Below are 121,896 nucleotides of genomic sequence, written 5' to 3' on the forward strand. Positions count from 1 at the left end.
TCCACCGGGAAGTTTGAGCCCTGCGAAATAAAAGAACCTATTGGAGCTTATGCATTTGCTCGGAGGGGCTGACATTACAGCATAAACAACCCTCCCCCCACAACCATGCCATTTGTGATTTAATTTCATTGTGGCTATATAAGGGGAGAATAAACTTCAATATAAGCCAAAAGAACACAACGGATCAACGCAATCACTGCTTCTTCCAGAGATGATTTTGAAGGAACACTGGCCTCTCCAGAGCTCTCAGAGTGCCCCCTCGGAGGAGACCAAAATAATACGTCTATAATATAATAATAAATAGAATAGTACCAGCAGTGACCCCCTCCGGAATACTAAGTGTGCCCCCCAGAACATTTTTTCTGAAAGAACGACTGAACGCAATTGTGTTTGAAGTGTAATTCCAGCAAGTAAATACACTGTACATAGTTTTCTTCATAATATTACTGAACTGATTTTACATTCACTTTACATTTTCTTTTCTATATTTTGTGTCCTAAAAAGCCAAACAACTCGCAAGGATTGTGAACAGAAATATCTGGGTAGAGCCAAACAGCCTTTTGTAGATTAAATTATACTCTTTGATTTTATTAATAAATAATTATATATCAGTCATTTATACTTTTATTATAAATTTTGTAGTATAATGAAAAATTGTATTTGTATGGATTGCCCTTTAGTGAACTAAAATTGTATTTTTTTCATTTGTTCGGAATATTATAACGGATGGAGTAACTCACTGAGACGATGAGAGGCAAGCCTAGTTCAAGTGTGAGTGGAAGTTACTTTACACAATACAAAAATAAGTTGAATTGTAGGGCGCTAACATCCCAGTGCAAATATATTGCGAGCGCATTTTTTCCTATTTTTGTGGTAGGGCGCAAATTTCCCGGGCGCAAAATTCTCGCATTCAAGGAAAATATAATGTCCGTGAAGTTGACAAGCCACTTATGTCAGACTCCAATTTCGACTTTAAACGTCGCTAGTGCTATGTTAGTGTTCGATAGTGACGCAAATCGTTAGTACTCCACAGATAACGTGTGCTTTTTAAATAATGGATAAAAGTCTTCTAACTGCATGCCAACACGCCCACTTCTAAGAATCATCTCAAAAATGAGGTTAACCGTTAGAGCAAGTAAGTGCTCATTAGTGCCATTAACATTAGCGTTAATGCCTCCATCGTACGGCCCTTTGAGTAATAATAACAGAACGCTCTTTGCTAGAGTCTCAATGGATAGGTGCTGATTGCCACAGCCAATTATTGGTGCTGACTGCCACGACTGTCGCTGATTGCAAATATGAAGGTGCTGACTGCCACGACGGCGTGCTGACTGCCACGAGCCTGGGAGAAACTGTATTTGGAAAGGAACTAATCCCTCATACTAAATTTATGATTATATATTAATTTAGTAGGGATTAATTTAGTAATCATCACAACAAATCTATGTGGCATCCTATAAGTTACAAAGTTGCTCACTAAGTGGAACGACATGCACTTGGATGTTTATAAAGGGATTGTCTTTTCTGTTATATGCACAATTTGCACATTTCATTGTTTATATTAATTGTTTTATTGTATTATTTAATGGATATGAGGGTCTGAAGCCAGCTGACAAGGGAAGTTTGGGAGAAGCTCTCGCCTGCAGAGAAATAAGCATGTCATTTGAAGGACCAATTCATGCTGATTACAACAGATAATAAAACTCCTGTACGTTGAGAACTGTTAGAGATATTCAGCTTAGAAGTTTATATGAGAAAATGAGTGGATGCACGTTTCAATGCGTTAAGTATTCTCTCCCATGGCGAAGCCTGATGGTTTTAACTTGCTATTGCTTGATCACTGGGGATCATTCACAGACAAATTGTCCATTACAAGTTGCATGACGGATGGCAAAGACCTAATGGTTGAGAAGATACCAAAGAATTGCACACGATTTGTGCAACCATTTGATGTGTTTTGATTCCGATCAATCAAAGATTATGGCAGGAGATTTGTACATAGTATGAATCTTCTTCATCTGGACGTTATAATGTACCAACGAAACAATCAAATAAAGTTCGTGTCCATACGAATCACTTCCGATCACCGCGATGCATTGGATTGTTTCAGTTTGCGTTCTGCAAGGCAGGTTACGAACAAATTATAGACCTATAACTTTTGAATCACTTGTCGAATTTGCTTTTTGCTTTGGTTCTGCGAACTGTTCTCTTGACGGATGCAACACAATTGCATTTATAAAATGTTCATGGTGCAAGGGAGTATTTTGCCTGCGTCATTTCTTCATAAAACAGAAGAACAACAGTGATTAATTTTCATCTCTAACTTATGATTATTGTGAACAATGTAATGACTAATTGTATCTAACAAACCCGTTAGTTATTGCGAAACACTTTTTTTTCTGTTACTTCCGATAGCTTTCAATTCGTATGTCAATATTCGTTACTAATTATGTTGTACTTAACGCGTATAAATGCGTATATCCTCATTTTCTCATATAAACTTCCAAGTTGAATATCTCGAACCGTTCTCAACCGTACAGGAATTTTATTAGCTTGTTATAATCAGCATGAATTGGGACTTCAAATGTCATGCTTAGTTTCTCTGCAGGCGAGTGCTTTCTCCTGAACTTCCCTTGTGAGGTACAGCCAGCAGTGCTCTTTTGATGCAACTTTCAAGAGCTGCTCGAAACAATTTGCACAGCTGTACACAGTTCATGCTGACATAGAGAGTTCAAATGAGAATACATAAATCGTACCAATTTTGTACGCACCGCTTCCTGACAAAACTGAAAGTACACTCATATCCAAAATTATTGTCGCATATCTATAACTGTCTTCTTGTAAGAATATAATTTGATAATTTTGCAGAGTACTTTTAATATTTATATTATGTGTATAATCAGGAAATTTGTATTTGTGATAAATTTCATAGGAAAAGAATTATAAATACGAAAATCATAATGAGTAAAATAAAATGCAACTAAATGGACAAGAAAATTTTATTTTCGTTTTATTGTTCTTATTTACTGCTCTTTTGACATGAAATTTACCACATACTTGTCTTTGCCGATTATACACATACTAACATTATAAGAAATACTGGGCGAATTCGTTATCAAATTATATTACTAGAACAACATATTTATAATCATGTGACAATAATTTTGGACATGAGTGTACATACAGAGACCTGTTTACCTTTGTTAGGTGGTCTGAACAACACGATCCTAAGGATCATCTAGTTTCTTTCATGCTTCTTGGCGTCCAGTAATGTTACGTCTAGCAACTTTCTCTCAGGCTCGTGGCAGTCAGCACGCCATCGTGGCAGTCAGCACCTTGATATTGGCAATCAGCGCCAGTCGTGGCAATCAGCACCATTAATTGGCTGTGGCAGTCAGCACCCCACCGTCTCAATGCGTCCCTATATTCTCGCGAACATTCTGACATGCCCAAGTTAGTTACTTATTTCTATTTTTTATTTTTTTTTTTTTTGCAACTATTGTTTATCTGTTATTGTTTATTGTTTATTGCTAGTCTGCAGAGTAGTCCTTACATTAATATGCCATTGTCCTTGATAATCATTGCGTATTTACAAGCAGTTTGTTATTACTGTTAGAAGATATCAAAAAACAACAGATAAAATCTACTACTTAACGGTTCATAATTTTCTTTTAAGTACATAAACGATTAATAATAATAATAATAATAATAATAATAATAATAATAATAATAATAATAATAATAAGACTATTCCAGCATAAAAGTTATCGATTGCATCACACTGGCAACAAGCGACGCATATTTTAACTTCATAAAAATTCGTTTCTCAAGATTTTCTGGAAAACTACGTATGATAACATCTTCATTATGTCAAGTTGTTTATCTCAGTGTGATATATGTATTACCTCTGGACAATATCACAGTAAAACAAAAATTAAATATTAGGAGTACATCCTACTTTTGGACTACATCTCATTGACCATGGGAAGATTGAGTAGTGTATACTTTAGGATGTAAGTTTCAGCTTAACTTGCATCATACATTCTTAGGATTACAAAAAGGAAATTTGTTCGTTTGCATTTGAACAAAATTCTTAGGATTACAAAAAGAAAAAATAATTTTTCCGAATTCCGGATTTTTTCCGAATTCCGGAATTTTTCCGAAATCCGGAATTTTTCTGAATTCCGGATTTTTTCCGAAATCCGGATTTTTCCGAATTCCGGATTTTTTCCGAAATCCGGAATTTTTCCGAATTCCGGAATTTTCCGATTTTACTTTCCGGATTCCGGAAAGTAAAAATTCCGGAATTGGCCACCCCTACTTAGAACATATTTTGTAATGTAAAAGCTACAAAAAATTTAGCTTGTAGAATAGTATAAACCGGGTCATTTGTTCGGAAACGATTGGGTAGATGGAAAACTCGGCGAACACACATCCCATCATTTTCAAGGGCACACTTTTGGGGTAAAATAGTTTGCGCGGGGTCCCAGACGGAGTTTCAAATGGCAAGGCGTGTTAAGTAGCACATCGTTTGAAAGCTGTTGTGAAATGAATGAAGATGGAGCAAGACCCGACTCTCTACAACCACCCTGTGCAAAATGGCGGCGGGTCAAAATGTAAACACAAACTTAATTCAAAAGTCCATGGCCACCCTGAATCCAAGATGGTCGCTTAAAATCTATGTTGAGAGGATAGGCACTCCAAACTGCTGAAGCTAGAAAAAACAAATTTGGCATGAATGTTGATCAGTAAGCGTAGATGACGAAAAGATACGAAATGTTCAAAAACGCAACATCTTGAATTCAAAATGCCGCACTATGTATCGAACGCATGTCCAGCTCAAAGCACTGGAACTGGAGAAGCGAAACGTCGTATTTATTGTCAATAGTAGATATCAAAAAAAAAAAAAAAAAAAAAATCAAAGACGTATATCAATCCAATATGGCTGCCAGCGTGAAAAATGAGTTTGTATATAAATGTGCTATTTCTTGGAATATTGTGACCAAACCAACAAAGGTTGACGCAGCCGTTGCACCAGTCGCTCTACTCATTTAACCATTCATACTAAGTTCCTCTTCCAATGCATTGAAATATTCTCGCTTACCGTGTCGCTTCGAGTCTCGGAAAATGGGTTTGCTATGTTTTTTTCTATATTTATATAAAATATTGATTTCAGAAGATCAAATATGTTTGCCAAACAATATAGCTACTAATTTTAAATCAAGAAATGCAACATTATGGTTGTTTCATTTCTTCATTCAAATTCTTTTAGTGAATGTTACGTCAATTTCGCAGTTTCTCTTTATTTATTGCTTGAAAAATCCCTCGAAACAATGATTGCCAAGATGCACTCAATCGTGCTTAATTCTGTTTTATGCTTACATGTTTCGTCAGCGACGCCTAAAAATTGAAATGTTTTGTAATAAAATGGAACTCACAGCTGTTATGCAAGAAGTATTTTTAAGATTAAGAAACTACAGTGTAGGAAGTACGAGTACAAAACAATAAATATTCATCATTTCCAGTGCTCAAGGATTTCATTGACTCTTCAGGTGAAAAACTCTGCTGAAATGCATAAAACACTTGCGGAACACTTGAGAGCATTAGCCGCAAGTTTTCGAGACTATTTCCCTGTTCCACAACCTAATGGTTGGATTGAAAATCCTTTCACTAATGTAGAAATCCATGACGTACAAGGTATGAATGTCTCTAACATAGAACAAGAACAGCTATTGGAACTATCCTGCGATACTTCATGGAAGAAAGAAAAATAAAAAGTTTTCGAAGAAAATGAACTTTGTAGCTTTTGGCTGCGCGTGCGCTGTGAATATAAAGAGTTATCTAAAAAGGCATTGCAACATTTGATACCTTTCCCTACCACTTACTTATGTGAGCAGACCTTTTCTGTTCTTTGCAGTAACCTTAAACCTTAAAGCGAAAACGTCTTAAGGTGGAATCGGATCTAATATTGATGGTGACAAAACTTATTCCAGATTTCAATGCAATTATGGAAGAAAGAAAGAAAAAAAAAAAAAAAAAAAAAAAACAGAATTTCATTCCTCACATTAGTAACACCCCACATTTGAGAACATTATTTATCAAATGGATATCCTTAAAAAGAAAAACAATAAATATCTTCAGTCTTGAAAGTTAATGTATTTCCAATTGAAATTTCGTTCACTACGAAACAATCATGTATCTTTAGAATAAATTACTTATTGCATTATTTTTCTTGATCTTTTTCTTGTCAGTGGTAATTCTAATTAGTATATTTTTTAATACCATGTAAAATTTCAGATAGCATTGCAAGTGGGGTCCGCAGATCAGTTGCCGAATGAACAGGGAGTCCGTGTTGTCGGAAAGTTTGAGAACCATTGATCTACACTTACTAATCAGTCAACTTCAGCCAAAGGCGGAAGTAAAAAGTAATAAAGTGAAAAATCATAAACTACAGTATACAAGCCAAATTTTCTGCGCATGGGTGTACGTTGGCTGTTTGCGTACACGTGGTTTGCTTTTCTAATTTTGTGGTTGGGAAGAAGCTTTCTTTTCCAAACATAAATACATACATATTATATATATGCAAAATAATTCTACACCGCTTATAAAGTTAAGATTTAAAGCATAGCTTTTGTTACTGCTAATTAAAAAGATATTTTTTCCTCAAGTTTTGAAGCAAAAATAAGCTATATCTTTCGTAATTTTGATGTTCTGTACAGGCACAAATTCAGAAATTCGATCTTGATATTGGATGCATATATGCATATTTCGAAATTGCAGTCAATATTTTCGCGAAGTCAAGAAAAACAAAAATCTATGTTATTTTCTCCGCTTTTCTGCACTACAAACCTACCACTTTGAGATTGTAGCTTAAATGTGTTTAAAAGATTATGAGAAAGATTAAAAGAAAGTGATTATGTCCCTTCTATATTACGAAGAATATAAATGTATGATGACGACTTCGACTAGTACTTCGTATTATCTTCATAAGTACAATAATGCACAAATTTAGGAAAGCATTTTATTTCTTCTCCAATACATATTAAGATTCTTAACCACGAATTACTTTTCATAGAAACAGTTTACCGGATAAATTGATCATGTTAATCTAATATAATTGTTTCAAGTAAGCAACTACATAAATACCGTAAATTTATTCAATACAACCAGTGAAGTGGGAACTCACATCTTTCTAGATTTCGTTGTACTGTATAACAGCCTCATTTATTTCAAATGCACTTCTAACTTGCAGCATTGTATTTTGGTTTGAAATTCGGAATGCACCAGTACGAACACAATTTTTGACCATGCGTAGGAAGTATTCTTCGATAGTGCAAATTATTATAATAGATATAGGATCAATTACTCTTAGAACATGGCTGCCCTAAGAGCGAGAAACCGTAAAAACCTGGAAGAGGAGATTCGGACTTAAGGATAATCTTTGAGTAAAATAATAATAATAATAATAATAATAATAATAATAATAATAATAATTTTATTATATAAAACAAAAGAACTAATAAATGATACATTAATCTACGTAAAAGAATGTGCATCTGAAGAAGAATAGATAAAGTTTAATACAATAATGTGTGACGGAGGTGTTTTTTTTCAACCTCCGTTAATGTACCAGAGAACCACGTAACACGATGAAACGCAAATTAGTCAAATCTGTTCATTGGAGATCGCACACCCCTCATACCAAAAGACAGACTGGTGTTCAATTATTGAGGAGTAGACAGCATGAAACCGACCGAGTGTAATCAAAGCGCCCGCCAAGAGTGAACATGATTAATTCGATTTTTCCAAGCGGAAAGGCACAATCCAGCTGCCATTCAATTCATCGTCAAATGGTTAAGGATCACGAGGGAACTTCATAAGTGATTGTTGTTTGCGTTAATGCTACAGAGAGTTTAAAGAAAGACTTACCTATCTCAGAAATCTGTGGTGGAACGTGACTTTAATGAACGCATGAATCATATAGTTCGTGAAATGGTTGGTTTCCCAACTGTCTAACCTTGAAATTTCAGGGAAATTAGCAGCCGCCTGGAGAAATCGAATTACCTCATATAGTTAATCCTTGGCGAGCACTTCGATTGCACTCGATACGATTTTACGCTCACTACTCCACAATGATTGAATACCAGAGTCTTGTCCTTCGATACGAAGGATGAATGATCTCCAATAAAAAGATCTGACTAATTAGCGTTCCGCCATCTCATGTGGTGGCTTAACGAAGGTTGAGAAAAGAATTACCCCCATACGAGATACAAACGTAAAGATCTCCGAGGAACGTTGGCACTTACGAGAGTAATTTACCTCGTACGAAACATACAATTAGACTCATTCTCAAATTCGATTTAACTGATTTAGCTAATAGCAGGTTGTTCAGAAATAAATGGCTGAAATGCACATCTCTACATTAAACTCTCTCAGACTGCGAGTGTACTGGAGTGACGAAACCAAAATACAAGCGGTCACCTCGTCAGTCAGTCCCTGTATAGAAATTGACGATATGCAATGTCAGATGTGTAAAAAGCAGTTGCATTTGATCAACAATAATAATAATAATAAAAGTTCCTCTGATCCTGTAAAACAACACTCAACCACGCGCAGCAAAAATATTGAACAGAAGCTGAGTGACCTGAAGTATGAAGTACTCATGCACATTTCATATTCCCCTAACTTAGCGCTCATAAACTACCACGTTTTGAGTCAGAGAGGGTAATTAAAAACAGAAATGCAGCCAAAAGTGCCTTCCGGGACTTCATTACATCACGGAAGCTACCTACGCGGGACGGAACGGAGCTTTGTGAATAGTTGGCAGAGAAACAGCTGCAGACGGATATTTAAGTTTTGAATGACTCACTTTTCTCATCCCCACTGCAAAACTCAGTAGCAGTAGTGTTATGAAAACGGCGATTTATTTCCGAATAAAATGGTATTAATGAGTAAAAAAAAAAAAAAAAAAAAAAAAAAAAAAAAAAAAAAAAAAAAAAAAAAAAAAACTTTAAAACCTGCAAGAGGAAGTCTTTTCTAAGTCTAATTACCTTTGTTATTCCTCTAACAGGAGGGCAAGAAGTACTATGAGTATTAATCTAGAGTTCGACTTGTAGAATATTTTAATAAGTAGAGCAAACAGACAAAACACTAATGCTTGCTGATGCAATAGTGTGGATATGTAGATGAAGATTTTATAACTATTTCGAGAACGACAAAATACACAATTTGAGAAGGCTTTGTGTTCCGATTACAGAAATTGTATTTAGGTTTTCAGTAAGGAATTTGTATAGAAGGGTAATACACTTGCCCTATTCTTTCACGCTTTATTACTCCGGTTTCTTTTCTTATTATTTTAGCGTATTACTCATCTCTTTTCCGCTCTTTGTTGTTAATGAAGCTCAAAAAATTAAACTCCTTGTGCTACAATATGTAAAGGCTATCAGGCCAAATGAATTTTAGCTGCATTATACGTATTCAACACAACGCCTCCAAACCGGTTACTATTGCTTCCTCTTCATTCAAGCAGCTCGACTCGTTATGTCGTGCGATGACTTTCAAACCACAGCAGCATGCCCTCTAGAGACACAGCCTCTGCCCTCCATAGACACATTCTATGGTGCGAATTTTGAATTTCGCTCAACAGGTGATATACATGAGGTGTTCGTAAGTGTATTTGTACCAATAGTTAGTACTATCTTCTCTAGTCATACACGGCGGCTAGAAATTAAATACCTAACACCATTTCTTCCAACGATGAATGTTATTTCTATGCTTTTCGTGTTTGCTCCAATGTAACTTGCAGCTGTTTCAGCAATATACCGCAGATATAAAATTAAATACCTGATATCCTTTCTTTAACAATTCATATTATTCCGATTACAAAGCTCATAGTGGTCTGGTCTTTTCTAAATAGTTGAAAAATGATCAAAAGCACATGAAAAAGTGACCAAAATATCATCAAAAAGTAACTTTAAACCCTGATGTCAACTTGGCATAAATTGTATTTTTTTTTTTTATTTTTTTTTTTTTTTCAAACAAAATAGGACCAGCTGGATCATACCTTAGATACGTAATGTTTTAACATGTTACGATTAAAAATAATTATACTTAAGTTTGTCTGCTAATTAAAAAAAAATTGGATTACTTGTATTTAGAGCAGCGTTTCCCAACCGGTGTGCCGCGGCACACTGGTGTGCCGTGAATGGGCCGCTGGTGTGCCGCGAGGAAATCGAAACAAAATGATTAATTCTATAGCTATCAAATTGCAAAACGCAGGGAAAAATGTATATTTGTATTGCATATTACTATGAACCTCTACTATGAATTTACAATCTTAAGTTTCATATACTTTTCTGTACATTTCTAATGTTGAAAAAAGTATTTGTTATTGTTATAACCATTATTGCATCTTTATTGTTGCAGACTATTTCGTAACTTGAAAATTTAAAATATCATTCAATCCTTTCGACAAATTACCTACATTTGTGTTTTAAAAGTAAAAGAGATTTGTTTGTTCGTTCGTTATTTAGTGATCGTCCTTCTTAGTAAAAGGTTGGATACAGTTTTCAAAAAAGAAAGCGTAATTTTAGAACCTGAGTCCAATATTTCATTGCAATTGTTTTCTGTTTTTAAATTAGAATGAAAAATAAGCATAGTGATTTACCACAGGGAAAAACCAGTGATCGAGCTTTCTTCTCTGTGAGGAGATCAATAATTACAAAAAAATACCACGGTATTTTATATTTACAAATAATAATATCTATAAGTGTGCCGCGAGAATCCAAGTTACACCCGTAGTGTGCCGCAAGTTGAAAAAGGTTGGGAAACGCTGATTTAGAGGTTCATTATTAATTACATACTTTGCACGGTTTTGTATTTCAACTTTGATCTGAATGGGGTAAGGACAAATTTTTTTTATATTTTTATTATGTCCAATAATAAAAAAATAATGTCCAATAATAAAAAAATAATGTCCAATAATAAAAAATTAATGTAATGTAATTAATACATAGCATCTAGATTACCATTAACTGGTAATAAAATTTTGACCTGCCCAATTGGCTTGTTAAAACTTTGTTTTGGTACCATATGATTGGTAAACATAGGTATCGCTTCTACCGACATTCCGCATACAATGAAAGGTAAATATAAACAGGTAATATATGTCATTCTCCTTTAACACAATAAGATCAAAGCAAATAATGTAAATTATTTTTATATGCTTATTATGAACTTTTAAAATAAATTACAAATGTTAACTAAAAATGCAGTTGCATTCAAAATTAAATAAAAAAGCAGTAACAAGAACGTATGCTAGAAAACTGCCAATGCAAAACATAAATCACACGAAAAAAATTATTTTACCCTCCAAAAAAAGTAACTTTTAGTTAAAAAAGTGACTCGCTATGAGTCCTGCGATTACAGAAATTGTATTTATTGTTTTCAGTAAGAAACTTGGACAGAAGGGAGAACACTTGCCCTATTCTTTCAAGCTTTATTACTCCGGTTTCTTATGATTTTAGCGTATTACTCATCTCCTTTCCGCTCTTTGTTGTTAATGCAGGTCGCTACAACATATAAAGGCTACCGAGGCTTCACCAGGGGACTGGACTAGAATTAATATTATTTCTACACTCTTCATATATCCAGCTTTTTTAATAAGAAGTTTATAGAACGATTGGGGGAAAGGAAAGTCAATTAGTCATATATATATATATATATATATATATATATATATATATATATATATATATATATATATATATATAATATTAAAAACAACAGTTAATTTAAATTTAAGTTTCTATATTTTTCGTCAGAAATTGTGTTTGGTACAATATTCAGCATACAATCAATCATTAAGTATTATAATTATCTACCTTTTACGTTGGTGACTTGCCTTGTTTAGCATTTTGCAAAGCTTGAGTAATGTAGAGTTTAGCAAGCGATTGTGAGCAGAATTCTGATATATGCTGACTGTATGTTGATATCTGACCAGCGACTATCATTGGATTCAAACGATGAGGGACAGGAATTGGACGGAAGAGCTTATTCAAGTCCTCTTCAGGCAATGGAGGCTCACCCTTCGCCTGTCTTGCAGCATTTTCTTGTGCCTGAAAATAAAAATGAGACATGTTAAAGCTAATTCTGTTTTTCACACTCTCATTTTAGCAAGATGTGGAGCGTATTAAAAAAAATAGATGGTAGGGTAGTAAAGTCGAAATGGAAGATTTGAGCTTACTTTTCGGAAATTAGATAGTAAGCGAAAGTAGGGGTTTCACCAGGACTCCGTTTTGTCCTGTTGTTTCAACCTCTGGAGTAGCTTCAAAAAGTTTATAAAAAACACATCTGCTAGTTACTTCATAGCACTGGTCCAAAAACATTCTTTTGCTATGTCTTCTTGTTTTTTTACTGAAATGGCGAAAAATAGTGTTCGGTTTAATTTTCTTTTTCAAAATATGGAAAAACAAACAAACAAGAAATAACGTAAGTAAAATGCTAATAGTCACCGCAAGAAACAAATTGCATCACTAGGAAGTACTTTCGAAGAACATCGTCTTCATCTTCAGCCTAGGCACACTTCGAAAAGGATTTAAACCATAGGAAAGAAATTATGGATAGGTAAAAATCCTTAAAACAAAAAATAAATAAATAAATAAATAAAAATATGCGACGCAGAAATCTTCTTGTCACTAGAAATAATAATAGTTAATAGTAATTCACCTGTCACTGTTCACTGTTGTTTACTGTTTTTTTTTTTTTTTTTTTTTTTTTTTTTTTCATTACCTTCCAGACGGCGGAAATGAGTAGTAAAAACACTGTTATAAATGGCATTTATGTCACCTTTATCTGAATTGAGTGCCGGTTTCTCCTTATGAATGTAATAAGCTTCTTTAATTTTCCGTTCTGTTGCTGCTTTTGCTTTTTCAATCGAACATGAATTAGCAATGTTGTGTTTATTTTCTTTGAGATGTGATGCCAATCCAGATAACTGTTGTAAGCTACTCAATTCAGATAAAGATGACATAAATGACACTAGAAACAGTGTTTTTACTACTCATTTCCGCCGTCTGGAAGGTAATGAAAAAAGAAAAACAGTAAACAACAGTGACAAGTGAATTACTATTAACATATGTCTATTTCTAGTGACAAGATTTTTGCTTCGCATATTTCTAAAATTCTTTATAAGCACTTTTACTTATCCATAATTTCTTTCCTATGGTTTAAATCCTTTTCGAAATGTGCCTACGCTGAAGATGAAGACGACGTTCTTCGAAAGTATTTCTTAGTGCTCTGGTTTGTTTCTTGCGATGACTATTAGCATTTTACTTACGTTACTTCTAATTATTATCACCGCTCGCAATACAGTGATAATGGAAAATAACAAGCTTGATCCGGGCATCAATTAGCTACAATGAGGAAATTAGCACTTGTGTGAAGTTAAATTACTGCGTTTTTGTTTACTTAACAACACACACACATTATATATATATATATATATATATATATATATATATTCTTACTTTCCTGTTTTCCTTTTCATTATCATATGTGCTTGTTATATACAAAAAGTGTTTATTTTTATTACTTCATGTTCACGGAAAACAGTATAATAAAAAAATTCCATTTCCATTACTGTCGAAAATGCTGTACAAAATGAATAAACTGTGATGTAATTTTAAACTTTTTTTTCACAAATTGCTATGCAAAAGCCAAAATCTAAAATAATAATAATAAAAAGCTAATATAACAACTAATACGTAGAATAATTAGTTATTTCACTAGAAGCTATCACATTATAGTCTGTAACAGAACAGAACGGATCATCACAGGAGTTTGCAGCTTAGGGCGTGTTTAAACATGTCCAAATCTGCACCGTAGAAGCTCTAGTCATTGTCTCAGTGTCAGCTGACTTTCAGCTGTGTTAGTGAAAAAAAGGTGGAGATGTCGTCGTGGTCAAAAACTGAATACCGGGCAATTTTGCACGTGGTTTAAGTGCTGATCAGTGATTAGAGGAAATGAATCCTGTGCTTGGAGAGGATTGTCCTAATCGTACAACGATATTTAGGTGGTACCCCAGAGTTTCAAAAAGGAAATTTCAGCCTTGAGGACGCTCCAAGGTTAGGTCGGCCATCTTCATCTGTGACTGAACAAAACATTGCTGCATTAAGAAAAATGCTTGAGCCAGATAGACGGATTACATACCATCATATATGGGTATGCTTGGACATTAAATGCACCAGCAGTTTATACTATTCTCAGTGATCACCTTCGAGCTAGAAAGCCTTGTACTTTTTGGGTGCCACATGAGTTGACCGACGAGCAGATGGCACACAGTGTTTCATGGTGCCGTGAAATGTTCAAGAAATTTTAAAATGGAAAATCTTCCTCTATAAACAGTATTGTGACAGGTGACGAAACTTGGTTCTATTACTATGACGTCTCGACCAAGGCTCAAAACAAAATAGGGGAGTTCGAAGATAAGGAGACACCCGTGGCTGTTCGAAAGTCCATATCCGTGAAGAAGAGGAATGGTGGCAGTATTATTTATTGTGTGAGGAATTGTTAAGCGAGTTTCTTAGAAACACAGAAGACAGTCACAGGGAAGTGGTATACCGAGGAATGTCTGCCTCAAGTTCTTACAGTTCTCAAACAGTTGCGCCCAAACTCAAGGATAGACACATGGGTTTCGTCACCACGATAACACTCCAGCGCACCGTTCAAAAGTTTGCTTAGAGTGTTTGGCCAGCACTGGACTAAAACTGTTAGAACATCCTGTGTACAGTCCAGATTTCGCTCCCTGTGACTTCGCGCTCTTTCCCCATGTGAAGACTTGTTAAAAATAAATAAAATGTAGTAGGCAAATATACGTCTGTATGTATATTATACATTATTAACTTTCGTCACGAAGATAGAAAAAATCCAATACCGATTATCAATTTAAAAGAAAGAAAAGAAAAAAATTGTTAGTTACTGAATAGAGAGAAGTATATCTAGTAACGCATCTGTTATCGAAGCTGTGATATGTATTAGCATTAAAAAAAAGAAAGAAAAAAAACAGCGCAATGGTCTTATTGTTTCAAATGTGTAAATTATGCAGGAATTCGCAGCAGTGACACTTCCAATGACGATTCCAATATTGTAGAGACTATGGATAAATATTTTCTTGTATCTGATATGAATAAATTATATTAGTTTTGGAAGAAGAACTAACTTTTATTAAAGTTAATTGTATTACTGCAGGGTCAGTCCATTTCAAATCATCCAGCTAAAATATCAAATGAAACCCATAGTCTCAGAATGGCATGAAGATTTTTCTGTTTACTCTACTTGCCATCCTTATTGATCACACCAAATTTTAATTTGATATCTTATATACTTTTTTAGTTAAAATTTTTTTTAGTTTGGTAAAATATACGTTTTTGTTGTTGCCGAGGGTTAAAGAGATTATGACATTGATATACTAAAAAGATTATAACTTTGTTAATTCTCATCATATCACAATGATTTTTTCACTAAAATGATCACAATAAGATACAGAATAAGGTAAAAATACATTCAGTTACTTGTACTTGAATTGTTGTAGTAAATATTAGCTCAAACCTGGATATTACGATTTTTTTAAAGAAAAAACAAAATTTTAAAATACAGTAAAAACTTAAAGGCACTACATAAACCAAAGTATTTTATATGTATTTATAAGCCTAAAGGCATGAGCTAATGTGTTCTGAAAGAAAAACTGTGGGTTTCTAACTGCAAATATTTTAAAACCATTTATCTTTAGAGTACGGCCAGGTATTTCAAGAAAATCGTAGACCTTTACGTTGGCAGCCCTGGTGGTGTCCCTAATTGTCACAGGGACATGAACCATATCTCGTTACAAAGCTTATGGAACACAGATTCCAACAAGGTAACTTCTGTGCGCCCTTGTTTCCAACCCACAGAAGAAGAAGAAAAATTGCTTTTTTCAAAAAAAATATTTTGTCGTATTGTGGCAACACTGTTCATTGTCATACGCAGGAAAAAAAAATATCGCATACACATCAGACATTGGGTGGAATCATATAAAAAATAAAGGCCCTAGGTGCAATAGCTTGCGAGATAAAAATTCGAAATCTCGTATATACTATGGTCAACCTGTATATATTTTACGAAGGAACTGTGGTCTACCCTCAGGTTGGCAACCCTGGCGACTTCCCTAATTGTCACAGAGACGCGAATGATACCTCGTTGCAAAGCTTACGGAACACTGGTTCCAATGAGGTAACTTTTGTTCCCCCCCCCCCCCCCCCCCGTTCCCAACCCACAAAAGAAGATGAAATTCATCTTTGACTTTTGTGGGACTTTGGCAACACTGTTCTTTGTCATAAAAGAAAAATCACTTTCTCCTACGGATTCGGCATGCGGAGGCACAGTCTACGTTCATTAGGAGCCGAGCAACAGAGGTTTGAAGTACTGGCGCTAAGAGAAAGGGATGAGCCACGCATCTTCTAAGGGTTAAACTAGTGCACATTTTACTTTCTGAAAAACTCATTGAATGATTTACATGTAAGGCGTAATGAAATTATGACATTTTAATCAAGCTGAAGATGTTAAATTATTTAAGCTGCAGTAAATTTATCAATATTCTAGAACTAATACAACTGCGCATAAGCTTTTACAGTAAACTTTAAAATCAAATAACCAAAATATAATTTTATTATTTTTACTCATAAGCGCTTTCGATAACTGTCTTAGTTTTTAATAAATTAAAAATATATTTAATGTATTGAGAAAGTAAGATTGTTTCACAAAGTATTTCACAAATCAAAACAATCCGTTGGAATCTTATATCAGTTTAGGTAGCAATTTCGTTCGGTATCTTGAGGAGTGCGAATCCTACAGCCCTCAGGTTCATGAAAAAGAGTTGAGTTGAGTTGATTTCAGTTTAGCATCCCTTTCAGCAGCGAGACTATATGAGACGTGGACCTACTGATTAACGTGGAATCCGAACCACATGAGTTCATGAAAGACTTTGGATTAAAAGCTACATGGTGTTTTTTTGCCACCAGCCATGGGAAGTCTCCTTGTGACGGTATACGTGGCACTGTCAAGCGCATCGTGACAAAAGCAAGTTTTTAACGTAGTTCTGGTAATGCTATTGATAATTCCGATTTTTTTTTTTTAATTTTTGCAAGGAAAATATAGAAAATATAAAGTTCACAATGATTAGAAAAGAAACCTTGATAGAGGCACGAAAAAACTTAGAAGGGCGTTTCACTCAAGCCACGACAGTACCTGGAACACGTAGTCTTCATCACTTTGAGCCCAAATCGGAAGACTCGACTGGAACAAAACGAGTAAGTTTAGATGACAACTTTTGCACAATATTCAACTTTTCTGGAGAAAATTATTCGGTGAAAATACCTGTTGTGGGTGTGCACAATTACATTACATGCCTTATGATGACCGGTGGTATTTTGGATTAGTTTTGTCAAAACATGAAGATGAAGGAGACGTTAAAATTAAATTTATGCATCCCCATGGGCCTGCTCCATCTTTTCACTGGCCCCCAAACGATGTTTGCTGGATTCCTATGAGTAACATAATTTCATGTGTAACCCTCCCTCCCAGTCACAAAAGCATCCGGAAGAATGTATTATTTTTCCGAAAATGAAATTGGTTCAATCAATCTTCAGTGCAACAAGATGTTGAAACAAATGCAAGTCCAGAAATAAAATGTTGCTAGTGTTTTATTTAAACATTTACTGTAATTCCACTTCAAAACCCCTATGGTGTAAATAGTAAATGAACCACTTCAGGACTTTAAGATGATTTGGTAAATTCTTTTTTCGTTCACTGATTATATTCAATCTGTTGTATGTGATGAATATATATAATTCATTAAACTCATAGTAAATAGCTATTTTCTTCTCCTTTTGTGGGTTGGGAACCGGGGGGGGGGGGGAGGCACAAAAGTTACCTCATTGGAATCAGTGTTCCGTAAGCTTTGCAACGAGGTATCATTCGCGTCTCTGTGACAATTAGGGAAGTCGCCAGGGTTGCCAACCTGAGGGTAGACCACAGTTCCTTCGTAAAATATATACAGGTTGACCATAGTATATACGAGATTTCGAATTTTTATCTCACAAGCTATTGCACCTAGGCCCTTTATTTTTTATATGATTCCACCCAATGTCTGATGTGTATGCGATATTTTTTTTTCCTGCGTATGACAATGAACAGTGTTGCCACAGTACGACAAAATATTTTTTTGAAAAAAGCAATTTTTCTTCTTCTTCTTCTGTGGGTTGGAAACAAGGGCGCACAGAAGTTACCTTGTTGGAATCTGTGTTCCATAAGCTTTGTAACGAGATATGGTTCATGTCCCTGTGACAATTAGGGACAACACCAGGGCTGCCAACGTAAAGGTCTACGATTTTCTTGAAATACCTGGCCGTACTCTAAAGATAAATGGTTTTAAAATATTTGCAGTTAGAAACCCACAGTTTTTCTTTCAGAACACATTAGCTCATGCCTTTAGGCTTATAAATACATATAAAATACTTTGGTTTATGTAGTGCCTTTAAGTTTTTACTGTATTTTAAAATTTTATGTTTTTTCTTTAAAAAAAATCGTAATATCCAGGTTTGAGCTAATATTTACTACAACAATTCAAGTACAAGTAACTGAATGTATTTTTACCTTATTCTGTATCTTATTGTGATCATTTTAGTGAAAAAATCATTGTGATATGATGAGAATTAACAAAGTTATAATCTTTTTAGTATATCAATGTCATAATCTCTTTAACCCTCGGCAACAACAAAAACGTATATTTTACCAAACTAAAAAAAAAATTAACTAAAAAAGTATATAAGATATCAAATTAAAATTTGGTGTGATCAATAAGGATGGCAAGTAGAGTAAACAAAAAAATCCTCATGCCATTCTGAGACTATGGGTTTCATGACCTGGATGAATTGACATGGACTGACCCTGCAATAACAAATGGGAACAACTTGTACAATATATATTGCATGCCGATGAAGATTTATTATGTAGTTGATGTCGCATACATATACCGAAACATTGTAAATTAACTGGCTTAAAAAAGTAGTTCGTAACATACTTAAATTGCATATAGTAACTTTAATACAGGTTATATCATATTCCAAGCATTTGCACATTCAGTTGTTTACAATTGATAAGAAGCAAATAATTATTTACTCTGGATGTTTTCATTCAATTCGTACCATACAAATTGCACTCTATGCTTGATCCCTTATGAATAGTTTTCCATACTACATATGTTCCATATAAGTAATGACATTGTTAATGTAGTCCATAGTAACATAGTTAAATTGTAAATTGTGCATTAATATTATTCTTTCATTGGACTGCACAATGACTTAAAGTCATATTTCTATATATATAAGGATTTCATTATTTTCACATTTATCTAAATGTACAATGCTATATTCATTTTAAATCTTAAGTTTATATTTATCTTGCAAAAGGGATAACTTTTTTACATTAGCAATACTAAAAGGTTCATTTCATTTGCTCAAATTCGTTCAGTAATAATATATTACTACTCATAGTCACGAAATCACCATACTAGCACATAATAACAACAACAGAATGAGAATAATGCAATCATACTTAATCTAATCTAAACCTACCTACTCTAGCCTAGCTAAATTAATACTGTGATGCGGTTATGGTTAGGGAGAGCAATACGGTAATTAAATAAACATATATTTAGGGACCAACGCATAAGCCATCATCCAGATCGAGTACGAGGTAGCAAATGAGATTTTATTCTTATTTTCAATCCCGTAACTCATTTAATAGGTTCTGTAAGTGCTATTATCATTAGCTTTCCGCTAATTACGACTGCCTGAAATTTATCTCCAGTAATTGCACAAACGCTATTAGTATTCAGTAGCTAATGCAGATCAGTTACATCTTTTTTTTTTTTAATAAATATTTTCAGAAGTTATTATACTATTTAGAATCTTTACTGTAAATTTTCATCATTATTCTGCAATAAATAGTCAGTTTGGGAACTCATTCTAAGCGAACAATTTGAATAGTCAAAAGAAGTAATATGCCATCAGGTTAACTAATTTTCAACAACATAGATAAGCCTAACATTTGAAGCAAAACAAGTTAGGACACGCCCCCCTCGTAGCTTGTCTGTTTGTGTGACAGGGCAAAGACAAATTACTTATTCATAATAATAATAATGCATGACTACATGAATTTATTCAAAACAGCTACACTGGAAGTCATTATTAGAAAAGGCATCTAATTTTTACTTCATTGGGGAATAATAATCGATCAGGTGATATAATACGGCTCCTTTATGTTCGAATTTAGATTATAATTATTTGAAGTGTCATTCTTGTTACCTGTGTTCTTATTACGCAAACGCAATATATATATTTTCTGCAACTACTTTTTACAATTTACAGTTTCATTGTAGCTTCTTCTGCTCCAATTTGAATTATTTTTGCTGACACTTAATCGCAGAATACCAAATTTTTGCCATCTCTGCTTTGTACAACCTCGTAGAACATCGGACCCTCTCGGGAGCAGACTAATATTTATATCTATAAACAAATTTTGAAGTAAATTAATCCCATTAATTTTAATGCTTAAATTCTTTTCTCATTAAAAGAAAACTACCCCGTATATTCGTTTCTAATCACACGATTCTCATTTTGTAAAATTAATTATTCTTTCCACTCACGTAGTCCATCCTGTCATCTGATTATAAACACAACTTGTTTTTATTAAAGTTATGGACAATAAACCAATGGGTAAGTTTTAAGAGAACACTGTTTCAAAATACTACAAAACTGATTCAGTTTACTTTCGTAATTCATCTAAAATACAATAAAAATTTATTATGCCCGTTATTTCTTAGAATCGCAGCTTTTACCGCTGTGAAAAACTAAAATTTTGACATATTAAACATTTCAGATTTAGGTCTAATATGTACTGTTTGTTTACATCCGTCACATTTAATTGCCATCATATTATACAGTATTCTATATTGTTCTGCTTCGGTTTTCACGCAAAAGAACATGCTATATCCTTCCTAAATCGTAATGTTGGTAATAATTACTGGTGTTTATGTCAAATATGGTAAAAATCTGCATGATTACGGCACATAACTTATCACAATTATAGCACCATTTTATGAGTATGCAATGAGTATTTAAATGAAATTTTGCCTTACTAAGCACTACTATACATAAACGAAATTATAATATGAACTTATACAAAACGAATACATTATAGACATGTACCCGTGTATATATATTCTGTATTTAAACGAATAGTACTCAAAAGTAAACGTAAACAGAAATCAACAATGCATACATACATTTATTAACAATTAATGAGTGTAATGGTACGATTCGCGGAAAGCACGATTGTAACCGACTAGACTGAAAGAAAGGCGTTTTACAAACGATGACGCCTGCTAAGGGCTTGGGACGATGAGTGTGTCCAAATCTCTGCCGAAAGATGGCAGAGTTTCTTCGACGACTGGTTTCGAAGAATGGAAAAATATGTAATATGTGGTGGAAAGTACTTTGAAAAAGTATAAGAAATAAGATCGTACTACAAAACTTTCCTAGTGCCCTTTTGTACATACACTATCTGTAAGTTAGCCACATGTCTATGTTGGCTACTTTCCAATAGAACTTATGGTGACCAACATAGAAGGTTTCACTGTACTGTGAATAGTATAATTAGGAAGTAGTACTTCTCTACTCGTGTAAACAGCCTTCAAATAGTGTTTAGGCTAAACGTTAACTGAAAAGAAGCGAAAGAATTCTTGTACTGAAAAAATATTTTAAAAACCTGAAAAAAAAATCGTTTTTATTAAAAAAAAAAAAAAAACTTCAACATAAAAAAAAAAATGTTCCTGTAAATTTAAACCTGACTGCTTCTTTTGCCACAACTCTTTCAAAACCATGTAAGAATGAGAAAAAAGCTTGAGTTGAAATAAATTAAATTCCACATCAATGTCATTCTTTGAAGAAATAGTAATACTGAGCAATTTTCTTGTCAAATCTATGCATCTACTTTCACCTCAACTGTACATTTAAAGATTTATGAAGCGTATGAACCGAGGGAGTTAAATAATTTTAATCCATGTCAATGGTTGACCACTAGAATCGCTTTTCACAATGTATTGAAAAAATTCAAATTTAACGTTTATCTATCCAAAATAATCTTACAACGTTTCGAAGTGCTGCAGGCTTTTTTGGTAGGTGAAAAGAATAGATAAGAATATCAAATTAAAAGGTAAAAATACACAGATAGAGCCTAACCCCGATGGTATATGTGTATATACAGCTGCATCAACGTTCCAGTTTCTATCTACCATCGAAATTATGATCCGAACATCCTCCATCGACTTTTATCAACCAATATATTCTGTTATCAACTTAAAGCGTATTCCCTAATTCATTACATACACATCTTACAAACGATTCAGTGTAAAACTACAGTAAGGGCTCAGAAATCTTACCCTCTTCTGTTGATAGCGGTGTTTATCTTGCTGCTGCCGAATAACTTGTTGTTGGAAACGATTGAACTTAATAGCCTCTTGGTTGAGTTCATCTACACGATCCATCAGGCAACGCAGCTGGCTCTCCAGAACAGAACTGAAATTATAAAACAAATATAGTTTGTTGTGAGGTGTAGTACTTTTAATTATTTCATTTACAGACTATATTGAATGTATGTTATAATACTGGAAATAAGATAAAATGCTAAATGAATATGAAGGATAATCTACAGCGACATTTTCAGCCTTCTGGTTTTCCAACATAGCTTCACATACATTTGTATTGTATTAATTTAAAAAAATAAAAATAAAATAAAATAAAATCTTGCACATGAAATATAGCGCAATTATGGCTGGAGTAACCAAGCACTGCTTTATTAATGCTTTGTTATTCATGCTTTATTAAGACTTGTTATTCATTTGCAATAGTAATTGATGCAAGTGATAGTAATGTAAGTGTATGGAGAAGCGTAATCTCCAAGACTGTTGTAGCTGACCCAACCCGAATGTTTCATGAAGAATGTCAGGAAACAATGAACAATTCTCGTACAGGCCAAACACGTGTGACTGCAGCTGGAAATGGACGTTTGGCGGTGGACGAAGCGATTCGCGCCATAGAAGAGGCAGCATTCAATCTCTTTCTCTATCTGAAATTCAATACAAGGATTGGAACTATTCATGTTATAGTGAAGGGACTTCAATACCACAATTTGTGAGCCAGTGAGTTCCCGAATGCTCACAGGAATACAAACTGTATTCTTCGATTGTCTTGGACCATTATATTGGAGTTGAAAGGTCAAGACGAAATCACCAATGCAAATCGTTACTGTAACACTCTGAAGTACGCTCGGGATGCAATTAAAAGAAAACGCCATAGCATGATAAGGACAGGGGTCATTCTGTTACACAATAATAATCGCCTGTACAATGCCACAAGGTGACAGGCTTTTTCCTACGCTTCAAGTAGGAAGATTTAATTACCAACCCTGGACTCTCGATCTGTCGCCTTGTAACTTTCATATTTTTGGATCTCTAAAAAAATAGTACAAGGTCTGGAGCTTCCAATGATGATGTGAAGATCAGTGTACTATGTATAGAGGTTCAAAAAAACAACACCGAAATTCTTCATGGAGGGAGTTAAAAAAAAAAAAAAAAAAAAAAAAAAAAAAAAAAAAGTTCTCACGACATTAGTCTCTCTAGGTAACTGTATGTACTGTAAAAAATTCATGTAAATATAGTTATTACTTATATTTTCTTCAAGAAAATGATACCAAACGAGTTTTATTTGAACATTCCTCATATTTAAACTTTGGAGATACTATTCGTCTAAGGAAAAAAGAAGTCCTCGTTCAAAGTAACTACAGGAATGTGTCCAATGAACTCCTAGCACTATAATTTCCACATGAAGTATAATGTAATAGAACGCGTATAGTAAATGAACGAAAAACTACTGAACGAAGCAATTCTCAAATCCATACATACTGCCCAGTCTTCATTAATTACATCGCAATATTCATACTACGATACCAAACATAAATACTGTAGAATGCATATCATATGGGTAAGTACTGGAATCTTAATCGCAATTAATCTAAAAGATTCGATTCGAAGAACATTTACAACACACGATAATTACCGTTTCCTAGAGTTGTATGTAACCTAACAATCTAGCATCTACCAATATAGGTACATACAATGGCGAATCATTCAGGTGCAACTGAGAGAAAACTAGATATGTATTTTACGATACTTACGCAGTTCCCAAATCCAAGTACTTAGATCCCTCCTCTTCAGGAACCATTTCTCCCAGCTCAGAAAGCAAAATGTTCGTTAGGTGAGAATTTTTAATAACAATTGGGACTTCGTGAAATAATGTTTCATAACCTATCTTCAAGTTTCGTAAAGCTTCTGGTGTGAACTCGCTCTCCTTATACATTGCTATAGCTTGAGGAGTCAAGCGGAATGCCTTCAATGTCAAGAAACCACGTGCAGTCTTTTGCGTATCTGAAATGAAAAGAAACAAATAAGCTGATTCACTATGTAACAAATTAAATATTTGTTTTGTCCTTGGGATGACATTCTGATTTTCCAATTTCGAGTGTCCGAATATCATGGAAATTGACTTTATATACATCAAACTTTGGATTAGTAGTCAATACGTTGGATTGTTGTCTTTTTAACCAGTTTAAATTCCTGTATTTTACACGAATTTTAGTTAAGTAGCTACTACTTCAGCACTATTCATTCGATAATCATGGTTCATACGTCTTTCTTTTTAGAATAAAACAGCCTTTCAATAGTATCACGCATACGCATACGTTGTATCCTAAAAGGGAAATTACGGGAGTTTTGGAAAATTTCCCTACAAAAAACAAAAATATCAGAACTTGAATCCTTCTGGAATGACCCTGTACATAGGTAACCAAAGGAACTCAACCTTAGAAAATACTTATGATCAATAAGTAATTCTTCCGCCAAGTTTCACCGCAATGTATTTTTAGATGTATGAAGAAATTATTTTGCAATCCTTGTTCAAAATTCAAAATTTATTATGTAAATAGAAAGAAAAAAACATTTTTTAAACAGCAAAATGAAACAAGTTTTCCTTGCAAGTGTATTGTATGTGTACTTTTCAAAGAGATTGAACCATTCAAACTTCATTTTCAGTAAGAACTGTTGTAGCAGAGAGTGGCTTGCACGAAAACCGTGTGTTTTTGCGTTCCAATAAACGTTATAAAGCAAAACATTTTCATAGCTTGAACACAATCATTTTAAAAAGTGTGCGCGTTTCCTACATTGACGTTTATATGGTACATCAATTTCACGAATCAAGGACTAGACATAACCCCCATCATGTTTTCATTGCACTGTCCCTAATACCGGCGTTTGAACTTTAAAATGTCCTGATAGAAGCGATCCCCATGCTCTTCGGAATACGCTCCCATGTTTTTCTTAAATATTTCAAGATGTGAATACAGAACATGAATTTTGAGAGACATTCTACATCCCATTTTACCATAGCTTTCCACTAAATTGTCCATCAGCTCCGTATAATTTTCTGCTTTATGACTGCCACGAAATCTTTGAATCACTGCTACACAACTTTCCCAAGCATCCCTTTCAATTTTGGAGTGTATGTGAGGAAATGCTTTACACTGAACAATCTTTTTCACCTGTGGGCCTGTGAAAACTTCGAGTTGGAGGAACATGCCTTTTAAATATGTGAATGCTCCGGACTTCTTATTAAGAGTTTTAACAAACTGTTTAATTAATTCTAACTTGATGTGCAGTGGGGGTATTAGTACCTTTTGAGGGTCTACCAGTGCTTAACATTCACATTTTCCTCTCCCACGAAAAATTCTGTCCGTATTCCTTCTTGCAGTAATGCACACCAGTGTCTACTATCCCAGAGGCAAAGGTAGCATGGGAACTTTGTAAAACCACCTTGATCCATTAGGATTGAGATAACTTTAAAATGTCTTATAATCTCCCATTGATATTTTTCATAACACATTACCTGCAATAGGATCTTCACACTATTGTATTTCTCCTTCAGATATACAGAGTGAGCCAAGAGAGGAGACGGATACTTGTTTCCTTTGTGGAGAAACGCTGCTTTTTAACTTTTAGAGGAACTATCAAAAATGAAAAGCCGCCACTCATGAGAGTTACAGGGGATACCAAATGACTCGATGACATTGTTACAGAAACACAGTCCATCTTTCATCGTGAAAAAACGCGAAAAAGGCTTGTGACATGACCTCTGAAACGATACATTTACAGACTCGTCTACTAAATTCCACTGTTTCAGTCTTGAAGTTAAAAGCTCACCATTGGTTTTAGTGAGATCAAGATCTCTGATCAAATCGTTAAGATCTTCCTGATTTGGTTAGTACTTTTCAGCTGGTGGAAAAATCACACGCGTAGTCCACATCTCTCATACCTTTATCATTAGTGTCTGACGAGTTACATTCTTCAGAGCTATTCGGTTTCTCGGGGAGAGACGGAACAGGATACAATAGGCTGTGTGGAACTGGGGCCATCGACGAAAGCATGTCGGGATATATGACTAAGTGCATTTCTACCACTTCGTCGTTTCGATGGGACCACTATGCAGAAATATCAGTTGGTAGTATGGTCAGTTGGTTCCCTCCAAATTCGTGGTAGAGCAGTGTTGCCAGATGGGATGGGGAAGTAATCTGAAAACGAACTTTAAACACCTCTGAGATTACATAGTTCATAGAGGTCATTTTAAACACATATTTCGTCCTATACGTCACAAAAACAAAGTTTATACAAAATAATATAGCATTTCTGTCTTCTTTCAATACAAGCTAATAGAAAATAACAATTAGACTTCAAGGACAAAATGTGCGTTACAAGCTCTATCTTTCTTTCACTACTAACGAATTCTGGTTATGGCTATACGAACTATTGCAATGATAAAGTTTATATATATATATATATATATAAAAAAAAAAAAAAAAAAAAAAAAAAAAAAAAAAAAAAACCACAAAGCAAGAACTTAACCATCTTCCCTGAAACTTTAATCTGTAACGTTAGTCGCATGAAGGTATCGTCAAATACGAAAGGAAAAAGCCGCATTCAGACAGTCACCGAAAAAGGGAGAATGCATATACATAAAATTGGCTGCAGTATATTTACATCATCTCAATACTCTTACGTAATTTATTTCTCTTCTCCAAACGGTTTATTTCCTCATCAATATTGAGAATATCTTCTATTACTTTAGTCTTCTTAGCCTTAAGCTCACTCTGATGATTTTATTTTCCTTTCCTTAGATTCTTTTTGTTACTTTTCCTCTTCCTCTCATCGTTGATTTGTTGTTTCTGCAAAACAAGTACGAAGATTTCGTGCATAATGAATCATTGATTCCCTTACGGATAGTTTCTCAAGGTCACTAGAAGCTATTGTATCGTATACAAGTCTGCGTGCTATTAGAGTTTGTTTTTTCTTAAATAATCTGCTACACACTGCGCATTGATGGAAAATTCTCTTTCTTAATTTGAATTTTTATGTGAGAGAAATCAAGGTAATTGTAACATCTCTTATATCAATGCACTCCGAAATATATAAATTATTTACCCGAAAGTCATCGAAACGCTGACCACGCTCATAATTGTTACACAATCTTTGAATTGCCTCACAACTCCATCTGCCCTACTGCCATCTAAACAATTATTTTCAACTACTTTAGCTAAAAGATGACTTCATGCGATTCACTCCAACATCAGATTCTACAGGAAAATTGAAATTCAAACAAGTAAAAGCTCTAGTCAATTTATAATTTAAAGGTTTAAGAATATTTCTTAACATCATACTGTGGTATAAGTCATTCCTCTGGGAAAAATCGAGAAGGGGTAATATTCTTGGGGATGAGTTTTATTCGGATGATTTTCTCAAAAACAATTCAGGTGTTTCTGATCATATTTCATTGGTAGCTTGACAATCTGGCATAATTCATTTGTCCTTTAAAAAGTATTTTCTTAAAAGTGAGTTTTTCGGTTAATTTTTACAAAAAACAACTCAGACGAATTTACTCATATTTCATAAATATTTCGTTAATAACCTGACAATATGACACAGCTCATGTTCTGAAAAAATCAACGAGGGAGTGAGTATTTCATTAATAATTCTATTATGTTGCCTAAATTGCTTCTTATGAAAAGATTGACAAGAGATAGTTTACTCTTGAGGGTGAGTTTCTTTTCATACTATATCCTCAAAAACGATTTGGTTGATTTTGTTCGTATTTTATAAATAAACATTTCATTAACATCCTTATAATGCTGCGTAGATCATTTCCATCAAACATCCACAAGGTGTAGTTTACTCTTGGGGATAATTTTTTCTATTGTTATTAATAGTTTTATAAAATACGACTCATGTGATGCTGTTGATATTTCATTAATAAACTTAACATATAGCATAAGTAATTCTTTATGGAAAAATTTACAAAGGGTAGTTTACTTTTGGGGGTGAATTTTCTTTGAGTGAAGCTTTCCGAAAAGGATTTCATAGTTTTGTTCGCATTTCACAAGAAAATGTGTAGTTAATAAATGCAGCACAATAATATTTAGTTTACGGAATTAGAGCGAGAAAATTTAGTGCGGTGGTCCATACTTTTAATTCTAATATAAATAAATAAACGGTCGTTCTATGAGATTTTCATACTTACGCACAGCATAATTTGAAGTCTAAAAGTAAAATTCTTGATGATTTTTAAGGCAAATGATAGTCGTGATCATTTTTTTTTTTTTTTTTCGATACTGAGATTATACACGTATACTGCTGTCTTATTAAAAGGATCTTATTTTCCTGGAAACTATATATATATATATATATATATATATATATATACTTATATAGTATACGAAGATTTTTTTTTTGGCTTAATTGAACCCCTTATTATAAGCCTACCAATTAGATTATAAATACTCAATTTTCAGAAGAAATGGGGTAGTCATTTGTGTTCCGAAAGACCGTTCATAGATAACAGTTTCGATTACTTCTGATAATGGCACAATTTAAAGTAATGAAAATTTGGACCAAGGGTGGAAAAACTATATTGTATTTAAAGAAGGAATAAAATACATACCATAAATTACTACAACTGACTCTTCTATAGATGTCTGATAATGGTATTGAGACTCTAACAAAGGAAGACTTAAGAAGTTTCCAACATCTGCACTTTGATACCATCCTACATGGAAGTGATCCACGTTCACCATTCTCAGACGTCGCATCATCGCAAGTTGATATTCCTCTGCGAGAACACAAAAAAAGAAGTTTGATTAGATATCCACGTTTTTTCTGGATGCTAGTTTCAAGAAGTAATACAATTATTGAAAAATTAACTGATAAGCAAGTTGGTTCCCAAGTTGTTAAATTGGTATCACGATGATTATGCTTTCCATTACTTCATAAAACAGAATTTACCAAAACCAAACATATCTTTTTGCTTATTTCATTTTCATATAGCAACAAAGATATATTTCCTCCTGAAGATTAAACGAAATAAACCTGATTTCTCTTACGCAACCGTCTCCCTTAGCCTAACAAGGTAAATTTGTGGGATGTTAAACCGAAAGCTTTTTTCTCTTACGCCTTTTTTTATTTATTTATTTATTTATTATTATTATTATTATTATTTTAATTTCATTGAAATTTCCGATATAGGCCTGCGAAGCCAATTGATGCTGGAATCATTAATCCCTTGCACTGAAATGACGAGTCAAGCTCTTCATGCCCTCCCGGTGCCAAATCGCACAATGACAAGCTACACTCGTCATAAAATTTAAACTATTGTAGCATTACGTAGGGTTACTATATTGATGTTTCGAAAGTTACATAATGATAAACCATCTATAATACACTTTTATAACTTAGGGGCGGGAAAAAAAGAGAAAGTTGTTCATAGCTTACAATTAAACATAGCTTCCTCCAATTGGCCTGAAGGAATTGAGGAAAAACATGAATTAGAATGGCTTCCCACTGAACTTAAACTAAGGATCCCTTGATTGCGAAGTATGCACGCTAACAACTACCTTATGTTCCTTTATGAAAACCGGAAGCAACGAAATTGAAACTGTATTTAAAAGTCAATAAGGTTGACTGGATCGCGACAATCGGAATTCGAAACTAATGATTATGAGTCTAGACGATAATTATTACTTTATTTCGTAAGATTTTTAAGGTAAAACTCTGCTTTACCAATCACAAAGGACTAACAAATACTGATTATAAAAGAATCTTCTGATTATAGAACTGAAAAGAAACCGTACATTAATGGCGCTGAGTATAAATCGATTTAATAGCCTCTCATAGAAGGCATACTCTGGTGACAGAAATGAGAATTCTGCCAATGCTAGAACGATCCGACATACAGATTTAAAACCCACTAATTTACCGCCAGGAGACAACTGATTGTTCGTCTACATTTTTATTATATGTGATTTTATTCTTACTACTCTGTCGCAAGTAATTTGTCAAATGTACAATGTCAATGAGTCATACATATGAAATTATACAACATATTTTGGATAACTTACATAAATTAGTGAAACAACACACAATAAAAATTGAAACTGTATGATATTTTTGGTGTTACGTTCCACTATTATGCCCTTTAGGCTAAAGAAGACGGATGATTAATTGGATGTGAATGATAATGAATGAGTTGATTTTGAGTTTAACGTCCCTTTCAGCAGAGAGGCTATACAAGACGGGACCTATTGATTAACGTGGAATCCGAATCACATAAGCTCCCGCCGAAAATCGAACCCGCGTCCGGGTCTCCCACACCAAAGATGCGTATGGTAACCGTTTAGCCACGGAGCTAATAATAATAATGAAAGAATTAGTGAAATGAGAATGACGAAGAAAACGAAACAACAACGAGGAAACCTATGGACGTAATGTTGTCCACCAGAAACTTACTTGGCCTGGGACTGAACCACGGATCCCACATACCAGAGGTAAACGCTATACCAATGAGCCATTGTGCCCTTCTTCCCCCTCGTACACAATAAAAGTGCACCAAGAGATTTTCAACCCTCCCCGAAAGGCGCACGTGGTCCTGGGTTCAATTCCTGGTGGGAGATCACAAAATAATAATAATATTTTGACAATCATTCACTTTCATTAATCATCTGTTTCCTTTAACCTAAAAAGCATCACTGTGAAACATTAAACTAAAACATTTCATCCATCTTTGATCTCATGAGCGGTTCTATTTCCGTTTCGAAGACTCTTGTGTTGCAACCATATGTATTATTTTTAAAATATAAATAAAAAATGGTGAAAATATTAATTAACGAATCATCGAGTGATAATACAGAACGAAAAGAATTTACTGAAAACGGGTAGCAGTGTCACAGCGTACATGAAGTAAACCGAATTTCTTAACAAGCTAAACCTTAGCAAGTCTAGGTTTAAATATAGCAAATTAAATGAAGTCTTCTCTAAGATGAATGTTCACTTGAAAACAGAAATTATTTAACCCTTTAGATCTGTCGAATAATGACTTTTTATTTTGTTTTAGTTTCATTTTAATGTCGTATTCCACGGACAAATTAGTATTTTGGATCCTGGTATTATATTAACTCACTAATCTAGTATACCTATCGGTCGTTACCTATCAAGGATAATATTCATAAATACTTCCATAGGAATACACGGAGAACTGAAATTTGATTATCCATATTTTGGAATCAACTGGATGCATCAGCTCCACAATCACCTCGATTTCTAACTTCTGGCCCTCTACATCCTCGCCAAAAAAGGCCTAATCAATCAGGTAATTCTTGTGATTTTCTCTCTCCCGAACACACGGACAGACAGAGGAATATACACCGGAGTTTCGGTAAACCATAATCCTTAATTATAGCAAATATACAAAAGAAAGTTACAAGGATAAAAACTGGAGTACATACGGAGAATGGAGTGAGTGATGTGGGGTGGGTCTTACTGATCATTAAGGAAAGATGGGCAATTCTTTGATAGGATAAGTCTAAGTGTGTTTCCATTTCTTATTATTGACAATATGCATATCAAATTCGCTAACATCTGTTCACAGCTACTTTATCTTTACTTAATAAAGCGCACTCTATATACAACATCAAATTAGTAATTAAATTACCTTCATCCATACTCTCATCACTATGTTTCGGGAAAGGAAAACAATTAGTGATTTCTAAACGGCTGTCTACGACAAGTCCAAGTAAAGCTCCTTGAGCAACTTCCATATTTCCTGAACACTCCTCATGACAATGCTTTATCATCTTCATTACAGCCTAAAATTAAATTAAAATCCAAATATTGTTAAAATATTCACGATGGATCATTCTACAGTGACCAACAGAAATTTATATATATATATATATAATAGAGTCAGTGAGGATAATTATGAGACTGCCTATGGAGGTTAATTATGAAACATCCCTCAATGATCTTCAACCACTGTAGGATAAATACAAATTAAGAACACAGGCATTTAGTAACATCCTTCACAATGCTCTGTCTACATTTTTAAGTTTCAGTTTACCAAAGTTTGGATGTACCAATTTTTTTCAACAAACATATTAAAAAAATGTTTTGAAGTTTGAAATCCTATCATTAACTTTTATATCTAATCGTGCAGTAATGTCACTATTGTGAAACCAATGGGTGTTGGTGGAAGTCTGGTAGGTCAGCATGAATAGTCCCTTGGGCTTTTGTTTCAGACTTACATTTTTTTAAATTATTATTATTATCTAATTTTGCTTATATGGAGGGTAATTATGAGATGCATGTTGGAATCTGTCTTTGTATCATAGTATGTTGTTTCAAAAAGCTGTATTTCGTAGTTTAGGTAGTCCTATAATTTTGTTTCTTAGTAACTTTTAAAGTTGAAAACCTACATTATTTTGTTGAAAATAGCCTAAACTGCATATTAATATACTAAAACATCAAGAAATAGAAGTAGCCTAAGTTGTTTTTAGTGAAAAGTCTAGAACTTGGTGTAAATTTGTTTCATAAAACTATCCGATATAGCCTATTAGCCTTAGACCTATTATAGTCAACTCAGAAATATGTTAGAATAACATCAGTAGCTATTTTCACTTTCTTAGTTATTTTCTTGAAACTGTCAAATATTTATACATCTTTATGTAATAAACGCAAAATAACGAAAATTTCAGTCTCACAATTGGACTCCTTCATATCTCAATATCACATACAGAAATCTGAGGACAACAGGTGTCTCATAATTACCCACCCGGTGTCTCATAATTACCCTTTTGGAGGGAAATTATGAGAGAACAAATTTGACATTTACTCATCAACTTATGAGATGACAGGAAATTTCCTGGCATCAAATTGTTGGTTTATTGGCACCACAAACTTCTGCCTAGATTAACTGCTTTCGAAACTAATGAAAGCTGAGTAACGTGGAAAAGTTGTGAAGTCTGTCTCATAATTACCCTCACTGACCCTATATTATTCTTTCTTTTTTTTAAAAAAAAAAAAAATAGTTTCAACACAATTCGACAAATTTTAATTCTCCGACAAAGTTTTGCGCTAACTGTATATTGTTTGGTGTAATTATCTTTAGGCAATAAGCAGGAAAGGATGAAACACAGAAGAATCTCCATTCAATCACCTTACTGTGAGACAAAAGGCCCTCCAACTACCCACACCTTATTTGCTCATGTTATTTTCACAAGTGGAAGTAACAAGCACAAAAATATAGGTGGTTTCGTTAAAATGTACGAAATATAGAAGCTTATAGGAAGAGACGCAAATATATAGGAAAAATAGGAGCATTGGAAAACCTGTTATGGATAAAACATGTAGAATGTGGATACCATTGATACGACAGACTTCACTTTGATGATTCGCATTAATATCAAATTAGGTAGAGCACTAACCTTGCGAGCAACTTCAACCATATCGAAGATTGTAAAAAGTCCCGAGTAACATTAATTAAGTACCATTTACCATTAATATATAATAAAACATTTATCTCTGTACGTTATTAATTTTACCCTATCTTATTTTTATTGAGTTCTCAGATCTACGTAACAGGAAATTCAATTAGAGTAATATTATGATAATGTTAAAAAATCCCCCTTGAGCTAAGGGTACCCATCCCTGTTCCCCTAAACACTTGGGTACAACATCCAAACTTTACCTTTTCCTCTCCGAAAGTTACCCATTCTCGTGTTTGTTTGTAATATTTTCAATACAATAATATTAACCCTAATATTCTCATGGACTCAACCTGCGCCGTAGAATCCGTGTCTGGACATCCCTGCTAGTGCTTGTAGTGTTCACAATTTACATTAGAACAGATTCAGAAAATTTCACTTAATGATGCCAGAACCCTTGTCCTTTGTAGTGACTGAAAAATGTTTCCTCTTACTCACTGACGTTCCCGCTTAATATTTCACCCACAACCAGCAGGCTCCAAGGGCAAATATTCACTAATACTGTATTTTTTTTTTCTCCTTACAGAAAAAAAAAAAAAAAATGCTCAAAGGTGTAAGGAACATGCGCAGTCCCGCCACGTGAAAACCACACAGAAATGTTCTGGGTACCTAATTATACAGTAGAGGAATTTCCTTGTTCTCATACAAAATAATAATAACAAATAAAATGAAAATTACATTGTAATGGTCAATTTTATAGTGGATTTTCTAGTCAACTGTACTTTGTTTATCGGCAGCAACTGAAGAAGTTTCTTTTCCAAGTCGCTAGGATAAAATTTTTAAAAAGCAATATTTATTTCTGTGTGTGTGTTTTGTTTTACGTTGTTATGCAACCCCGAGATGAAGAAGTACAATACTTATTAACGCAGAATCCAAATCATGACAGAGGCTTAAATTTGGTGCAGTCTGCAGTTGCGCAAGATTAACCCTTACAGTATAAGCTGTTCTCTACTACACTCTTCCGTTTCCAAGAGATCTGGGTAACAAGACTGGCCCCAGCAAATAATCGTTCTGGGTGGGAGACAGCGTCGTATTAAAATTTTATCACACTTTATTATATACTCTTATATACACCTAGACTTTACTTAATTGTGCTCATAGTTTGTTGTGTTTATAAACACTAAGCCTTCTCTCTCTCCTCTTTCTTTCTTAGCCCCCTCCCTCCAGGAAAGTCTTGCTATGCACCAGATTCAGCGGGACCAGTTATTCGGAATCAGAATAACTTATTGGGGTATATAAGCACCCTGGACAAAAATTATGAAGTGCGTACTTTATTGCTCAATAAGCCGTTATATCACCTGGACACGGATTATAGCGTTGATTTTCTGTGACATGCTGTTAATATGAAAGAGGATGACGTTCAAGTCCAATTTTGGCTCATTCCTTGAATAACTGGTCCCGCAGAGTGGTCAACGTTGGAGGATGTTGATGTATCCTCTTTACGGCCCGTTCCAAGATGTCCCAAATTTTCTAAATAACTTTGAAATCAGACGAAATCGAGGGCCAGGTGAGATGTTGGATGTTCACCTCATGTTCAGCCATTTACGCACAATCCTGCCTCGGTTAACTGTACAGTTGTCTTGATACTAGGACATGACCATATCGCAGAAACTAGACAAATGGCAACACCTCATTATCCACAATGGGCACGTCATCCACAGCTTTTATGCGGTTGGCACCTCTATCAAGGGATCCACACCAGCATTCGAAATACACACCCACATGACACTACCACCCTCTTCTGTACAGCCCTTTGTACACACTCAGATTTGTAGGCTTCTCCGGCTTACCCTGGAGCGGCCGTTGTTGGAAGAAGCAGAACTAGGATTCGTCTGACCAGAGGACGCATCGCCACTGGTTCCTAGTCCAGTGGCGGTGATCCCTCGCCCATGACGGGCGATTTTTCTTTTGTATGGCATTCAGCCTGGAATGCAACTGAATATGCCTACACCGTGAAGTTCTCGTCGCACGGTTCGCTCAGAGACTTGGCGACTGGGTCCTGCATTACACTCTTGCAGCAGTTCCTGCCGGGTTTGGAACCGTTTAAACAGGGCGCAAAATTTCCGGACGTTAAGTCACCATTGGCGACTAGAACTTTAGAGCTAGCGACCCGTATCCAGTAGAATGGTGTCTGCCTAAACTCACAGGGCTGTGCAGTTTCTGTTTCGCACGAAATTGTCACTGATATAAATTGTCCAATTCAAAATTGATTATCCTGAATCTAATTGTTTGGTTTCGAAATTTTATGCCCTGATGTAATCTCTTACTTTGTCAAACCAAAGGCCGTGGGGAAGGGTGGAGAGAAGCTATCATAATTTGTACGTGAGAGATACTGGCGACCATCACTTTTGGATTGGCGAGTGTGCCTGACTTTGAAATTTTGCGCCCTTGTTTAAAGGTCGCTTATCCTCCCCAGACATCTACAGTCTCTGCTGCACTCGTGGCTGACTCGGTTAGACAGTTTCTTGCTTTTTAGTGGCACCTATAACAACTTCGTGTTTTAAGTTCATTTGTGGTTTATGCACTGCAGTTTTTATGTGATGTGTACACGCTGTAGTTATACTCGTCTTCCTGAAGACAATCTGCACCCATTAATGCAAATCTTCCCTAAAGAACAATTTCTAAGGCAATAAGAGTGCATTTCCTGTTAAGAGAAGTTCATATTTCATGAATATAAAGATAAGGTATCCACCCTCCAGTCTCCCTCTAAAAGACTATTTACATAATACTATCGTAGGATATTGTTCATAGTCTTGGTTGGAAATGAGAAGGTAAGGATTCACTGTTTTTTGTTATTTCTGAACATATAACACTTAATAATTGGAAGATACTAACTGCGAAGTAATACAATATAGACGAATATGTATCAAGGGAAGAGCAAAGAAAGTATGAAAATAAGAAATATTTGTAATTAGCAGTAAAGATTGAACGAAGGATACGAAAGAGTAATACTAGGTAAGGTATATTAAATTAACAACAAATAGCAATGCGTTGAAAACAGGTTCATGTGTGTCTAATCTGGGGCCGCCATCTGCGGAAGATTACCCCAAGTTTGTTTTTGTACATTCGTTTCTACAGCATACGTCAGGTCGCGTAATTATACTCCTAAGGAAAAATGAAATGAAATCTAAGTTTTACGTCCAACGCTTATGTCGGCTATCCTAAGGGAGTCCGTAATGAGAAATGAACGAAATGGTGGAATGAAGTGGGAGAGCTCCGAGAAAACTCACGCAAACGGTTTGTTCACAAAGTTCATGTGGCACGAGCTAGGATCGAACCAAGGACCTCATGTACCAGAGGTGAACGCTCTACAACTGAGTCACTGCGGCCCTCACCAGTACGGAGTTGTACATCAGTTGGATTAAGTATAGCCCGCTCCCCCCAGTGATTTTAAACGAATCATAGTGATTCTACCGATTCATATTAGTTCATAATGAATCGGAATCACATGTTATAAAGATTTAAGATGTAAAAGTTGTGGTAAGGAAGCTTTAGTAGTGGTAGCGGTAGTAGTAGTAGCGGTAGTAGTAGTAGTAGTAGTAGTAGTAGTAGTAGCAGTAATAGTAGTAGTAGTAGTAGGAACGGGTTAGAAGCCCCGCAGGGGTTGGTTGGGTTCTGTTCCTGATATAAGGGTAAGTCTTTACTTTGACTCCAACTGTGACTTTAATCGGTTCTTATAGGTTCAGTTACTTCCTGGAACTGTATGTGCGTCAGTCACTTGTTGGAACTGTTCGTGCCTTTGGTGTGACGTCTTAGTTCATATTTTTCCCACTAGGTGTCTGTGTAGTCATATTGTAGTTTGTTAGTGTGATGTCACATGCTATGTGATCTGTGGTCACATGTTCTTTGTGCATGTATGTGTGTGCTGCATGCGGGAAGCGCGTAATTGAATTGGTTGAATTGAGTTAGAGAAAACCTATCATAGTTGTGGTCTAAAGCTGAAGATATTTTCGACCTATTGTGAAAGTGGACGTTTATTGGTTTCTTGTTTGTAATAATAGCAAGTGTGCTCGGTTTAATAAAACGACGTGTGTGCGAAAAGGAACATTTTTGAGTAATGTTGAGTATTGCGCATGTGTTCTTGGTATCTTATTTTTTCGTGTGTGGAATCGGCAGTTATGAGTTCATTATTCATGAATGTTCTCCTATGGCGAAATGGTGAGTGTTTTCTTTTTTTAATTCATATTATTTTTATTCTTGATTTGTTTTGCATTTGAGTATTAGGCAAAGTATTTGGTTTGCTGCTGCTTGTCCTATTGTCTTGTTGAGATTTAATTTTTTTTTTTCTTTGTCATGCACTGATTTATGATTAGAGACGAGTGTTTTTTTTTTTAATTTTCCCTTCTTATCTTAGCTTTATAGTAGTGGTGTGATTATTTATTATTATTTTGGATGTTTTTATGGTACTTGAGCGGGGGGTTTGGGGGCCGGTGGCCCCCCCATTTAGATCTGAAAATTCATAGCCACCGCTTCACCTGAATTGATGTTTAGTAACATTGTGGCCCTTGTACTTATAGTATAATTCTTAACATCGTATAGTAACATTGTGGCCCTTGTACTTATAGTATAATTCTTAACATCGTGCAATACTTTCACTGTGTTAGTAATCGTAATCGATTCATGTGATCCGGTTCCGGGAGCAGTTTAGGAATGATTCCTAAACTGCTCCCGGAATCGGATCACATGAATCGGTTGAAGTCACTGTTTGGCTCAAAGTAAAAATTTGCCGATATAAGTAATAGTAGTAGTAGTAGTGGCTCTTCCAGTTCCGGTGACAAAGAACTAGGGGGAGCGGGCTATACACAAGCCCATCAGTTTACACCGATATTGACCATCTATACGCAATAATTTGGGCAAGTATCCAAGTAATAACAGTCCAGAAAATGTTAATACCATGCGAGATATTAACGTCTAGGGAAGGTTCTAGAACACTGGTCCCAAATATAGGTTCGTAACTATGTTTGTTCCTTTCTGTGTCTAAGTTTAAAAAAGGTTAGTATGTATGTATGTTCCTTTCGGTGCCGAAATTGATTTAATTCACAGTTTTGCCAAGCGAACGTTAGCGAGTGAAGGCGGGTTAGAGCCCAGCAGGGCATGTTTTTTTCTGTTTTTATTACAGCTAAATGGCAAAGGGGACCTGTGTTCTAGAACCTTGCCTAATGTTTTAATGTTAATTTAAGCCAACTATCATTCTTAAACATATACGGGGCATGATTTCCCAGGTGGAGATAAGTTTTACAAATCCATGAGAACTTATATGAAAAAAATTGTGTTATAAATGGTGTACTCTAATTAATATAACATTTTAAAGAATATCTTACCAATCCATCCATTTGAACATAACTAATTGGGCATTCACTTTCAGGCTGTCGCCTTGCTGAACCTCTACTGCTCGCCATTTTTACAACTTGCTGCCTGCCAGTGATGCCAATTCCTTCAGAGCCGTTTTCCCTTCACAAGCTTCAGAATTTCCCTTTTCCGGACAAAATTTCCCTTCATCCAAACCGTTCAAGTACTGTATTTAGTAAACGTATTTTTAATTGTTTTCTCTTCCACCCCCTCACCCCAATCTTATAACCACATACAAGCAGATACCTGGCAGCCTTCCTTTGAGCTTACGCAGAATTTGAACTTGATTTGTTGTTTAGGTATCGAAAGCGTCGCGATAGAGGAGGGGGAAGAATATGGAAAGGTGTAGGGTAGGACCTATGTTAAAGGTACAATATCTGCATTTGCCTGGTGTGACTGAGGAAAACCCCTATAAATACCTCGGTCAGGACGGACAGCCTAAATAAATCATAAACAATATAAAATAAATATTATGTAAATTTAATTTTTATCCTAGATATCATGATAGATTTTAATATTAATGTAACCTAAGGTACAAAGAAAATATTAAGTATATATTTGGTATGTACTTACTTAAGAACAGCACTCCCATATTTACTGAAACGAATACGAACAGTTACAAAGAAAACTCTAGCTGCTACTGTCTTTGCTGTACACGAGGAATGTTCGTAAGCACAATACAGCGTTTAGAGATGCGGAATTCTTAAGAATTTAATATTCTGTGAGCACAGTTACCAGAAAATTTGTAAACTTATACAAACACACACACACTAATGACCCAGTATTCGCCCATATATACATATTTACATTCACGACACGCAGATTTTCTTCTCTTACATCGATTAATCCTCTTCACAATCAGTTTTCTGGTTGGGAAAAACATCTTCTGATTGGGAAAACCAAACTATTATAATAGTTGGATGGATAATTTAATTGAGAAATATTTCATCTTATTGTATTGCATTTAATTCAACAGTGGGAAGATTAATTTTGATAAAATATTTTAAATAAGCATTGTTGTAATGTTTCGAATTTAACTGAATACGTTGATCGATGTGTAATGTTGATAAATATTAACGAATGCAAGCAAGATAACTTGTGAGAATTTATATAAAATATGTGCAACGGATTATGTTTGGAATAAATACGACGTTGAATATATACTGAATTTTAATGAGATTAATCAGATACGTAAATACATTCAATCTATAAATGATTGAAGAGAGGTTCAAATTTCCCTGCAATATTGAGAGATTAGAAGCAATTTCCCTTTTCTCCAAAATTTACTCAAAATTTCCCTGCGCCATGGGAAATTTCCCTTCAATTGGCATCACTGCTGCCTGCCTGCATTTTTGCCGATCCCAAACGTTTCAGCATTCTTGCCAATTTGATGTCGAGAACATAATCCAAACAACCCCTGCGGGCCTTCTAACCCGTTCCTACTACTACTACTACTACTACTACTACTACTACTACATTAGCTGTGGATCTATATAGTACAAGGGCAAACGTACTACTACTACTACTACATTTGCTGTGGATCTATATAGTACAAGGGCAAACTTATTTTAATGAAAGAAGTTTAATGAAAATTTTAAAACAACGATCGTTAAATCACTTTTTGAATATTATTTTTAATCTTATTTTAACGAAAGAAGTGTTATAAACATTTTTAAAAGTAGTAAAAAAACTGTCCCTAGGCAGGATTCGAACCCTCGCCAAAAACGTTTTCATTAATAGCATGTTACGCTAGACCACTCGGCTACCAGAGCCGACAACAATTCTCGTTTACTTTGTGCTATATGTAGATCATGTCTTGTGATATCGCATCTGTATCGACCAATCAGATCAGAGGATATGCTGAAACGTTTGGGATCCGCAAATATGCTGCCTGCCTTTCCTCTACAGGGTTGGGAACTCTTCAAATCGCAATGATTACACAATATCGTCAATATAATCGTATTTTATGTTGTTACTGTAAAAACTTATTTAATACCAGTAATAATTGTTGTAAAGGTAAATTCAAATGTTAAATTTTAAAAAATATGTGTTGTAGGTATATTAAAATGAATCAGCTGTGACCAATGATGGTTTTCAAATAATTTAACAACCGTTTCTATTATTGAGGACCTTATTCCATATCAGCCCTTGCAAAAATTGCGGAGCGCAGAGCAACGTAAAGCAAGCAAAAATCAAATATATTTAAAGGAAACCAAGAAAGTTCTATCGCTTTTTCACCAACTACCTTAGAACATCGATATGTAACCTAAGACGTACAAGAAGGATCAAAAATAGTCCCCATCAGCATCGACGACCATCTGCCAACGTTCTGGAAGGCAATGGATACAGAGGCGGACTGGGAGTACAAGGGCCCACCCGGAGAATGATGCTTAAGGGCCTTGATGAAGGAGGCTTCATGAGGGCTCCCTTTGCCGTCCCCTACCTGGATATGCCAATTCTAATACTAGGAGAAATTCAGCTCGGGATGACTGACAACCTTTCAACCCCACCCCACCCCCGCCAGGGACCCGACTATGATTACAATAAATCTTTCTTAAATTGTTTCCGAAAGTTAAATTAAATCATGAAACAGAAGATAGGCCATAAAACCAATACGATGTCGTAAGGATATTACTACTTCATTTTTTTTTTCAATTTTAACTCAAAGAAAGACAAATTATACAGAGAGCCCCGGTTTCGTTTAGTAGTTAAAACGTCGGGCTTCTGTTTACCCTATCCCGGATTCAATTTCCGGTGGGGGTACAACTTTTCGGTGTTCACCCAGCGTCGTAAGTCTGCTCTCGGAGCAGCAATTAGGGAGGCGAGAGGGTTCGAACCCTGCCGCCGGCCATCCTGACTTAGGTTTTCCAATATTTCCCTCAATCACAGCAGATGAATGCCGGGATGACACCTTGAATAAGGCCCTGGCCGCTTCCTTCCCAATTCCTTTGCTTGGAGGCGTGTGTCGGGGACGTCATCCCCGGGTGTTGAGACGGGTTTGGGTCAAAAATGCCATAAATGCCTATAAAGTTTCCTTTTCCCCTATATTCACAAATGGGCCCCCGTCAGTGCACTATTGTCAGGTATACTGAATTAACAACCCAATCTTACTATCTCCCTTCCTTTTTATGACTCATTTTTAAGTATATATATATGATTGCATCAGGAATGGAGACCTATCCGAGTTTTGAAAACAAGTAAAAAAAAATAAGAAGAAGAAGAAGAAGAAATAAAGATTTGCAAGAAAGGAGTGGTGCGTTTCCATTGAGGTTCAGGATTCCCCATGTATTTTATATATACAATAAAAAAAATGTCCCAATCTAATGCCGTGTTAATTCCCATAGCTTTGTAATGTCTTTGTTACTTTTGGATAAAAACATAGAGAGTATTCCATGAAAATCCTCCTACCGTAAGGAAACCGTATTAGGCATGGAGTTAAAACGTGAGTTGTGGCGTTGGAAAGAACCGGGCTCCACATGTTTGGGCTCAGGTCTCTTCTATTCGATATCAGATATATTTCGCTGTTCCTTACTGACATGCAGCATCACAGTATTGTCTTGTAATGTTCGGTTGAATAACATTCAGGTAGGATAATAAGGAAACTTACTTGTCCGAGCAAAAGCATGGAGAATATGGCATGAACATCATTTGGGGCCCGATTTCTTGGGCTTCGGGCCCCGGGCCATATTTACGACACCGGTGTGCACAGGGGAAACCAACGCTTTCCAATGCAACACCCCCGGTCCAAAAACCCCATGCTTCATTGATGAATAAAAGGGACTCGACCCATGCTTTCTGGGCCCGATGTCTGGTGACATCAGGCCAGGCCGGTAGCCAGCCCAAAAATGTAGGGGGGGGGCCGGCTGAAGTTAGGGGGCTGATCCAACCTTATTATAGTTCATCACCATATTATAGTTCATTTGCAAGCCTACCATGAAAATTTTAGGGGGGGACAAAAATTTAGGGGGTCGGCCGCCTAGACCCCCTGGATACGGGCGTGCATCAGGCCCCAGGCTCGATTTGTGACATCGCTTTGCTCAGGGGACCACGACTTTTCTATTCCCATCTCTTACGTCCAAGAACCACACATTTCATTCATAGATAGAAGGGACCCCGTCTCGAAACTTCGGGGCCCGATTTCTGGGGCTTCGGGCCCGTTTTCTGACATCACCGCTGTGCTCAGAGGACCATTATTTGTCGCTACCATTCGCGTCCAACAACTCCATGACTAACATGGTTTCCTTACAGTAGAAGAATCAGTTCCATGCTCTTTTTATGCTATCAATTGCACATCACATTCTTAATACATAAATAATGGACGAAATTACATTTTCCAGTTAATAACTTACATGCATTTTTGAGTCTTTTTAAATTATCTTATTGATTTTTCAACAAATTAGGTAGGGGCCCCATTTCCTGGTGCCCCCCTTCGCTAGCACTCCGGGCCCGTAAGTCACGCCACTGGTTACTATGAATGAGAACGAAGTTTTGAATTAGTTATAACTAATCGAGCAATATCTTAAGTGATTTTGCAGAGGACAGGGCCCACTCGGAAATTTCCGGGTATCCCGGCGGCCCAGTCCGCCTCTGCATGGATACCATGCATTTTGCACCTCTACTAGGAATTTTGAACTTGCAAGGCGGCATCAAGATTCCTCTAAGGTGATTGTCCAAGGAATGGAACAGGTGATAATCGGACGATGCAATGTCCGGGGAGTATGGCGGATTCAATACTGTTTCCCATCCAAAGCGTAGAATGGCGTACCGGGTCATCCTAGCCACGTGGGATTTAGAGTTATTCTGTAACAGGAAGACCCATTTACTTTTCAGAAGTACTTGCTCCAGAGTGATGAGTTCTTCTTGAACACGGCTTAACTGCTGACAGTACACAGTTGCATTAATGCTCTGACCAGCTGGTAGCAGTTCCCGATATGCGATGCCGCGTGCAGTCCACCAAACACACAGGAGGTCCTTCTTCTGGTGTAGTGCTGGTTTCGGTTATTTTGGAACCGGTTCATGGGAGGTTTGGGTACAAAACCTCGCGGCCAGAACCTCGAGGCGACAACCTCGCGGACCAAAACCTCGCGGGACAAAATCTCGTCAGGTCAAAACCTCGCCTGTCCAAAACCTCGCGGGTCAAAATCTCGCCGGGCCAAAACCTCGCCTTTCCAAAACCTCGCGTCCCAAAATCTTGCCATACCCAAAATCTCGCCTGACAAAACCTCGCGGTCCTGATCTCTGGACACAGTATCTCGCCTTTTCTAAACTACGCGGGACGTAATCTTGCCTGGAAAGAAAAGTCGTCAGTATAAAACCTAGTCACGACGATTTCTTCTATATAGAAAGCTCTATATATTGCTTTATGTATATATTTTGTAATAACACATAATTGCATTAAAATAATGACAAGAATATATTCTAACGCGTGCTTTGAAAATCTGTATATATAAAAATGAAAATTATTATGTTTGTGACATCATATCTCTTGAGCCACCCCCGACCGATCTCGATCAAATTTTCAACATAGATGAGGTTCGGGCCTGGAATGTTTTAATAATTTCACTTTGACGGTATAATGAAGTGGAGGGGAGATATATAAAAATAAATAAAACTTAATAACTCTTGAACCAAGAGCCCAATCTCGATCGAATTTGCCAGACAGATCAGGTTACCGCCTGGGATGGTTTTTATCATTTCACTTTAACGTGAAGGCGGAGGGAAAGGGGGAAACACATTGAAATACATACAAATTAAATTGGCTGCGTTTGTGACTTAATAACTCTTGAACACCCGACCTGTCTCGATCAAATTTTCAATATAGATAGAGTTTTAGCCTGGGATGCTTTTTATTTTACTTTGATGGTGATCTTACGAAATTCTAACAAAATCGATTAATATTTATGAAAGTATGAAATAATATGTAAGTTTTTACGTCCCTTGATTATGTCCTGTAGGTTAAAGGAGACGTAGGTGATCAGGATGAAGGAAATGATGGAATGAAGAAAGTGGGAAAAAACGGGAATACCTCAAGAAAGCCCCCACACACGATGTTATATATATATATATATATATATATATATATATATATATATATATATATATATATATATATATATATATATATATATATATAGATAGATAGATAGATAGATAGATAGATATAGATATATATATATTATTTGTAATATGGAATTGCATATTAAGAAACTCATTGGATAAATTTTAAGGAAAGGTTTCATTCCGCAAATTTTGGCCAAGCAAGATTTTGGACGGCGAGGTTTTGACCAGGCAAGATTTTGGCTCACGGGGTTTTGGGCGGCGAGGTTTTGGTCACGCGAGATTTTGGGCGGAGAGGTTTTGGCCGGCGAGATTTTAGCCCGCGAGGTTTCGGGCGGCGAAGTTTTGGCCACACGAAGTTTCGGCCTGGCGAGATTTTGTCCCGCGAGGTTTTGGCCACGCAAGATTTTGGGAGGCGAGGTTTTGGCTCGCGGGGTTTTGGGCGGCGATGTTTCGGTCGCGAGATTTTGTCCGTATCCCTCATGGGATGCTAACCAATGATGACGGCGCCGTGGAGCTTCGTACTGGTCCTGCTTCTCATCACGTCAACACCCTGTCCAGAAATGGCTCCTTCCTCAGATGAGACAGCTAAGAAACACAGGTGTCTGCTCGCGTTGCCTTCTGGCCCGGAGTCAAATTATGTGGTATCCATCGACCAGGCACGTAACCAAGGGGAGATCCGGAGCCCCCCCCCCTCTTCGAGACCTGAAATGAAAAAAAGATTAAAGAAGGATGAATCAAAATGGCATGAGAAAGAGAAGGATCAGAGTTAAATTACAGGAAGCTTTTGGTTACTTTTTCTTGTGAGATTTGTATTACTTGCAATACATGGTGGCGAGGTGAGCGAGATATCCTGGAAGAGTCAGGGAATTTGAAATTCTGTTACTAGAATTTCTGTTACTAGTCAGGGATATTTCGTGCTTCCGAAAGCATAGTGCCATCGTATGCATAGCGTGGACATTTTTTATCATTTTTTTCGTCATCGCATCCTTGCAATATCAAACATGTTATTTCAAAAACAATTTTCTACTGCTCCTTTAACCTGTCATTTGGAACAGACAGTAGTTGACGGAATAATAAAAACAAAAATTTATGTGGAAAGAAAGTTCTGTTAACGCTTGATTTAACAGAGAAAAGAACGCATATATTATAAGATATGTATTTTACAAGACATTATTGAGTATGTACTTTTTATAATAGTGAATATGTACTTTTTATAATAGTGAATATGTACTTTTTATAATAGTTGAAGTCATAGTGAAAGGAAAATTGTTATATTTGAATAAACAGAGAAAGGATGTAAATATTGTATAATCTTTTTCAATACTTTTTTATTGTTTTACTCGAGATTTCTTCATAATTTATTAAAATACTTACCAACATATCCTCATTTTATTGTCCTAACAAACCAATATACGTTGATAGTAAAGTAGTTTAGATTGATCGAGCTCCTTGGCCTTCAGAATTTCATGTCACTCCACCCCACCCCGTTACGAAATCCTGGCTAAAAGAACCAAAACATGTTCCAGTAAAATTGTTTAGAATGATCAAGTCCCTGGTGTGATGATCACAGTATTTCATGTCACGAACCCCGAAATCCTGGCCCTTCCCGAAATCCTGGCTACGTGCCTGCATCGTCCCAACTTATGGTGCTTCCCAAGTTGATGGAAGTGCTGCCGATGGTTTCTCCACTCACACTGAATTGTAATTCCAGTTCCTCACATGTCTGGCTAGGGATGCTCATGAGTCGAGTCGAGTCGAGACTGTCTCGACTCGTCTCGAGAAAATGTTCTCTCGACTCAAAAATATGTTTCTGTTTTGATGTCTCGAAAAAGATGTCTCGAAATTCGAGTCGAGACAAAATATACGAGTTAAAATATATGCACACATCAGCCAGAACATTATGACTTCCTATCTAATTGTCAGTATGTCCACCTTTGTTACAGATAACAACGGCGACGCGTCTTGGCATGGGCGCAATGGTCCTTGGTAGGTCGCTGGAAAGAGTTGGTACAACATGTGCACACACAGCTCATCTAATTCCGGTAAATTCCGGGAAGGAGGCGATGTGCTCTGACGTCACGTTCAATCACATCCTAAATGTGTTCGATTGGGTTCGGATCCGGCAAGTTGGGGGGCCAGCACATCACTTGGAACTCGCTCTTGTGTTCCTTGAACCACTACAACACAATCCTGGCCTTCTGACATGGTGCATTATCTTGTCGAAAAATGCCACTACCGTTGGGAAACATGGTCGTTATGAAGGGATGTACGTAGTCTGCAAGCAGTGTGCGGTACGCCTCAGCCGTCATGGTGCCTTGCTCGAGCTCCACTTTACACATGAATGCTCACGTGAATGTTCCCCAATGCATAATTAATCCGCCGCCAGTTTGTCTTCGTTCCGCAGTACAGATGTCAAGAAGCTGTTCCCTTGGAACACGACGCATTCGCACCCTCCCATCGTCATGATGAAGAAGGTATCGGGATTAATCAGACAATACAATGCTCTGCCACTGCGCCTAGGTCCAATGGAGATGGTCACGTGTTCATTTCAGTCGTAGCTGCCGATGTCGTGGTGTTAACATTCGCACATGGATGGGTCATCGGCTGCGGAGGCTCATCGTTAGGAGTGTCCGGACACACTTGTACTTTGCCCAGCATTAAGGTTTGATTTTAGTTCTGCCACAGTTCGGTACCTGTTCTGTTTTACCAGTCTACCCAGCCTACGACGTCCGACATCTGTAACGAGGTGGAGGGCGCCCAGACCATCGACGTTTGGACGTCATTTCTCCTTGGTTTCGCCACTTGTTGAAGACACTTACTCCTGCACTCCTCGACACCCGACAAGTCCTGAAGTTTCCGAAGTTCTCGTGTAGAGTGTTTCTGAGTGAATACTTTCTTCAAAATAATATTAAAAATTATAGAAAGAGTTTCGAGACATTCGAGTCGAGTCGAGACTGTTACGAGCAGTCTTAACTCGTGTTTCGACTCGAAATTTCGAGTAGATAAATACGTTTGTCTCGACTCGTCTGGAATTTTACAAAGTGTGTCTCGACTCGAATTCAAGTCGAGATATGTCTCGACTCGTGCACATCCCTATGTCTGGCCACTGTTTGCCTCAATTGCTTCCTGAAGATCTTTATTTTGTACATGTGTTGGTCTTCCGGCATGTGGTGCGGCTTCGAGTGTTTCATCATCGTCCTTGAACTTGTTAAACCACCGCTGCACTGTCCGCGTATCACTACACCATCACCAAAGACCTATCCTAGCATATCTTCCGCCCGCTTCAGTGGCGTTTGACCTCAGTTTGAACTCGTGCAGCATACACGCCCTTATGACACTCTGTGGAGAATTCCATGTTCACTCTGTCCTTACGCCAGTTTGTGGTGTAATTGAACTGCACAACCAGGTAGTATATTGGATATACCCACACCAACAACTGATCTTCGCCTTATCTCCATTCGCATTCAACTCACGGTGTGAGGGCCAATTGAACACAGACCTTCACAAAAAGTGACAGAGCTTTCTTGATTACCTTTATATATGAATTGTACTTGTGTAAACGGTGAGCAAAAGTTAGAAGTAGGTCTAAATGGAACGCGGCTACGAAGGAACTCACATCTGTTGCTGGTAATTAAGAACAGCTCGCATTAACAGTAAATCTGTTTCAATAAGCAAAACACTTACTGACATATCTGCAAAGAGTGCACCTTCAATGAATTTATCTTTAGGCGTGTTCCTCCCATGAACAATTTCAGCTCTACGATCTGGTACACACGGGAAAGAAAGTATTTGACAGTTGACAAATTTTCTTTTGCCAATAACTCGGGAACAAATGAATTAATTAGGATCTTTTTGTTGTTAACCTTAGAATACTTTTAATTTGATAACTTGCCAAAATCTGTACTCTAATAGGTTAATTTATTATTGACTTAATATGAAAAGAAATTTTGTCAACTGAAGAATAATTTATTTCGTGACTGTACAAGTTTGGTACCTTATTTCGGCTGCTATGAAATCCACTTCTTGAATCTATAACAGTAGTGATTCATCTTCCTTTCGAGTAGGTGTTCCTTTAATGGCATGTCAGTGGTGGAAGTGAGACGGTATGCGGTGGTATGCCATACCGCCTCTGGTTTTTCAGTGATGAAGGCATACCGTCTCTGGTTTTTCAATGGTTAAAACATACCGTGCCTGGAAAGTAGATGCTAAATACCTTTAAAAGTAGATGCTAAATATCTTATAAACAGTAATTAACGAATAGCTTTGCACATAAAAAATATTTTTTATGTAGAAACAATTTCTAAGTTGGCAACACCGACATTTTGTTACCTTTTCCTACCTTTTGTTTTTAAAATCAGGTATCTTTAAAGAAGTTCACCTACTCGTAGTTTATATTTTGATGTGCCATACTGAATTGTTTCTTGTTATGTATATATGTGTGTGTCATCTTGCCTTAATGCATATAAATGTCGTGTTTTTAGCATGAGCGGATTTAAGGGTTTTCTGCTGTGGGGGGCGGATCTTCTAGGTGTTTGGAATACCTTACAGTCGAGTGGAGTGACCGGGAGTTTTCCGCAGGAAATTGCTAATATACTCATTCAGTCGTTGAGCACTTTCGTGTATAATTCTCTATAGTACAACATAAAGGTATATTTTAAATATTTTTCAGAAAGTTTGTGGAGAACAGTGGCGTATCCTGAGTTTTGAGGTTGGGCATGCAATGTTCCAATACCACTACTTCTACTACCACTATATTATTATTATTATTATTATTATTATTATTATTATTATTATTATTATTATTATTATTATTATTATTATTATTATTATTATTATTTTTAAAACGCTCCAGCACTCCTTTATGGTGGAACATTCTACCTTGCGGCGTAGAATAAACTTTACATCTGTTTCAGTATCATGATGATGATGATGATGATTGGTGTTCTGCCCGAAGGCAAGTCTTTGACCCGAAGGCCCCATGGTATTTTTCCATTGTCTTCCATGAGATGATGATGACGTTCTAAGGATGGGACCTACAGCTTAACGTGGGATCCGAAGCACTTGTGTCTCCACCGGGAATCGAACACGGGACCCCTTGATTACAAGGCGACGAGCGTAACCACTCATTCACGGGGGACACAATATTGAATGATGAAAAGAAATATATTTTGTTCAAGTGCAAACAGTACACTGTTCGAGAAATGAATGTTCCACCGTCAATTTCTAACTAGTTTTCAAAATCACTTTTATGCTTTAAAATGCTTGCACTTCCTTTCCCGCTAATAAAATAACGTAGTTCAAGTATGTTCTTACTAGGTAGCTATTGAACGATTTGAAAATACACACTATTCACTCGAAAACACAACTAAGGAATAATATAATCAATCCAAGGGTTAATATAATCCACCCAATAATCAATCCAATGCTGTGCTGAATTTGCTTCTCCAATTTAAGCTCTTAAAAAAAAAAAAAAAAAAAAACAAACAGAGACAGTGGTAAACCAAATAAGTTGGCAACTGTGACTGAGGACATGAAGAAGATTGTCAGCGAGGACAATCATCCCCTTTCTCAAAGAGGGACACCTTCGAGCAGGCAGGCATATTGCGCTTTTTTTCTCTCCCTCTCTCTCTGTTTCGTTTGACAGAAGAGCAAAAAGAATGTGGATGCTCCAATCGTCCATTGTAACGCTGTAATGAAGTCCCAGTCGTCATTGCATTTCCTCTTGCCCCTCTCGCCCAGAAACTTACGAAACTAATGGATACTTTCTTATATATGTATGTTCCTCGCTACGTTCCAGCGGTTTCTCAAGCATGTATATAACTCCAAAGTTTGTTTGTTACATTGGTATGCACATCTATAAGCGCATCCTAATAGTAATGCGGAATTAATACTTAAAAAAAAAAGTTTGGGAAAAGAAGGGGGTTCAATGCTCTTTTGCGTTACTCTTGTACCCACCATTCTCTGTAAATATAACATGTTCAAAAAGAGTAGACTATCAGAAAATAATTAGAATTATGATCAGTGGCGAAGGGTGGTAAGAGGCCCTGAGGCCCGGCCTACCCATTTACTTTCAGAAATTATAATTTATAATTATTTTCTTTGCACAGAATGCATGATATTTTCTGAGTAGAAAAAAAAAAGTTCGATAAAGAAATCATGGTTGGCACCACTGCTGGGAGGCTCACCGAGCAGTGTCTCAGGCGACGGTAGAATTACCGCCAAGCTACTCAGAAAACCCCGCGAGAGAACGTGTTGGAAATGACGTTTTCTTCACCAGCGTATAACTTGCGAAAGAGACCGGCCTCAGCGCTTATCGACTTTCGTTCTTACCTACTAGTTTCTCTCGAGACCTTCGATTTCGATTCGATATATCAAGCAAATAAAGAACAAGATAACGTGGGCTCCATTCCTTTCCAACTTTGCTTAATTTTGCGTACTCTAGCGCAACGCAAAAACTGGAACAAGAAATTCTAAAGGCGCTACGCCTATTAACGCAAACTAATGCCCCTTTATTCCCCTGCGTTGGCGCAAACCTGGACGAAATCAGCCTCTTACAGTTCATTAGAAAGAGTGTATGTTTTTGAAATATTGTGAGTGATTTTTTTCTTACATTTGCAAAAGTGAATGAAAGGAAATGTCAGTAATTGGAGAATATGAATATACGTAATATAATTCCTATTAAATAATCTTCTATGTCAGTGGTCTTTTGAAAATTAATGTGTTATTAAGGAACGAAGACTAACGCCTGTGTTGAAAATAGAACAAACAGAGGGCAAGAGAGTTTAGCATGAATTGGTATAAATATATATATTTGTAGTTGTTGAAATAATGAGCAGTGTATAAAAATATTTAAGTCTGATTCTGTTTTTAAAGGGGAATTAAGTGACAAAATATCTTGATTGAATGCTTGTCATGTGTTTTGAACAATATAATTAAAGAAAAAATTTTACAAGCAGAGTTTGTTTCAGTACATGTAGACTAAACAATATATGTTTCTTGTGAAGCACAGATAATGTGATAGTCCATCTTCCCCACCCGATCACGCCAATTAAAACAATTAAATTGCATTATGGCGAATTAAGATCATCTATGAGTCAGATACGTCAATTTCATTATGAAGATTGAGATCCGGATCGAATAAGTGCTGTCGATGAGCTACAATTGCATTAAATTTATGTGAATTCGTCTTCTTGTATTTCTGTAGTAAAATATTTATGTCTAATCTGTTTCATTTTATTATTATTATTATTATTATCGTTATTATTAGTAATAGTAGTAGAACATTGGGCCTACCCTCTTGAAACTATCACCCTTCGCCACTGATTATGATAATACTCACCAATTACTTGAAAAGAAAATCCACTCTTCTGGTCTTCTTGCAAAATTCCTCGGTGACTTTGTCAAAGAATGAATCGTTGCTTTTCATTTCTATTAGAAGATCTTTCTCTATAGACATCATCGCCAAAGCCGAAAGACGTTCTTGTCCTTGAGAATTTCTCTGGAATGTTTTTATGCGTTTCAAGGCCGAAAATGAACGTTCTACTGATGATGTAATTGAAGGTATAACTCTAATTAATTCGCACAGTTTGTTAAGTTCTTGAAGGCCAGTCTGTAGACCATTTGAAACTAAGAAGTTGTAAATATCTCCCAAACTCCTTCCCACAAAATAATCAGAATTATAGACACCCTTAAGCTCGGCTTTCAATCGTACAAAATCAAAGAACTTTGCGTACATTTTCTCCAATTGCACAAACTGTTGTTCTGGAAAATCTTTTGAAAATTTTGAAAATTTAGAACAATCAAGAAATTCCAAAAGTGAATCAAAACGGTGCTGCAGCTGCAATATTATGGTGTCATATATTTCACAATAAAGCCTCTTGAATTCCTCCTCTACTGATAAGGAATTGGCTTGTTTTCGACGTTTTGTCGGCGGATCATTAGATAGTAAGGTGTCGCGCCAAACTTCTTCAAAACCATTGTTGCGTTTTGATGACAGTCTCTCCTTCAGTGTCAGTATTTCTTTTGAACAATACGCAAAGTCTAAAGACTTGGACTGTAAGATATTAAACACTACATCGGTGAAAGTGTATATGTCTTGAAACAAATTTAGAAGAAAATTAAACTGAAAGTCATTTAACTTTGCAAGAAATCCGTCTGCCTCTTGTACGGTAATACTATCCCAATCCCCAGGAGATTCTAGGATGGCTTCTAATAGTTCCTGGAGCTGATCTTTGCAGTTAGCAATAGTTTGCACTAATCGGCTGAAAAAGTTCCATCTCGTAGCTGCAAGTCGTGGGAATCTTTTCTTAACAAATGTGTCCAACATATTAGTTCTTTTTGTTGAAGAAGAGAAAAATGCAGCAATTCCATTAATCGTAACGAAGAATATGCGACAAGCACTAATAAAGGAAACGGATTGTGACAACACAAGATTTAGGTTATGCGCGTAACAATGTTTAAAGTCGCCTCCGGAACAATTTCTCTTACCCGCGTCTGGACCCCACTTATGTCACCTGCTAACACTGCAGCCCCGTCGTAAGTTTGTGCGATCAGTTTATTTTTGCACTCAAACTGTTCTAACACTTTCATAATTAGATTTGTTAATGCTGCAGCACTACGATCAGAACTAACGTCACTAAACCCTAAAAATCTTTCAACAACGTTATTGTTGTGACTGTAACGCAACACAGTAGATAACTGGGATAGATTGGTGACATCTGATGTTTCATCGATCGTAATAGATACGAAACGACTTGTTTTGATTTGAGATTTAATTTCTTCAACCATAACTGCACCCACACTTTGTATTAAATCATTTTGAATTAAGGGAGATGTACCTGAGAAAACCTTAGATGTGGTCAAATGATGTTTCAATTTTGCATCAAATTCTGATAACAACTGCAAGATTTCCACGTAGTTGCCTCGGTTGTTCGATTCTTCGCTCTCGTCGTGCCCGCGAAAAGGTAATTCTTGCTTGCCTAAAAGACACGTCACATACGTTAGTCTTTTCAAAATTTCCCTATTCTCTTTTACGGTTTCATTATGTTTTCTAGTATCCTCTCGCTTTTGCTTATCAAATTGTACATCTATTCTAATTTTGCCAAAGGTCGCCAAAGTTATTAGTGCTCTAACGTGAGAGTTCGATTTTTCGTGCCTTGTAATAGCAGTATGAAGGTTATTCAGGTCTGCGTAGCCACGGTTTTTACTGTTCCATGGTGAGTTCTCGGTTCCGAACAAAACACAAGGCCAACAAAATAGTTTGCACAAATTTTCCGAACCGCAAAGCCACACAGTTTTATTATACACTTCGGGATTAAAATTACGCACACAAGTTTTGTTTTGTGACTTTAAGTTCGTTAGAGCTGGAGTGGGTCGTCCATTTCTTACTATAAGTAACTTTTCCTCCATAGGGCGAGCACTGAAAGGTTTTTCAAACAAGTTCAAAATTACGTCTTCTCTATCCATAGTAAACACTAAAAAGATACACTTCACACAAGACACAACACTAACGATAAAGTAAAACGAACGCACTATAAATATTTCATACAGCGAAACGAAATAGAGTTAAAGACCGCACCGCACCGACCCATCTTTCCGAAATTTCTTCAACTATGAGTCAATGAACTTTTCCCGCTCGAACGAGGACTTCCGATAACACATTCTCTCGTCAATTTTCGCGGATTTTTCGACCAACTGGTGCTTTCCGTAAGAGTACGCTTTGTTGCCGTAATTCAAACCTATATTTCACAGCATTCATAAAACATTCTTTTCATACACCGATACTCTCTTGCATTTAGATCCGACAACGCTGCAAAAGCAGAAGAAATTCTGCTTTCACGTCAGACATTTTTTTAATGCTTTGTTTCCAACCACTTAAGCATTTTTTTTTCACTAAACAAATTCATACACATTTAAATCACATCTGCGCGATTCTTTATTTAACAAATAGTACATTAAGTGACTACAAAGTAAATGTATTTGAGTTAATGTCAATACATATTCTCCGTACTAGCAATTTAATTCATTTAGCTCATTTCCTTCATTTAGCTAATGCAATTAAATTGAGAGAGTTTTTGGTATATCTTTGATTTAGTCATTTCGTGTATATGTATAGATGGCAACTATGCTGCGTGCAACTTTCGAGTTGCATGCATTTTGGATTTCTCTCGCTTCTTTCACCCAATAAAACACAGGTTTACAGGCTAGCGGACGACAAGGATCTTGAGCGGATGCCTACACACGTTGTCGAGAATACTGCAGCGCCACACGTGAACAGTTTTCTCAACTACTGACTGCCAGCCTTCTGTACTGAACGCGTACTGGCCTACGATATCAAGGGAAGTTCCGTAATTTTTCAGTCTTGGCTCCTTGAAAATTAATTAAAAATAAATAAACTAGAATAAGAACGCATGCAATGCATGCCTTGCATTCATGCAGAATACGCCGCTGGTGGAGAAGGATCAAAGTCTCTCCATATCCCCCCTCCGTTACTGCAGAGAAGCTCTCCAATAGTTTTCAGTTATTATGTAAATAGAAATGCAATCTTTTAGGCAACACACCCTCACTGCATTTCAAATTTGGATAGCCGGTATGTCGAGTCAAAATCGTAATAAAACATACCGCTTCTGCTCAGGAGCGTCATTTAGGGGGAAGGAAGGGGCATTTGCCCCTGAGTTTAATATTTATATAGATTGTATTAATAGGATAGTAGTATGTCAGTGAAAAACGCGAAATTTTACTATCAAGGGGTTCCCCCCCCAAGCCAAATCTGAAATGATGCTACTGCTTCTGCTTTATTTTTTTTTTTTCACTTCGAACACTGGCACGTTCAGCTATTCTAGTGACACATGCCACTAATTTCCCATGAAACATCCTTTCCCTTTTTTTTTTTCGTGATCCCCATTAGCTCTATTTCTGGCAAAATACTCACTGCTCCTCGTTAAACAGGATGTCTGCTACATACTGTCGTATAGCAGTACGCTCCAAATATAGTGAATTATCCACCAAGAGTGTACAATTTTCCGCCATCATGATTCAGCAGACTGACTTAGCAATCATGGTAATTTTATGAAACTTTGGTAGTCCTAGCGATAGACCGTGTTTGTTCGGATCATATTCTGTAGGAATTTGAATGCAAATTGATGTTAAGCGGTGTAATTTTGCAGTCTCTCTCTCTTGCCTCAGTTCTTTGAACTGATATTTTTACGAAAGCTTTTTTCGATTAAATTTGTCGTCCTCGTGTCAATTTCCTTTTATGCGTAGTGTATTATACAGAATTTTCAATTTTTCACAACAGCAATCATTTTTCTTGTTGCAATTGTTGTCTGTCTGACTGGCTTCTTCTTGTTTGCCATTCTTCCCCTGAATAACTGAGAACACGTGGATTTCAGGGCGAATGTGCTACTATTATCAACTAAAAGACAGACAAGATCACAAAGAATATAACAAATTGTATATATTACGGTAATTAAAAAAACTACATATTACATACTGTACGAAGGTCACTACGAAAGTTTGGAGATGTGAAATAACTTACATACTTAAAATCAATTTAACACTTACATTTTCTCAAAGTATTCACCATTGCACTGTACACACTTTTGCATCCTCGAAAACCACTTTTGGAAGCAGTGTTGCCAGTCTTTTTCTTCAAGTGTTGAAAGTTCATTCTCATAAGCCACTACAGCTTCTTCAGGGATGCAAAATCTCTTCTCACGCATGCGATCTTTGATCCTGGAGAACAGAAAAAAAAATCACATGGGCCAGGTCAGGGCTATACGGCGGATGAGTCATAACTTTGACCTCCGTAGAATTGTGATGTAGGCCGTGTGTGCGGACGCGTTATCATGAAGCAGGATCCCTCGCAATCCAGTTCTTGGACGCCGTTCCCGAACACTTTTGTTAGGCAAACAGTGGTGTACCACTGAGCAGTAACAGTCCTTTGTTCTTCAAGTGGAACAGTTGCAACATGACCAGATTTGGAGAAGAAAGTTGCGACCATCTTCTTCCCAACACTTCGTGGTCGCTTCACTTTCGTGGGTGGATTTTCGTCTGGGTGGATTTCCAAGCTGTAGACTGGCGTTTATTTTCAGGGTCAAATTGATAGAACCTAGTCTCATCACCAGTAACAATGTCAAAGGCACGTCGAGAATTGCTTCCATCAAATCTTGCAAGCATTTCTTCACACCATTCCACACGCATGCGCTTCTGCTGTTCAGTCAAAATGTGAGGCACCCAACGAGATGAAACCTTCCTGAGCCGAAGATGATCATGAAGAATTTTTGTTACTGCTGGCGATCCAATGTTCACTGTAGATTCAATGTCCTTGAAAGTTGTTCGAGGATTTTCTCGAATCATTTGTTCCACAGTGGCAATGTTTTCATCTGATACAGCTGTTGCCGGACGTCAAGCTCTATCTTCATCTTTAAGCGATGTCCGGCCTCTTCTGAATTTACCAAACCACCGAAAAATTGTAGCATGGGAAGGAGCAAGGTCCCCAAATGGCGGCCACAATCCTTTGGAGATTATCTTGTCACCAAAAAAGGACTCGATTTCTGCCATGGTCACGTTGGAAGTATGGCATGTTGCTCCGTCTTGTTGGAAATAACCGCGACGCAGTTCTTGATCGTCCAGCTGATTCACAAATTCACTTAAGATGTGTAAATAAACTTGTGTGTTTACTGTATCTTCAAAGAAGATGGGTCCAATGATATGCTGTCGGGAAATTGCACACCAAACTCCCACCTTCAAGGGATGAAGTGGAATATCATGGTACACATGCGGATTTTCGGCGGCCCACACGAGTATTCTGCGAGTTCACATAACCGGAGAGATGGAACCAAGCTTCATCTGTGAACCAAGTATAGTCTAGGATTCCTGGATTGTCATGCAACCAAACTTGCAACCAACGACAATACATCACGCGCTTTTCCCAATCTGTAGTCTTCCAACTCCTGGACGACTGTAACGCGATATGGAAACAGCTTGGCTCTTTGCACAGTTGACTTTGACATCCCTACCTCTTGTGATAATCGACGCAGGCTCTTCTTAGGGGACTGCAAAAGACGTTGCCGCACATTCTGTACAGTCTCCTCCGTGGACGCGCGCCTCCATGTCCCGTAAGCAACGTTCCTGTTGTTTCGAACTTGTTCACCAAATGATGTATTGATGATTTCGATGGTCCTTTACGGCATCCAAATTCACGGCACAATTCCCGTTGAACGGGCTGATACAATCCCGATATCTATTTTTTAACAATGAACACGCGTTCCTGTACGGTGTACAGAACCATCCTCGTGATGCAGCAACTCGAGTCACACTAACGCACGCGCACCACACCAATCAGCACTTCCCCTGGCGCCACCTATCGTCTATGTTTTGACGTGTGCGCTTCTGTTCAACCCTTTCTCGTGTTTAGCATGAAACAAGGTACGTGTATTGTGAATTTAATATTCGTATGTACATTTCTTCGGAAATTAAGACCTTTTTTTCGAGTTCGAAAGCTAGTGGGACGCACTATATATATATATATATATATATATATATATATATCCTCTGCTGCTATTTGATGAATCAAGATGAAATTTTCAGTTTAAGTTGAACATAAAATAGGACACATAAATATTTTTTACTCACCTAGTTTGCAGTGATTAACAAAAAGAATCGCAAGAATGGACGTTTTTAAGGGAAATTTTCTTAAATATCCGTCAATTTGTTTTCCTTTGTACACAGAGATATCCCGTTCATTACGTAAACTGAGTTGAGTTGATTCTAGTTTAGCGTCCCTTTCAGCAGCGAGGCTATACGAGACGTGGACCTACTGATTAACGTGGAATCCGAACCACATGATTACGTAAACTGAAAGCCTACATTCTTATAAATCGATCCCATCGATGTCTGTAAATATAAACGGGTGCTAAAGGGTTAAGGCCCACACGATCCAGGTGCTACACTTATATGTTGACCAACAACTATTTTTTGATTCTAAGGACCCTAAGGAACATTTCTAATATAGTGGCAAAAGTTCTCCAGTGGGGAGTTATCATCCCCCTGCCCCTTGGTCTAATAAGGTATGAATCTATAAGCATGTGTTTTTTTCCAGGTAGGTAATGTTAAATTGTAAATAAATAAATACATTTACCAGAAATAGTTTGAACAAAAAATCTTCACTTAATCCAGTGGCGGCTAATGTTAGTGTTGCAGCGTTGCGCAATGACCAAAATATTTTTCAAGAAAAAAGTATTATTAGCAATAGTAGTAAAGAACAGAAAAAATACTTTCTAATACTCCCATATATACTTTAAATAACATATTTTTTTTTACTTCTGTAACTGTCGGTTTCGTTAATCCGTTTTAAAAAGCGAAAAATAATCCGTCACAGAGTCTCTAATTTATATTGTGTTGCAGCGAGCATGCAACGACCAGATTCCTTCAGCGCGGGAATTGGAGCAAATGTTAAGTCTCCTTTCCCCTATCTCAGAAGTTAAAGGGTCTGGTCGTTGCAGTGCTTCTGCAACACAGCACGGTTTCCAGTGAACGAGGTTTTTCGCGCTAAATAAGATTTCTAAAGTTTATTTCACTAGCAGTTAACAAATGGAATTTGTTTTTATGCATTCATATTTTTATATTACGGTACTAATACTGAAGCAAATCAATATGATGACAATTAAAATATGTGATAGCAGAATTACAAAATAAAAAAGAAAATATATAGTAAAGCAGAAATCAAATGAAAGTAGATCCGCATTTACAAGTTAATTCTTAGCTTGTATAGATAATAAAAATTTCTTCTACAGTAATTTGTGAACCAAATATTAATGTCAATATGCAGAACCCCCCCTCTGTGGATAGTATTTTAGTATATACATATTTCGTTTGTAAAATAAGTACATTTTATACTCTTGATAGAACTGTATGGTGGGGAACGCCACATTGAATTTGGGACTAGTTAGCAATGCTCAGAGGCGTAGCCACGAGGGGTCCACCGGGTCCGGACCTCCCCAAAATTTCGAAACTCGACTAGCATTTGTAGACTTTCTTAACGAACTATACTTGTTTAACAGAGAAATGATTGATGTAAGCTAAATATTTTATTTTACGCCTCATCATGTACTCTTTCTTTTCTTATAGAAATAATCGTTCTATCATTTTTTCTAAAAATATAGGTGACAGTAATTAAGAATTACTTATCTTTTCGGGTACAGTAAAGGACAGGTTCGTTATTACGTAGACGTATTGGACCTTCCTCAAATACTTCGAACCCCTCCCAGCTAACATGTTGTTCCTATATCTGGCGGGTTTCAAGGTTGCTTTCCAGAACGTTGATAAACATTGTTTCGCCTCATGTGGAAGTATATTGTGTTCATCGTGCATTGCGTAACAACCAAGACGAATGGAATGTAGTTGTTTTTTTTTTTCTTTTACGCACAAGTGTGTGTTGATATATGAATAGGGTTGCCAACTCTGTAAAATAAAAAGAACCGACACTTCCTCAAAATTCTCTGTGATATAGGTCTCAGTGTGAAGTATCTTTGTTCGGACCTATTCAAGGAAAGGAAATGTACTATCGTGAACGAAAGTGCATTAATACATATATTATGTGTGTCCTTAGAACATTCACTAATAAGCTTAATAGATACATTGTGCTATAAATGAGAAACTGAAATTGGTCAATTTATTGTATTTACGAATAACTACCATTCCTTTAAAATTATCGAAACAGATGGACAAAAGTATAATAATCTTTACATGACAATTTTGGATTTGGAAAATGAAATTCACTCTTTAAACATATAGTCTCTACTTCAACTATAGGAAACTGCTTTAAGAAGTCCTTTTCCACTCATAATAAATGTATGAAATTCCTTGAAAGTAAATCTCAAATTTTCCCTGATACAGTCCCTGTCATCTCTCTAAACAGGTGAACAAAATATATTAATCGTTGACAGATGGTGAAAGGTAACAGTTTTGAGTTTACAGAATGACAGCTACTTTTCAATATCTATACTTCGAACTAGATACAAATTTGAAAAAAAAAAAAAAAAAAAACCGGTTATAAAGGGGCTGGTGAGAAGTTTGTACCCGTCACCGGCTTTAATCAAAATAACATAAATTTTTCCGGCCAGGCCAATGAAAAGCCGGCCAGTTGGCAGCCCTATGTATGAATATGTGACATTCGCAATTCATATACTAGTATCTCTTTTGTATCAGCTGTTTTGGTTATTAGTTATTAGATTTAATTTTATTGTGTGTGCTTTAATTCTGTACATAACCTACAAATTCTGAATGAATTGCATATCATGACTTCTGTAAATAACTTACAAAAAAAATTGCCCAGCTTTCAACTGAGGAAAAACTTACAATTAAGGCTTAGACAAAACAAAGTGCAATTCAGGAGAATGTTCGAAAAAAAAAAAAAAAAACGGTTTAAGTTTACAGGACACCTTATGGCAGTAATGTTGTATGCACTAGGTACATTTCCACAATTTATTTGAAACTTTCCTAGATAAATTGTGAATAAAGCGTGTTCAATGTACATTTTTTTTTACAACATTAATCTCTGCTACGAACTCTCTTCAGTCTATACTGAAGAGCAATTCGGATCACTGTCAGGGACTGAGTTTGCTAGAATGAATAGTTCACAAAAATCTAGAAAATATATTTAGTGAATCTACAAAGCTTCTGAAATTAATATTACTGTACCTATGGCGTCAGTAAAAGACGAAAAGTTCTTTTTCACATCAAAAAGAATTGACACTTTCAAGATGTCCCAAGAAAGGTTATCACCATTGGTTATGCTTTCCATCGAAAAAGACCTGACAGTAAGAATACTAGAGTTCATCAGCATGTATTAGGCAGATTTGTTCCAATCAAAGAGAGAAGAATAAACTTACTAATTAAATAAGGTGATTAATCGGATTAAATGTTCTGCATTTTTTATTTTTTTAAAAAAGATTTTTATTTAATTTAACATGTCACATAGCATTTCCATCTAAAGTTATGCTGATTAGTCAATGACTCAACTTTATATCTTCTGTCTCCGATCGTTCGTACTGCAACACCCGAAACCACAAACCACCGACCGCCACTGACTTAATCTAAGATTACAAGTACTTTAGTACAGTTTCGACTTTATGAAAAACAGTAGCATAAGGATCTTTTCTGTATTTTAGCTGTCAGAAAATACAGAGAATCGAATTTCCAAGACATCGAAGCTTTTCTTACAATTGCTGTAAACTAGAATTTGCATGCTAAAAAATTCAGGATTGTATTCTGGCATGTTACAGTTTCAGTGTTAGTATATTTGGAACTAGCATATTCAGGACAACAAATGAACGTGATATATACAATATCATCACAGCGTGACATTTGATGTACACTGAAAGATATTCTACCCAAAATTGTCATGATTCAAATAATATGAACATAATGTGGCTTAAGAGAAAGTAACTCTACAGACTATATTCTCTCGTCACATAATACATGAGTAATGAAAGCAAGTGTGCTCATACTTTAAGATTCACTGAAGGGGAGCATAATTGGTTCATAATAAATTCTTAACCTGCAATATAGCCTAGAATCACTGTCACACGAAGAAATACATCCGAAACTTTTAATCTGAGAATAGACAAAATGACTGAAAAGCGGAAAACGCAAGGAAATTCCCAATAGTAATTTCTCTAATGAAGGGGAAACAATATAAACTTTACATTCCATAAAACTGATGTCCTACAATTACTACGCGTACACAGGACTATTCTCTCACTTACTCAAATTACTTGACAACTGGAGGCTTTGACACTGTGAAAAAGAAAATGTTTCTCTATTCAATATGTCATCGTAGTGTATGTCACTAAAACAAACTAACCTCAACTCGTAATTGTGCGAGGGAGATTTTTTTTTTTAACCGGTACTTTGGACTGACCTGACAGATTTAGTTTTTTGTTCAAAAATTCACTTTGTGAATCAATGCAACAATGACAACTACTTTTCCTATCTTATAGGAATTCGTAATATTCAATATTTATGCATTTATCAACGAAATTTTAGATACAACTATGATGCCATTTTCAGGGTTCCCACAAAAAAAGTGAAAATCGATTTCCCTGACAAATTCTTGAACGTGAATGGGAAGATATGGAGTAAGTTCTATCATAAATTTTTTAATGCCTTATTTATCCCCATAGCGGTCGAACACGCACCTTTAATTACCATTTATATATTTGTTATGTTCAATATGAGTAATTGTTATTTACACAAAATGTAATATGTAAGTATATAAAATATATGTACGATACAGCAACACATACCTTGACATTGCAAATTAGACTTCGTTTGCTTCAAAAAACAATAAAAAAGCAGTCAAGAATATATTGCCAACTCTACCTGAGCCTAATAATATAGATCCTAATATTACCAACTCTAAGACATGTAAATGCTCACATTTACATTTTTAAACAGTATTTTTTGCTTTCAGTTCTTGAATTTGTTCTACGAGAGCGTCTTGTTCTTGTTTGTAACATAATTCCATTTGTTTCTCTCTTCTTTCAATTTTTAGTTTTTTTCTTTCACCTTTGATTTTACTTTCCTCTGCACTTTTGATTCCTTTCTGTTTAAGGCATTCATCATAGCTTCTCCGAGCTGAACGAACTGAGAGAAGCATTCTTCGATCAATAGGAACAGACTCCACACCTCCATAGTACCTAATTGAATCATGCACCCGCCTCTGGGCTACCGAGAATCTTTGATTTGGTTTTCTACAATTAAGTGTCTTATTGACTGAGAACCCGTTCTTCACTGAGGCATTGCCATAAGATAAAATTAAACATTTTCACAACATGCCACAAATTGGAATATTCTTGTTTCTTGGACATTACCTTTGCACGTAAGTCATCTAACCCGATGTTGCCTATCTTCTCTTCGTATTCTCTGAAGTCAGCTCTAAGAGACCCCTGGAGAAAGACAAACTGACACTTTGCTCTTAGGTACAGAATTATATATTCTGTTATGCTCATGCAGAGTTTGTAGAATGTTTCTTCCTAGTCTGAGCAAATTCTGGATTGTTCTTTTGTAGCCTGGGGTCCAAAGCTAACAGAGAACGTACTAATTTGTACTTCAGAAAGCTCCTTTCCACGATCTTCTTGGTTGTGTCCAGCAAAAAAGTTTCGACAATCAAGCCTCAAAGCTAGTTTATCTTTATCTGGTACTTTCAGTTCTTTCAGTACTTTTTCTGACTTAAAATCAATGTCCACTTTTGTTATTTCTAGTAAATTTTCATTTGCAGTCAAATCCAAAGCTAGACGCTTCACTGCACTGTCATAATGCTTTGTTTAACACAACGACTCACTATATTTCTTAAGAAAGAAAGAAGTTCTGAGTACAGGAAACAAACAAATGGCTCAAGACTCTGGAATTTCCCTTAAAATGGTTCACACTCTACTGTGACAGTTTCGAAGAAACATAATTTACACTTCATGAATTGTCTTGCACATTTACGTTTCCTAACTTTCCATGACATTTTACGCAAAATGAATGATTTCCTTGACATGATTTCATTTCGCTAACTTTTCCTTATTTTCCAGAATGTGGGAACCCTGCATTTTATATTGGAAATACCAATGGAACAGAAAGGGATATGGCTAGTCAGAACTCAACCTTCATCTACGCCTGCCCTCGTGTATTTCACTCACCACTACACAGCTGCAATAACACTTAATGCATTAAATTAATATCTAGAAGCTACTTTCAGTTCTGTAAAATTTCGAACGTAAAACTAAGTATTTGCCTACATAAACTCAATTATTACTGTTAAAAATTGGGTGTAAAATAACGTGTAAAATCCTTGAATTTCATTTATTTCAAATATTCACATTTTTATTTTTACTTTTAAAAAGAATCATACAAAGGTTTGCAAACCAATAAAACTTCAGGCATAACATATCGTAATAGAGAAAGTCATCGCCTTACGACACAAGATGCGAACATTTACTAAAATTCTTTCTTAATATCACAAGCAGTAGAAGGATGATAGTATCTACAACAGTGGACATTGCAACTAAATGTACACACATTACAAATGATTGTTTCAGTAATGGAAAGAATATTTTCTTTCTTTAAAAGAAATAACATAAATTTAAAACAACATGAAACTAAAGTTTATTATTACAATCAAGAGATTCAATGACTTTGAATCGTGATGTCTGCATAGATCAATTACATTATATGTACTAACAGTCTCACTCATTCATAAAATTAAAACACAAAAGAACTGAAAGAAAGAATCACAAAGGTTTATAATAAATACAACATAACTGAAGGTTTTTTCACACAAACTTAGAAAGAAGAAAAAGTACACATCGTTCAAACATTTCTTTTCTGAATGCTATACACGTAGTAACATGATGTAAAAGGTTGAAATTACAAGTCTGGAAGTAAATTAATGTTCTTTCGGCAACTATAGTGTATTCGTTTTGCATAGCATATCACTGCATTATATTTTGTAAGATTAACTATTGAGTTATTAAGCACCTTCAAAGTATTGTATTGTTATTATTATTTCAATTTCAGTATCAATTTGAAGCATTTACTGTACAATGCAAACATTCTGTTTTCAAACATTGTTGGTAATGTGACAAATCAACTACTAATTTTCGAAGTTTTTTTTTTTAATCATCTGAGTACATATACATATAATAAACCCCGCAGAATTCCATCGTCAGTGGACACATATTTGAGTATTAGCTTAGGCTTCTCTTGTTACACATTTCAATGACAGAGAACGTATTCGGTGGTAGGTTATTTGTATTAACATAGGTTATATAAACGCTATAAATTTCTTCAGAACTTTTGTTTTAATTACATACATTCTTTGAAGAAAAACAAAATCAACTAAAGAAAAATTTGCAAAAAAAAAAAAAAAAAAAAAATCCCTGTACGTCTCGAATACAATACACAAAGAATATTGATTACATAGACAAGGGAGACAGAAGAACGTCTCTATGTACAAATACCTACTTTATTATTACTTTTTGAATATATTTAATATTCTATAAATTTTGAATAAGTATATATATTTTTGATAATACAATCTTCGAATAATTTTGGAAAAAAGAAATTAAGACGAAAAAAAAAAAACAGGTTATTGATATCTGATTACAGAATTTCATTCAAAACTAACGATTTTAGAAGCAATTGTAGTGAGGTAGTTGCTTACAGTACAAGATCCAATAGTACGAAAATTCCAATGTAACAAATACTACCACTTATTTTTCTGATTCTTATCTATGTACACAAGACACACACTTATTCAGTCTCTCGTAATTTTTTCAAACATAGATTGCATATATTCCATTAAACTTCGTCATTACCAACACATACAATACAACTCAATTAACTTACTATGAAAGAGATATATATGCACGAGAATGTCATGTTTTTAGTTTAAGTCTGGGATGTTGGTTAAGTAACACAATACACTATGCAATCATTAGAAAAAAGCAGTCTTATTTTTCATTGAACAGGAGATAAACAGGTTTTTAGCATTTAGGAAACGATACTTCTTACAAACGAAACAAATACTGCAAACGGACGTATCGCTATATATATATATATGATGGCAAAACTCAAAATGCATGCTCACAAATACCCACTCACGCATGCACGCATGAATGTACAAAAATGGAACAACGAGGGTCGGCAACCTTTTTACAACTTTGAAATACATCTAAATGGCCAAAGGCACTTACATATGCAATAATTAAACACAGAAAGTGAAAAGACACTCTCAAGATGAGGTTCCGATTTCGAAAAATACATTCTGAAGATGAATACGAAAAATAAATTCTGTATTACTGTGCGTTATAATTCAGAGGCAATGAAGATTGTCTACTGTTCAGAAATATAATTCTCATCTTTCTTTCATTCAATTAATTTGCAGTGGCTGTAAACAAGTAACACGTGAGGGGCAATATGAAACAGCTCACATCTTGCCCTTGTCTACGTCAAGTAACTTGGCTTTCGTGAATAATCAAAGGATTTTACTTTTCAAACATTTACAATACAAACATTGATATTACGTATCTCAATAGAGTATTATATTTAGATTTATGGTATTATGCTGAAATTTCCAAATTAATGTTATTGTATTCTTACACCATCTATAAGCTTCAGTATCTTAAAGACGATTTCTTTCGAATTTTCTCGATATCACGAAGGTAGAAGAGCATTTCAATTGCGACTACATTAGGCTGAAAAGTAGTTTATTGTAGGGACATAAAAAGCTAACTTTCTGGGAAAATAATTTAAAAAATCGCTTTATTATTATTTTACGATTATTTAACTAGCATCTTCTGGACTGTATGGATTTTGCCATTAATAAAGAGACTCTACATCATTCAGAGTAGAGTCTAACCTACTCTTCAGTCCTAGGTTAGACTTGAAGCTCGTTAGTTTGTCTTCAAACTGGTATGGTTTGTTTGCTTGAAGATTAATTATGCAACCCAATACGCCATTTGTGATGTTTTGGTTGCCTAACATTTAACAATGCCTGCAACTTTTACATTTTATACTTAATTTCACATTACTTAATTTACTACTTAATTTCAGATTCGCAGGCAAGATAAGCAATATTGTTTTGAACAAAGAAACAGATACACCAAGAATCAGTTATAAGCGTCAAATTTCTGTTTTAAGAGCCTCATGTGAGTTCTGTTAGTTGAATTTAAAGAAAAACCAACTCCCAATATTGGGTATGTTGTAAGCCTAGCACAGTAGGGTTACTTTATTCTCAGAATATCTTCTTTCTCTGCCCGTATATTCAATATTATGTGCAGTAGCATAGTAGGTAAGGTATTTATCTACTAACCGGCGGATGAGTTTGGTTCTCAGAGAAGGAAATTCTTGCTTGTACCACTCTCTTTCCAATGAGGCTTAGGGGGTATATCTGGCCTCTTGAAACGGGTATTAAGGCGGTTCCAAAGTGGTGTTGACTATATTACCTCCTGTAAATGCAGAAGTCTAGAAAGAGTGGAGTCCATCCAAGCTTTTGGACTTCTATGACTGTTCAGAATTGCAACCGCCCTTTACCTTATCATGTAATGTATTTCAATAGAAATCTTGATTATAAGTAAAAATAAATTTCTCAGCTTCTAGAAATACGATATGGACATCTGTTCAGTCTACGCGATTACATAAAATATGACTACTGTTGAAACAATGTGGTCTTAGATTATAATTAAAAATTGCAAATGCTCATTTCATGGATAATGCCTAACTATTGTTATTACTGACACTACTAATATTGTGACTAAGTGTTTTGTCGTTTAACATTATGCTCTAACAATTTTACTAACAACGAAGCTACAAGCCATTTGTTGGAACTGAAGAATCCAACATGTTTAAGATTTGCCTCTTTTCTCACTGATGGAATGACCCAATTTGTTTTTGTGTTGACAAATTTTCATTTTTTTCTTTCTTCAGAATATAGACATTAAATGTTCTTTTTCGTGTTACAAAGGGACAGAAAAACTATTTTCTTCATTTAAACTGAAATTCTGAAAAGAATCGCACAGTTTTCCAGGCACTTTTTTCCCTCCAAAATGTTGATATAATTGTGAACCGTTATAACTCATGTATCAATAACTTTGAAACGGGTAAACCGACATAAGAACATTTCCTCTAAGGTAAAAATGTCGTCTTAGTGATGAGAAATACCATCTCTTTCGTCCCTGGCGATAACATATGTGTACATTATATTTCAAGATCAATATAATTACTCTGTATGATTCAAAATGACTGATTTTTATGTTAGTATTCTTTGAACTTGTCTAAAGCATTTTCCGCTGTTTCTCTGGTGCTTTCATCTGTCGTCAGGACGCTATACACAGTTCTTGTAGGGGCTATCGCGATGGACGAAGCTAGCTCAGTCATGTAAGCTGTTTTATTTTTAGCGAAACACTATTTGCAACAAGTCATTCTTGTGTTTTAGTGATGTGTTTTGAGTTTCTAAACTACGTACATTACAAATACATTTTGTATTTTACATCCGTATTTGAACCCTGGTGCACGCAAATTATACGTCCATAATTCTCTAAATATGACACCCGCAAACAAAATGACGGTTGTATTTCATTTGTTAGGCCAAGAATAGGACAAAATAAAAATAAAATCGGTGAGTAAACACAAAAATCAGGGCCGAAAGGGCTGTAATTATTGAGCTCGTTCATAAAATAAAAATTTAATAATAATAATAATAATAATAATAATAATAATAATAATAATAATAATAATAATAATAATAAATATTAAGGGAAGTTATAAGATAGTGCGTATCTCAGTAGATTTAATCCCCAAATATTCGGTGGATTTTGTCAATCTGGTTCACTGAAGTAAAATGGAGTCCATGTTAAATGATAATATTTCCTTCTTACGTCGAAGAAATCTACACCCAAATCGGTTTGTCATCTAATATCACTTATTTAGTCAACTAATTATAGGAACAAAATAAACATAATAACTGAGTCAATGACTGAGTTACGAGAACCGAGGTTAATCATATATGTATCAACGATTCACAAAAGGAATAACGTACGACATTATTCTTAAACTAGTTTGACTGTGAAAGAATACTTGTCATTTCAGTTTCAAGTATCGGTACTACACATAAATTTGCTAATATTCTACCTACGTCAAATAAATAATTATATATATTAAAACGAGAAATGGTATATTGGAGAGACAACTTCCATAACAAGACTGTACAAGAAACAAAACAATATTATTCATTTATCATTACAAACCATTTCAAGCTAAGAAAAATAATACGAAAATAAAGAACATATGCCCCACCTTCAGACATTTTTATTTTAAACACAAATTTCTCTCTCTAGTTTTTTAATGAGTGATAATAAGAGATCTCTTATGCACAATATGTATATTATATTTCTTCTAATTATAATTATAATTATAATAATTGATGTTTTCCTTGCTTCCTCGTCAGCAATAAATGTAATTATGCAAGAGTATATTTCTTAACAGATTTTTAAAACAAGAGAACTTCAAACAACAATACAGCTTTCATTGTTCAGAGGAGAACACGTAAATAAGTAAGTATATAGTATGTATTATGTGAAAATAAAACAGATTAAAAAAAACAACTAAATATCAATTTTCCGCTAGCGATAAGTATCGCCCCTGGTATAAAATTTACACCTATTTATCCTATTTTCAATTACATGGACATAATGTCTTAAAAATATTTGTATTATGCTGAAAGGTGACTTTTCTTCTTATAAGCAAGAAAAATAGTAACATAATTGTAACTATTATGCCCCTTTTCAACTTATTCGGTTCATTGGTACTTAACGATGATGATAGATATATAGCTGCGAAGAAACGAACCCAGAAGTCGCGAAGAAACGAACATTTGGACGTTAACTGAACATTTTTGCAGCAGTATCTTCAACAAAGATTAGCAATTACATGTAAAACATGTATGCTAGCACTAAATAACTACGAACAAATATCCGGATAAATAACTTTGTTTGTTAAATATCATAAATCATTATTTTCTCCTTCCAAAAACAATTCCTAATTCTACCATTTAAAATAATTCCATCTCTATAACTGAAGTGCTGACAATATGCTTAAAATTTCCAGAGAATCTTACTCTTTTTATTATATTTCTTACTTTACACTGAATTCATAGTTGCTAGTAGTTTGGATCATGTTTATTTATTTCAACTCGAATTCCTAGAATGTTAACTTATAGAACACAGAAACCAAATGCCAGAAAGTACTTTCAACAAAAGTACATTAAATTTGTATTATAATCATTATTAAAATAAGGGAAACACAACATTTATTTTAAAATAAAACATATTTCACATTCTTTATTTGGCTTTATATTGCCACATGTCAACCACAAGATATGAGTGCCAAAAGTCAGCAAGTCTGTCTTGCCTTTTAGAGCTATTGTGCCATATTTTCTTTTACCTGCAAAACGTATTGAAAGAGAGAAGAGAGGTAAAAGAATTATCAGAAGTATTTTGAAGTCGAAAAAAGGTTGCTTTAGCATACTTAACCTCTATCCATTTTATAATCATTTTCTCTTACTAATCAAGTAACTAGAGATTACACCACAACAGTAGAAAATAAATAAATATAACGAATAAAACAAAACACCATATTCAAAAACACTCACAATGACGTTTCAATAAATCATGCATAGTTTCTAACTCAATGAATCTTTTAATATGTAAAATCTACACTTTTAAGATCCCATAACTGCTACACTAATATCGTTTCACTTCTTCGCCTTATTTTTATACATAAAAAATAATTAGAAACAAAAAATTATGTGACACGACCTATGAAACTAAATAATATTTTATCTTTGTTTTAAAACAATAGTTGATAATGATTTACATCAGACCCACACAGCGCTATCAAACAATAGCTAAGTACAGACATGCATTGAAGCCACAACATAATATAACTTCTAAGACAAAATTAAAGATAGGAAACATATACTTGCATCAAACTAAAGCTATTACTGTATATTAAATAAATATTGCTTTCCGATGTGAGATCAAAATATTTTACGACAGACGATTTATACAATGGATGAGGAGTAATATGAGTCTGATCTAAGTCTTTGCTAAATTAACCATGATATTTTTTTTTTAAAAAAAGTGCAACTTTGTACATAATTTAACTCTATTTTTCTCCTGCACACTCTGACACTGGTAATTAATGTTTAACCTACATCCCAGATAACGAAGTTCTACAAGTGCAATGTTCACCTGATAAGACAAGTCACACATAATCTGGAAGGTCCTATGCAGTCATCATGGCAAAATGCACCACACTTCTTGCACATGATCATAGCTTTCAAGTTACAGGCACAATGAGAGGGATCAGTTCTGTCTGGTGAAGGATTGCTAGTTTTCATAATAATGTGGCTTGAAGCTGATTTAATAGATTGATGGCTTTGTGTAAGAAGCTGGCTTGTATTTGGCACAGTACAATTAAGTCCTGAAATTGTATTTTGCATAATACCACTCACAACAGAAGCAGCAGTTGAGGTTAAGAGCACCTGGGGCTGTCCAACCAGAGGACACCCGTTTGGTCCCCTTGCAACCTGTTCAATTGGTGCTATTATGTTCAAAGAATTTTCACCTGACATTGCTCCGCTATTGTTGATAACAGCAATGCCGTGAAGAGCAGTTCCCCCTTCAACACCAGGATTCGGCTCAGAATTATTCACACTACGCACAAGGCTTGCTGGGTCCTTCTTAATGCCGTGTTGTGTATTCGGGCTACCATGTAATAAAAAATGCTCAACACTACTATTCACACTCTCAGCACTCACTGGAATACTATTGACTGAATTCGACGCAATACTAATTAACTGCTGTGCTGGGAAATTCATATCTACACTGGCTGGTCGACCAGGGTTCCCCACAATTGCATGATTTGGTACGTTCGATGGAGGTGCACTGGAAGCCCTTGGTGGACCTTTGCCTTCTATCAACGTCTTCTTATTCACAATCACTCCTTGTAGCCTTGGAGCACTATCTCCAATGCCAGTCCGTTGAACTAAGATATATTGACTCACATGGCCACTAGATTGAGCTGGAGTCGAAGAATTATCCACCACCTGAAATATATAGAAGAACGAAACGACTGATATACTACATATGGATAGTGTTCATATCATGGAACATGAAAAGGACGCAATCCTATTCTTCATTTCAACTACATTATCAAGAATCTATGCATGGGGAAACCGGAAAAAACTTGCTGGGATACCTAGGTACCAGATTTGATACAATGACTTCGTTAAATGATTTACACAATATTTATATCTGTGAGATTGTGAAAGTTCTACCTCAAAAGGTAAATAGTTTTTACAGACAATTCTTCACAAACTTAAGCACCACTTTTATAATATTTCACAAAACAACTGTTTATTAGGAATAATAACAATAATAATGACGCCACTGCCGACTGAAAAACAACATTTAACTCAAAACAAATTACATATTACATCTTTAATCTTTCCAGTCTAGTAACTATTAAGTTATTTCTTAAACCTTGTTTATATTTAGATATTGCTTCTGCATTTTATATATATATATATATATATATATATATATATATATATATATATATATATATATATATAGAGAGAGAGAGAGAGAGAGAGAGAGAGAGAGAGAGAGAGAAGGGCAGATTATTTATCTTAAAACGCCCTTGTAACTTTTCAACTAATGCATACACAATGCTAAAAAAAATGTACTACCATGCAAATGTTGGCACATTTTGCAATAACACCACATAATACTCTTTATTTTATGTTAATTTGAACATTACTTTTATTTGTGTGAAATGAAATTATTGGACCAGCTTGCTGTGCAAGAAATTTTATTTATTCACAGACTACAATAACTCATTCTTCACGGTGATTTCTCAAGTTGTGGAAAGTTAACTACTTTCCCAGCTATTACACTGAGAGCGGCGGAACTGTTTTAGCAAATGGGAGCTCTTTTGGAGACAACTGGAAAATTACAACATTGGATGGTTTCGAGAGTGTGGTTTTACCATAAATCGCCCTGGGTTTGAGACTAAATGATGCGTACAAAACAAAGCTGGTAAGGGCGATACGCATTACCGCAGCCGGTTTTTGAAGTGTTCTGTCATCTAAAGCTAACATCAAGTGTATCATTCATTTATAAAGAATTGTTTTTTTTTTTTTTTTTTTTTTTTTCATTACATTATATTTATCTTACCATAACGTAAGTACGCAATGTTTCAAAGATCAAAGTAAAAGCATTTGTATTGAAGATAAATCGTTTGGATTATGATCTGAATGCATAATTTTTTCTCATGTCCACGATACATGCGTGTGTAGAATTCCATATTATCATCCACAGTATTTCAATGTCAGATGCTTCTTTTGTTGATATGTTCGTTCAAAGTAGTACATTCTTTGATTGATCTTTTATTGGTAATCATTGTGGCGAGATAAAACAAAAACTACGGTGTTTCTTTAATCTTTTCACATTGAATATTACAACAATGCTTTTGTAGTGCTAGCATGTAGTGTGAATGCATACGTGCTCACAAAACAGGCCTATTACTGCAAATACTTGGAGTGGTCTCAAGTTTGATTCCCGAGCTTGTAAACGTCGATCATTAACAAAACACTGGAAGACTCGGAACTACTGGGATCTTGGAATCAATCACGCCTTCCGCATAAATATTCTTAAACTCCTTCCCTCAGAAAGATATAGCAAGTTACTATTAATCTATCCGCGAATCGCCCTGTTAGTCTTAACTGTCTAGAATACCAATTTCACTACACCCAGTCCGTTTCATCTACATTTATTTTCGTTTTTTCAATTTATTATATGTAATTTTTACTTAAATGGTTTTCATTCTGTATAATCTCTTATTATTTCTTTCTTTCTTTTTTTTTAATATTTACTTAGCAACAGTACCACTGACTGTACTACAATATATTGCACATCTAAATGCTTAACACAGCTACTTCTCTCTGTTCTATGGCATCTTGCTTTTCTTCTTCTCCTCCCCATTTGATAAAGCGCCTGTTGAAGGTCCTTAATAGTGTATTTTTCTAGTGTTTTAATTATTCCGACTATTTTCTGGTAATTTAAGTTCAATGTCCGCTTAGGACTCCTTTGTTCCGACCCGAAGCAGGAACAGAAAATGAATTAGCGACCAGAAAACATGAAAACACACATTAAAAAAGAATTTAAAAAATGAAATGAAATCTAAGTTTTACATCCCACGGTTATGCCAGCTAGGCTAAAGGAGACGTTGATGATGAGAAAGGAATGAAATGGTAGAATGAATAAAGTGTGAGGAAACGGGAGAACCCCAAGAAAACCTACGCACACGGTGTTTGTCCATCACAAGGTTCACTTGGCGCGAGCTGGGATCGAACCAGGGACCCCAACCACAAGAGGTGAACGCTCTACCACTGCGCCCCTACAAAAGAATTTCCACTAACTGCTTCATCACATAGGGCGAAATACTAATTAAGAGGAAAGAAAAGAAATATTAAAAACAGAAGAGATGCTGTGAAGCGTTCAGGTAGGTAGCCTTCTAAAAGAACTGACAATAAAAATACACATTAAGAAGAATTTAAAAAAAAATATGAATAATAATAATTAATAACAAATGATAATGCAGTGAGAGAATGAGTGTACTACAAAGATGAAAGTATGTAAGAAAACTAGGTATCTTGGGACGGAGTGAGTGCAGTGAGGTAGAGTATTGCAGACTGTTAAGACCAGGGAGCAGTTCACAGACAGCACGGCAGTGTATCTTGCCATCTCTTTCTGAATGACTTGGAAAGTGTGATCAACTGTGTTCCTGTGATGGATCGTGTGTGCTGGGGAATTTGAACGCTCTTAAGAGTATCGGTGATTGTTGATGAGAATCTAGAAAGAGTTAAAAGAGTTTTGCCAAAGCAAACGGCTGGAAAATGGGTGCATTTAACGATAGAGGCAGTCTTAATCTTTGCAAGGCCTAGCGCGAGGGAGTCCGATAGGACCTTTCGCCGGTTAAATGACAGAACATCAAAAGTAAAGGTGTCGAGGACAGAATACCGCCTGTTAAAATATCGACGAAGAAATATAGTATTATTCTCGATTTGAATGGTACCTTTGCTTACTAATCGCAATATTACAGACAGCTGCTGAACACAAGCGATATCATCGTATACAATCAAGGATAACGAAGTTTTTTTTTTAAACACAACTTTCGTTAAATGTTTGCTTTTGCTTCCAACAATATTTATAAGACAGCGATAATAAATTTCCTTGTTCGTGATTTGACGTAAAGTTGCATCAATTCCACCTATTTATTTTACTAAATAATAATAATAAACTGCTACAATTAGTGTTCAAAGTTCTCTATGACACCTGAAACCAAAGTTGTGTGAAGCTAGGAAGTAAACAATAGCAAATGGCCTCTCTCTAAAATATACTTCCACTGCTTTCTTTACACCAAAGCAACCTGAACTACGTAGTATCCAAAAATTAACTTATTTAGTTTCACAGTGCTATACCGTTGCAGAAAGGAGTTTGCGCAAGGCTGATCACAAAATACGATTTGAATTTTACAACTCTATCCATCTACCCCTACAGGAATATTATACGATAAATTTAAGGACAACGCGACTCCTCAATACACTGAACATTTAGATGAAGGGAAATTTTTATTTATGGTGTATGTGTTAGTGTCCTGCAGAAGAGCTACTTATATAACTGTACCGGCTTGATTATTCTTGGATTTTGTAAACTCCAGAACTTTATTGAATGACCAATAATATATTATCTATAAATATTTTTAAAAATGCTGAAGCGCGGAGCTCCAAGTGGTTGCACGGTTCGCCTTATGTAAAGGCCACCACTACTTAAGGATGAAAATTACGTTGGAAGAATCACAACTAACAGAATGGTGAAAAGGAAATATTATCTTCCGTCTTATTTCCACCATTCCAATTATTGAGATTCGTGAGAATCGGATAATCCGAACAAAGTCACTAATTCATCCTTTCCAACGTTCGAAGGAGACAAATTTTCCATGCAGCAGGTAAGAATTTAATAGTTGCAGTACAGGATTCAACTTTACATAATGACTGGTCACGCTACTGAGTAGTACGCGTGAGATTTTTCACTAAGTAAAAGATAGATAACAAGAAAGAGAGAAGCGACAACCTTCGTTTTTCATAATCACGCAACTTACACTACCATGCATGCTGGTCAACTACAAACACTTTATCATAAATACTGAATTGTAAGTAACATAAACTTTATTTCATTCAAATGCAATAATAAATAAGCAAGATATTACTGATTTTGTCGAATAGTAAAATTTGCCCAAAATAGGCTGTGCGTCAAATGGCTAATTGACGGAAGGAAATATTTTTCCAAGCATTTTGACGGACACATCCATTTAGATTAAAACAAATTTAATACTGTGTACGAATTGACTGAGTGTAATAAATAAATGTTATATATCTTCTTACTGATTCTGTGTCCTTTTACTGTTGATAATGATGTGAATGATTTGAAGAAATTCTTTCTTCCACCATTCAATGTCTCTTAAGTACTGTATTATTGTTCGATTTCTACATTTTGATTTTCATTTTTTTTTTTTCCGAAAAACTATGAGAAAGTAGGGGAGCCAGAGAGAACATGTCCTCTAGATAGTACTCAGTTAAACGTCTTTCAATTGAAGAAATGTATCCACATGTGAACATGTCAAAAACAAAATCAGGATCAACTTAACACAGGAAACTAAAAGAGATTTTTCTCTGGAGAGACAATAATTATTTTTCATTAAATAATCAACTGAAGAAATTTTTTATAATAAAGAAATTTTAATAGATAAGAGAGACTTACCTCAGGTTGCACAGGTGGTGCTTGTGTCTGCGGTACTACTTGTAACTGAGGAATACCATGGGACAACACCTGTCGCACGAGAATAGGCGGAGACTGACGAAAAGAACCAGTTTTTGCACTTGTTACATTTGTTATCTGAGCCGCATTGTTAGTTCCTCCTTTAGTGTGAGTCATGGAAGACACGACAATAGGTTTATTACCAACCGTATTATGTCCTGGTAGAACTGTATTACTAGATGTGAACGCAGACACTGGAAAATGCTTACTATTACAATTATTCACAAGTCGAGAGGACGCAACAATACCATACTGAGTGCCACGTGCCGAAGCCGATGGTTCGGGTTTCTTCGCGTTTGGTCCACTTGTCGCTGAAGCGTTATTATTTGCTGCAGCAAGCAATGAAGGAGGTGGTTTTAATTGGCATTTCAGCTGGTCACGGTTGGGGCTGTTTTGAATCACTGCCTGGCAAATTTGGTACGAACGTTCTAAGTTAACCGCACCAGGAGGCGGTGGTTTGCATGATGACCGCTGTCCTCTTCCACCAGATTGTCCACTCATCTGTTAAAGAAGGAAAATATTTCAAATGGAAACACTCTCTAGCAGTATTAAACAGATACCACCACTTCAATAATTTTAGATTTTTTTTTTTTTTTTTTTTTTTTTAAAGTTAGGTCTTGAAATACGGAATAACGATTTTAATTTTAATTTGTGAACTACTAATAAGTTTACAATTTTCTCTTGTGGATCTTTTATTTGTAAATTAAATTTGTTCTACCATTCCTGTCCAATGTATGAATGTATAATATTTTTTGTTTCATCGATTATCAGAAATTTCTTATTTAACATATAGTAACAGTTATTCTAATTATAATTGGTCCAAATGATGACTGTAACTTGCAGGTAAATTATATATATATATATAACCACTCATTTACAGCAAAGTCTGTCCCAAATCATTCACTCAATACAGGTATCATGTAAATACTCATAAATATTTATCTTATAATTAACTAATATAGGTAGAAACCTTACAGAAAAGAGGTATCTTCCCACTTGCGACAGTCCTATTAGCGACAGGAACTGTTAACTGTCCTATGAGCGACCGATTCGATCTGTTAACTGCCCTATGAGTCACCGATTCGTTCATACTAAGATAATGGAAGAAGATAAGGTTCTCCCTTCTTTAACTTGTTTCATGCTAATGTGATTTAGAACCTAACAAAATGTATTATGAAAAACTTCGCTCTACCTGAATTTAATACGTAAGAATGCTCTCATTACATTAACAATCTTTTATACGTTTTTCCTAATATTATATTTTTGAATTAATTTCTATGAATACATTGATTATATCAAGGGGAAAACTAACTAAATACTTAATCGAGTAGCTCCGCCTTTGTCTATGATTCTAATATAATTAAAAATTTCATGTTAAAATTATACAGAGCATAAGTTTAGATTGAATGGACCTTATGCAGAGTCGTTCTGACGCGTAATTAGTGCCATACTAAAGAGTTCGACTAACATATGTTTCCTGCAGTAGTCAGGCATTTAGTATGACGATAATCAAACGTCAAAACGACTCTGCATAAGGCAGAATATGTTTATGGCATAAGAAAGAAATCAGATAGAGGTAGGGGCGCCCGAAGAAAATTTTCTAGGGAAGGACATCTCCATGGTTGCTGTATCACGTCTTGTATATCTGATATTTAATATATGTGGTTTGCTATATTACGTATACATTTTTGTGAGCCAGGGGGACAACCCCTGCCTTCCCATCGGGCGCCCATGGAAAGAGGGTGTTCACCACCTGAGGATATCAAAGAAATCTAAAAGCACGGTGTATTCGAAATTATTATTAGACAAGTTACAAATCTGTCGCAGGACTTAACAGTTCGTCTAGTTATAAGGTACTATTTCAGATTGCTACACGACAAGCTTTTATGTATAAGTCAAAACAAGGGAGGAAGGCAAATTAAGCAATTAGTTTACGTTTTAGTAGCTTACAATAAGGAAGAAGGTAGTTTAAAGAGTTTGTTTACCTTTCGGATTGTTTAGAGTGAACTGCATTGTAATTGGTGGGATTGGTTGAGAATAGCCAATCAGATGTTAGGGATCTCAAAAGCTGTCTTTTGTCATTGACTTTTTTTTTTTTTTTTTTCATTTGATTCACAGCGAAACTTTTACACGTTTAAGTTTTTCAAAATAAAATATATTACTGGGCTTAGTGTGTAATTAGATTTGAATCAAATTAAGTACAGAAAACAGAGTTTTTGAAGAAAGGGGATATTACAACTGGATTTTCAACAATTACATAGGAATATACTTTTCATGGAGATATCCCTGTTGTCTCGTTAAGTTATTTGATATGTTTTATGTCAAATCTAACTCAAAATTAAAATAAGTTTTATTTGCACTCACATAGAGGAAAAATATATTTGACGAACAGTCACTGACACGTACATATTTCATACCAAGATTGTTCGGGCGCTAATAATGCCAGAGGCAAACACACTTTACGAGATGGAATCATATCATCTTCCATCATCTCAATGTAAATGAACCGGTCGCTCATAGGACAAATAACAGTTCCTGTCGCTAATAGGACTGTCGCTTCTGAGACTAATTCCAGAAAAGATACCCACTATTAACATTTTAATTATTATGAACATAACGTCATCAATTTTGGAATATATATATATATATATATACTATGTGATCGAAAGTATCCGGACACCTGGCTGAAAATGACTTACAAGTTCGTGGCGCCCTTCATCGGTACTACTGGAATTCAATATGGTATTGGGCCACCCTTAGCCTTGATGACAGCTTTCACTTTCGCAGGCATACTTTCAATCAGGTGCTGGAAGGTTTCTTGGGGAATGGCAGCCCATTCTTCACGGAGTGCTGAACTGAGGAGACGTAGCGATGTAGGTCGGTGAAGCCTGGCACGAAGTCGGCGTTCCAAAACATCCCAAAGGTGTTCTATAGGATTCAAGTCAGGACTCTGTGCAGGCCAGTCCATTATAGGGTTGTTATGGTTGTGTAACCACTCCGCCACAGGACGTGCAGTATGAACAGGTGCTCGATCATGTTGTAAGATGTAATCGCCATCTTCGAATTGCTCTTCAACAGTGGGAAGCAAGGAGGTGCTTAAAACATCAATGTAGGCCTGCGCTGTGAGAGTGCCACGCAAAACAACAAGGCCCCTCCAAGAAAAACACGACCACACCATAACACCACCACCACTGAATTTTACTGTTGGCACTACACACGCTGACAGATAACGTTCACCGTGCATTCGCCATACCCACACCCTGTCATCGGATCGCACATTGTGTGCCGTGATTCGTTACTCCACACAACGTTTTAACACTGTTCAATCGTCCAATGTTTACGCTCCTTACACCAAGCGAGGCGTCGTTTGGCATTTACCTGCGTGATGTGTGACTTATGAGCAGCCGCTCGACCATGAAATCCAAGTTTTCTCACCTCACGCCTAACTGTCACAGTACTTGGAGTGGATACTGATGCAGTTTGGAATTCCTGTGTGATGGTCTGGATAGATGTCTGCCTATTACACTTTACGACCCTCTTCAACTGTCGGCGGACTCTGTCAGGGAATAGACGAGGTCAGCCTGTACGCTTTTGTGCTGTACGTGTCCCTTCACGTTTCCACTTCACTATCACATCAGACACAGTGGACCTAGGGATGTTTAGGAGTGTGGAAATCTCGCGTACAGACTTCTGACACAAGTGACACCCGATCACCTGACCACGTTCGAAGTCCGTGAGTTCCGCGGAGCGCCTCATTCTGCTTTCTCACGATCTCTAATGACTACTGAGGTCGCTGATAATGAGTACCTGGCAGCAGGTGGCAGCACAATGCACCTAATATGAAAAACGGATGTTTTTGGGGGTGTCAGGATAATTTTGATCACATAGTGTATATAATAATACAAAAGGCTTTTGACTTTATCATTGTTGAATAAATATTAAATAATTTTGATTTACATGTAAGTAACTATGATTAAGTTCTCGACTTTCCAACTAAAATTTCACTTTATTTTAAACAGATATTAATATAGCAGAAAAAACTTGCATAGTTCCTTTTAGAGTTATCATCTTTCCATAACTTTAAAAACTTTAATTAGAACAGCTGAAAATAATAATTAATATTCTCAATACATTTAAAAAAATAAATTATGATTGATTTGTCTAAATGTGCTATAAATCATGCCCTGCAGAAAAAATATAAAGAATGCGTCTAATCACAAATTAATGGAAAATAAATTATGCTTGAATAATGAATAATATTTGAAACAGAATATTATTATTTTTTATAAATGAATATCCTGTTTCCTACTTCAGAAAGGAATTTAAATGCTAGTGCATTAACCCTTTTAAATTATGGCTTTTTTGAGGTATTTTGTAGACTTTCACTCAATCATCTATTGTGTCAAGACTATTTATCGTAGGATCATGGTTCATACCCCGTTTTATTTCTAGTGAAGCAGTGTGTCCAACTGCGTCCGTAAAATTTCCCTAAAGTGTACCAAATGCGGGAAATTTCAGCTCAAAGTGGGAAAAAGGTATTTTCTTTTTTTTTAAAAAAAATCCCTTTTTATCGCGAATATCTCCCCTTTGGTATAGGATACGATCATGCGAATGCTACTAAAAAATCTATGCTTTATGGTGAAGAGAATGAGATACAAAGAGTGGCCCTGGGTTGAATAGTTTTGATGCTACAGCCGATTTACATATTTTCCCTTGATAATACCTTTTTAGTGAATTTCTATACTATCATCATCATCAAGACTGTTCATTGTGGCAACATGAATTGTACCTCGTTTTCTTTGCCATGAACCAGTCTTTCAAACGGCATTACTCTCATGTCTCTAGCATATACCATAGTGGCGACAATTCGCGAAAAAGGGATTTTTTTGTCAAAAAATCCCTTTTCCCCGATTTTGGGCCCCTCCACTATGGTACATACTAGAGACATGCGAGGGGTTCCGTTTGAAAACGAGATACGTGTTATGACTTTAGAATAAATGTTGATAATACTGTAGATACTTTACTAAAGTAATTGACTAAAAATGTAAAAAATGAAAAAAAATAAAGAAATCGAGATTTTTTTGACGCACGTCTGTTGAGTCTAGCAACATGAGTCATACTTCATTTTCTTCAGCGTAAGGCAGCCTTTCAAATGGTACCACCCAAATTTCGCTATCGTGTACCTGTGAAGAGAAAAATGGGGAAAAGGGATTTTTTTCTTTAAAAAAATCCCCTTTTTCCATTTTGGACGAATTTTCCCGCTTCTGGTACACGATAGGGAAATTTGAGTGGTACATTTCGAAAGTGTTTCATAACGAAACCAACGAGGTACAAACCATGATTCTAGGGTACATAGTAATGTGTCAGTGATTTTTTGAAAAAAAAAACTTCTCAAATCCCTTTTTTTAACATATCGTCCATGTTTGTGACGTCATAGCCCCCAGACAGAACACACGAGGCTGCAAAATGCCCATAAAATATGTTCTATGATGCTTCCATATTTGAATGAATGCAAAAAACCCGGTCTAAAAAGCTTTACTAGAGACTTATAAAGCAAATTCCGAAGGTCGACGCCATAGCACAGGTGATGTGCCATCATAATTTAAAAGGGTTAACTACTTTTACTTGTATATCAAAGGTGACAACATATTTGTCTGAAAAACAAACAAACGAACACAGAGTTCTTATTTAAAGAATATTTACTTTAGGAAACAAAATAATAGAATAACGATTAAATCAGTACTATACGTAATATTGTTTTTCTTTTTACCTTTAACGTGTACTGAATTTTCCTGTTCCTGATTTTTCAATAGTCATTTAAGGTGTATATATATATATATATATATATATATATATATATATATATATATATATATAGAGAGAGAGAGAGAGAGAGAGAGAGAGAGAGAGAGAGTTGCGTAACAAATCCGGAAAGTTTTAATAGTTTTTTTTATCAAAAGTTTGAAATCGTTTACATACAATTATTAGCATAAAGAGAGAATAGGCATGCTTTTCTAGTGCATAATACAGTTTGTAATATTGTCAATTACGCGGAATTACTAATTTTTCTTTATTTTTATGTGATTTGCAAGATCGTCTTCAAGAAATGAAGTTGTAGTACCCACGTACGACTTACACATAGTATTTTTAAGCAATAAGTAAAATCTCGAGTACTTTTGTCAAGAAATTCCTGAAACATTTTTTTAAGTTTAGGAAGGGCTATGTTTGTTCTATTTTTCAATACGCCTATTAGAATCCTTGCACCTAAAGCGCAAGATGTTTTATTACAGTTGATCTTCATATAACATCACTTGTTCATACGTCACAGGAAAAATGACCGAAGAGTTTACAGAAGTCTCGAATACACAATAAAGGTGGAGCCACACTACCATTTTTTGAAGCAGAACCTACAATTCGTTAATTTAATAACCGATCTCTATAGTTTTGTATGTTTACTTTGTTGATCTTACGTATTCGAGAACAGTTTTATTTTCACCATTGATCTGTTTATACTCAAAATAGAAATGACAATAATTTAGACTTGTACACACTATAACTGTACAAGACTTCACCTTCGATACACTCCACTCCAACCTACAATAGCATAAGGCATTCTCTTATTGATAGGAGTATTATGATTTTTTTAAAATGTAATTTTGAATTACCTACAGTTACTCCATTTATGCTATGAACACCGTGTTAATTATCCCTAATGTATTAAAAAAGCAAATTTACACACTCGCGGATTTACTTACTAAGAAAATAGACGATTTCGATATACAGTCATGAGAAAATCCGCGTAATGGTGAAAATTTATAATATTACTATGCAGAAGAAAAAGGAATGAAAAATACTGAGTTCTCCCGCAACTGTACGCTTATTTTAAAAGTAGCTAATTAAACAAAAGGAGAAAAATGCTAAGAAACGCCTTGCAATTTCAGTAACATATATATTTAATTATTCACATCCGTAATGCCTTGTTCCTCTTAGTTTGAATCTTGCAATATTGTACATGCACACAAATTGAAATAAATATTTCAATATTAAAAACAAAATACGATCGACCTCATTTAAAGAAATAATGACGTGATTATGATGGAATGTGGTATAATTCATCGATTCATAATTCCATATGCAAGAGGATTAATTCATATTGTCGGCATAATAAACACGGACTTACCTGCCCAGATTCTCTTGATGCCTTGCTTTTAGACTGGCTTTTTGAATGGGAGAATTTGCCAGGGCCAGTAAAATTTAAGTACGGAACTGCATTAGTGTTCAATGATTTTTGCACTGATGAACTTACAACACTTGACACGCTTCCACTGCACAAATAAGTCTGGTTCACTATATTTGGAGAAGATATTACTGACGGCAAACACACAATCGCGGTTGGCGCTATGACTGTTGCAACTGGTGCTTTCGTTACGGTACTCTGTACAGCGGGAACACTATTAGCAGTTGTAGTCTGTGGAATTGTGACTGTACTCGTCACTGCATCATCTGTCGTTTGCACAATCACAGTCCCGTTGGAAGCGGGGATCACAATACTTTCGACGACAGGTACAGCTATTTTCGTTACAACTGGCACTGTGCTTTCTGCTCCAGTCACAGCAACGCTTTTTGCAGGCAAGACATTTTCGGAAGAGACAGCAATATTTTCAACAGGCACTACACTGTCTGTAGAAGTATTTTCTACAGGCATATTTTCGGTAGAAACGGTCACATTTTCTGTAGGGAGGACAACTGCCTTTGTAGACACAGTTTCCGCGGGAACAGTGATATTATCCGCAGAAACAACAATACTTTCGACGGTAGAAGTGCTTCCCTCATCAACGGCCAAAACTATAGGCAAACTTAGTGTAGGACATTCTGTTATCGCAGTGACGGATTTTTCAGGAACTGGTGCTTCAGTGTTGTCTGAATCTGTTACAGTGATTTCTTCTTTAACCGACACGTCATTATTAACTTCTTCTTTAACCGTAACTTCATCGTTAACTGCAATTTCTTCCTTCACTGTAACAAACACCGTCTCCTCGGGAGGAGGTTCTTCAGCTGTAATATCGGGTTCACACACTAAAGATTCTTCTGAGGCGACTACGTTGTCCTCTACTATCTTCGGTGCTTCGCTGCTTTCTGTGTTTACGTTGGATTCAGTAGAGCATTCATTGTTGAACTGAGTAATACACTCCACAGTGGACTCTGCAGAACACACAGTTACAGGAACTACAGTACAATCCGATGGTGGCACTATAGTGTTTTCAATTGTAGTTACTGTTGCATACTCTGATTTGGGCATAGAAACAACCAGGCAACTAGCTTCGTCCGACACTTCAGTGTCATCGGCGACAGTAACTTCCGCAGTTTCAGGAGTGGATTCAACAGTTTCTTCAACAGGAACTTCTGCGATTTCCTCAGCTACTGCCACGTCAGGAATGAATTTTACTGCAAAAATGAAGAAAACATATTAAACATGGTACAAATTTGTGCTCACAATTAATATTCAAAATCACATTATTGTCTTTATTACACGAGATAACCAAGTCTATGAATATATCTTCACGAAGTCTAATGAATACATAATTAATCAGGCAATAGGACTGATATACGAACTTAAGTAAAAGAACTGCTATACAAAATTAATCTATTGATAAGTCACCACATTAGTCAAAAATGATACACATACATAACTATTTGGTTCATGTTGCCTTTACTTTAATAATTCAAAAATACAACCCCTGAGAAAACACGATGTTTTTATTAAAATATCGATGGGTAACAGTTTCTCCAATTAACTAAACCTTTGGCTTCATAAGATAGAGTGTAATGTGTCCTATGAAGTCAAAGGTTTAGCACAGTTTATATGAAATATGCTATATTCTCTTATCGATGAGAGTACAACAAAGGATCTTTCAATAATTTGACATTTTCAAATTTCGTAAAGAACGACTTCCATTTTCATATAAAATAGTCGGTAACAGCGCGCCTTATTATTTATTATTTATTTAACAAACTTCCAGATTCATCCTGCGAGGCCAATTCCCATTGTAATCATTAACAATCACCAGTGACAAAACAGTGGGAAAGGGAAATGCTCAAGACCAATATTTAAAGCTACAATCCGGTTATTCGCCTAGTGGAACTTGGTTAAATTAATAAGTCGTAGGTGCTGAACCAAAAACCTCCGAAATACGAATCACGCAGAAACACTAATCACTACTTTATGTCAAAATACAATAGATGATAAGGTAAAATAATGGAGTGAAAATTACATATTCGGGACTATAAAACATGAATATCTGTAATTACAATCATAAATTGACATACATAAACAGACACAACTATTTGCTTTAGATTACTTCAAACTGAACTAATACAGCAAACGGGTAATAATTTTTAAAACTGACTTCCTTCTGATTTAGGATGAGAAAAATATGAATTTTTACGCCAGTTTAAATTAATTTTCAAAAAATATTTTATTTCACAGACCATTCTATTTCACAGAAAAAAATAAAAGTGATTTGTTTTAATTTGGTGTAAACAATACACAGTGTTGCTATAAAACGTCAATAAACTGAAAATCATTTAATTTTCATGCCTAATACCCGAATGTTCCATGTATTATTAATACTGTAAACTTTGTAATCTTTACTAAATAAAGAACTCACGCAGCTGAATTCAGGTTCTGTATAAGAATTTACAAAATTTATCATCATTCAATAAGTTGAGAATTATTCGTAAACTTATCTTTGAATCTCCATCATAAGTATACTAACGTGTCAAACAATTAGAAGTTTTGATTACAGCACTGTACTTATCTTTCTTTGTAAATAAAATTTTCAATGTCAGTAACTTTCCGTTTTAAACTATTTCTCAACGGTCAAGAAAAAAAAAAAAAAAAAAAAAAAAAGGTACGTAAATAAAAGATTATAAATATTGCCTGAGCATAATACATGCAGTTACTTCCATTATACTTGAATTTACACGTGAATCGACTCTTACAACTCAGTACAATTGCTTTAAATATTATTAATATACATTTTATATATTTCATATAGCACTATTAAACTCTTGACAATCTGCTTTTCCAACCAATAAAAATAAAATTTAGAACATAACTTATTAGTGTTAGAAAAATAAACAGCATAGGATCACTTATTCTATATCTTTTTTCTCTCTTCGTGATATCACTCAATTAACATATTTCTTAGGCGTATTAATACAACTGTTATTAGGTTTATAGTTTCCATTTTTCTCTTTTCCAAATTTTTCAAATTATTAAGAAGATATTTTCGCATTAAATTAACTTCTGCTAGAAAAAAAAAAATAATAACTTTGCTTTACGTAATTAAAATTATTTCAGCACCTGATCCACTACTGCAACTATAAGCAACTATTTTCTAGGCAGGACTAGACTAAATGCACACACATATAACATAATACGAGCGTAATAAGCAGCAAAATCAAACGAACGATCTACAAGCATCTAACCGGTAAAAGCCCAACGCCGTACAGAAAGCTTATTTTAATTCTAATTTTAAAACAAAGACTTATATCAATATGTACAAGCAAATTGTGCAAACACACTCACACACACACCAATTTACAAACGACAACACAAACAGGAAAAAAAAAAATAATAACGAGCAGAATGAACACGTTGCAGCACACTTTACCTTCAAGTTCCACTTTCACACAACCTGGAACTTCACTAGCATCTAAATTCACACCTTCCTCAGCATCCTGGACGTCTAAGTCGATGGTAGTAGTAACAACAGGTGTTGTGGTGGTACTTGTATCAGTCGACGTTACTGCGACAGCAGCAGGAATTTCAGCAGGAGCAGAAACTTCACTATCAGCAGCAGCAGAATGCACTTCCTCAGGTTTAACATTAGGTGACCAATCCTCTTTCATTCCATCACACCAATCATCTATCACCATCTCCTGTATAGTCTCGGAAGTTTCTTCATCTACTTTTAATCTTGTAGTCGCAGACTCGTCCTCCTCTTCTGAATCATTTCGTTCTGAAATAGTTTCGTTATCTATTGACGGAAGCAATTCCACTTTGTCGTGATGCTCACTGCTGGATTGGGAACACACAGTCTCCGGTCGTTCCTCTTCGTCCACCATTTCTTCATTGACCGCCTGCATTTCATTATCTTCTTTATGCTCTTCAGATTCCCCTTTACTATGTGGTTCAATTTTGTCATTATCTGTTCCTGTTTGTGAATATCCATTTACTACATGGCTTTCTAATTCATCATTGGTTTCTTCTGTGGCTGCGAGCACAGTGATAAAGACATGTTATTCTAATACTGCTCACAATAAAGAGAAAGCTATACAACGAATTTTTAGGACAAATTAAAACAAATCAAGCAGACACCAAGAACATACACTCCCCCCCCGAAAAAAATGTACCAATGTTACAATTGAGAACACAAGCACAATATGACGAGGATATACGAACTCCACAGTCTCGTAACTTTATATTTAGAACAGAAAAACAAACCTGAACAAAACTAACAATCGAACAAAATCAAGCAATATTTAAAACTGCACTTCGCTGATAAAACATTTTTGATAACACTTTTTGTGCATATTAATATTACTGCCTTTCAAATAATTTATTCAAATTATCAAACCGAAATTTGTCCGACAGGAAAATTCGTCAGAAAATTTCATGCTAACCTATTATTGTGCACTCGATATGAAAAATTCAGCTTCCTTTGTGAAAGCACATACGAAAAACAAATTAAAAAGGTTTGACACAATAAAATTTTTGATAACATACTACAGAAGACATAGCAACCAAGGATATTACGATCATCGAATACAAAAGATTATTAACAACTCAATTTTCATTCAAGGATTTTTTTTTTTCCCACAATATAATTAACAGATTTAAAGAAATGATCTGTTGTCTATGAATAAAAAAGCCGACGAATTACACTATAAATATTTTAGCTACTTTTCCACTTGAACTGATATGTACAAATGAAAAGGATTTCTGCTCAAAGTAAGTTATCTAGTGTTACATTCTTCCGAGCATATTGAGTTCTCCTCCTCTAAACATGTACAAATCTGTACCGAGTATATTACCTTTCTCTTGAAATTTAACTGAAGTTTTCTCCACATATACACATTCATTTCCTAAAAATAATGTTGCAGTTTGAATCTGGTTAGGACACTTAGAAAATACACATATCGTACTTCAGAACAGATACCGGCTTTACTAATTTGTTTAACAATTGTTAAAAAGCAAAATTTAAAACAGCTTATGGTCATTTGAAGCAAATAATAAGTTTCTACATTCGTAGAATCACTATAAGTAAAAATATACTATAATATACATGTATTAAAAGTATAACTGAACTTTTGACTGCAGTTCTCTGAAAAACAATGACAACTAAAATTTCACTTTTTTTACTTTATCCGAAACGCGTAAGGACCATTTGAACTATATTCTAATAAGCCAACCGTCGATAAAATCGCTTTAATTTCACTTATCCAGAATCCGAACAAAATAACTGTATCACTGAAACCTGAAACCAGACACTATCTTATACAAACATTACGAAAATAGGCAAGATGAAACCAACTCAAAAGAGGTCTAAGTGAAAATGTATATAAAACGTGTCAGAGATTGCAAGTGACCATAATTAATATTACAAAATTACACTTACCTTCATCCTTCTCACTTGAAGGACTCAATACTACTTTAAATTTCTTTAACGACTCCTCTTCAGCTTCTATAGGCCTCTTTTGTGGACTTGAGTTAACAGATGTACATGTATTTGAGGAATCTGACACTTTAGTATCTTTGTCAGCGTTTGTCGTAACACTTATTTTCGATGATGGTGAAACCATTTTCTGTTTATTTATAGATGATTTCCATTTAATTGCAGTCCTAATTGATGGAGTTGGGCTTGACAATAATAGTTGAGAATAATCTGTGTCAGATTCCGGCTTTTCGCCCCAAATTGGTTCAAAGTGTTTAACCTTGTAAAAGAAAGAAGAAAAAAATCATATTTTAGATCTTCTAATAAATACTGAATATCAGGAAGTGATTTCCACTACAACAGCAAATCTGAATGTTATTTAAAATAATTATTATCAATTTCAAAAATCTATTGTTTCTCATTTAAGTAATTATTTAAAAATTATCATGTTCACTATTTTTTTTTATTATTATTATTAGAACTACGCAACTGGGATATATAACATTGTAATGTTAGTACGTACTACGTAAGTATATCCGTTACTCCCCACAATAACTCCTGAATGGAAGCGAATTTTTAAATTCTTTTTCTGCAATAGATAGCTACAGTGATTAACTGGGCAATGTTTGTTAATCGAGTCAATTCGTTACTATTTTAAGAAGTAACAGCGACTTACGTCCGTCCGTCATTCCACACGATAACTCTTGAACGAAAGCGAATTTACTATTATTATTATTATTATTATTATTATTTGCAATAGCTACAGTGATTATCTCGATTGAGTTCGTTATCCATTAATATCTTAACGGGTAACGGTGACTTACGTTCGTCCGTTACGTCATACGGTATCTCTTGAACGGAAGCGAATTTATTTATTGCAATAGACGGTTAGAGTGATTATCGCGGTTGAGTTTGTTAATAAAGTCAATTCGTTAGCATCTTCACGGGTAACATTACTAAAACAAAGGTAGCAGAAGTTACATATCTAGCCATTAGATGGCTGCAAACATCTTCCTGCACTTGACATCTACCGCACGAGATTGAAACTTCTCCTGTGTGATCCTTTTTATTTGTCCATTAGAGTTGATTTAATTTACTATGGTAAGCAAGACCACTTGTAGTCTAATTTTTTAAATGCTCTTTTACGAAATTAGTACTTGGCACATGAACTGTTTATTAACCAACTTTGTAGAGTTCTTAAATAAGTAAATAAATAAATCGTTTAGTGTTAACTTAAATTTTAGAAATTCATCTAATAATTCTTTTGATCTAATGATGTATGACAGAGTGAGTCCACTACTCAATATCCCTATTTTTATGATTCTTGCTGTTCGCTGAATATTCACTGATGGAAACGACCAACACAAGCAATCGAGTCAGATATTTCCAGACAGTGGGACAAATATAACATTTACCTCATCGACAAATTTTATTTTTCTTTAACATAAACATTTATAACATGTTTAATAATGTTAATAGTATTATTTACTCAATGACTACCTGAAATGCTCGTTCTTCGCACGGAGAGAACACGTTTATGGAAATTATTATTATTATTATTATTATTATTATTATTATTATTATTATTATTTTATTATTATTATTATTATTATTATTAATAATAAAAGGTATATCCGATATAATTGCACCAATTTTGACATCATTGTTTAATTGGAGCTTAGCATCTCGTTTCTATCCTAGTGTATGGAAAACTGTTGTTGTAACTCCAATTCCGAAAACTGATGGTAGGTCTGTAACTGATTATAGACCTATTTCTATTCTTGATGTAATACCAAAACTTTTTGATCAGCTTATTTACAATTATCTTTATAGTTCCGTTGAACATTCTATTATACCTGAACAGTATGGCTTTTTGAAGGGTAAATCAACTGAACTCAATTTGAATAAATTTCTGACCTTGGTTTCTCCTGTTGTATATAATTGTGGTCAAGTTGATACTATTTATTTTGATTTTGCTAAAGCCTTCGATAAAATATCCCATCATAAGCTTCTTAATAAACTTCATTTCTTTGAAATCTCTAAATCCTTGATTCACTGGTTCGCTTCCTACTTGTTTGATCGTAAATTCGTAGTTAGATATATGGGTTCTAAGTCATCTGTTTACAAGATTTCTTCGGGTGTTCCTCAAGGATCCAATTTGGGTCCATTATTATTTTTAATATATGTGAATGATATTGGTAATTATTTGAAATGTCCTTTTTTACTGTACACTGATGATCTTAAGATATTTTCTGAAATAACTAGTAATCAGGATCACCTTACATTGCAAGCTGATATTACCTCAGTTTACCAATGGTCTGTACAAAATTCACTTCCATTAAACATGAACAAAACAAAAAGTATAGCGTTCTCCAGGAAAACGAATATATCGTATTTTTCTTACTCAATAAATCAGTATAGAATACAACCTGTTTCAATTAACAAAGATTTAGATGTTATGATTGATTCTAAATTACTTTTTGACCATCATGTTTCAACCATGGTTTCCAAGGCTAGAAGGAATCTGGGACTCATCAAATGGGCTGCTAGAGATTTTAAGGATATTACAACTTGCAAAATTTTATATTGTGCATATGTACGTTCCCACTTGGAATTTGCTTGCTTGATTTGGAACCGTAATCTCATTAGTATTACTCAAGTTTTGGAGTCACTCCAGATTTCCTTCCTGGCCTGGTTAAAATATAAATTTAAACTATACGATTTGCCCAATAGGGAGATTCTCGCTAGATTGGATTTACTTGCTCTCGAAGTTCGACGTAATTTAAGGCAAATTAAATTTATTCATGATATAATACATGCGAAACTGGACTTAATTGAATACTTGTTTATTAAAGTTCCCTTGTATAAATCTAGGCTTTACCGTCCTATATTGTGTAATAGTAATTCAGTTGGTTCGCCATTATTTATTTGTGTTAACAACATAAACAAAAAGTCACTCAAAATTGATTTTTTCGATTCGAATTTTTTGGTGTTTAGGAAACAGTTTTTGGATTGTTATATTTAATTAAAATACCTAATTTAATCTTTTTTTTTTTTTTTTGTATATTGTCTATTGAATTTTCTTTTCTTTTTTTTTTTTTTTACCCATATGGTGTATATTCATGTGTTTTATTACTAATTTTTTAAAATTTGTTTATTTTCTGATCTACATATGTAAATTCTTTGTAATACATCCTACTTGATTGAATCTTTACTGAATTGAGGATATGTTTGTAATTTTATTTTGTAATTTAGTTTGAATTCAACTTGTGTTAATGTTTTTTCTTTTGCTCCACTTGATTGTCATGATTTCATGTATTTTAATTTCTTTGTTTTGTTGTATTTTTTCCTGTAATATTCCATTGTATATAATTGTATATATGACCATTATGGCTTTGGCTGTGGTCGCAATTTCTCATAATAAATAAATAAATAAATTATTATTATTATTATTATTATTATTTGCAATAGCTACAGTGATTATCTCGATTGAGTTTGTTATCCATTAATATCTTAACGGGTAACGGTTATATTATAACCGTAAACGGGTAAACCCCATAATATCACCCCTTCCCTCCCCCATAATGAGAGGTACTTCAACTTGGACTTAAATGGCATCGGGGCATCTCACAGACCTGGAAAACTATGGATTGGACACTATTTTTTTTTATTTTTCTTTTCACATGTTACTCATTCCTCATCCTCATGCCGATGGAAGATGAATGTGGACTTAAACTGCATCGAGTGTGTCACTACTCATCTTAGAGATTCCGAAAACCATGCATTAGACACAAATATCAGTCGTTTTTAACTACTTCTATAAGTCATCGTTTTCCCATCCTCATCCCTCACCCTTTCACACACCCATTCACGCCGATAAGCAATGAATTTGGACCCTAACGGTATTGGAAGTGTCACTATTCATCTAAGTGCCCAAAAAACTATGAAGTGTACATTAATATTGGTCGTTTTCGAATATTTTTGTCACTCCTTCTGCCCCCTCTCCTAGATAAGGTTTGAAAAATCTTAAGTACATGATTTATGGTCCACTATTATACCAAAAACAATGAAATTCGGTGCCGCACTCTAGAAGGAGTTGGCCGCCAAACATCATCACATTCATTTTTACGACCTCCCCGCCCTTTTTAAACGGAAAATTCTCCATAACTCTAGAATACATGTTCCATTATTTTAAATGAAGAGTTTATATACCGAATTTCATCTTGTTAACTTGATGGGATCGTGAGAAATTGTATTTTTGGCACGAATTTTTGATACCACTCTAGCTCCTTATGATACGCCCTTCGGGAAAACTAATGCGATAAAAATCTGAGTTAGGCTATGGTCCTCTCATATGCCAAAAATATTCTAAATCGCTCCAGTAGTCTAAGAGAAGTTAGCCGTCAAACATTTTTACGCTTCTTTTTATTATATAAATATCCTCTGAGTGATAAAATGGACAAGAATAAACCCGAGTCTCTGGCTTAGCGGGCCAGTGCGTTAACCATTAAGCTATCCAACCCGCTCCCACCCAGACACATTTTTGTTTGGAGTTTAACCAAAATTTGCCTTTTTTTAATACGATGAAGGTGAAATTACGAACTTTCACTCCCTAGTAACGGTGAAGTCTCGTCGTAAATTGCTAAGATCCCTTTGTTTCTCATTCTTGTGTCCAAAGTTTTCTAATTTTTAGCAAACCATAAAAAAGGTTTAATCAACCAACAGCAATTGGACATAAGGAAGTAGTCAAAGAAGTTAAGGCAATGGGTTTGTTTGTATCAAAACTCAGCAGTGGTGAATCGAGCTGACAGGAGTGTACCACTTAATACTCGGTGCCGATTTTTTTTAATTAAAGATCTGGAGGGACACTTATGTAATCGTAAACAGATTCCGGTTTGCAACACACAAGCACTTGACAATTATTCTAGCGAGAACAGAAATGTTGTGAAGGATGATGACTTAAACACGAATGGAAGCAATGGGTACAAGTAAGATTTTGCGTTTTAAACTATGTACCCAAGACCACAGTTTAATATCACCTGTTGCAGCTTTTCACCATTTTACAAATCCTTTCTGCATCAAACTCGTCCGCCTGGGAATTCAACCAACCTGACAAATAATTTTGAAGATCCTCGTCGTCAGCAAAGTGATGTGCTTTAAGCCACTTCTTCATGTGAGTGAACTCACGGCAGGCTGTATGGGGGATGATCAAACACGTCTCATTTCAATTGTCTTGTTAGCCAAGTATCGAGCGAGCGGGCGTTGTCATGAAAGAACACAACCTAAGATGTCAACATACCGCCCCAGATGTCAGCAGACCACTTCATTTTTGATTGACCGTTTTTCTCAGTTTCTTCAACGTGTTACAGTAAACTTCAAAACTGAATGTTGTACCACGTTCCATGAATTCGACAAACAAAATTTCAAGATCCCTTTAACATCCCAAAAAACGGTGGTCATAACCTCCCTCGCTGACAAAGTTTGATGGACTTTCCTCGGTTTGTTTGGATAAGCGGTACAACCTCATGGCATTGATTGTTGTTTTGTCTCAGTATTTATATACGCCACTTAGTCTCGTCGCCGGTTACTATTCTGTTCAAGAACTCCTCCCGTTCAAGGTAGAGCTCATAAGACTAGTTTTTGTGGATCTCCGTTAGAATTTTCGGTATCCACCGAGCACAGAACTTCCGGTAACCTTATTTTCCGGTGACTATCTCGTACAAAATCAATCCGAGATATGTTTGGAACTCGTTCAGAGAGTTCCAAGCTTGTATGAATGGACGGTTCTCGCGAAATTTGTCGTTAATTTTCTTGACGAGCACATCACTAACTACAGAAGGCCTACCATTTCTTGGTTCATCATGAATGTTTGTTCTTCCTTCTTTGAAAAATATGATTCACTGAAGCACAATATCTTCACTCATAATATTTGGGCCGTATACAGTACAAAATGCACAATTAATATTTGCAGTTCACAGATTTTTTGCCTTAAAAAATCTTATCACTCCGCGTATTTCGCGTTTGGCAGGATTTAGAATGGCAGCAAATATTTTGGGACAATATAACCAGCACATGCGCGACGGTACAATGCTCACAGAAACGCAGCTGGAAGCTTATTGAATCATAGATTATATGATGTAACAACCGTGGCGCTACGCCGACCACTAACAACACGCCACATTAGTGGTTACTAACTGATTTACAATCGTACATTCAGCATATTTTAATAATAATGACTCATTTTGTTTTTTAAAGATTTTTACTTAACTCTTTGGTGGTATCAGAGCTTCTTGTTTAACCTTCGTTACTGCTTCAAAGGGTTTTATTTTTCATTAATATTCTGATTTCGGATCCTACAAATTTACCTTCTTTTATTTTCACGTATGTTAACGACGAAAATTTACTAGTAGTGGTTTCGAAGTTTTATACCATCCTTGTTGCCTCGTAACAAACTGCTTCATCAATTCCAACTTATGGTAAGGAGGAGAATTTATTAATTTATTAACCTATTTTGATAATTTATTAACCTATTTGTTGGAACACTTTTGCTTTTGGATTCTAGATAGCATTTTTTTATTATTATTTATAAGTTATTTACCTACTATCCTACTTAAAATGAAACATGATTTCTTTCAGTTAGATTGCTGTTGAACTATGATGAGCAGAAAATTCAGATGACACTCAATTATGTTGTTCAAAATCCATATTTCGTGCATCTAATTTAACAAAACAAAATTAATTCCATTGTGTACTAATATATATACATATATCTCTTGTGTTACACGACAAAATCTTCTGTCACTTGAAAGAAATGGGAAGTATAAATCTATCAAACCAGACAATTTAACAGTTTTAAGCTAACAACATTTCTTGTAAATTGGGCAAAGCTTCTACCGTAGAATAACTAGTAGTGTGTGGTACTGTAAAATGGAGCAAAAGATTTTATGTAATATTTTCAACACTTCATCTTCAAAAATTTAATCACAAACCAACAAAAGTAATGTTAAGCCCCCAAAGAAACGTCATTTTATATTCATATATTTTACAGACGTTGCTTTTGAAACATGTTCTTAAAGGTGAAGGTGGACTGACCTCTTTACCCAGTATGTCAACCCTAAGCAAAATGGCTTCACTGGGAAGCCTTGAACAAAACACACACTGTGCTTCTTAAATTTTTCTATGGAAAATATTATTAATAGGAAAAATTAATTGTTCTTCGCATTAGAGGCAATGTTGAACTTCTGTACACCAAACAGCAAAAAGCCATTTAGTAGAACACAGGACTGTACGAAAACTGCATGACAGAAGATAATTAACGCCATTTTTGGAATCAGAGAGTATTAACAAATAAAATACCCAATATTTTATAAACAACTGGACACTTGTAGATCTTATTTTCATATATTTTTATTATTAACAGATAGAAATGGCAAACTGAGACAGTGACACTAATTTTCTATTTATTACTACCTATAAACGCTTTTTTCTCATAATTAACTCAAAAATTACACACTTACCTTCCATGGATCTAAACGGCTTTTCTGTCGTTCCGCCTCAGCTTTAATCTTCTGCTGGTTTTCTGGAGTAAATTCTCCTTCTGCAAGTCGTTTTTTCCACTCATGACACGCTCGAGCAAAAAATTCATTATTAAGTCCTGATGTACTCAGCTTGCTGAAATTTAATTTTAAGGAAACGTTTAAATTCCATACAATATTTATAAATCGTATATACAAAAACAAGTCAATCTGTCTGTCTAATTTTACTTCTTAACTGACACAAATAACGTCAAGTAGTCTCTCTATAATTCTTATTTAAAAAAAAAAAAGAAAAAAAAGACCACCTCCTTTCATTAAAATGGTCTGCATAGATGCAATTAAATCAAATAAATACCAATCTCCTTTAACACTGATATCCTTCTTCAAGCTAAAGATTATGGTTTCTTATGTACGGTTATGAGAATATAGCCTTTAAAAATGGTGGGTTAACAGATAGACAACTGACGTTTGCTTCATTTCGAATTTTCTCATTTTTTCTTTATCTCTAAACTGTGACTATGAACACTGTAGCTTTGAAGCTATACTTTCGTAGTATTTTTATTGTGTATCACGTGATCCACCTGAAATTTGCACCGCCAATTAGGTCGGAAATGAAATAGATAATTGATGCGTTGTCTTCATAGATGTCAAGTGTACAGAAGGGCTGCTATTTGTAGCATACTACAAAACAAACAAAAAGTAGTCAAATAAGGTGTTATTTATTTATTTAATGGAAGAATGTCTTGGATTGGATTTGAGTTTAGCGTTCCGTTCAGTAGCAAGATGATATGAAACATGGAGCTATAGCTTAATGTGGGATCCAAACTATATGCACTCCCTCCGGGAATCGAACCCGGACCTTTCACGCCAGAGGGGTGTACACTATCCACATAGCCACGAGGGAGCTCAACAATGCGCTGGAACGTCATGTAAAGAAAAGTACGATTGGTGAGAATGTTAATGGGTTTATTACACGTATCTAGCCCAAATTCATCGAACGACTTCGTTGAAAGAAACAAAAGGACGGGTGCTAATGCCCATTCAATAGTACAAGACATAGGCACCACCGGCCACACGCTGTACTTCCGGTTATGTTTTGTAGTACGTGGGGACGTCCTCGTCACTAGTTGTGAGAGTTCAGCGAAGTAGAACATGCTCGATTTGATCGAAGATGACGTTTTCGAATGTTGAAAAAATCCATGTTGTTAGTGTATGATGAATGTAGGAAGAATGTTGCGTTGGTATGTATGTGTACACAGAGAGATACCCCAACAGATATAAACCACGCCGTCAGTTATTCGTGAACCTCTTTAACTAACCAGGGGCGGATAGGCATCATTAGAGGGGCGTGGGCACTTTTTCCCATAAGAGCCACTAGTATCTCAATGTCACAAATCAAGTTGCGCCGTTTTTTTCTACAGTAAATCAATAGTATTAACAATTAACAACTAAAACCTTATATTCTTTCATCAACATATATTCTGAATTGTTCAATGTATTACATGAAGTTAAAGGAGTACGTGTACTATGTTATAAAATTAGCAGATACTTCAATGTACTACTTTTTGATACTACTGTATCTATCATCTTTTCATTCCAAACGTTCCTTAACTTTTTTTTTTCAATAGACATAATATAAATGTTCCAAATGTTTCTGAGACATGGTACTCCTGAACATATTTTTAATGTATTTCAGTTTATTACCTGAGTTACGGACAAAGTCAATAGAAATGTGTATGCTAGTAGCAAATCTGGAATAACCATTACTGTACATATTACAACTCTGCAAAATTAGAAAAGCACATTGGACCCTTTTTGCAACACGTTTTGCACTTGCCTTCCTTATGAAGAAATGTATTTTTTTCTAATTCTGAATCACAATCAGTCGTTTCTTCTCGGTTGTACTCGTCATCAAGACTAACTTTCAAGAAATTCCACGTCCTTGAAAAGTCTAAGAGAAGACTTTTATAAAATCCTTTGAAACTTCTTTATTGATTTTTTCCAGAAAGTGAGTTTATCGAAAGCAGTGTCTGGAAGTTCTCTTACTTGGTTGAAGTTTCTAGGGTCCAAACAATCCATAAAGTATCTTGCCTTTTGAATCTTGAAGACATACTCGAAATTACCGTATCCAATATTGTGTTGAATGCTTCGATGCAGTATCTGGTTACTGGATCGGAAGTAGCTTCATCTTCACATTCCTAGTGAAACATCCTTTTCCACCTCTGAAGGCGAGTTGTCGAGAAGTCAGGGGAAACAAAGAAATCACGTTCTAAATCTTCAAATTTCGTATTGGCCCATTCTGTAAATCTTAACGCTGCATTCTAAACAAATTCAAAATCAGTTCTCTGCTCTTTCAGCTGGGACAGAGTAGTCTGCACTATTGGATACGACTACACCAGCACCCTGTGTTTGGAGATAGTTTGACAGAAGGGTCGTCACTTGCAATATTCTCAGGAACACTTGTGCTGTCAGAATTGTTTTGAACTTCAGAAGATATTTTATATCCTTTCACTTTACACCTAACTTCTGGTTTGATATTTTCTGTAGAAGCAATTTTCTTCATTGTTAAGGTCGACTCTATGTACAAAGCACTTTCTGGGTTCGAAAAATGACGAAGCTTTTTCTGCAAATCAGAGTGTTTTCCACCATTTTGTTTCCGCAATAACGGGCAGAAGCCTTTGTTGACATCTGATCTTCCAAATGTCCATTCGTAGATAATACTCACGCATAAATACCGTACAGTCATTTAGCAAACAAACAATGACACTGAATCAATGAAACATTTTGTCAGATCACACATGGCAAGATTAAGCGTAATACAACACGTGTAATTCAGGTTTATTTGAAAAATCCGAATATTGTCCTTGTATGTTACTTGCGCTATCGGTTGATTTCCAATACACTTCTTAATATTAAGATTGAACTTCTGCAGAATTTCCAGCAGTAAACCGCAAAAATATTGGCTGTGGTAGATATGCATTTTACAATGGCAATAATTCTTTCTTTAACAACAGTTTCAACAACACACTGTAAAATATCAAAGCACTAGTCTGTTGAGTAGTGTCTAATAGAACAGAAAACATTTCAGCTTGAGAGACTTCTTTCGAAAAATCTTCTCTGATAAGTATGTTGATAACATCCAAAACTTAATTCACCGTATTTTTTGAATGTGACCAACATCCTGCTTACTTCCTCATTCGACTCATTTTACTCTTCTCGATGGCCTTCATCAAATTACTTTTAAGCGAAAGATCAAATTTGCTTAACAAAATAATAATACCCAAGAAATTTCCATGATTTCTAGGTGTGTCTTGCAGTCTATACGCTGCTTCATTTCCTTTTTCTCTGTAAGTGAGCCCTCTTTTACCAATGAGTTTCAGCACTTCGACAACTCGATGCGTTACTTGTCTGTTCTTCTCAACCTGATACTGCCGTTGTTTTATCTGTCCATGAGGAAGTAGTTTCTTAATACTATATTCCCTTTTGTTAGATACGTAAGCGTTCGCGCTGGTCTGATGTACTTTGAAAGACTCATGTTCTCTTATTCGCTGATAAGCGTGTTTAGTGTTACATTCGTCACGTACAAACCTTTAAGAAACGTGTTTGTTTGATCTACAAAGTAAGCTGTGAACAAGCTGCATAAAACGCATTTTGAGCAGGACAATATGACAGCCAGGTCCCGTTGGTACCATCTGCTCGTTTATAAGCAAACTCAGGATTAAAGGGTATGCTTTATTTTGGTTGATGGGGATGGATTTCAAAAACTTGAGGATATCATCCTCTTGTGGACGTATGACAGAATTCGTTGCTGTTTCCTGCTACATCACACTTTTCAATGTTTTCATGACTTTGGAATCAGCATCACTAGAACTGGAGCCTTCCTGTTCATTTTCTTCTTCGACAGCAACAATCGGAGCTGATATTGGAAGCGCACTAATTTCAAGACTCATGGGAGTGGAACCTTCTTGTTCATTTTCCACTCTTACAGTGACATTCGTAGCTGAGCAGATGACGTAGGATCGCTAACTTCAATACTGTGTTCAGTCTGTTGGTAGTCAGTAGTTGATAGTCTTCCAGGTTTGGAGGCACTAAATATTTAGGTATGTGATCTTTTTGCAGGCATCAACATCTGCTTCTAATAGCTTTGGCTTCTTTCCAGGACACCCTATCGATTTTGAAGATTTAAAGCTTGGTCCATTCAGTCCGAAATTTTCTTTTATATTTTGCATCTTAGGGCTATTTGCTGGGGGGGGGGGGGGAAGGGGGGCGCTGCCCAATGGCTCTATTCATCCCTGTAACTAACTACAAGAAACTGGAATTTATGAGCTTGTCGTAGTACGAGAAACAGGCCAATGACTGGCATGATGGGAGAGGTTAATGTTCTAGCTGCTGTCACAAAAAGACTCTCATGTTAGCACATACTCCATCGCAAGGAGTCTGGTTCGTATCCTTCACCATTACCAGTTCACCATATATCATGTGTCCCTCCACCAAGAGTTACACGGAAGCGATTATCATATTCGTCAATATTTTTGTGAATGGGCATTATGTCAGAATGCATCCGGCCTGATTTGTCTTGTATCTTGTTTTCTGACGACATGAAGCAACATTTACTAATCATTACAGGTAAACCAAGCCATTACAGGTATACAGAACATGCACTATTGGTCTGTCGACAATCCTCACTGGCTGAGTCAAAAGACAGCGTCCGTGGAGTGTAAGTGTAATATGGAATAGTGGGCCAACACATTATAGGCTGTTTTTCATTGAAGACATACTAGATTCCCGAGAGTATGTGAACTCACTAAGGAAAAACCTTCCAATGATGTTAAAATTTGACATTCAACTAGGAACCTGAAGGAACATGTAGTTAAAGCACGACGGCTGCCAAGCCCACAATGCACGACTCACCACAGTCTATCTGAACGAAATGTTACCTCATCGTTGGATCGGAAGCTGGAAAGCTGCTAATTGGTCACCAATTCCCCCAATTTGATTTGATTCCCTTTAGAGTTTTATGGTAAAGGATTCCGTATTTTACGGCAAACTGAAGATAACTATGAAAATGCTGTATACAGCATCTGACATACTCCCAGCTGGAATTCCTTTGTTTTAACCAGACTGAAAATTCTAAGTTGACGCTGTTCCTTATTTGAAAGCTTGACACACTGTATGCCATTCGAACACTTCTGCATGAACCTACATCTGTATGATTTATGACGATTTTGGTTAATATAGATGAGATTTGATAGGCAGTATAAAGCGATAAGTTAACGTTACCGGCACCTGCCTTAATGCTATCGATGTAAACCGTCAATACAATATTTCATATATATAATTTAATTCATAATATATATAAAGTGAATACAGGAGATATACAGAAGCAGCAGATATACAGAAGGTCAATTTTTATTGTTATTTAAACATAATACAGTCGTTCCAATTTTTGTGATCTTTAAATTCCATAAAATTGACGAATAATCTACTAGTTCTTTCCTTATTTGCTACCTTCCTCATTACTCTGTTACAGTCATTTTGATTACTTACTGTATCGCTCAATAAGATTGGACATAAATATGCTGTGTTCCAGTATCAAATACCATGTTAAATACATTATACTCTATATTCCATAGCCTTTATTCTGAATTGTAAGGGAATGAAAGAACGTTAAATTATTTCTTATAATAAATGGATGGATATATTACTTTACACTTTACTTAAATCTATCCTACTATTTTGCTGCATGTCTATTTATTCTAGTTTCCTACTTGTTAAAATAATTCTTAAATTCAGGTTATCCAGTTGTATCCAGGAATTAAGCGATGGCCTTTCAGAGCCAAGAAGACCAAAGAACATATGGCACAAGGAATAATAATGGAGTGAAGGAAGTAGTTGAAGAGGCCTCTTACACAAACAGACCTAACTAGATGACGCGAATCGATAATTTGAGATAATGATAACATTTTCTGGTTTTCTCACATCCACCACAAATACAAAATACGTATTTACCTCACAAATCAAGTAACAAACAATTTTGACCTGCTAATTCCTGCTTTTACCTTCTATAAATAATGAGTTTGCCAAACTTGTTTTATTTATATTTTCCATGAAAAAATTCAATAGCTCTCAAAACATTAAATACTCTCTTACCTATATGAATTGTCTTGACCCATGACTCTATCAACGTCAGGCAGGAGTTGTATCAGCTTGTGCTGATATAACGGAGGGAGGCTTGAAAAAGTATGTTTATTTAACAATGCTCTCAGGTTGGTGTGCACAAGAATAGAATCTGGTGTCTCTAAATCTATGCATCCTTCCTTGGTTTGTTCTATCTGAGCTGCTTTCGAAAGTCTCTTGTTAGTTCGTTTCCTTGGTTTAATATTGAATCCTGGGATAGATGCTAATACTTCTCGCATGGTCTGTGGCTGTGCACTGTTGGTACACCGCTTCGCTACAAGAATATATAAAAGGAGAAAAATCGTTAGCCATAATATAATGCACGAGAAACGAATGTCAATTATAACAATTCTCAAATTTCGTTGTGTCCTTCCTGAGTTTGTGGATACATGAAACTATTTGAAGGCTTAACATAGAAGGAAACATGACACGCTAGATATCTTATGAGGATTTTCCGACAATTCCATTTTTTAATGACTCTTTAGGATTTAGGATTAGACTTCTGGACTTTCGGCATCTAAGGCCATTTAGTCGGTCACGTTTGTGGGATGACGTCTCTCAGCGAGCACGCTATCCGGGGAAAGGGAAGCAAGCGGCCAAGGACCTATAAGTTAGGTACCACCCCGGAATTTGCCTGGTGTGAATGAGGAAAACTCGGAAAATCTCATTCAGGGTGGCTGGCCTGAAAAAGCGTCTTACACTTTTTCGATCGAGTGCCCCACCGGGAATCGAACCAAGAACCGCTTTTTATAGAACTGGCAGAATCTTAAAAACCTTAGTGGGTGGTAATCGGAACTGTCCGAACAATCATATCCTCTTACCAGTGACATTGTAACTTAACTTACGTTCAACGACGTTGCCATAACTTTGGTCCTCATTACACTGTGATTAATGGCTTACACATGTGGGTTCTTTCTTTCTACATAGAGAAGGGGGAAATAAACAAACACTGACCAACTTGCCTGCATATATAGATCATTCCTTCTCAATGTAAAAAGAAATATTGTGTTGAAAGCAGGTTGAAAGTGTCAAATAACAAAGCAACATCAAGCACTCGGAGTTTCCAGACTACTTTTTTCTTCGCCAAAACATTCCATTCCTGATTCATGTGACGGAGAAGATCAGCTTTTGCTTACCCTCTATTTTCGCCGAGAGCTGCCGTCTAGTTCGAATTTTGTTCCTCTCCGAAGGAAGAAGTTTCCACTCAGAGTGTCAAATAACAAAGCAACACAAACCATTCGGAGTTTCTACGCTACTTTTTTTTCCTTTTTCGCCAAAACCTTTCTCAAGTAAAAGAGAGGAATACGCACTCCTCTGGTCGAGAATTGTCAGCTAGCTAGAATTTCTTGGCAACACCGGATTTCGGAGAAAATATCTGTCTCACTACCATGTAGTAGGAGGAGAAGGTTAATAGGTCAATTTTCCATTCCTCCCCCAAGGTTTTTAAGATGTTTCAAAAAGTCTAATGACTCTTTGCTGGTGTCAATTGTAACAATACATGCAAACAACTCTAAGGGCGATTGCCATGGCTAGAAAGAAATACAATACGTAGTTTCAAAAATGTACTTTGTTACTTTTCTCTGTAAAACAGTGTTATTCTAATATAAAATTATCTTTTAAAATACTAAAATGTGTAAAATAACTGAATAGTTCTCACGATAGTACAAGGAGCAGTAAATTATAAATATTGTGATGTGACCAGAAAATACGAAAATTATAAAGAGACATTTCAACTGCGAGCTTATACAATGAACATAAAATATTACAGGTGAGTCAGCTATAAAACATTACTAAGTCAGCTAAAAAAAAAGGGAAAAAAAGAAAAAGAAAATATGTGATAAATGAAACTTACTTTCAGTGAGAGAAAACATATTGATATTTAATAAATTTACACTGTAATTGATACCAACACTTTGTACAAGATAATCAAAAATGTTCTTGCCGTTCTAGAGCAGTGACAAATAAAGAGCAATACAGTGGACGGTACGTACCATTAAGTTTCGAAATAATCTCCATCAGTATCTCACACCTTGCGCCAAAGTTCCTGCAGCTGCAAAATATCCTAATGATAAAACTCGGCGGTCGTGGATGCAAACAAGTCCGTGAGTGCATTCCAGCGTTGCGAAGGATCTCCCATGGAGGTTGTTATCGAGGGAATAAAGCAGTGGTAATCTGTTGGCACAAGGTCCAGTAAATATGGTGCATGGTACAGTGTTTCTCAGCCAAGCTGCTGATAGTCTTCCGTGTTCTCTTTACCACGTGTGGTTTGGCACTGTCGTGCAGGAATAGCACACCCTTGCGATTCACCAATGCCGGCTTCTTCTACCGCAATGAACCAATTGCCGACAATTCCACCATATAGAGAACAACTTTTCATGGGTGCAGAGGTAGTCTTCAGGTGTGAGGAACAGGGTTACGTGGCAACAACCAATGTCTAGTACGTTTAGAAGTGTCACAGACAGAGGGATCATTTTCTATCACCAGTGAGCATGCGATCAAAGATGGGTGTGTTCAGGTGCCGAGTGAGCAAAGACAAACAGGGTGTCACTTGTTCCTTGTTGACTGCCGACAATGTATAGGGTACCAGCTTGCTTAACTTGTGTGACTTCCCTATCCCATGCAGGTGCAGTCTGACTGTATCAGCGAACACATGGAATCTTTCTGCAAGTTCATCATACGTTAAACCACTCTGCTTCTCGATGGCTGCTTTCAGGGCCTCGCCATCCAACAGATCTGGTCGTCCACTACGAGGTTCATCCGAAAGGTTCACATCTCCTGAATGGAATTTCTGGAACCAATGTCTGGCGGTGCGTTCGTTCACGGCATTCTTCTCAGTTGTCTGGCATATGCGGTGACTTGATGCGGCACCTGACAGGCCCACTTTAAGTCATACAACAAACATACGCGAACACGCTGCTTTGATACCTCCAATACTCTTCGACACTGGACGAGCTACGACTGCTGTGCGTGCGCAACGTGCCTGTCTTACTGAAGGTCGGTGGTCAGATTAACTCCCGATCGCTTGGCAGGCACGTGTGTCATTTCGTTTCCTCTCTGTGAACGCATAATTAATGGGACGTCAGAACTGCAAGAACATTTTTGATTACCTTGTACATGCCTTGATCTACTTCCTACTGATGTTTCACGTGCAGTTTGTTGGGAATCCCTTCGTGCAACCATTTACCACGTGTTTTGTAATTAATCAATACTGGTTTTGCTCCCAATCGTCCCTACATTATCGAAAAAGGAAAATATTGTACGAACCTTATCTTTTCACCCAATTAACATTCCATTTTATTGTCGTACCTAGCTGTGATACATCACTAAAGCACCCCAAGGGTTAATCACTAGATACTGTGGCTGATATAAAATTTCTACGGTTCTTCCTTGTCAACTTTCCTTGTCTTTGCGGAAGCCTGACAGGTAAGAACCGTGTAAGTTAATATAGGTACTCAGCAAACAAATTATTTTAGAAGTTATGATCTTAATCATTCTAAGAGTCACGATTCATAACCTGTAAGACTCCCACGCCAGTTAATTTTATTTCAAAATATATTGCAACAAATATATTCTTATCAACAATGCTTTGAAAATGTTACTTACATGTTTGTTGTTGTGGAAGGGATTTGACAATTATTCGAGGCAAAGGAGTGGAATTGCCTGCTGCTATAGTAGTGTTTCTTCTCCGCCTCCTCACTTGCTGTCTCAGAGCATGTTTTATCACTTTCTTGCTATGAGAATGGGATATCCTGGAGTTCAGTTCTTTCAGAGATTCATACCCACTATTCGAGCATCCTGGCATATCCATTCTATAACTGAATATCTTCTACAGAAGAAAATTTCTTCTTGAAATCAAAATGCCTCAATGACGTTAATATCCATCGCATGGAAGCATATTCTCACGGATGGATTCATTTTCGACCCTAATGAAACCATTTAATTGTTGTGCTACAAAAATAAATAAATATAATAAAGCAATTAAGTGCTTATAATAAAATAAAACAATGAAAAAAAAAACGAAAGTAAGTTGAAAGTAAAAACTTATACAACATATATTATACTTGGAAAGACCAATGCGAAATAATATCATCAATCCAGAATATACACTATCTCACATTTCTTGTATTAAAGTTACATATCACCCGAAGCCATTGCATATCTACTACGAAATGTATTTTCCATTCAATTTAATACTGAGAAACAGCCTGAAGTAAGAATGATTTCAACAACTTAAATAAAAGACTATCTCAGCACTGTTTCATTCTATTACAAGGGGGAGTCCGAAAATAAGTTTCTCCAGGCGACTGTGGACAGAGGTAGGGGTGCAAGACCAGAAGTAGCATTTTATATTAAAGATCAGACGTGTCTACTTTTCCACGTAAGTACCACGTACATTGAGACATTGTCATGCCGGTCTATAAGCTTCAAAAACCCTTCTAGGAAAATTTCAGGGTTCTGCATACGGAAGAAGAGTCGAGCAGCTTCTGTGACAGATGCAAGTCTGGGTCACGTTATCCACCATCCTGACACTTTCGTCTGTAGTGGCCATGCATGTGCTTCCAGGTCTCGGTGTGTCTAGCACTTGCTGTCGTCCTTCACTGAATTGGCGACACCATCTCGCACCGTTTGTTTCGATATCACCGCAGGCCTATAGATTTCCACGAGGCGATTATGGATTTCTGCTTCCACGCCACGTACCCACTCATAACGGACAACCGCTCACATTTCTTCCTTTGACCTCGACGTCAAAACGCGCCTTCTCTCCATAGCTACCGGGCTGAGACTGGGAAACTCGTCTCCACTTTGCGCAGGCGCTGCAACGGCGCCATCTACAGAATCGTGGGCGAACGATATCCACTTTTGTTTGTGTGTGTTTTGCGTGCAACCGCTGTCTTGTTTCCCCCTCATTGCTGTTCGCTTTCCTGGGGAAACTTATTTTCGGACTCACCTCGTACATATAATTACTCAATAATTTATTTCAACGTATTACTTTCCTTCTACTCCAAGTGTTTTATCAGCAGTCAGACATTTCAGTAAAATTTCTGAAACGAATTTAACGAATACGGCTATTTTTAAAACTGAATTACCCGAAATTGTTACTGAAAAACACTATGAATCCCACATTACAAAAAGTCAGCTCCGCGGAATTTGGGGGAGCAAGAGGATGCTATCTCCAACTGGACAGGATAGTTTGTGGAAGTTAACAGAAAAGGCATGGTAGACTATATAAGACGAGACACATTGTTTAAAGTAAGATCTGAAGCACTATTTGGGTTTGTATCCGAAGCAAATTCGTTTTAGTTAAATCTGTACCGTTTGACGAAAAAAAAAAAAAAAAAAAAAGTGCATTCGACGGTGCCATCACTCAGTCCTCAATAATGAAGTTGAAAGAAATTAAGAATTGTGGAAGTTACACAAGAAAAAATGTGGACAGTGACAATTTAGTCATGATAAAGGATGAACAACGAAAGTTCGAAAAATCGAAGGAAAAAAGCAAAGACATGGAGGATTTGATAAAGTTAAGCTGAGATTGTTCATCACCTAAAACTCAATAGTCAGACTTGTATCGTATACTCAAATAGGGTGGAAGAACAGAAGAATTTGTAGCCTAAAGTGTAATATTTTTTCTAATATTTATGTATAAAAATTCTATATACAGTCTATCATCATTATAAGTGACCTGCCAATAACAGCAGAATACCTATGATGATGATGGAAATGGAGTCATGGAAAAAAATAATAGCAACTCCATGTAATTTTATCCCTTTACAAGGATTTGAAAGACTATTCTACGTACTTATACATAAACTTACAATGATATACATCAATTTAAAGGTAATTTTATGTACAATACAAATCAAATTACGCAAGTTATTTATATCTGCATCAATGGATGATATTTAACAAAATGTGTCGAACACTCTTAACTGAAGTGAATTTAGCTATGCAGAAAACTGACTGCTTTAAGTTAATGTTTGATTGGATGTCCACGCAATCTGATAACTTCATTGCATCGTTTCGGCATGATGTTGCCTATAACAAAAGGATTTGGAATCGCATGACCCTCTTCGCTGTATACAGCAATACAATCTGCATGAACCAATGAAATGCAGTGCACTGTTGCTAGATGTTGTTTATTGCTTTAATAAATTCTTGTAGATATCCTTGCATGAACCTTACCCTTCAAAACATTTTATAAATTTTCCATTACACTTGAGTCCATCGAATTACCGGGCCAAAGCAGTGATGTAACATGACGTAGGGACAGGAAATAAACCGTAAGGACAAACATTAAGTGAGTGTGGCAAAGTGCTTCAAATGTTAAAGTACATAAAATGTGGAAACATTCGCAGATATGGTCGAAAAATGAAATCTTCTCATAGACAGAACATGGCGGGAGTTGGGTCTTGCAGACAGATTTCAGACATCACAAGACAATGCAACGATTTGGATGGAAATACCTAGTGAACAGTGGCACAAAGTACTCTCTACTGATGATACGAAAATAAACTTTGCTAAAGACAGCAAAGAGGATCATGCGATTCCAGATCCTTTTATTATAGGCAATCATTATTTCTTTGCTACTGTGCAAACTGCATAGAAGCTAGGAAATGTTATAGATTTTAAACGGGATCCAGTCAGCGTTACCCGTGAATATGTTAACGAACTGACTCCATTAATGAACACGGACGAGATTATCGCTCTACCTGTCTACTGAAAAAATAATAATAAATCCACTTTCATTCAAGAGTAATGGTGTGGAGAGAACGGACGTACTAACAGCAGAGTGGATTGATTTAAATCACTTGATTTTTTAAATAAAAATCGTTGATTTAAATCAAATTCAGAAATAAATTAATTTAAAGTGAAAATAAGTAAAATCCCGTCCATTCTGTTATTTCGATTATGGAAGATAGTGATCATAATACAATAAGACTCAACTGTATGTACAGCCCAGTACGAGAACGAGTGTCATGCAGAGGATTAGGGAAAATCCAGTGTTTTCTTCTCTTTGTAGCATGGGTTTTTTAACTCGTCAAAAATTCTTTTGTGTGCGCGTCAGTTTGTTTGTCCCCAGATAATAGGGGCGTATTTAAAGGGATCCAATTCCAGGGCTCATAGTGGTCTGGTCTCTTCTAAATAGTTAAAAAGTCGCCAAAAGCACATGAAAAAGTGACCAAAATCTAATAAAAAATAACTGTATACTTTAATGCCAAACTTGGGCATGAACTGAATTTTATATCTTTTAAACCAAAATAGGGCCGGCTTGATCATAGCTGAAATACGTAATGTTTTAACCTGTTAATATTAAAAATTAATTTACTTAAGTTTATCAGGTAATAAAAAAATTGGATAACTTGTGTTTAGAGGTTCATTATTAATCACATACTTTGCACAGTTTTGTATTTCAACTTTGATCTGGATGGGGTAAGGCCAAATTTCTATATTTTCATTATGTCCAATAGTACAAAATTAAAGTAATGTAATTTATATATAGCATCTAAATTACCATTAACTGGTAATAAAATTTTGTCTCATACAATTGGTTTGTTACACACTTTGTCTTGGTACCACATGATTGGTAAACATAGGTAATGGCTTTTACCAACATTTCGCATACAATGAAAAGTAAACTGTAAACAGGTAATATATGTCATTCTCCTTTAACACAATAAGATCAAAGCAAATAATGTGGATTATGTTTATACTATTATGAACTTTTAAAATAAATTACAAATATTAACTAAAATTCAGTTGCATACAAAATGAAATAAAAAGCAGTAACAAGAGCGTATACTAACAGATTTTCATACTTTCACATAAACTTAGTCCATGTGAAATGGGAAAAGACATTGCAAATTTCTGCCCTTTTCCATTTATTTATTTATAATAATTTTCTAATATATTTTTATAATATTTAATAATATAAGGGATTTTTATAATATTTTTCTTAGAAAACTGCAAAACATGAATCACCCGAAAACATGACTTTACTTTCAAAAAAGTAACTTAGTTAAAAAAAAGTGACTCGCTATGAGCCCTGCAATCCTCTCTCCGAAACTTAAACATTTTTTAAATTTATAACTAAAATATATAAAGTAAAATTTATGTGTTTTATATGTGTTTCGTGCCGCAAGCTAGTTCCGATTTTTTAAAAATATGTCTCTGCGAAATATCAGTAACTTTTGTGAAAAAAAAAAAGTGTCATGTTTATAAACGTTGCTGTACTTTTTCCTTAATGCTTAAAAAACATTGTTTGAGATTGAAATAGGTTAAAGATTGGGAATTAATTCATAATTCAACCCCAACACTTCCATTTAAATAGCATAATTAACATTAACATTAAATACTAATTCCTTATGTTTTTTTCTTCAGTTCGCGACTTGTATTATACGAGAAGAAAGATTTGATTTAATTTTTAAAAAATAGATTTAAATAAAAAAAATTAACAAAGATTATTTTTATTAAAGAATGATTTTTTACCACCCTGACTAACAGTTCAGAATATTTATAGAAATTTATCACACGCTAGGGTGTATACGTCTAGTGAAGCACCTAGTCCTGCGTATAATATTAGAACCTCGACATATTCTAGTAGTGTATCTGTCTTGTATAGGGGTCAGTAAAATCCACATTTGTTACGGTATTGCTAAAGCGCAAACACACAAAATGATTCTTGAAACAAAAGTGGTATCTTTGGAAAGATATTCAACGGTGATTTGCCAAATACAGGCATATATATTTCTGAGATATACGTGAAACTCCCCTAAAATGTTACCAAAAATATACTTCCGTATCACTTCGGGCCCAATTATGACCAAAAACTAAAATATGGTTCACACATGCACTTATATGACCAACAGAAACCGTATTTTTATCTTCAGAAGAGTCAAAAATCTGTTTATATTTAATTAGACATGTAAAAAGATGCCAGGATAAAAACATGACATGTCATAGAAATCTGAATATTAGTCATGTTTCAACAATTCCTTGGCCCGGTAATTCCCCGGACTTAAATCCAATCGAAAATATATGGAGTATTTTGAAGCATACGCTTCGTGCAAGAAAGTTTACACAAGAATCGAATTAGTTGAAGCAATAAACTATGTCTGGCAACACTACACTTCATTAGAGACACTGCAAAAATTACTAATATGTGAATTTAATACCACATCCAATTAAGTATTAGCTTACGACAGCCAATGCTGTATTACCTCGATTTCACTTAAGTTAAGAAAGTACGTCACATTTTACTAAATATCATTCACTGTTGCACATATAAGTAACTTCGTATAGCTTGATTTGGATTGTGCATAAAATTACCTCTAAACTGATATATATCATTACTAGATTTTTTTTTCAGAATCCTTGTAAACGCATAAAATTACAAGAAGTTATTTTTTTTTTTTTTTTATGAATGTATACATAAATGGAAAAGCTAAATAGAATGATAGCTCATTTAAAAATAAGGATAATGTATTATAACGCAAGTCGCTTGAAGAGCAATCTTATCAAGAAACTTAGAAGGTACTCACCTTCTTCTTCTGTATTTTCTGTAAAGTTTACGCGAACACATTAAAAGTCAAATTTTTATTGTCACTTTTCAGCATTGTCAGGAAATAGGATTTTTATTTATTTTTATGGAAGATAGGATTACAAGAATTGTTTAGATATGAAATAAAACTTGGAAATTATTTCCACTAGTGATTAAAAACCATGGGCTGCTACACAGTATACACATTCTAAATCTTTTGTTCTTATTTTGTGGATGGCGACAACACTGAAGAAGTCATGATGTTATTCCAATTACTATCCAGAATATCTATGTTGTAATTTAATTTTAATGCCTTCGTTCAAACGAAGAAGGTACACAGTCTTGTTCAAAAAAATTCGGCCACCCACCTCTCTTTAAAAGGTTATATTTTGGCAACCGCATGTAAAATTAAAAAAGAAAAAAAAACTTTGACTAAATAAAAATCTAAATTTGTCTACGAAAATCAACAATTGTTTGGTTTAATTCCATATTCAGGTTAGAATACAGGGCTTTTCAAAGAGAAATGTGGCTTTTTTTTTTTTATAAGAAGATTGTACACATATGAGATCTCTAAAGAAAATACAGAAGAGCAAAATGAATATCTTCTGAGTTTGTTGATAAATACTTATAATTTTGTGCAAGAGTAAATGTGCATAAATGCGAGAACCTACGGAAGGAAATCAGAAGAATAAAGATCAATGTGTCAGAAATAAGTGAAGTGAGATGATCGGACAGTGGTGATGACTGAAAGGAAGAATATAGGTTAATCCATCTATTCAAAATCCGAAGATGGAAAAGAGGCGATTTGTTTCCGAAAATCAAACAAAATTCGGTCAGAAAGTAACTGGGCGCTGAAGATTTAACCATAAAATAGAACTATAGTGCATGAAAAATTTCTTCGATATTGCATGTTTGCTTTTTATGTGGTAAATAGTGCGATATGAAACTCCTATTTTCTCCACATCAGCCACTTTTGATTAACGTAACTATGATTCCATTCCACCACTATAGTCACTTCGCAAGTGGCTGGTCGCTTCGTTGCTACAGTTGTTAGTGAAGTGTCAGTACCGACGAATTCATTCCACAGTATAGTGCAAGTTTACATACCAAACTAAAGTCACAAGGTCTAAGAAACTGAAGAAGAACACAAGAACATAGAGGTGTTGATACAGTTGTTAATGATAGAAATTTGAATTTGGTACAATAAATGAAAAGAGAGGATATGATTAGTGGATAAATGGGATTCTGCAGAAGTTACAATCTCATTAAAAGAAAAAAAAAAAAAAAAATCTTCGAGCAATCACTTAAAAATCCGAAAACGAAAGCTGGTATCACATAAATTACACATGACTTTCGGAACCAGAAAGGAATGAAAAAAAGATCAACAGTTATCCAGGAACAGGCGTTGATTTTGATAAAGAGAAAAAAAGGGGGGGTCCTACAGTTAAACTTGGAAAACACTATTTTTCAGATAGTATCATTATTTCATCTATTTTAGCCCTCCCTACTAGTCTAGTAGCTAACGTATGCGCCTCTAGTGCACGTGGTCTCGGGTTCGATTCCTATTGGAAGAGCACAAAAAAATTAATTTCATAATCATTCACTTTCATTAAACATCCGCCTTTTTTAAAGCCTAAACTGGGACGTTAAACTAAAAAAAAAAAAAAAAAAAAACTTTTTATTTCATCTATTCTAATGGTGAAAATTTTTGTTTTGTTAACTGAAATCAAAACACAAAATATGCTACACGTACACCAAAATATACACAATACATTATTTTTATGTCAGGACGATGTTCAAATAGAACTTCTATACATCAGTCCTCTGTACTTAACAATCGCATGAACTTCATTGACCTGATTACGTGAAAAAGGGAACAAATTTCCCACCGAAGTTTACCGTAACCGGTTGGGTAAACCCTAGTACTAGTGGTTCATATTCCACTTTGAGAAGTAAGTCCCGTCTCAAATAGATTCCACGCTGAAAAAAAGGCGATGAACTCCAACTAATCAATGAAATACTTAACGAAGCCACAATATAACTAATGCCTTAAGTATGCCTTGAGTGTCTGAGCACGGAGAATGTATGGTTGTTCAGGGAGCGGACTAGGTAGCTTAATGGTTAACATATTGCACAGTAAATCGGAGAACTCGGTTCGAATCTTCATCCAGTCACGCATTTTTTACTCTGTATATCACTGTTTTTACACCTAAAGAGGAATTTGTGTGTCAAAAACCGGTTATTACCTTCTTTTACGAGGGCTGTACAGAAAATACCGAACGTTTTGGCCTCTCGCGGCAGTAGGCGGGGCTAGAGTCGCCATCTTGGGTGTCAGTACGCATCCAACTGTGGTAGTGTGAGGATTGTGGCGCTCTTACTGTGCTTTCTGTGACGTGTTACAATGTGCGCTGCAATAGAAAATCCCGCCTCTTTTTAGGTGCGTTATGTGATTAGGTTTTTGTTGGCAAAAAACCACAAACCAATTGAAATCCATCGCCAACTGTGTGAGGTATACGGTCATGGAATAATTTGTGAGTTTTTCACGAAAACGCACGTCCACACACGGCCAAGCGTACCTGAGAGCTCTCAGATAGTTTTGGATGGAAGGTGTTCGATCACACACCATACAGCCCAGATTTGGCACCAAGCGACTACCATCTCTTCCCAGCGATGCAGACATGGCTCGCTACACAATGCTTTGATACTGATGCCGAACTGCATGCCGGTATAAGACAGTAGTTGCAATCGGGGTGACAATTTCTACCGCAACGGTATTGAAATCTTGTGCCACGGTATGATAAGTGTCTTAATTTGCATGGCGATTATGAGCAAAAATAGCTTAAGAGTGTATCTTTCAAATGTACATAATACTATTTGGTTTGTTCATTATGTTACTTCTTGTTTATTTCAGAATGTCTGTTACTTTCTGGACAGCCCTCGAATCAAACATAATATATTTCAATATGTTAATGTTTTCCACTTCACACTCATTTAATGTAATATAAGATTCCTTTCAACTTGAATAGCGTAATTCCTATTTATTTCAGCAATATTTTCGTCAGCATAAATCTAGTTTACATTGCACATTGCAGATAATCACGGCAATATTGCAAATGCGTTATTTTTCAAAACCTTATACCGAATCATATTAGCAGAGCTTGTGCGAACGAAATTATTGCTGACATAAAACAGGAATTATGCTATTGAGGTCAAACATTTTATTCTTATACTTCTGTGCAAAACATTTTCTTTGATTTAAACAGAGGCTCTCGTACCAAGTAATAATAAGACCGATATTCCTTCTATGCTACACCTGGAACTCCATTGTGGCTATTTGGTTAGCGTACGCATACTCGACGCCGAGAGATCTCCGTTCAATTACCGGCGGGAGCTCATGTGGTTTGAATCTCACGTTAAGCTGTATAATCACGTCTCATATAGCCTTGGTGTTGACAGGGACGATAATGTAACTAAAAAAAAACTATCCTACACTTAATTTGTTTTTAATGTATTCACTTTCATGAATTCTGTCATGCATTAACTATTTACACTAAAATATATCATAATTTACGTTAAATACGCATTATATGATAAATATACGGAACGACCTTTTTTTTTCTTTCCACCATATCCTCTATAGGTAGCTATCATTGCAAATTCAATGGCGGTCTCAAGAGTGAATAGTAATTAACTTATTGGCACAGTACGCCGAAGACCCGATTCTAGTTTGATATTTTTTTTTATTATTATTATTAAGCTATTTGAATTTCATTGATGACATCCTGGAATAAACTGTTCCACAGAAAAATGAAGCCTGTAGTTGACAATAATGCTTTATGTATGAAATTTTCTGCATGGAATTAACAACATTTGACCAAATTAGTTGGCACTAATTTGAACAACGACCATCAATGCAGTGAAAGACTAATTTGGTCTATATATTCTTGGGTGACACGTTTAATTATACTCTGGCCACTTGTAGCTCCCCTAAAAGGAACTCAAGTCTTTTAGAGGGGAAAGGAATAAATGGTTAAATATATTTTATTACCTATTTTCAGGGTTGGCAAAAACCATGGCTTTTATTGACAAAAAAAAAAGTTTTTTTTTTTGTTTAAATCTTTTTTGTTTGTTTGTTTGTTTGTTTGTTTAAATAATTTGCTCTATGTTTTTATATCACATATGGACAGAAATAAGTTTGTTTTGCCTTGGTGTTATTATACAATAACCAGGTTATGCTGGAAGGTCACATAAGCTTAAACCGAAACCCAAACCACTTCTCGGCTTATATCTAGGTCGATGACAGCTGGTTCATGTAATCCTATATTACTACACGGTGCACAGCAAGAATTACTGTACAAAGGAAGCTATAATCGAAAATTAGATTCAGCTTTTAAAATAAATGGGTTCGCTCGAGTAGAGGGTTCTACCAAATAAAAATTTATAGGTAAAATACGATGTGAAACATTTTTCGTGAAGGAATGAGTGTGAATATAAGTAATTACGGTAATTGTTTAGAATTGGGGGGCCAAAAGTGACAAAAAACAGAATGATTTACAAGAGAAATGAGTTGATAGTGGTGATCAAGTAATCAAGAAACTATCGTACACAATTTTTTGAAGGCAGTAGGGGACCTGTACAAACCGTAGAAGTAGAAGTTATTGCCCACTTTATATTGAGAACAGAACCCAACGAACCCCTGCGGGGCTTCTAACCCGTTCCTACTACTACTACTTCAACTACTACTACTTGTATTGTGGCTCCTAATTTAACGTATGGAACCATAAACGATCGAATCGGAATAGAATATCGCAAAAAAGTAGGTGAAAACGCTCCCCCCCCCCCCCAAAGTTACACAATGGCCGTAATTACTGTCAGTGCCTTGCAGCACATTGAAATGAATTTTGAGTAATAGTGAAAGTATTGTACGTGTAAGTGTGCTCTTCCACTATCATTTATGCGCATACCTCTAGTCGTTGACGCGCCTGCTTCTACAGAGGCACCTCCTCGCTATTGCTCGGGCCCCCTTGCTCTTACTCGGTTAGACAGCATTCGGGCTTTTTAGTGGCCACCTAGCACAATTTGGTTCGTATTTTAAGCCCAATACTATACAGTTGTTATGGTATACGACCACACTGTATTTACACTGAGCCCTCCTGAAATAAATCTGCAAGTAGCAATGGAGTTCCTCATTTAGTGCATGCTCTACTAAAAGAAATCCAAAGCTCTAACCTAATCTGAAAATGTAAGAAATGTGTCTAAATTTGGTAGAACCGTCCGCTCGAGTAATGCCAGCCAGGGTTGGCAAAAACCATGGTTTTTATTAAAAAAACCAAAAAAACCGGTTTTTTTGGTTTAAACCAGGTTTTTTTGGTTTAAACCAGGTTTTTATGGTTTAAATGATTTGCTCTATATATTCATATCATATATGGACAGAAATAAGTTTGTTTCGCCTTGATGTTATTATGCAACAACCGGGTTATGCTGGAAGGGGTCACATAAGCTTAAAGCGGAATAAAAACCGCTTCTCGAGTTACAGCCGAGAGAAGTTGTCCTCCATTTGAACTCGGAACCAGGACTAATTGGCCACAAATGCGATACGTCTGCCGACTCACTCACGAAGGAATCCTGATAAAAAAAAATACGTTGTACTGATCTTTACATGCTTCTTAAAATAACTGTCAAGAGTCATTTCAGAAGGACAAAAAGATAAACAGTTGCACAAGTGAAACTATTACACAGAATTACATATGAACAATTTCAAAGTACTACGGCGTACAGAAGAACTAATTTAGTTCAAGTTAGTTAACAATGACTTTTATTGGTCCAAATTAAAGAAATACACCGACTTAATCTGCATATCAATAAGAAAAGTGAATAAAGATACGAATTATTTGAGTCCACTTTGGCTCAGACTCATTTATACATAAATAGATACCAAAGATACTTATTTCACTAAATGCCTCTCGTGGGGTCTGTATGACCCCCCCCCCCCACACACACACACACAAAGTACGGCATTTTCGATGTATTTTATCAATAGTAAACATTAAAACGAAACAATATTTACAATTTTTCTTCGATTGCAATTACATAACAATAATAACAACTACAAAAAAATCACAAAATAATTATTTATAAACTTGTAAAAAAAAAAAAAGTTGGTTTTGTAGTATAATCTTTTTGAGTAATGAATGGGGAATTTAGGTCTGAATATAATACGAATAATATACGGGAGTGAAACGTGATAACCCACAAATGTGTGTTCATCAAGATTTTACAAACCTTACACTTTTACGACCATTTTTCGTTTTTTGGTTTAAACCAGTTGGTTTTTTTGAAAAAACCAGCTGGTTTAAACCTTGGTTTAAACCATGGTTTAAACCACCTTGGTTTAAACCAGCCAACCCTGATGCCAGCCCAACCGTAGACAACGTATGTACTAAGTAAACGAAACCAACTATAATCTAATCTACTAATGAGTAGTTTTTGTCATGTTGGAAAGATGGAGGGGGTTAAAGGAATGAATTCCGAAAAATATATTCTTCTCATTGTATTAGATGAACTAGTATATCTAGGTTGAGGACAGCTGGATCATGTAATCCTATATTACTACATAGCCTAGTACACAGCAAGAATTACTGTACAAAGGAAGCTATAATATAAAATTAGATTCAACTTTTGAAATAAATTATGGTTTCATGAAATTTATTATTCGATTCTATTATAGCTACTGACTTAATTCATGTTGTTTCAAACCCGGATATTTATTCTGTATCCACAACCAATTTCTGACAATGATAAATGACTTCAATTTTTGTTTACATTATTGGCTGTCCCTTGCCTTTAGATTTAATCTTTGTTGTAGTAGGCTGAATGATGCACCCGATTTTTCATTTTAAACGAATACCTTCCTTATTTCCAATGACAAAAGTAAAACCAAAAATTAAAAAGGAAAGAAAAAAAATACCCCAATTGTAAACTTCGGGTTCTTTTGGTAAACATACTGTTTACAACCAGCATTAAACGTCACTAAGTAGTTTCCTTAAAATATTGGTTCATTATTACTGCGAATACTTTTTAAGTAACATGCATAGTAATAATATTTAGTATGTTGTTTATTGCAGAATCTGTTTTGATATTTAAAAAATTTTCTTTTTCATTTTTTGTTTGTTTTTACGACGCAATACATTTCTCTTTATTAGTTAAAACTTGATTTCACTTACAGGCACATGTCTTCATCCCATCCCTGAACGCTTATGCATCATTCTTTCTTCTTTACTATCAGTACAAGTGATTGCAATTTCATTTTTCTTCCTCCTTACGTCTTAACTCACTTTCTAAAAACATCACTCTCCTCATTATCCGCCATATTTGTTGCACTTGAATTTACTGGAACAGCGCCACAGTCTTCGCTGCGGGAAGCGATGAAGCCATAAGTTTATTGAACGCGGAAATCCGCATTATTCTACATTTCAGCCAAATTCTTATTCGATCTTGCCTTTATTTTGACGTAGACACTCGGCCATATTAATAAGTAAATAAGAAGACTCAATACAGACCTAAAATTCAAAATTAGTTCAATGTTCAAACAATTTACTGAAATAGGTCACTGAACTACTTTTAAAGTTCCAAGAAAAACAACAAGATATTGATATTTGGTCATAAAACACAATAATATATTTACTTGACCATTTAACTTGATTTCGATGAATGAAAACAAAAAGAAAAATGTATAAATTTTATTGAATGCGCATTTGCGATTCATTAACATTATGATATATATATTTTTAAACATTTCTGTCGTGATATAATTCTTAAAATATAATCCATTCATATGTATCACACAATTTGGATGCATTTTAATGTTTCAAAATTTGTATATAACTTTCTTTTAATGTCGTAAACAGTCAGTACAAATAAAATACTACCAAAATGGTAATCACTCTCTGTCCAATCTTGTATCTCACGGG

General features: G+C 35.5%; 4 protein-coding genes across 5 annotated transcripts; all 4 read right to left on the reverse strand.

The window, feature by feature from the left end:
* Positions 1–11,791: 11,791 nt before the first annotated feature.
* Positions 11,792–39,516, reverse strand: eIF3h (eukaryotic translation initiation factor 3 subunit h). The gene is made up of 6 exons (XM_081757447.1): positions 39,384–39,516; positions 32,235–32,388; positions 29,193–29,360; positions 24,328–24,577; positions 22,535–22,670; positions 11,792–12,116 (listed from the first exon to the last, which is right to left on the reverse strand). Exons 1-6 carry the CDS (start codon positions 39,459–39,461, stop codon positions 11,886–11,888), a joined length of 1,017 nt encoding a protein of 338 aa, XP_081613573.1. The 5' UTR covers positions 39,462–39,516; the 3' UTR covers positions 11,792–11,885.
* A 13,297-nt stretch (positions 39,517–52,813) lies between these two features.
* Positions 52,814–53,797, reverse strand: LOC145683910 (zinc finger MYM-type protein 1-like). Its single transcript, XM_081755622.1, has one exon. The coding sequence runs from the start codon at positions 53,795–53,797 to the stop codon at positions 52,814–52,816; it is 984 nt and encodes a 327-aa protein (XP_081611748.1).
* Positions 53,798–53,904: 107 nt separating this feature from the next.
* On the reverse strand, positions 53,905–54,936 carry LOC145683973 (zinc finger MYM-type protein 1-like). The gene has a single exon (XM_081755758.1). It carries the CDS (start codon positions 54,934–54,936, stop codon positions 53,905–53,907), a length of 1,032 nt encoding a protein of 343 aa, XP_081611884.1.
* A 10,380-nt stretch (positions 54,937–65,316) lies between these two features.
* On the reverse strand, positions 65,317–121,348 carry LOC145685105 (uncharacterized). 2 transcript variants are annotated; one of them, XM_081757453.1, is made up of 9 exons: positions 121,150–121,348; positions 107,995–108,339; positions 104,365–104,665; positions 98,197–98,350; positions 90,644–90,959; positions 88,637–89,239; positions 85,141–86,405; positions 77,904–78,461; positions 65,317–73,126 (listed from the first exon to the last, which is right to left on the reverse strand). In XM_081757453.1, the coding sequence occupies exons 2-9, from the start codon at positions 108,197–108,199 to the stop codon at positions 72,266–72,268; spliced, it is 4,263 nt and encodes a 1,420-aa protein (XP_081613579.1). In that variant the 5' UTR covers positions 108,200–108,339; positions 121,150–121,348; the 3' UTR covers positions 65,317–72,265. The 2 variants fall into 2 exon arrangements, with proteins under 2 accessions (XP_081613579.1, XP_081613583.1); XM_081757457.1 differs by lacking the exon at positions 88,637–89,239 and having other exon boundaries at positions 121,150–121,347.
* Between the last annotated feature and the right edge of the window lie 548 nt (positions 121,349–121,896).

This window comes from Thermobia domestica, chromosome 1 (genome assembly GCF_964235325.1).
Source record: "Thermobia domestica chromosome 1, izTheDome1.hap1.1, whole genome shotgun sequence".
Taxonomy (NCBI): domain Eukaryota; kingdom Metazoa; phylum Arthropoda; class Insecta; order Zygentoma; family Lepismatidae; genus Thermobia; species Thermobia domestica.

Coding starts and splice junctions, on each gene's coding strand:
- eIF3h (XM_081757447.1), bottom strand. CDS start 39,461: ATGGCGAGCAGTAGAGGTTCAGCAAGGCGACAGCCTGAAAGTGAATGC. Junction 32,389..39,383: donor ATGTTCAAATGGATGGATTG/GTAAGATATTCT, acceptor ATTTAATTTTAG/GCTGTAATGAAGATGATAAA. Junction 29,361..32,234: donor TGATGAGAGTATGGATGAAG/GTAATTTAATTA, acceptor GTGTTCTCGCAG/AGGAATATCAACTTGCGATG.
- LOC145683910 (XM_081755622.1), bottom strand. CDS start 53,797: ATGTTGGACACATTTGTTAAGAAAAGATTCCCACGACTTGCAGCTACG.
- LOC145683973 (XM_081755758.1), bottom strand. CDS start 54,936: ATGGATAGAGAAGACGTAATTTTGAACTTGTTTGAAAAACCTTTCAGT.
- LOC145685105 (XM_081757453.1), bottom strand. CDS start 108,199: ATGGATATGCCAGGATGCTCGAATAGTGGGTATGAATCTCTGAAAGAA. Junction 89,240..90,643: donor TTCAAGTGAGAAGGATGAAG/GTAAGTGTAATT, acceptor CTGTGCTCGCAG/CCACAGAAGAAACCAATGAT. Junction 86,406..88,636: donor TGTGAAAGTGGAACTTGAAG/GTAAAGTGTGCT, acceptor TCATTTTTGCAG/TAAAATTCATTCCTGACGTG.